This window comes from Nipponia nippon, unplaced genomic scaffold (genome assembly GCF_047370975.1).
Source record: "Nipponia nippon isolate SJK-2023a ecotype South Korea unplaced genomic scaffold, ASM4737097v1 scaffold_25, whole genome shotgun sequence".
In the NCBI taxonomy this organism is placed as follows: domain Eukaryota; kingdom Metazoa; phylum Chordata; class Aves; order Pelecaniformes; family Threskiornithidae; genus Nipponia; species Nipponia nippon.
This window is the reverse complement of record NW_028262342.1, coordinates 1,294,334-1,415,260: the sequence shown is the minus strand read 5'-3', so window position 1 is coordinate 1,415,260 and position 120,927 is coordinate 1,294,334. Positions and strand designations below refer to the sequence as shown.

At 56.6% G+C, this 120,927-nt stretch overlaps 4 protein-coding genes across 12 annotated transcripts in view; 2 read left to right on the top strand and 2 right to left on the bottom strand.

The window, feature by feature from the left end:
• Nucleotides 1–9,861, top strand: part of MYBPH (myosin binding protein H) — a 10,114-nt gene extending 253 nt beyond the window's left edge. The window contains exons 1-10 of the mRNA XM_087762146.1: nucleotides 1–39; nucleotides 283–417; nucleotides 2,326–2,493; nucleotides 5,061–5,149; nucleotides 6,158–6,353; nucleotides 6,679–6,818; nucleotides 6,952–7,111; nucleotides 7,943–8,079; nucleotides 8,502–8,688; nucleotides 9,844–9,861. The exon at nucleotides 1–39 is cut by the window's left edge and continues 253 nt beyond it. Of these exons, the coding sequence (XP_087618272.1) occupies nucleotides 1–39; nucleotides 283–417; nucleotides 2,326–2,493; nucleotides 5,061–5,149; nucleotides 6,158–6,353; nucleotides 6,679–6,818; nucleotides 6,952–7,111; nucleotides 7,943–8,079; nucleotides 8,502–8,688; nucleotides 9,844–9,854 (1,262 nt within the window). The 3' untranslated portion in view covers nucleotides 9,855–9,861. The remainder of the gene's footprint in view (nucleotides 40–282; nucleotides 418–2,325; nucleotides 2,494–5,060; nucleotides 5,150–6,157; nucleotides 6,354–6,678; nucleotides 6,819–6,951; nucleotides 7,112–7,942; nucleotides 8,080–8,501; nucleotides 8,689–9,843) is intronic.
• Nucleotides 9,862–13,945: 4,084 nt separating this feature from the next.
• ADORA1 (adenosine A1 receptor) lies at nucleotides 13,946–38,733 on the bottom strand. The gene is made up of 2 exons (XM_009463298.2): nucleotides 38,393–38,733; nucleotides 13,946–14,901 (listed from the first exon to the last, which is right to left on the bottom strand). The coding sequence occupies exons 1-2, from the start codon at nucleotides 38,731–38,733 to the stop codon at nucleotides 14,268–14,270; spliced, it is 975 nt and encodes a 324-aa protein (XP_009461573.1). The 3' UTR covers nucleotides 13,946–14,267.
• Nucleotides 38,732–58,180, top strand: MYOG (myogenin). Of its 2 annotated transcripts, XM_087762013.1 has the most exons (5): nucleotides 38,732–38,793; nucleotides 52,391–52,400; nucleotides 53,767–54,204; nucleotides 57,200–57,281; nucleotides 58,059–58,180. In XM_087762013.1, exons 1-5 carry the CDS (start codon nucleotides 38,732–38,734, stop codon nucleotides 58,178–58,180), a joined length of 714 nt encoding a protein of 237 aa, XP_087618139.1. The 2 variants fall into 2 exon arrangements, with proteins under 2 accessions (XP_087618139.1, XP_009461571.1); XM_009463296.2 differs by lacking the exons at nucleotides 38,732–38,793; nucleotides 52,391–52,400 and having other exon boundaries at nucleotides 53,725–54,204.
• An 807-nt stretch (nucleotides 58,181–58,987) lies between these two features.
• Nucleotides 58,988–119,963, bottom strand: PPFIA4 (PPFI scaffold protein A4). Of its 8 annotated transcripts, XM_087761778.1 has the most exons (31): nucleotides 119,901–119,963; nucleotides 92,212–93,023; nucleotides 84,599–84,700; nucleotides 84,308–84,472; nucleotides 83,631–83,705; nucleotides 82,405–82,500; nucleotides 81,742–81,963; nucleotides 81,145–81,291; nucleotides 80,883–81,021; nucleotides 80,173–80,252; nucleotides 79,101–79,232; nucleotides 77,567–77,629; nucleotides 76,126–76,217; nucleotides 73,776–73,917; nucleotides 73,315–73,520; nucleotides 72,628–72,868; nucleotides 72,358–72,393; nucleotides 71,636–71,769; nucleotides 71,307–71,470; nucleotides 70,583–70,676; nucleotides 70,271–70,352; nucleotides 69,636–69,836; nucleotides 68,175–68,237; nucleotides 66,946–66,972; nucleotides 65,830–66,005; nucleotides 64,947–65,044; nucleotides 64,099–64,274; nucleotides 63,816–63,884; nucleotides 62,784–62,961; nucleotides 60,722–60,813; nucleotides 58,988–60,234 (listed from the first exon to the last, which is right to left on the bottom strand). In XM_087761778.1, exons 2-30 carry the CDS (start codon nucleotides 92,446–92,448, stop codon nucleotides 60,755–60,757), a joined length of 3,696 nt encoding a protein of 1,231 aa, XP_087617904.1. In that variant the 5' UTR covers nucleotides 92,449–93,023; nucleotides 119,901–119,963; the 3' UTR covers nucleotides 58,988–60,234; nucleotides 60,722–60,754. The 8 variants fall into 8 exon arrangements, with proteins under 8 accessions (XP_087617904.1, XP_087617903.1, XP_087617905.1 ...); XM_087761777.1 differs by having other exon boundaries at nucleotides 58,988–60,813; XM_087761779.1 differs by lacking the exon at nucleotides 119,901–119,963 and adding an exon at nucleotides 99,617–99,757 and having other exon boundaries at nucleotides 58,988–60,813.
• Between the last annotated feature and the right edge of the window lie 964 nt (nucleotides 119,964–120,927).

The window sequence follows — 120,927 nt, the reverse complement described above, 5'->3', positions numbered from 1 at the left end:
CCCCAGCCCCTGAACCTCAGCCTGAGAAACCAAAGGCAGGTAAGGACGGGCCGGGCACTGAGGTGGGGAGGGGAGATATGCAAGGCTGGGAGGGAGCATGTCGGGGTGAAGGGATGGAGGGATAGAGTCATCAAGGATATTTTTGCAGTGGAATAGGGCTGGGGGATTAGGAGGATGGGGGGGGGGGGGGCGCTGGAGACCAACATGGAGTCTGGGTGATTGCCCTCCAACAGCCCTGGTACTCGAGACCCTGTCCTCACCACCTCACCGGGTTTGTTACAGAGCCGCCCAGCTCCCCCTTGTCCTTGGCTGTGGAAGAAGTGAGCGAAAACTCGGTTACGCTGACCTGGAAAGCCCCGGAGCAGACAGGCCGGTCGGGCCTGGATGGATACGTGGTGGAGATCTGCAAAGATGGAAGTAGGCTTGGGCTTTCCTGCCTCGTAAGCATGGAGAGCTGGTGTGTTCCTGCGGAGGCGTGGGATGGAGCCGGGCAGAACCTGGCAGCATGTTTCCCTGGGCACCATTTCCCTTTCTTTGCCCAAATGGGTTCATTTCAAATTTCAAATGGTCTTTTTTTTTTTTTTTTTTTCCCATGGAGGAGAGGGTCTTCCCACTGACTTCAGATAGTCGTGATGTCTTTAGTGGGGGGCTGGTTTAATGTCACTGCCACGTCCAGCTAGAGGGTGGAGGAGATACCAGCATACCCACTGAGGCTGGTCTCTGATGAGCTCCAGCTCTGCAGAGACCTGGGGTTGGGATGGTGATGCAAGACCTCAGGAGGAAGAAGATGCGATTCTCTCATGTTTGCCCAAAATGAAGTGCAGAAGGAATGGGGATAAGGTAGGAAGATGATGAGGGAGGAAAGGATCCTGGGCAGTGTAAGAGGGGCTGACATGCATCATCAGGCAAGCCCTGCCCAAGCGAGATGGGGCTGGAAGGATGATGGCCATGGTGGATGGAGGTGGGCTGGTGGGTGCAACAATTATCTGTGGTTCTCCGGTTGTGTTGCTGGTTGGTGGAATGGGGTAGGTGGATAAGACTTGTTTTTTAGGCACTCTCTTGAAGCTCTGCTTGGCTTTGGGGTGAGAGTGAATGACCTGTGTGGCTGGGGGGATCTGCAAGGGGAGGCTGGGGCTGGTGGGCTGGGTGCTGCATGAGGCTGGAGTGGTTTGGGAGACCCAGGTGGTCTGTGGGCCTTGGGGAATTTGATCTATGACCCTTGGCTGTTTAGCTTGTGGCAGGCACGATCAACACATTCTTGGCTGTGGGAAGCTTTCATCATTGGGCTGGGGATTGGAGAGGTAACCATGGCTGGATGGGATGTGTGAGGAGGCCCTTGAGTGGGACAAGGAAAGATGCAGCCATTCCTGGAGGGTGCTGGCTGACAGCCACCCAAAGGTCACAGTTTTGGATGCTCTCCTACCTTCCTTTGAGCTTGGCTGGATGACAGGAGAGCTCTAGTCATTCAATAATAACCACATGGGCTCTGTGACTGCTGTATTTGGGCTGGTGCAAGACCCTGGTTGGATAAAATATGGTGAGATTTGAGTGAGGGCTGGTTTGAGTAATGCCAGTGGTGAAGGGAAAGGGGAGCTGGTGGGATCTGGCTGGTCTGATGGCACTGACAGGAAAACCTTGGTTTGTGAAGGTGCACATGGTGGCTTAGCAAACCCTGGCACACGTGGGTTGCTCTAGTTGCCCGCCTGGGACACCCAGTCCTTTGGTGACTGGGGCGGTCTGTTTTCCAACTGAGAAACCTCTTAAGAGGCTTGGCACATTGCAAGGCTGTGTTAGCTGGCTGATGTGGGAGGGCTTCTACGTCTTGGCTGCGGGTGAGTTTGAGATGTCCCTTCCGAGCAGGAAGACCAGTTGGAGAGGTCTAGCTGGCTGGTGGCAGAGGATGAGCAGACCTTGCCTGATGTGGAGGATGCGCTGGGGAACATGGTGAGCCCCAAGGAGTTGTCCTGGGGCATTAAGAGGAGCAGACTGGCTGGCAGGGTGGTCGAAGGATTGTAACTACTTCCAGAAATGCACCTGGAAGGTCAGCGGGGACCATGTTTGCTGGCCTAATGCTTGTTCTTACTTGCAGATAGCCTCCTGCTCAACAGTTGAGCTTCTGCCAGCATTTCGTACCCCACGCTCCTTGGCAGGGCGGGGTGCCCAACCTCCCTTCTAAGATACCTTTTTCTGCTGGTGCCCCAAATCATTCAGCCTTTGCAAGGAACGGGTTCTTTGCCTCTGGGTTTCATCCCCTGTTTCTGCTCTTTGGGGTGTGTGTCTGTCTGTCCATTGCACGCATGAAGTGCTCTGCTGGGTTCATCGTAGGTACAGACTGGACAGCTGCGAACAAGGAGCCTTTTCTTTCCACCCGGTACAAAATCCAGGACCTCAGCTCCGGTGACAAGATCCACATACGGGTGAAGGCTGTCAGCGCCAGCGGTGCCAGTGTCCCAGCTACTTTAGAGCAGCCAGTCCTCATCAAAGAGATCCTCCGTAAGTACTGCTCTGGCCGTGCATGATTCCCGTGTGCTACAGAGAAATCACAGTCTGTCCCTGCAGCCTGAGCAGCCGCTGCCCTCTCACATGTCGCAATCCAGCCTTTGACAGATATGTTATTGTCAATAACTGTGTCCGGTTCCCTTGGGGTGGGATGGAGTAGCTTCCCGGCCTCAAGACACTGATCTTGCAGATGGTGAAGCTTTGGGTGTGAAGGACTCAAAATGCAGAGCCACATTTTCCCATTTCATTTTAAGAGCTCAGAAACAGTCTCATTTGCAGCACATCTCCTCCCCTTGGCCATGCCATTGCACGCATATCGGACGGCTTTGTTTATTCAGCTAAGGAAAGTCAAGAGCTGGTAGTCTGGAGCATGGGAACTTTAATCATGCTGAACTCGCTAATGAATGACTTGCTCCCATGCTTAGCAAGACTCGCATTCCTCCCAGGGTGCTGCGAATGTGCTGAGGCTGATGTATGATTGCAAGGCTGGTTTTCACTTATCAAACAGCAAATATAGACCTATTTTCCCTTTACAAGGAATTATTAATGCACAAATCTTCCTATTACTCAAAGAGCACGTCAGATTTTTTAGCTGCTTCAAAACAGTAATAATAATAACAAAAGTTATTCCAGGAACCATCAGCTTTTCATAGGAAAAGGCTTGGAGAAGGCTATCAGCATCTGGAAAGGATCCTGCAGGGTTCATCCTCTCAGTCTGCTCGGAGGAGGTGAACATGGTGGTGTCTGCTGCCGTGTTCACCTCCAGATCTCACCGTGCTTGTGGGACTGGGGAAACTGAGGTGTGGGGGACTGGCATGAGATGCCAAATATACAGCTCGTGTTTCCCACTTCTAGTCCCGTGCTGCACCCCCCAGTTCAAACCCTGTGTCCCTGCTGCCTGAGCTTTGTCTCAGCCACGTGTATTAGCTGAGATACCCACTCAACCCAAAGTTGAGTAAAACCAAAAGAGCTGAAAGACCCACGCACAACTTGCTCTTGCTCCACGCTAGTGGGTTTTTTTCTTCTGTCTTTTCTTTTTGCTAACTGAAACTCTTCATCAGCAAACGGCACTTGCCTACTTTTGCATTTCATTTGCAATACAGCCCTGTGCACACTACTTGGCTTTGCTGAGGAACAAATTAGCCCTCAGTGTCCCTCTGCCTCCCCGTGTCCACCCCAGTGGCGCTGGTGTGTGTCGGGTGCGCGAGTCCGCTCCTCTCTGCCCCGTCTGTTACCTTCTGGTCTTCACATTTTATTCTGGACCACATTTTGTACCTCTCACTGGTTCATTTATAGCATCACAAGGGATTTTAAATAGCAGCAATACAGACAGCAGAGAGTTTAAAAACAGGTGGGATGAGTGGGTTTGGGAAGTGGAGAGAGACGAGGAGAAACCAGATGAAGACTCAGTGTGGGAGGCGCGTTTTGCAGGGAGCTGGGGCAGGAAAAATGCCTTCCCACCCGCGGCAGCACGTCACCTGGGCCACCGACCTCGGCCAGCCCTCCCCGGCTGAGCAAGGCACACGTGAGCTGGGAAAAACACCCATGAATTAACATTCCTCCATCGAGGTCAGGTTTCTCTGCCCCGCTGAGACTGATGAGCCCAAGTGGCAGCATCGATGCGTGGATCCCTGGAGCGAATAGCAGCATGAGCAGAGGAGAGACTGTCTCAGCTGTCGGTGGGGCCATCTGGGATTGCCGGGCATCTCCCTGCCCTCCCCAGCCCACCGCCGGCGTTTCACGCTCACAGCTGTTTAGCCATTGCTCAGTCCTTGTTTAATTCTGGCCGTGCCCCCTCCCCAGAGCTAAGCTCCAGCACGTTTAATCCAGGCAGAGACACACAGCTCTTTTATGAGGGGCTCACGTAAACCCAATGCCTCTCCAGAAGGATCACCAAGTGGCACCGAGCCGGTAGGGTTACATGGCTGCTATTTTCACCCGGGGCAGGAGACATACGCTCCATCAGCATTCTCCAATGGGTTTTTTTCTTATCTTTGTTATGTTCCCTTGGGGACGTTAGCCTTCATTTTAAGCCCGGGGCTTTCACAGCTCTGCTGTGAGTAACCATGCACCACCTTGGTCTCTCGATGGCCTTGAGCGCACAGCGAAGGTGGAGGTCTGGCGAGCCTTGTCCTTGCTGGAAGTTGGGTTGTGTGCCTCTGGGAAGTCTGCCTTCTGAGCTGGGGGAGAAATATTTCCTAACTCGGAGATGCTGTCCTCTGCCTTGCTACCATGTAGGCTGTGCCGTGTCTCTTCTGGTTAAGCCCATGTTGGTCTCCATAGCCTGGCTATAACGAAGGGGGTGAATGGTCCATTGGGGTGGTGCCGTTGGGTTGGTGTCCTGGTATCTTAAGGATGGATATAATTTTGGGGTGCAGGCAATGGGATAGGCTAGCATGGCCCTGCAGGGAAGCAAGCACTGTCCAGGAGATGAGAGGGAAGACGTGGCCCTGTTTCTGGGTGGGATTTCTCGATGGCCAAGCAGGGGGATGCGTGGAGTGGGTCACCCAGTTGGGGGCTGTGACTTCCTTGGCCCCACAGCCCGACTTTCTGGTCCCCAGAGCTCCCGAGGATCCGCATGCCCCGTCACCTGCGGCAGACTTATGTCAGGCATGTTGGGGATGCTGTGAACATGATGATCCCTTTCCAGGTAGGTGGATGATTTGGGATTTAATCCCCCAGGCTTTTTCACTGCAGGTTAGCTTCTGCAGTGACTTTTCTAGCCACCATGACATGCCTGGGGCCAACTGTGGTCCTTGGTCTCATGGGCCAAGGGTGGGAGATGGGGTGGGAACCTCTCTCCCATTCCTTCCTAGCTCCCGTTTTTCTCATGCTATGTCTTTATTGATGGTGTTGGCAATGGGACAACCCCAAACACACTAGGGCACAGGCTAGCTATCGCTGCTGTCTCAGCCCATGGACCCTGCTCAGCTTGTGCTCCTGGCCAAGCCTGGCAGGGATCTGGCCATATACCAGAGGACCCCACAGCACGACAGTGGGGGTCCCCTTGGGCAGAGCAGTTGCCTTTGGAGCAGGGCAGCCCCAGGGCTGTGTGATGCTGACACTGGTGGGCCAAGCTGGAGGTTCTCCCCTCAACTGATCTCTTGCATGCTGTCTGGGGCATCACCACAGCATCTCCACCACAGTGTCTGGGATGTAGAAAACCGGCCCTGAAACATGCTGGCCAAGCAGAGGGAGGTGAGAGGCAGAAAGCTGGCGCTAAGATGAGGGACACGTCCATGCTATGTCTCATAGGCGGTTGGGAGCCTGTGCTGTCCATGCTCCAGGAGTGAATTGACCCTGGATACTGAATTCAAGCCCCTGCTGCTAGGCTTGAACCTGGGCTCAGTGCCTGGGCAAGCAGAGCACAGCTCTGCCTGCAATGCCCTAGGCAAGTATAGCTGGGCTTGCTCCATGAGAACTTTGGGGGACCAGCATGTTCTAGCATCATCCCTGGAGCCTGATGGCTTCCCGTCACTGGGGCTGGCAGGGATCGGCTGTAGTCTCTTCCCTGGGGACTGCTGGATGGGAGAGGCCGTATCTAGGCCACTGCTGCCTGGACAAAGCGGGGTGGCTCTGCCCACCCATCCTTCCCAGCAGGACCCATTGGGACCGTGCGCTCGAGTGGCTCCTAACCTGCCTGTGCGGATTGCTCCAGGGAAAGCCACAGCCCGAGGTGATCTGGACCAAGGGTGGCCAGCCCCTGGACACCAGCCGCATCAACATCCGCAACACGGAGAAGGACACCATCTTCTATATCCGCAAGGCACAGCGCAGCGATTCGGGCAAGTACGAGCTCGCTGTGCGGATAAACGGAGCGGAGGACAAGGCTACCCTGGACATCCGAGTGATTGGTAAGGCTGGGGTTGGGACCCTGCAGGGTTGCTCCGGGGGTCATTTCTGCCCCTTGGTTGGGGGTAACTCTTGTTCTGAGTGGGATAGGACAGGGCCTGCAGCAAGGCAAGGGACTCTGGGGTCCTTCTTCCAGTGGGATCTTTTCCAGGATCACAGAGGTGAACTCTCTGGTTGGGGATGCAGGGTTTCTGCCAGCCCATGCCCATCACAGCTTCTCATCCCTCATGTGCTGCAACAGGGTGAGAAGAGATCAAAAGCAAGGTCAAGGCACAGAATGTGGGGAGAGCAGATTAGGATGCTACCCTGTGAGGTTTGTATTTGCAGAGCCACCGAGTCCCCCCCAGAACCTGAAGCTGGTGGATGTCTGGGGCTTTAACGTGGCCCTGGAGTGGACCCCCCCAGTGGACAACGGGAACTCTGAGATCAAGGGCTACATGGTGCAAAAGTCAGACAAGAAGAGTGGGGTGAGTCTGGGTGCCCTGGTGCTGGGGATGCCCTGATGGGAGAGGGAGAGCCACACACCCCTGTTTCCCCCTATGCTTTCTCCATCCTTTGGACAGCCTGCCTTTCCTCACCACTCTTCTTTTTACCTCCCAGAAATGGTTCACGGCGCTGGAGCGCTGCACCCGCACCAGCTGCACCATCTCCGACCTCATCATTGGCAATACCTACTCCTTCCGGGTGTTCGCGGAAAATGCCTGTGGGCTCAGCGAGAAAGCAGCTGTCGCCTCCGGGGTGGCCCACATCAAGAAGACAAGTGGGGACAATGCCCTGGCTAAGGGGTTGGGCGTGGTGGTGGGCAAGAGGGGTCCTGTCCCTGTTGGGGCTAGTGGGGCTTCCTCGGTGTTGTGGTGATGCTGCTGGGCTGGTCCCCAGGATGAGCCCTGCGGGGGTGAGGCTGTGCGTCCCCAAGGCAGAGGTCCAGAGGTCCCCTGCCCTCCTTCTACACCTCCTTTCTCCTTTGGGGAAGGCTTGTGCCATGGTCAGCCCTCTGGGAGGGATCAAGGCATGGACATCCCCGGGGTGAGATCGAAGCAGGAGCCGGGAGGGGTGAGGAACAGCCCTGGCTTTGGCCGTGCAGCTCAGGGCCAGCAGAGGAAGGGACCCCTGCAGTGGCCCATCTTGGGGCCAAATCTCCAAATCAGCATCCCTCAGTGCTGGTCTCCCTCCATCCATTTCCATCCTGCTCCCTGGTAACAGACAGTGAGCTGGGGTCTCTGCCACCTGCAGAGCTCTTATTTCTGTGCACTGAATTTTGGGGATGGAGTAGGAGATCCAGAGAGGTGCCTGGCCTGTACCCAACATGCTGCACATAGCATGTATCATGGTGTTGGTTTGCAGACTGGCATCTCCCCCGTCCCCTGCAGGGACTGGGCACTAACATGGCATGGTTGGATGAGAAGGGATTTATAGACAGGGCTGGTCTGAGCTGAAGACCAGGTCCTCGGGTCAGGCTAGATGCTGTTTGGCTTGTCATGGGAGGGAGCAAAAGTATTTTGGGGTACCTTGGGCTGAATCCCTGTGGCCATGTGCTGGTCAGCCCAGGAGCCCGAGCTCTGCCTCAACCTAGAATTAATTATTTTCTTAGAAACTGCTTACCAGCCAGAGAAGATCCCCCAACGGGACATGATGGAGCCTCCAAAGTTCACCCAGCCCCTGACAGACCGAACCACCACCCGGGGCTACAGCACACATCTCTTCTGCTCCGTCCGAGGCTTCCCCCAGGTCAGTGGTTCCTCCATGAACAGCATCTCCTCTGCGTGTGGGCAGCCGCCAGTGGGGTTTTTGCAAGGTGGCTGGAGGTGTTGGGAGATGGTTGGTCATGTTGGGTTAGGGTTGGATGAGGTTAGGGGGCTGCAGCTGCCCTCAGTCAAACTGGGGCAAGTTTGGGGTGTTCTTGCATGGAGATGGGAGACTGGTCTTAATTCAAGCCATGTCCTGTTTCCTTCTGCACTGGGGTAGCCGTTGGGGCTCAAGAATGGGAGATTTAGCTCTTCAAACTACTTCTGACTGTGAATCCCACCATGGCCACCAGCTTCAGGCAGGGCCAAGGCAAAGGCAGAGGGAGGCGGCTGCATTTTGGGGCAGTTCGATTTCTCATTTCTCTCCCTGCTTTAAACAAACAAATAAATCCTGCTGCCTTCCAGCCCAAAATCATCTGGATGAAAAATCAGATGGAGATACGGGAAGACCCCAAATATATAGCAATGATCGAGCAGGGTGTCTGCTCCCTGGAAATCCGCAAGCCCAGCCCTTTCGATGGGGGCATCTACACCTGCAAAGCTGTGAACCCCTTGGGGGAAGCCTCAGTAGATTGCAAACTTGATGTGAAAGGTAAGACTGGCCGAGAAGACAGAGGAGCAGGTCTCCTTGCCTGCCTTTCCCTGTTCTCACTTTCACAGTGGTGGGGTTTGTCCCTGTTTTGTGTTGATCCTAGTGATGGGGGAGCCTAAGGATGCTGGGCAGCCCTGTGGAGCTGGAGCTTCGGGCTTCTTGGGTTTATGGTCTTGAATCATCTTGAAATCACCTTTCCTCATTTGTGGCCAAAAAATGGGGAGGAAACCAGCAGCTGCAGAGCCAAAGGACCAGAGGTGCTGGTGGAGGCTGGGACGGTCGCTTGCTCCTCACTGTGTCCACCAGCACTTGTGTCCCAAGCCATCCACAAGCCATGTGTGTGGGGGCTGTGCTGAACCCCCTCCACTTGCACCTGGGTTGTTCTGATTTATGTCTTGGGATCCTGCGCAGAATTTCCAGCTCACATTTCCCTGCCTCAGCAGAGCACCCGGCCCAGCCCTTGCATGGAGGTGCCCCGCTTTGCTGGCCGCAGATGCCTCCTCTGTCTGCTGCAGACCCGCCTTGGCATGCAGGAGGATGCATGCCCACACGCTATACGCATGTTCCTCAAGTGGCGGTGTGTCCCTAGACACGTCATTTTTATTATTTCTCCTCCTGTGGCTTCCCGGCACACGCTTGCCCCAAGACACGCTCTGCCCTACTTCCCACGCAGGCAGGGCTCTGATCCGGCAGGCGCCCAGCACCCTCGGTCCCTGCTGAAGCTGCAGGGCTGCTGGCATGGCACAGGATCGGTGTTTGGCTCTGCGGCACCTGGTGCCAGGGCTTCCAGGCGGTGCAGCGAGCGCTGACCCAGCTGGCCCCCAGCCACGCTGCCCTGCAGGCAAGGCTGTCAGTGCAGCCATGCAGGCAGCACGGCGAAGTCAGCCAGGAGGATGAGCTTGTTGTTGTGCTGGGACCACAAAGCACCTGGGAGTCACCCAGGCTGGGCTCCTGGGGGCAAGCTGGCCGGGAGCAGGCAGGGATGGTGGTACGCGTGATTGCTCAGAGCACTTGTGCGCAAGGATGGTGTGCGTAGGTGCATGTTGATGTGCGCGCATGAGCGGGTTGGTTATACCCTGGCTCACTTTTGGATGTCAAAAGGGGAGTAAGACAAGGAGAGTTCAGGGGGTTTATATCTCCTGTGCTCTCCTGCAGTGCCCCAGTGAGGACAGATCGGAGGACAAGATGAAGAGCAAGGTAGGTCTGGGTTGGGGCTGCGGGGGATGGAGTGGGTTGCGTGCCCTGGATTAGCCCTTGTCACCTGCTGATGGAGCCCCAGCTCAGGTCTTCTTCATCCCATGGCTGGAGATGCACTGGTGGGGTGGGATGCTGCAGAGCCCAAGAGAAACCTGCCCCTTTGCAAGGTGGAGGGAGGGCTGTAAATATGACCAGGAGGATGAAGATGCAGGTGGAGACTGAGGTGCATGGCAGATGCGCAGGCAGCATGGTAGGCAAAGCCGCAATTTGCAGGCAGGGCTCAGAGACCTGGGACACCAGGGGCTGGAGACACATGAGGGGCAGGTGCTGGGGCTGGGGGCAGGTATAAAGGGGTGCGAAATGGGACTGTGGGGTGGAAAAGCAGAGTTAAAGGGTTCCACCTGAATTTAGGGTGGGGGGGAGGAGAGGGTGGAAGAGCTGGGCTGTGTTTGTCTTGCATTAGAGCCGCGGCTGGGACGTGGTTTCCCATCTCATCCCTGAGCACTGGTCTCTCGGCAGTGGTGCCCTCACAGGACTCAGATCTCGTTCCTTTACCCCAGGTGGATGCTGCAGCTGCTGTGCAGTAGCATGGCACGTGGTGATGCTCCTGGCCATGGCCTTTGCTGCCTGCTGGCCTGCCCTCTCCCTGGCAGTGCTCTGGGGGGCCTGCACCACAGCCTGCCATGGCATGGTCCTCTCTGAATGTGTCCTTAGCTCTGACAATAAAACAAGCCCATCTGAGGGGCTTTGGTCCTAATAAAAAAACCCGAACCACTCTGTCCTGCTTGTTGTGGGGTTAGCTTGGGTGGGGGGAGGTAGAAGGGAGAGAGCTGCCAGGGGTGCTACGGGTTCATATAGCATCCCACTGCACCATGGATGGAGCAGATGGTTTTTGAGCTTGGAAAGAAAGGACCATCTTTGTAAAACACATATGAAGATGACTAAACCAGAAGCACCCCAACAAGGAGGAAGAGGAGAATGGGGAAAAGTTTCCTTCTGGAGCTGGAGAATGATTCTGGCTGGGGGAAAATAAATAGCAACATCAGAACTGTGGCATGTTGATGCTTCTTCATCGAAGCACAATTTCTTTATCCACGCCGGTGATGCAATGATCCAGCCACGCACTGCCACCAGCATCCCCTCCCCACGGCATGAGACGGCGGCGGCAGGACATGCTGATGCATTATCTGGAGGAGGAGGAATTGGCCCCGTTAGCTACTGATAGCTCATGTGCAGAAAGATGACTCGTTACTTAAGCTCTGAGACAGCTCGGGTCAGATGCTGTTTATTAACAGAGAGCCCAGACAGATCCATCAAGTTGACTAAGCGCATCGTTAACCAGGGGTCAGCAGTGCGGTGTACCTCCTCCGCCAGCACAACCTCCCTCTCGGGCTGACGGGGTTGGCACGTGGGTGAGGGCAGGAGCTCTCCCAGCCATGTGCCAGCTCGGTCATGGGGCCAGACCCGGGTCCTGCCCTGAGAAAGGCATATCCCGGCAGGCCCTGGCACTGCAAACGTGGGTGCAAATTCAGCCCAGGCATCTGCAGATCTGAGCCCAGCCCGCCCTTGGTGCTGCTGGAGAGCAAAGCCAGGCAGTGCCAGCATCTCTCCTGCAGCCCCCCTGCTTTGTCCCTGGCTGCTCCCAGCCACCTACTCTCCATGCCCAAGCTGAGGTCCATGTTCCCAGGGGCTCAGCACCGGCACAGCACTGTCCACACCAGACATTGTTTCCACCATCAGAGGGCATTGTCGGATTAATTTTTATATCCCAGCTGATGGTCAGGCTGGTTTATTGAGGTGGTTGGGGTTAGTGATGATGCCACCTGGGGTGGATGTTGCAGTCCCGTTGGCGGGTCAAGAGCAGGCCTTCCCCTGGCATGCTCACACCTGGCCTTGGACACTGATGGGGATGTCCTGGCCCCCTTGATGTCCCTGGCATCTTGGCATGTGGCTTTGGCCAGTGGGAGCCTTGGGGGACAGGGGCTGGGAGCGGGCTCTGTTAGCTAGGGGTTTGCTAACATAGGGGAGAAGCAGCATCTCCAAGACTGTGTCATGCTGCACACTGTGCCCTTTCCAGACTCTTAATGCAGTCCTACAGGGCAAAGACTGTGTTTGTAACCCCACAGGGGACCGGAGTGGGTAACAGCATCCACTTTTAATGAGCTCTCCCCGGGAAAGGTCCAGAGAGCATGGAGTGGAAAAAGCCACTAGATGTTTTTTCTGAAAGCAATCATCCACATGCCTTTTAATTTATGAGCATCCCAGTTGTCAGGTTTCTGGGCACCTTAGCAAGGATCAGGCAAAGGCATCAGTTCCAGGAAAGCAGCCTCTTGCAGAAATACGATGCAAGTGGGAATCAGACCTGTGCTCAGTAAACAGCAGCCCTAACCCCAGGCCAAGCTACTGCAGTGCAAAAGGACCATGGGCATGGGGCAGGGCGGGGGGGCCTCTCTGTGCTAGCCTGGGGTTGCAGCATCCTCAAGCACTAATGATATGGGATTTTGGGTTATCACCTCGAGGGGGCTGAGAGGACGTCCAGGGCCCCTCCATCATGACGAGGTCCAAGGGAGGGATTTGCTCCTGTCCTTGCCTTTGCTCTTCCTGTTTTGCCGGGTGTAGTCTGAGCCAGGAGCACTTACAAAATGTGTGAGGCTGAGCCCCTCATCTCCTCTCATTTTTCCTCCCACCCTTCTTTGCTGCCCTCCTCTTCCTCTCAAGAGAAATGGAGGAGCTTCTTTCAGGCTAAACTGAGCTGGTGGCAGTGGTGGGCGAAGGGGACACCCAGCAGCCCCATTGCCCGTGCTACATGTGCACAGCATTGCTCTCCATAGCCAGCTAAAGAGCCACCCATAAATCTCACCCACCCAAGGTCCTTTTCCTTTCCGCACACCCTTCCAGCCCCTGCGGGAACTTGCTGCAGTCTCTTTGCCCGTCAGTCTGTGACGCCGGAGGGGCACGACTCTCCCAGGGACGGGGAAGGGTCATAAGAAATGTTTCCAATGGGAGACTGGTGAACAAGGGATGCTGATAAGAAAAGAATCCCAATTAACTCAAATTAACTCTTCCCACTGCCACTTCAGCCCTGGAAGATCCTGCTGCAGAGCTGGGACTGGCAGTGTGGCTGCCAGCATCCATAGGGACCACAGAGCTGGGTGGGGGTGACGGTCCATCTCCAGCCACCCCCTGCTCAAATGTGACCAACGATAGATCCTGCCCACGGCTAAACCTGAGGCAGACATATGGGGGTGGGCAAATGCCCCTGTGGCAACATCAACACCAACATGGTGGCCTGCAGTCGTCCCCCACTCACCCCCAGATGGCCTCAGGTACCTCTCTGCTCGCCTGGGCCATGGAGGTGGCTGCATTAGCCCACAAAGTTTGGGTCAAAAGGGTTTGGCTGCACAGGGAGGGTGGTAGGGAGCGATGGGGGAGACGAGACAAACGGGCTGGGAGAGACTTTGCCTCTGCCTTGCACAGAAGACAGGCAGGAGAAAAGAGGGAAAAATGACTCAAAGCCGAAGTAAAAGGAGAGAAAAGACACATGGAGGGGACCCAGCTCCCTGGGTGCAGCTTGCAGAGGTGGTGGGTGCTGCTGGGGTCCATTGGGAGACACTGGGGCAGCAAAGGGTACTTACTGCAGAGTGCACTCTGGGGGTTTTCTTTCCCCTCTTTGGTAGCATTGGGAGTTGGAGACAGACCCTTTGCTCTGTGGGGATGGTGGGTTCATAACTGTGGGTGCTGGCATTGCCATGGGATGCCTTTTCCTATCTCTTCCCATGTCCCAGCCCAACTCACCTCTCCCTGGTTTGGGAGGGGAAAGAAAGGGCTTGAAAGTTCCCAGCTTTGGAGCTGCAGAAATCACATTGTCCTGGGCTCCTCTGGTTCTCAGCAGCTTCACTCCCACCAGGGCATCCCTTTGCTCCCGTGCCCAGGTTCCCCCCATGGGTCCATGGACGTGGGGGCCAGAGCATGAGGTGCATCACCAACTGCCACGCTCCAAGGAGCCAGAGGTCTCCATCAATGGCAGAGGACCTCCTGGGTGGTTTTTATCATTTTACTTTATTTGCATGAAGATAAACTGCGCCTTTGTCTGTACAATTTCTCCTTAAATACTTGGCAACCCTTAAAAAAAACAAAACCAAAAACAAACAGAAAAAAAAACAAAAAAGGAAAGGAACAGTGCAGGCTACAATATCAAAACAGTACAATGCTTGTGAATAAATAACCCCCGGGGCAGCTGGGGGACACGGCTGTTCAGATTGCACAGCGCTGGTGAATCCAGCCCTCCCGGGTCCTCACCAGCCCTTCCCCAGCAGCAGGAACAGCGGCCAGATGGGGATCGGGCTGGGCACGGAGGACCCCTCTCTGCTCTCTCCCAGCTCCTAGTTGCCCGGCTCAGCCGTGGTGGTGCTGGTGTTTTTGTTGGTTTTGCAGCAGAAGTACTGGTTCCAGATCTGCAGGAAAGCTGTCCGGAACTTCTTGATCCTGAAGGCGTAGACGATGGGGTTCATGGCCGAGTTGCCGTGGGTGAGGAAGATGGCGATGTAGGTGAGGATGTGCGGCGTCTCGCAGGATGGGCAGAACAAGGTGATGCAGTTGAGGACGTGCAGAGGGAGCCAGCTGAGCGCAAAGAGGAAGAGAACCAGTGCTAATGACTTCGCAATCTTTAGCTCCTTCCCATAATACTTCTGAGGGTCGTTGGAGCTGGAGGAGACCTTCTTGTTGAGTTGCTTGCGGATAAGGTTGAAGACTTCCAGGTAGATGAGCAGCATCAGCAACAGGGGAGGCAGGACCCAAACGAAGAAGTTGAAGTACACCATGTACTCCATGCTGATGACCGTCTCAAACTGGCACTTGATGACAAACTCCGTGTGGCTGGCGTTCAGCTCCTGAGTCCTCCGCATCTTGTTCAGGTTGTTCCAGCCAAACATAGGAGTGAGTCCCACCAGAAAGGAGACGATCCAACAGCAAGCAATGGCCACCGCTGCCCGCCGGGGTGTCACCACACTCTTGTACCTGTGGAAGAGACAACAACCACAGGAAAGAATTAAACACAAGCGGGATGCTCTGCCTGGGGACTAAGACTGCTCCACATGGCAGTGCCCATGCTGAGATGACATGGTGCTCCTCATTCCCTTCCTTGGTAACAGTTTGTCCTGATAGAATTGTTAATGGACTGGTTTCTCTGCATGTGCCCTGGGGAACCTCACCCTGTCTTGACCACCACCCCTGGCCCCAGGGATGGGCAGAGACCTCAGACATGATCCTGGAGCTCTGGGGGTTGATGCCAAGCCAGGAAATCCATTAGCAATCTGGAGCATGCCTGCATGTTCAACCCTAAGCACCCTACACCCAGAGCAGCAGGTCACCCTTTCCTCCTCCCATGCACCAGCCCTGCCAGCACCCTGTCCCAGACAATTCCCCCTGCGCTGGGAGAGGAAATCGCCAGCAGAAGCATCCTCTGGGACCTGCCAGGCTGGAGGAAGGATCTGCTGGTGCTAATGGACCCCTGGGGAAGCTTCTGGGCACAGCCTGTTTCATTTCCTAATGTGCTGGGCCGATCAACAAAACCCTTTTTCCTAATGGGCCGGTGCCAAGGGATGGAGGAGGAGGAGAGCTGTGCTCTGGCTGGGCTCTGCTCCCTCCCTGATGCCACCAGGGAGCATGCAGGGGCTGGGCTCGTCTCTCCAGAACTCTCCAAGCGGGAAGTGGAGCCTGCTAGATTGATTTTTCCCCCTGGCCCTCAAAGAAAATCTTCTCCTTGGAGGCTGAGAAGATTCGCAGCCCAAGTGTTATTGCTTTCCACCGGAGGGGACTGAACAAAGAACATTTTTCTGACTGTTTGCTGGGTTTTTCAGTGATGCTGGTGTTAACCCGGCCATGGGGACCATGTGGGGGTGGCTGGCAAACCTGGATCTCCAATCCTGATGCTGAGAGCTCCCTGCTGCATATCTGCAGCCTTTACCTGGGTAGAAAAATGAAGCATTTCAGGGCTTTTTAATACAGCCAAGGACCCACACCCACTCTCACTTCCCCTTGAAGGTCCCTTCTCAAGACCCATCTCATGGGCAAGATGTCAGGGCGGAAGCATGGAGGGGCACAGGGTGGAGGCTGGACATCGGTCCCCAGGAGTCCAGAGGGTCCAGAGCCACCGGTCACCTACAGCTTTCTCGAATGAACCCCGCTCTGGTCTGGGAAAAGATTCCCAGCATCCCGGAGGCAGCCAGATCCCGTGGGAAGGAGGTGGCAACGTGGGCTGCTGTTTCCTCTGAGAGCCGAGGCTGGAGCTGGATGGTGATTTATTCCTTGTGGGCAGGAGAGAGGGCAGGAGACCCTGAGAAAGGCACAGGGCAGGGAGAGCTGGGGCACGGGGAGGACGAGGGGTGGTGGGAGAGCACCAGTGCTGTGGGCCAAGCGAAGGGAAAGGTGGGGGGGGCCCATGGGAGAGGCGGGTGGCAGAGGGATACCAGAGGCTCCCGTGGGGCTGTGTGCTGGCCCGTGCACCCCACGTCACCGATAACAGGTCCTTGGGGAGAGCTGATGTGCCCTTCCAGCTGTGACACCCCGCTCCCACCTCCCTAGGCTCGAGCATCTCGGGGGGGGCGACACTAGAAATAACAGCACCAACCCCCCAGCCCTCACTCCTTCCCTCTGCAGTCCCTGCAAGCTGTGTCCCAGCTCCCCGCTCCCGGGGCTTTCTAGGGTCTTCTACTGATTTTGCTGAACGCGCTGCCATCCCAGGTGCTCCCTGCCCTGCAGAGCCGTGTGACAGCCATCGCCGGAGAGACAAGGCTGCTGAGCAGCACCGCAGCCCCTAAACACCCTCCCAGGGCTTGCAGCCAGCACCCAGGCATGGAGCTACTCCCAGAGCACCCACCCCTTCTCCCCCCGCCCTCATGCCTGGGTTGGGGGAGCACACGGGACAGAGAGAGCACTGAGACCCCGTTGTTAGTCATGAAGCAGGGTCAGAGCAGAGGACGCAGCGTTCACTCTTGCAGCCAAAGTAGAGGGGATGGGGAACGGCCGCAGGGGGCCCAGCCTGGATGGTCCCGGCCCCCTGCAGCTCCAGAACATTGCGTGTTGTTGCAGATGGCTATCAGGACAGCTGTGGAGGTCGTGCAGACCTCAGGTCCCTGGATGCACACAAGCTCGCATGGTCCAGCGTGTATAACACACACAGAGCAGAGCAACCGCCCCACACGCTGCCAGCTGCTCGTCCACCTCCCCACTTCAGTGCACGTCCCTCCCTGCTGCACATCCATCCCTCCTTGCTGCACATCCATCCCTCCTCACTGCACATCCATCCCTCCTCGCTGCACATACATCCCTTCTCAATACACATCCATCCCTCCTCACTGCACATCCATCTCTCCTCTTCACTGCACATCCATCCCTCTTTGCCTCACATGGATGCCCCCACCTCGCTGCGCATCCATCCCTCCTCCTTGCTGCACATCCATCTCTCTGCCATGGTCTACCTCCCTCCTCCTTGCCACACATCCATCTCCGCCACCTCGCTGCACATGCCTGGCCTGACACACACAACAGTTCGAGCATCAGGACCTGGCTCTCCCTGCTCCTTGCTTCTCTTCACACCGTGAGGTTTAAGCGTGGCACCGCAGAAGCAGCCGGCAGCTGAGAGCAAAGCCTGTCTGTGCATCTCCCTGCACGTGTGTACCACGCTCACAGGAACCATGGCTGAACCTGAAAAATCCATAAACAGCAACATTTGGAGCTGGGGCTTTTGTTCCTTTTGCTCCTTCAAGCAACAAGCCAAGGGCAGAGGCAGCTCAGCACCCTGCAGGGAAACGTGCTCCCCGGGGGCTCACGGGTTCCCACTATCCCCTGTCAGCCCTACACGGAGGATGGCAAAAGCCATAAAATGCCTGAGCTCCTCCTCCATCCACCCCACAGGGCCAGGCCATGCAGCTCTCGGGGGGCTCAGCTGCTCTGAACGCTACAAACCCTACTTAAAGAAGGAAAATGTAAGATCCTACCTAATGCTTAACCCATGGCACAGGGCATTTGGTGGGGGGCAATCAGCAGAGGGGTCAGGGATAGACTTTGCTGTTCCCATGTTTCTTCCTTGGTTATGCCATAAAGAAAAAGCCTTTCCCATTTACCTCATTTTGCATTAATTTGATAGAGCTAGAGTTTGGGATGGGTCTGGGAGGCAGAAGTACTAGAAAATACTGATAATGGCTCACAATTAATAAATCATCTTATTATTATCATCAGCATTGGAACAATTGCTAGCATCATTACAATTTTATTACTACTATTATTTTTATTAACAGCTGCGCCTAAACCATCCATGATAATAGTCACCACCCTCATCATACAATTTGGGTTTGTTTCCTTTGTCTGTGGGGTTTTGAGCCTGACCATAATTGCTAGATTTTCCTCCTGTCCTCCCTCTCTGGTGGTTTTTGCACCATCCCTTCCCCAGAGAGATGGGCATCGCCCCAAGTCCTCCTGGATGCCCTGAAAAGGCCAGGAGAAAGGAGCCTCGAGGGAGCACAGCAACCATCCAGCCTCATAGATGTCCCGGTGAAATGGGATGGACAGGAGCTTTGGTTTGCTGTGGAACAAAAATGTCTTTGAGGGTTTGGAAAATAACGCAAAGAGGCAAAATATCAATTATTGATAGATGTTTGCATCCCCAGAGGAAGTGCAAGAAGTGATGGTTGGAGGCGGAGGCAGACAAATGGTCCCTAAGGGCTGCACAGAGCTAACGGGGAGACATGGAGCAGTGTCCTCCAGGGAGAGATGCTGCCTCGTGATGGGATGCTCCTGGAGATGTTGCAGTCAAAGTTTCTTGGGCTGAGGATGGAGTCACTGGGGGAGACGCTGAGGCTCCTTTTCTCCAGGAGATCATGAAATGCTCCCCGGGCCCTCACCCTGAGGGTGCTATCCGCCCTCCTTTCCCTTTGCTCCTGATTTCCAGGCTAGATTCAACTTCTTCTGCCACATCTTGATGTGGCCAGACCTCTGCATCCCTCTCCACTGCAGCCAAGGAAGCCCAGCTCAGCCCAGGACCTGCTCTTTAGGTGTGTGGCACTGGGTGGGCAAAGCTCCCATGGCCATCTAACATATCAGGACACATCTGAAAAGAAATGGAGAGCTGTATGTTCATTGCATTTCTATTGATTTGGCTTTTGTCTCGGGGTCTGTCCCCCAAGAGAGAGACGAAGGCTTGTTTCCTAGATCTCCAACCCACAGGTCAATCCAAATCTAACACTCACAAAACATCTCCTCTTGTTTTGGTTGAAAAAGCTTCAAAGATTCCCGGTCTGGTTTGAATAAAATTTGGGGTTTTTTTAGTATTTCTGTGAAAATCCTTTTTGTCCAGAAAATACTTGCAGTTGTCCAGCCAGCCCCAAGATGTGGCTTCGCTGGTCCTTGCTCTGGTAGGGTTTATTGCAGTGCAATTCCTAGGGAATTAATTCACTAATGAAGGCAGGCCATCGCTAATGAAATGAAGCTGGAGCCAACATGGTAGGAGGAAAGGAGGCCAAGCTGACATGAAGCTCATCTGCATTATGAACGCAGCAAAGAAAAGCAGCCAGAGCATGTCCTGATCTAATTGAAAAATCTCTAGACAAAAGTGCTTTGATCTCAGGGGATTTTGGTTTCTGCTCCTTTTTCCTGGCTGTATCTTTGCTTCAGATCTTTCAGTGTCCTGGAGGCCACTGGGTGGGAAAACTCAGATGTTGGTGTTCAAAGCTGCTCAGAAATGCAAAACCAAGAAATGCAAAGTGGCATCCAGGTTCTGTGAGAGGCAATTTCAGCCGCAGCTCAGGGCTGGGACGAGGAGGTCCCTGGGCACCCGCACAAGGTGGGAAGTGCGGCAGAAGGGGCGCTGCGTGACAGAGGAACCCTGATCATGGCTCCTTTCTCACCTCTAACCCTGGATGTGAAAAGTTTATTCCTTCTTCAATCTCTTGCTTTGGCTATTTTCCTCCTTCCCTTCAGATCTCTTTTGGGCTTCATTTAGGTAAAAACCCTAAATTCAAAATCTTGAAGGTTATCAAGGATTTGAAGGTGTATTAAAATATCTGAAAAGGTCTGTTAGAATTGGTATAAATGTCTCTTAGCACCAATGTCCCCCCTGCATCACTTGAGTGCATCTCCTATTTGTTCACATCCCTCCTATGTGCCAGTTGGGAGCTTTGCAGCTCTTTGGGGTCAAACACCAGCTCAGCCCTTCACGCTCCCGACAGCATTCATCCAACAACTGCAGCAAGCCAACACTGGTGATGGGCCCACGTTGTCTGCAAACATGGCTTGAGCTGTTGGATGGCTCCCACCACGAAGGCATTTCACACCCTCCTGCATCTCTCACAGCCAGGATGGGGGTGACGGGTGGCAACGACACAACCGTGGAGGTGATGTGAGAAAACATCTCCTGGGCAGAGGGGTGCTGACACCGTTTCAGCATGTTGCTCTCACAGTCACATCACTTCTGGTGGTCCACCTTGGAAGAAATGTGGGTTTGTGACTGCTGGTGGGTGCATCGCCATGTGAGCGGTGGCCTTGGGAGGGACAGATGTCAACCAACATCAGCCAAAGCTGGCAGCTGGATGGAGCTCTCCATGACAGCCTGTTCCTACAATGCTCAGAAGGGAGGAGACTGGCCCTATCAGCATCTCCTCTGGGTTGCACGGGGGATTGTCCTGATCCCAGAATCCCAGGCTTGTTGCCTGTCAGATGCCAGCTGGCAAACAAAGACATAAAAAACTGGTCCAAAATCTATGGAGAGTCATTCAGGTGAGCCAGAAGAGTGCACCCTTCTGCAGCAAGAACATTGGTGTTGGTTGGTGATGGAGCCCTTTTCCTGCACCAAAATAGCCCAGCAGCCTCCATCACCACAGTATTTCCAGCCTGACACCGATGTCCTATCACAGAGACACTTCCTAGTGCTCCAAAGGGCTGGGGAGGACCCAAGGTGCCCTGTGCACTGTCCCCTCCCAGCACCTCTGGTTGGTTGGTCTGCAAGAAATTTGAGCTGTGGGAGAAACCTGAGAAGTGCCAGCAGGCCCCGGGGACAAGAGGGGACAGGGGGACATGGTGGGAGAGGACAGGCCAGGTGGCTGCGGCAAGGCGCTTTCCACCGTCCTGGCCTCAGACTCCTCGCATGACCTTGAGGCACTGATTTAAAAGGAGCTGAGGAGGAAAATCCCTGCCTGGCACCGTATCCATGTCTGTTTGCTCAGGGTGAGCGAGAGCTCAGCTGGAGGGGACAGTCGGGTGAGGACAACGTTGGGTTTTCCACAGGTCACGCTTTCGGTGGGGCTGCAGCGGGTTCCCATGGCAGGAGAGGCACCGAGGGGAACAGACACCTTTTACCCACCACCCATGCGGATGGGGCTGCATCCCAAATCTCCACCTAGAACCTCTCTGACACCCATCGAGACAGAACCTGGGTCAGGGTTGTCCTGCTTCCATCATCACCAGCTTCCCCAGTCTGGAGCACGCACTGGGACATGCCAGGGGACTGCGGGAGAAGGGTACTTGGTACTCCTTGAGCTGTGTGCTGCAAGAAGAGGTGGGGGCAGGAGGTCCAAAGCTGGAAGCCTGTGAGGGGCTCCAGGGATGGATGTCCCCGATGGGTGCCAGGTCCTCCCTGCCAGGCTGCTGCGAGTCCCCCTGTGTGCAATAAGCCATGATTTCAGAGGCCATGGCTGCCACCGCAGCTGGAGCAGCGCCCTGCAGAGGGCCAGAGCAGGGCTGGGACCACCCCACCAAGAGTCAGAGGAGGATTTTCTTACCATATGGTGTCCTTTCTGCTTTGATATCAGCTCTATGAGCAGCTGGCACCTTCCTAAGCCCTTTAGCTCAGCCCACACTGGAGTTACAGCAGCTCGGCACCCCAGGCTCAGCAGAGAGAGGAGCTGGGCATGACCAACCCTCTTTGAGGACCTCTGCTCCCAAAACATTGGGTCTCCTCCACTGCAGCAAGAAGAGATGGCACCACACTACAAGGCTGCTTAATGCAAACCTCACCCAAAGCCACCATGAGAGAGGCCAAAAGCACGCACATAGGGGTGTATAGATCCATAAATACAATGGGTTGTGTGCATCCTACTGAAGTTCCTCCTGGTCCAGTCTGTGTCCAGGTTTGGTTTTACCATCCTAAAATGGTAGCTCTCTCTGTAGGAATTATTCTGCGACAAGTGACTGCAAAGCGCAAGCAGCTACGGCTGGGCAAAGCAGCTGGCAAGTCCACTGAATGTTTCTAACCGCTTTTAATAGTCAGTAATTCTCTAATGGATAAAGGCGAGGGTGATTATGAGGCTTATGAGAACAAATCCATCCTGCCAAAATTGACTGGTCCCCACACACTGAGGCATGGCATCCCCAGGGCTTTGATGTGTGCTTCGTTTATCGGTGGGGGAAGCTGGAGATGGCCTCTGCCGCTCTCTTGATGCCATCAGCCCTGGTGGGACCAAGCCTCAAAGCACACATCACAGCTCAGTCCACCTTGAGCTTGGCATCTCCCATGGGGCAGCATCACCCACAGCCTCATGAGGCTGCTTAAGGGCTTGTTTCCCTGCTCCCCAATACCCATACACATGCCCAGACGGGCCACCTGTTTTCTGAGTCTAAACTTGCCATATTTCGGGTTCCAGCTAGAGGATCGAGTTAAATCTTTGCCTGCTGAGCCAAAAAGACTTGTCTTATCACACCTCTGGTCCCTGGGATGTGAGGAGCAGCCACAACATCACACCAGCCTGGATGAGTTCATTGCCAAGCAGTTGCACACCCCTTCTGGGGCTGCTCCTGGCCTCGATGCAGAAGTAGCTGCTTCGATCTGGCTGGATCTCTGCAGCCTGCTTCGTTCGGGATGTCTGTGATGCTGGACTCCCTGGGCTCTGGTGATGAATCACAACCCATCTTTGGGAACAAACCACAGGCTTCCAGTAACTGCAGAGCTTCTTTCAGATCACTTGCCCAGTTGTCCTCATCTCAGAGGTGGGATGTGAGTAACCTCCATGGTGGCTCCACCGTGGACCAGTGCCAACGGCTTCCCCTTGGCCATCCCAGCGGCTCCCACTGCAACAGGATGCTGCAAGGGGAAGAGGGAGCGCGGGAGGGCTGGAGATGGCAAGGAGGGAGGATGGAAAGCACGGGGACCTCGCACTCGTCCTTCCCCTTCAGCCTCTGCCCTGGGTGTGGAGGAGACGCTGCTGTTGTCCAAAGAAGGCAAAGGAGTGCGTGTCGTCTGCCACCGCTCAATGAGAAAGGCAATTTTTCTCACATCCTTCAGGCAGCATCCTTCACCCCAGCAGCAAATATAAATCCTTTGTGCACATAAAATTAATCTTGTTTTCAAACTGGGCTTGGCTTACAGCCTGTGGCTGGATCCTGACTGGATCAAGTGCTCTGTCACTGTGTAAACAGCAATTCTCGGCAAGGACCACTCGCCTGGTGCTCAGCCCCCTCATCCCAAATGTGGGTGGGTGGGGGTTAGGCAGGGGGATGCCCAGGGCATCTGATGCCTCATGGAAAAGATAATTTAATTTGTGCCTATGGGGGAGTGCTGCCCTCTAACCCCAGGCAGACCCTTCATGCCCCAAAGGGAGCCGTGCGACCGCCTGATGCTATGGGCAGCACCGAGTGCATCCAAGGGTGCTGAGTGCCTGCACTGGGGTGGCCATGCTCTGGATGTGTCACCCTTCTGCTGCCCTGTGACGGTCCTGAGGGTGCACCCAGTGTCCCTGGTCAATGGGGTACAAGTCTCGCTGAGCCATAGATTTGCACCCAGGCAGCTCCAGGGCTCCCTCCCAGCTCCACCATGTGTGGTCACAGCCCTCCAGGATTTTCCTGGATCGCTGGCTTCTCCCTCCAGGACCCCGAGGTAGGTGGGAGGGAAATGATTTAACACTATTGGCAACGGCTCCAAAATCATGAAACGAGCTGCAGAATCTCAGAACTTGGGGAAAAAAAAAATGTGATGTTCTTGTCTTTTGGCTCCTGGTTTCAGGCAGCAGCATTTTTGAGCATTTCTCTGCAATGCAAAGCCTGAGAAGTGCTGCTTTAAAAGAGAAAAGAAACAGAAGCTGAGATTCTTCTATAGCACCAGGACTTTGGGAATTAGGACACATAGAGAGGAACAGCCCGGTCCATCAGAGATGGGGGTGAAATTATGAGAGCTGGCTACGTCACTGATGGACAGCGTGATGGGCATGATGGACTTATTTTCAGTGTTATGCCTGTGCAATACATTTACTGGACATTTTTAGTGTCTAAACAGTTTTGTTGTCAGAAATAGAAATTTGGTGTGGGAACATCTCCTTGGAGAGGTCTCTGAGTCTGAGGGTGGGTCCCACACCCCCCCATCACACTGAGCCCCTGCTGTGCTGGGAGCAATGCCACCTCCAGCAGAAGACAATTTCTGCACGGCAAGAAGGTTTCAGGAGGAGACGCTCAAAACTCACGTGCGTGCCTCTCTGGACAGTGTGCTGGAGGTGTTTCTCACCCAGCATCGTGGTGGGGAGATCAATGTGCTCAGGTCATCTGCCCTCACCGTGCCGGACTATCACCCTGTGGATTTGGCCACCTCAAAGACTCTCAGACATCAGCCCTGCCCCTGCTGTGGCAATTAGCTGGGAGCTGATCGCCCAGGCCTGCCTCAGCAGCTGATCCTGTGCATCTCTGTGTGTCACTGTGTGATTAGAGAAGTCAGGGCAATGTATTCAGGTACTACAAAGGAGAAGAGATAAAAAGGCAGCTTTGGCTATCTTCAGTGTAAATCCAGAACTTTGCTGGATAAAAGCAGTGTCTTTTCAATTACTATTTGTCTTCTACTTGAATTTTCCTATGCATTGCATATTTTTGTTCTTTATGCAGAAGAACTTCTTTGAAATGAGGACTCTGAAAGTCAGCCCCCAAAATGGAGAAGGGAGGGGGAAGAGGGGAGGACGAAGAAAGAAGGCAGCTCTAAAAACCACTTAAAATGCCAAATCTGTCAAATGTGGGCTCTATGAGAAATTGAAATGAGACGGCAGATATAAAACGCCTGGTGTGATTGGGCTCTGAGAGCGTTTATGGCTCATACTCCATCCAGCAAAATGCTGTGGCTTGCAGAAAGCCGGCCGCGCTAGGAGGAGGATGCCAGCTAAGGAAGCGCCTGGTGCCATCTGTACAGCATCAGGGCAGGTTGCCCAGTGCCACTGTCCTTCCCCGCATGCCACCACCGTGCTCTGCAAAGGCTGCTAAATCAAAGGACAAGTTGGTAGCCAGAGGAGACCTCCAACCAGGTGAGTCTGAAAAGCACCAAGAGCCATTAAAAGGCAGCAGCAGATCATGGGAAGGGAAATAAGAGGGGTGTTGAGATCCGCCGGTGGCATTTCTTCTGCATTTGACGGGACATCGAGCTCTGCTCCCTGGATAAATGGGAGGCAGGAAACTGGAGATAGCATCTCCCATGAAGAGGCATTAATCGAGCCACGAAGCAGGGCTGAGGTGGGTCTTTATCTCTTCAATGCAGAAGGACTCTTCAGAAAAAGACATATCCTAAATTACAGCTGGAACAAGAGATTAGTATCGGCTGCCTTTTAATTTCTTGGTTTTTACACTTCTGCTTGCTAGCCCAACTCCTGCTTTTGCAGTCAACAACTGAACTTCTCAGTTTCTTAGGCTACAACTTGTTATTGCTGTCCAGAATCCTCACAGCACCATTTGTCACTGCAAAGGGAACATTTCCCTTCTATGCACTTAGCCCCGTTCAAAGATTAGTACATTCAAGACTGAAAAATTGGCTGGAAGCTCACAAAATGAGGGAGGTTGTTCTCTCCTCCCAATGTCTAAATGAGGAGTGCCGACGAGATCTACTGTTTCTAGACCTCAGAGGACATGGTAACCCAAAACAACCAGTTCAACGTCTTCTGCCCAATGCATATTTCCCCTGATTAAAAGATCAATTTCAAATGCAAAAAGCAGTTGGATTAATTTAATTTTTTTTTGCTAATGAGCTGGCTATATGTACTTTCAATCAGTGAAAATCATTTTGGAGATGCCATTTCGTGCACTGACTTCCAACTTCTGTCCAAACACAACTTGCCACAAAGCTTGAATAAAACCTGTGTTATTCACCCCTCCACAACACCGTAAGATGAGGGAAGTGAGGATCAGAGCACATATGTGTCAAGCCATTAAGTTATTTATGTTGGGATGAATCCATCCAGTGCAGATCTATATATCTTGATCAGCCAAATGAAATGCCAAATTGAAAGTGAAGGCTCCGGTTAACACCGCAATCAAATGTTCCCTCACCTCAGAGAATCGATCTTTCGCCAGGAAAACAAATTAAAAGTGCAAACGCAAAGCAAACCTGAAGTTTATTATTTAAACTCTGTTTCCTCTTTCAGATCTAAAAGATTATTTATTCCCTCAGAGGAAAACCGATTGACCTTGTTGCCTGGAAGGAAGCCACTCAGTATTTCCATCAGGATGGTGGAGAAAAAGAGCTGAGACCCAAGACCAGGAATTGCAACGAAATGCATCAGCTGGGCATAAATTACACCCTGTGCATCTTTCTAATTACTCTGGCAGTTAAATCGAGGCAAGGAGCAATGGGCAGACACAGCCTGAGCCTGCCCAGGCAGCCTGGCTGGCGCAGGGCATGGAGATGAAAGGCCAGGCAGGATCGTGTCCTCCCCAGGGACGAGGACTGTGCCGGTCCCTGTGAAGCCTGCGAGGGTCCCGGCATCCCCCTTCCCTGGCGCCCGAGGGACATGCGGTGCTGCAAGAAGGTCCCCAGGCTGCTGGAGATGGAGGTGCTTTGCGGTGGCTGGACCTGGGGCACTTAGGGCAGGAGATGGCCCTACGGAGGGTGGTCATCTGCATCGCTGACGCTGTGAGCCTCGTGGGTGTAAAAGCAAGACGGGGATGGCTGCTGGTATCTGAGCACCTTGAGCTCCCTTTGAGCAAACAGACCTCTCTGAGCCCATAAAGCACCTGTGTCCCAGCAGTGCTGAATGTGGAGAATGATCGCCCTCAAAACAAACACCTCTCGCCTGCGCCCACGCGGGCGTCTGCCTGGCTCCGCGCAGGCTTTGCCACGTCCATCTGGACGCAGGCTGTGCTCTGAGCTCTCTCCCAGTCTCGACCGCTCAGTGCTGCAGGCGAACAGAGCCATTTGCACTGAGAAAAATGAGTGTTTCATTTTTGCGTGTTACAAGGTTTAACTCACTGAGTGTTGTTACCAGCGCAGAAAAGAAAGAGAAATAATTTAGTCTGTAAGACTGTGCTAACTATGGCTATGTCTGAGACAGCATTTCTCAGCATCGGCCTCTCGGTGCTTTCGGAGAGTTTGTAGCATCGTTCCCGCCGTGAACAGATGGGGAAACTGAGTCACAGAGGGGGGCTATGACATTCCCAGTGAAGCAAGATGAACTGAGCTGAATGAGAAAGCACCCCTGGTGCCAGGAGCTGGCACTTCCCTTATTTGAAGAAGGCTAAGAAAAATCATCCCGGTCTCTGGAAGCAGGGAGAGAAATGGCCTGGAGAAGGCAGATAGACAGCCATGCCAGTGATGTCCCAGCTTTCTGTGCTCTGGCCCTCCTTTGAGGAGTGGTGGAAAGGTTTTATTGTCACCCCAGGCATGGTCTGGGACTGGGGGATGTCACCTCCCTGCCTCTGTGTCCCTGCGGTCCTGCTCGGGCATCGCTGGTACCCAGGGGTCTGCGTGCAAGAGCATCACAGCCGGTCTCAGGGACAGCGTAGATGGAGGCTGGCGAGGAAAACGAGGGAACAGGGCTGGGGAAGAAATCCCTCTTCCTCCTCCAGCTCCTTTTTGTGAACAGAGACTTTTGTTCTTAACAAAAATCCAACCAAACCACCCAAAACTGTGGCGGCTGCTGAAAGTGGTCCCCTGCTCAGTGCCAGGAGGCAAAGCCCACGCAAGGAAGGGTTGGGGGGAAGGATGGAAAAGGCAGCGAGAGATGGGACAAGGGCAGAAGGGGGTGGCTTATCCTGCTCTGCACTGCCCTACATCACCAAAAACGGTCCTTCTTCCCCTATTTACCCCCCATCACCCATCTGGTCCTTAGCCCGTAGGCGAACGCTGCCTGTGCTCTATAGGAAGGAGGATCTCAAGCCCTTTTGGTTATTTTATACTCTCTTGCTGATGGCATCACCAGTGATGTTTCCTTAATACCCAGACCCTCCGGCTGGAAAGGCAGCTACGTGCCCAGCAGCAGGCTGCAGTGGGGCTGGGTGCTGGCGGAGCAGGGGGTGCTCAGCTCATTGCTATTCTGCAGGACACCCCACTGGCTGTGGGGCTTTTTTGTGGCCACCTTGGAGAGCATCAATTGCTCTTTCTTGCAACTGGGCATCCCGTGCAAGAGCCGCACGCCTGCCCCTGCAGCTGGGCAGCCGTGCTGCCAGAGAAGGCATCTCCCTGCCAGGAGCCTGGACAGCCTCTGGGACGGCTGGTTTCCCATTTCATTGGCTTGAAAATTCAGGTGACCTTGCATGAGATGTGTCCCAAAAGGACCGGCTCTCTGGGACTGCTCTCCCAGCCCATCGGCAGCCCGCACGCTGGGTTCTCCCTGGCTCTCGGCTCCTGTGACCATCCCTGCTGCGTCTGGCAGGATCGCTTTGAAAAATCATTAATTCATCTCCAGGATCAACCAATGCTGTTCATGTTAACTCAGCTGTTCTGGCTGTGATTTCCCCAGGCTCTGAGTTGGTGATGTTGTCCCCAGGAGGACGAGCCTCTCAAGATGTCCCTGTCCCTCCCCAGAGTCTCTTGCCTGCGTGGTCTCCTCCATGCTCCATGTCCCGCTGTCCGCAGGGACCACAACCTGCCATGAGCTGCGTCTGGGTTTCCCTCACACCCCTGTGGGCAGCACCCTGCAGGGTTTTTCCCTGTCCTTCCTCCAGCCAGAGGTTTTCTTCCAGCCCATCAGTTTCTTTCCACTCTGAAATGACTCCCGTGTGCATCACGAAGAAACTCATCTCCCAGGTCATTTCACCATGGTGCCTCCTCCACATTTTCCTCCTTTTTTCCATCCTTCTTTGTGTTGCAGTGACCTTTCTACCACTCCTGGCTCTACAATAGAATATAAACCCACCAATATGCCCACTTTCTGAATTTCAGATCCCTCTTGACTCTTTCGTGTCTGCTCCGACCGGTGCCACTGAACGCCCTCTCCATGCCGAGGCTCACGTTGTGACCCCTTCCTCCCCGCTGTCAGGTCATTCCTCCCCACTGGCAGGCTGATTTTGCGCACGGCCATTTGGATGCAGTGGCTCCATGGTCCCCATCCCCAGCCCTGCCTGCTCTGCCTTGGAGGCCCAGGGACTTGCAGGTCCCAGGCCACCCAGCCGGGTGGCTGCCATGTTCCCTCAGAGCACATCCCCATGTCTAATAGTCCCTTGTGTTTGGGTACAAGCTGCTTTGAGATGTCCTAGACAGGAGATCTTGTTGGGCCTGGCCTCACTGACTGCAAATTGCAGCTGTGGGTCTGGGGGTCCCTCCAGATCAGGCTTTGAAAATGGAGTCTGGTGGGCTTTGTCCCAACTGTCTGCCATCCAACCTCATGGCCAAAATGCCCTCTCTGGTCAGCAGAGTCACCCTAGCACTTTTAAGACACAGTTAAGCTTATTCTAACACTGTGAATGGGCTAGAAAAACCATGCTGTGATGCACCCTGGGGTGTAAAAGAAGCTGAGGGTGGCTTGGCTGTTGGTGGCCACATGGCGCATGTCCGCCCAGAGCAAGACAGATACCACGTACATGTGCCAAGGGCTGGGCAATGACACGGAGACCAGCCTGCGGCTCCAGAGCCAGTCACTGGGGAGGAGGTTGGTGCTGGCTCCGTGGCAGAGGAGTGCCTGAGCCCGCCTGCACACCCAGCCCTGACCCCGTGAGTCATTTATTTCTGCTCTACCACCTGCTCTGACTGGTGTGGAGCAGAGGTGGGACCGTCTCTGTAAAGACCAGGTGATGACAACGCCTCCCACTGATGGAGTCATATTCTTCCATCTCGGGGTGGGGGAAGACCCAGGACCCCCCATCAAAGGGCTTCTGCATGCCCTGAGCCAGCTCCAGCACCGGATGGTTGCGGTGACGGCACACACCATGGTGAGCTGGTCCTGACTCACTCCTGACATGCTGCCTGCAGGGCCAGGCTGGGCTGGTGGGGACCAGGCAGGCTGAATCAGCAGCTTTTGCTTTGGCAGAGCCTCCTTCTGCAGGGTGTTTCACTTACTGCCAGCAGCTGCACAGGGTCCTTGGAGAGTACTGGACACCAAGTCCCAGTGTGCATCACCATCCCCTCCACCAACCCAGCACCCTTGGAAACACCCCAGTCACTCCAGAAAAGGCAAAACCATCTCTGAAGTGCTCAGTGGTGCTGTTGGAAGTGTGACAGTCTGTCTGGGTGCTCCCAGGTGTTTTTGGGGCTCTGCTGCTCAACCATGGGTCTGATGGACTTTTGTACCGTGGACACAGGACCATCACTCACCTGCAGTGAGGGACCTCACCTTACTCACTGCAGACACCTCGCTGTCTATCCCACCATGTCTGGGTGGCCCTGGCTGTTGGTGCTCCTCACCTTTTGCTCAATGGGGACCTCATCGTCAGTCTATATTGCCATGGGATGAAGAAATGCAAGCTGGCTAGTGTTCCATCTGCCCGCTTTGTAGAGTATGTCCTCTTGGGCTGATGGTGCCCAACATACCTGAATCACCACTATGGAGGTGGCAGAGCCTTGCTGAGCTCCATCCACCCATCTCCACCTGTCTTGATGTCTGCGTTCCCTGCAGGATGAATTCATGGGCAGGAGCTCGCTCACTGAGGGCATCGTCCCTACAGATGTGTCTCAGCCCTTTTGACTCTCTCAGTGGATGGAGATGCTGTCACTTTTAATTAGGACCGATTGCTGACAAGAGTGACTTTTGGCATTCTTGACTCCAGGCTCTGCGGCTCAGGGACCTGCAGCCCAGGAGGACCATTTGGCCTCCTGGATAACCCTGTTTCATTGAGTTACTGCTGCATGGATCACCATGCCATGGGCTGGGATCATGGAGGAGCCTGGCTGCCGGGTGCCCTGGGCACAGTCGTGACATGAGACCAGCTGATCACTGCACAGTGCATGAACAGAAAGGCCAGCTTGTCCCAGCATAGCTCAGCTTCCGTACCTGCTGTGCCCCAGCCTCCACCCCTGCCTGGTGGGGTCACCCTGAGCGAGCCACGGTGCTGCTCTGTGCCTCAGTTTCCCTGTCTGCAAATGTGCTGTTGCCCTTGCTAGGAACATGCCTTCAAATGTACTGGTGATGCATTGTCAAGGGTCAATGCTTTCACCTGAAAATCAGTAGAAATGGGAAAAAAAAACAATGAAAATATTCCCAGAGCATGATTTTGGGGTGCAGCAGGCAAACACCGGCAAGAAGGTGCTGGTTTTCATTCATTGCCCTGCAGCGCAATGCAGGCAGATGTAAGCTCTGCTGAGGGGACAGATGCCGACTCACAGCTAACGGGGTCAGGGCGAAATGATACCCTGGGCAGATTACCCAGCATGGGGCCCACGTCTCGCCCTGCTCAGAGATACAGAAGGGCTGGGATGAGACAGGGAGCCACTGCACAGGAAGCCCATCCAGGGTCTCTGGAGGCCATGTTCCCCCCTTGCCCTTTTAATCCAGAAAATTTGGGAATAACCCCAAATATCAGCAAGTCCGGAGCATCCCTGCACAGGATTCACCACTCCTCCCCTTCCCTCTGTGCTACCGAGAACGGAGCATCCCACGGTTGGACCCTCGCTGCATCCCAAGGAGGGGGACAACCACAAACCCCAGCATTTTCCCTACGAGCCCAGGAGCTGGGGACGCCGCTTACAGCCCGAGTCGCTTCCCTCTGGCCGGCGTGGCAGCGTCTGTAGCTTTTTCGAGTGACCTGATTTTGCGTCTGTCGGCAAACGTCCTGTGGCGCCGCTGCAGCAGCTGTGCACGCTCCCGCCGAGCCGAAGCCAGACGTCCCCTCGCTGAGGGAAGAGCCCTCGCGGCTTTGATCTCTGACTTAGCATGCTCTTGGCTGAAAATCGCTCTGCAGATCACAGAGTCATGCTGAAAACCGGCTCACCTGGCTATTTACCAGGATCTCAAGACCCACATAACCTGCTGGTAAATCCCTTCCCATTTTCAAGGCTCTGAGTATTTTGGTGACACCAGAATTGAGCTCCTGGTCCTGGACCGGCACAGCTTGTCCGTGCACCCTGGATCTGGTTCGAGCAGAGCTCGGTGTGAAATGCTTGCTCTGATTTAGCACCCATATGCTGAGCTGGTGCAGGTGCTGGAAAACTGCAGCTTGGAAACAGCCCGACGTCTCCAGCAAACCTCTCTGGGCGGTGGTTTCTGCCTTTTATTCTCCATCCTTAGTTCAGATCAGTCTGTTCCTTGGGAATGAAGGTCTCCATAGATCACCTTCATTTGCTAAAAATATACCTGGCGGAGGGCAGCAAGGGAAGAAACAAGAGAGGCAGCTGCAAAGACCTGCCAGTCCCAAAAATTTCTCTGGTTTAGGAAAAAATAGGAGCATTTTCCTTGCAAATTCACTCTGCTTTCGCAGGGGCAGTGCCCGTAAGAATGGATGGTGTCTTTTAATTGACTAATGGAGGTTGGAAGAAACCTAGATGAGCTCCTGGGCGTGAGACCCCCCTGCAGCTCTCCGAGCTCACGCTCCTGGCTCTGAGTCACCTGGACGCTTCTGAAATGTTTCCTCCAAATTTAAAAATAAACCTCGGAAGAGCCACGGTTTGGTTTATTCACGTGCCTGGCTGGACAGGATCGCTCACCATTGCCCTCGCTTATCATCTGCTGTTTTGGCCAGGCTGGCTAGAGACATCTCCAGTCACCCGTGCCTCCCTGAGGACACATGGAACCCATCACCTGGCCAGCAAATTGCCCTCAGATGGAGCACACATTTTCTTTTCTTAATTTCATCCCATTGCTCTGGGTTGAAACCCTAGTGCCAGCCTGAAAAACTGTTTCTGCGGTTTGATACCTCCCCCGTTCAGTGGGTACCGTCCCCAGGGGACCAGCTCCCACTGGCACTGGGGCCACCGCGCATCCCAGCCTGATCCGAAACCTCCCCATCTCCATCCCGGACACATCTGCTGGGTCTCAGAGCTCGAGTGTCTTGGGAGGTTTCCTGGCATTTAGTGTTGGGAGTGCTGGAAAGATTTCCCATGGGCCATTAGGTGCTTTGGTGCCTGGGAATTTGGGCCAAAGCAGGGTCTCATCCTGACGTCCTCCTCATCCCTGATCCCACGGCAGCGGGGTGCCCATTGCTCTCCTGCCAAGACCCTCTGTAAACTCTTGGTGGAGAAAAGGGGGGAAAACCGTCTCGGACGCGTGCCCTGCTCCACGACCCAGCTGGCTGAAGGCGATGAGATTCCCGAGGCTTCCCTGTGACCCAGCCCCAGCTGGCCCCACGCCTGTGGCCCTTGGCAGGCCTGGAGAGAAGGGGAAAGAGCGCTGCAATCCCAGCAAGAGACTGAGCTCAGGCAGCCTGAAAAACAGCGGGTTCGGGGTGGGGAAAGCTTCCCCTTTCCACCGCCAGGTCCATCCAAGAGCTCGCAGGCTACCTGCAAGTTCTCCTCACCTCCTGGCTTGCAGGTGCTGCAGTCCAGGGCCGAGGGATGCTCCTGCCATCCCTGAGCTGTTTTATCTCATCAGGCTCGGGACAAGGCACTTAACCATCAGAGAACACCAGCGCTGCCCGCAGAGCCACCCACAGACCCGGCTTTACCCTGGGCTCTCCCCCAGCTGTGCCCCAGCCTCCTGCCCCCCTGTTTCCTAGCAAGTTCCAGCCCGGTTTGGTCTAATTTCCATGGCCCTGCAGCCTCACGTGCGCATTCAAAAACCTTCAGCAATACAAAATGCAGCTTGCCCTGGTGGGATGCTCCTCAGGATGCTGCAGGGCGGGGAGGGGCACTGCAACGTCGAGGCCCAGGCACAGAGGGTGGAGGTCCCTGGTGTGGAGTGAGAGACCCCACATACAAGGGCTCTTGCTACCAGCAGATTTCTCCAGTTTTTATCTTCCTGGCATATGTTTCCAAGTGTTTGAGGAAAAAGCTGGTGGTCCAAGCGAAGCAGACAAGGTGAGGACCCCCAAGGACATGCCAAGACAGGACCACCCTGCATCCGTGCATCCCGCATCCCCAGCCAAGGGGCTGTGGTTCAGCGTGTCCCAAGGACACTAGCTCCTTCTGCCACGGCCCTCTCCAAAAAGCCCAACGCAGCACCTCAGAGCAGAGATGGGGACCCCTGAGGCAGCGAAGGCTTGCGCCAAAGGAGCTACATCCCCCCACAAACATCCCTCCGGCACCGTCCCCTCCAGCATCCTGCCACCAGCCGCCGCTGCAGGGATGCCGAGGGGCCGGTTCCTGCCGGACACCCCCGGCCGGCTGCTTCCCCTCCCTTTGAACTCGTTTCATCTTCTCCGAGCGCGGCTGCGAGAGGGAAGTTTGGGCTGGGCTGGGGGACCCCGCTGTGCCTGGCTGGGGGGGACGACAGGATGGGGGTCCTGCCTTGCCGCCGGGTGGGAAGGAAGGATGCGAGAGGGGAGATGTGAGCTTTTCCACCAGCGTGAAGGCAGCAAACCTATTTTATGGGGTTTCCAGCTGCTTAGAGCAGTTCCTGTGGAGGCTGGGGAGCAGGGCTCCAGCCTGCTCAACCCAAGCGATGTTCTTGCATCCCTCCATAGTCAAGAAAAGGCCCCTTGGGGGGAGGCAGCATCCTTCAGACCCCAGCAGCCAGGAGGGATGCTACCCGGGGGTTTGGGCAGAGGGAGAGGCTTCGGTGGGATATCCCGGTCCCCCAACCATGCTCGGTATGCACTGGGTTTACCTCCAAGAGCAGGAGGAAGGAGGTGCCAGCTCAGAGCCCTGCAAGACCCTCAATATCTGCCTCCACCTTGCACAAGTGGCCCACGTTCCTCTGTGTTTCTGTGTCCACGGGAAACACAGCCATGGGAGTGAGGAGTATGCCCAAGATGGAGCATTGGATGACGCCTGGGCATCTCCTGCTGCCATCCTGAGACACATCACGAATGTCTCAGGGCACCATTTGCTCAAGACACGCTGCCAGCAAACACCCACCCCCAGGGCTGCAAAGCTCCCGATCTCCCCCCAGGGCTTGCTCCCCGGCTGGGAGCACGGGCAGCGGACGGGTCCATGTGCCTGCTGGAAGAAGGAGCAAACCTGTAGGTTGTTCCCCCAAGCTCGCCACCACCAGGGCCAGGGCGTGCGTGGGCAGCCAGGAGCTGAAGCCGGGCTGCGATGCACCATGTTCCCCCCTTCCCTGCCAAGCTGCGCTTCCAGTCCCAGCTCCGCCTAATTAAATAGAAAGCCTGGAAAGTCCAGCGGTGACTTTGCTTCTCCTTCAGACAACTCTTCCCAGCCAACAGTCCCGTTGCCTTCTCTCCCCCACTGGCCAGCACGTGACAGGGACGTGGAAACCCTCGCACACCTTTTCACGGAACCGGCAATGCAAGTGGTGGCTCGCTGGGGACCCCCAGAGCGGAGACAGTGTTTGCGGGGTGCTCGGCATGAGGACGGAGCAGGGATGCACAGAGCCTCTCTCCTTGCTGCTCCCAGTCCCTGTCGGCTGCCTCTATGAGATGCATTTCCCTTCCCCGCTGTCCCCTCTCCCCAAGCCTTGGCAGAGCCAGGGCTGCCTGCGAGCGGATAGCAGGGCCAGGGATGTGGGGGATCCCCGTGCACGACAGCCCACGATACCCCCTTAGCCATGTCGGGCCACGTGTGGGTCACGCTGGCGAGCATCCACCCCGTGCCAGGCTTATCCGGGGACTTGCGTTGGCACAGGAGTGGGCTGTGGCGTGCACATTGTCTGCTGACCCTGTCCCCTCCATGCCCGATGCTGACCAGCCACGTGCCGGAGGGGATGTCCCTGCTCCATGTCCTGGCTGCCCTAGGGATGTGGCTGAGGCAGAGATCCCCCCACATCGCTCCCCACCTGCCTGCGGGGATGTCCCTGCTCCATGTCCTGGCTGCCCTAGGGATGTGGCTGAGGCAGAGATCCCCCCACATCGCTCCCCACCTGCCTGCAAATCTCTGTGGGATGCCTCCACTGCCCAGGACTGGATGCCATTGCTGCCTGCGGACCTCCGGGGACGTTAGCAGCTCTCCCAGGCACAAGTGGCCACGTGTCTCACTGGGGACCCAAGTTCTGCTGAGGTGTCGCAGGCCCTCAGCACTCAGCACCAATTTGCACACCGGTGGGTTCAGCGCCACAGTGAGGAACGACACCATGAAGCCGTGATTCGAGCTGTCAGTGCTGTAAAAATGTTTTCGGTATCATCTTTTAGCATCTAGCAACAGGTTGGGAGAAACTTGAGGCATTTCAGATTCAGGGAATATTCTTTAGTGGCGTTTTCTGTCCTATTTGCAATCTACAATGTTGTTTCGCTGCTGCTGTGTCTAGGGCACAAAAAACACCTCAAATCACCGCGTTTGCCATCTGCTGGGAATGCACACCAGGGAAAGAAGGAAACATCCAGAGATAAGTGAACAGGAGAGCTGGTGAAGCCGAACCCTTCTTGTTGAGGCTACGAAGCCTTTCAATATTAAAGTAGGCTAGAAAAAGTCAGAGGAAAATCTCATGATGCTGAGCGCTCAGGCACATAACGGGACGACAAAATTCAGGGTCTATATTGCATGAGAAAAACCCACCCAAACTGTACAGAGCACAGCGGGCTCTAACTTAATGTTGCTCCCAGGAAAGCTACGGGGTTCAGGGCAGAAATCTCCCCAAAAAGGCCCATTTGATGCTCAGAGGCAGCAAGGGAGGAAAAAAGACTGGGTTTGTTAGAAAAATGACTGACGAGAGCTAGGCAGTGTTGCTATGTATAAAGCCGCAGTACACCCACACCTGAACCCATCCCCACCGCGCAGGGGATGCAGGAGGACCAAAAAAGCACCGAGAGCAATGACAGGGTGAGAATCGCTACGGTTACACCGACGGGCTGGGAGACGAGGATTTTTCAGGCTGGGAAAAATCACACTTAGGGAAGAAGTTGGGAACAGCCTGCGAAATCGTGTGCGGCAGGGAGGGGGTGAGCAGGGACTGTGGTTTGATCCTGTGCCCCCCCTCTGCCTTACGTTCCTTCACCAAGCAGCCTGTGCCGGCCACAGCTGGGGGAAAATCCCCAAAGCAACAGATCTCTGGCCTGATCCAGTGGATCTGGGGACACTGAGCACTCTGGAGCCATCAGTTGATCCCAATGCAGGTTGTCTCCTGTCCCTGTCTCCCTGTGTGGGAAGGCAATTCCTGCCCCAGGAAGGGTCCTACACCCGTTGGGGTCTGGGCAGCATCTAACACAAGGGGTTTGGTCCTTTTGTGGGGGGTCTTTGTGCTGATGAAGGGTCATGGATCCCTCCAGCAAATGGGCTGGAGCCCGTGTTTGAACTGCAGAAGTCAGTGGGGTAACAGGAGCGGGGTGTGTGCTCAGCCGCCCTGGCTGGGCTGAGGTTTCCAGCAATGCTCTTGGCAGCGGGAGCCGAGGAGCCGGGCAAAGGTGTCCCTGCAGCCTGGACATGTCCTCGGACAGAGCAACGGGGACCAGCAATAGTGACTGCACAGCGAGGGGCCGAGCCGGGACGCACGGGCTGCACTCGAGCGTCACCAACGCCGGGTGTCACATCCCCTTCCAGCCCCGCTGATGCCCCCCAGTCCCGCTGATGCCCCCCAGTCCCACTGAGACCCCCCAGTCCCACTGAGACCCCCCAGCACCACGGCTGCCTCCCCCCAGCCCCAGGGGCTGCAGCTCTGCACGAGCGGGGAGGGAGCTGGCCGTGAAGCAGTTAATCTCCTGGAGCAGCAGAGTTCAAATACAGTGCATCCCCCTCATTTATGCCCCACAGTATTTGCTATGGGCTTGGCTTTGACAACAGATACAGATGAGGAGAAAGGGAAAAACAGGGGAACGAGTCATTTGTGGGGCAGCCCCATAGCCAGGGGTCTCTCCTGGTTGAGCCTGCCCCATGAGACGTGCCGGGCTGTCACCTCTGGTCCCTCAGAACCCCAAAGCTGTGTCCCACGTGTCCATGAGCAAGCAGGTTATCACCCCCGGGCTCCTGGGCTCCCCATGGCAAGGGAAAACCTGGGCTGAAGATAAATCTATCGTCCCCTTCCCACTCCCCGAAGCACCTCTCCGGTGCTGTCCCATGTGCGGTGGGACACACTTTGTCCCAGCCACCGGGACTCGGAGAGGGGCTGCCCTGCTGTGCCTGCCAGCTGCCGCAATGCAACCTCTGCCTGCACACCCAGCACCCCCTGAACTCCCAAGCCAAGCTGCCGGCGGCTCCGGGACCCCCCCAGCCCAGCCTGCCCCCATTGCTGCCGCAGCCAGATGTGCCAGCCTGGCAGCGTGGAGGGAGACCTCTCTCCCACTGCTTCTCCAAGAATTTGGGGCATCCTCGCTCCCTTTTAACCCCCGCAGCAGTCACCGCAGAGCCCGTCCCAATGTGTTTTCCTACCTGACGGGGATCTTGACCCGCAGGTATCGATCCACGGCGATGGCCAGGAGCGCCAGGATGGAGCTCTCAGTGAGGATGAGGACGGGACAGGCCACCATGAGGCAGCTGTAAAACTCTGTCTGTGGTCCGATGTTGATGATGATGGCCAGGGGGATGACCAGGGCTCCCACGGCCACGTCGGCCACCGCCAGCGAGACGATGAAGCAGAAAGTGGCATCCCGCAGCGCCTGGTTCATCTTCACAGCCCAAATGACCAGGATATTCCCCGGCACGGACACCAAAGCGATGAGAACTTCGATGGAGATGTAGGCAGCCTGGAAGGCTGAGACGGGGTGTGCCATGATGCTCCGGTCCCCTCCCCGCTCACGCTGGGGTCCCTCGGTCACCTGCAAAGGCACCGGGTCAGCAACTGGCATCGGTAACTGCGCGGGATGGAGCCTGTGCCGGGGGTGGGGAAAAAACCCAAACCCTCTCCTGTCTGTGCCGGCCCCTGGGGCTCCGGCCCCCCCGGGGGCTCATCCTGCACCCACCTCCATCCCGCAGCTGCGGGAGGAGCGGGAGCCGCCGGCCGGTCCCGGGGAGAGCGGCGAAGCCCCCCCGCCCCTCGGGGCTGCCCCGGGGCCGCCCTCGGGACCGCTGCAACCGGAGCGGGGCCGCTGCAACCGGAGCGGGGCCGCCGCTCCCCGCCCCCCCCCCCGCCCCGCCGCCGCTTCTTCCCGCCGGCCTCGCACCGCGCCCCGGCAGCAGCCGCCGGTCCCCAACCCACCTCACCTTGTCCTGCAAGCCGAGGGCTTCTTTTGGGGTGCCCTCACCCCAAAACAGCAAGAGTTCTTCACCCGCAGGGTAAGGCGGGGGGCATGCTGGGGGGCGGCCGGAGGGATGCTCGGGCGCTGGGTACCGGGCTCGCCGCGGCGAACGGGGCTGTGCTCGGTGCCCGGCACCGTTCGGCTCCCGCAGGCTCTGCCAGCCCCCAGCCGGAGCTGGAGCATCACATGGTGCAGCCTTCCAGCCGTTTAAAGAGCGACTGACCCGATTTGGGGCTCGCCGGGACCGGGAAGGACCGGGGGAGGGTGGGCGGGGGCGGGGGGAGCCGGGCTGGCGGGGGGGGGGGGGGCAGGAGCCGGCAGCGGGGCGAGCAGCAGAGCCGCTGCCAGCCCCAGGCTCCCGACAGGGGCTGGGTCCCGGTTTTAGCACCAAAACCGGTTTTTTAAGTCGGGTGTGAGCAGAGGATCCGGGGAGGGGAGGCAGAGCCTGAGCTGGGGGGGACCCAGCGCACCCCCGGGCCCGGAGCAGCCGGGCTCCCCAGCCCGGGGCTGGCACCCCGAGTCAGGCCCGAAGCGGCCCAAAGAGCTGGGGTGCTCGTCCGGGCTCTGGCTGACAATGTCTCACCCAAAACCACTGCTGGGGTGCGTTGAGGGTGAGCTCCAAAGCACCCTCCATCCTCGGAACGGCACCCCTGGGCGCTGGGGTGGGGCTGCACCCCATGCTGGGGAGGGGGGGAGGCGCAGGGCTGGCAGCACCCCTTGCGCAGGGGGCTGTGGCGGCGGCAAGCAGAGCTGCCGGGGCAGGCAGAGGGCCTTTCCAGGTACGGCGTGTGGAGGAACAGCGGCCCCAAACTGGTGGTGAGGCTGGACCGGACGCTATTTAAGGTCCTAGGAGAAGTTTGGGGAAAAATGGCCACTCCCAAAATCTCCCCCCTGGGCTGGGTAGCGCAGAGGCAATGGGTCTGGGGGCTCGATCTGCCTGATGGAGCTGAACCAGCCAAGCCCTGCAGGGACCCCCCTGGGTGTGGACCGGGCACTGGCAAGGCTCATCCTGCACGAGTCGTTTCCCAGGAGCGGGGCTGGTTTGTCCGAGAGCTGCAGGGACCAGGACCAGCTACGACCTCAGATTTGGGGCAAGGGGACTCTCCCAAACTCCACCTGCGCCAATCCTCATCCTTTCTCCCTCCTCTGGTGAGACTTGGGGCTGGAGTTGTCCCCTCCTCTGCCTTGGTGAGAGATGCCCCAACTCCTGGATCTGCCCCTTGGGGCTGACGCTCAACCCTCTCCTCCATCAGAGCCCGCACACCCCAAGGCAGGGATGGGAAGAGCTGTGGGACCATCACAAACCTAGTGCTGGACTTCTCCATCAGCTGGTGGCCCATGGGCTTCCCTCTCACCTCCTTAGCCAAGTGGCCAGCATAGGGCTGGGGGGGTTCGAGCATCCGAGGGCCATCTGGGGACTGTGGCAATGGGCCACCTCCGGCTGTTGGGCTGTGCCAGCAGCAGGGCGAGGAGAGCTGATTCGGATTTGAATGATCTGTTTGCTCTGCAGAGAAAAAAATAAACCGAGGATGGCGGCCTCACGTAAACACCGCGCTATTTATGGGAGGCGTTCGCTGGAGCATCTCACAGCGCATCTCCTCGCGCATCCTCCACCGCAGGGAGGGGAGAAGCCCTGAAGCCAGAGGCAACGCGTGGGGTAGGTACGCTCAGGACAGGGTACCGGGAGTGGAGAGGGCATCCCCAGAGGGCCCCAAAACCCCTTGCCCACCGGCTTTGCAGGGTGAGCGTCCTTGCAGTCAAGCTCTGGCTGGGAGCAGAGCAGGAAAACCGGCAGGTTCATCACGGGAGTGCAATGCGGAAGCAAACGCAGCCAGGTCCTGGCCTAATTGTATGCAAATCTCCCAAACACAGAGATTAAAAACCACTCCTTTTCCTTAGTGGATTTGCAGTTTGTTCTCCCTCCCTGGACTCATGCCCCAGCATACTTAATTTTAGCAGCACCCCTAAAAAAACCCCATGTTATGCCAAAAATGAGCTGCCCGGCTGGGCGTCTGCCAAAGCGGGGTAGGAGCTCTCCCACCAGCCCAAGCAAACTGTCCCAGGGCTTTGGCAAAGGCTGCGAAGATCGAACAAGCAAATGCTGTTGCTGGTTGCTGCGGGTGGTGGCACAGAGCCCGTTCCCGATGGAGGTGGCATCATCTGCTCACCCTCCCGGACACCAGGCTAGGGCTTGTGTCAGGCGGGTATTGGAGATTTCTTAAAAACCCATGAAAGGTAATTTTCTGGTGAGCATCAGGCACCCAGAAGGTTATTCAGGTCTTCCAGACTCTTGCTGGGATTTGGAAGGAGAAAATGGCCTGAGAGCTGCGACGGGTCGTGATGATCCCAAAGAAGTGTTGGATGATGCTGCGACAGGCAAATACCCGCTGCCATCCCCGGCGCAGCGGGAGAGGTGGGATGAAGGAGAGCAAAGAGAGGACACGGCGTGGCTTCGATATTCCTGCACCGCCTTTTCCAGCTTGCCGCCTCCCGTGAGACGGGGACAGGACCAAACCTGGGCCGCAGCAGGAGGGAACGGTTCGTGGCCGGCTCCGTGCCAGTGTGATGCACAGGAGGGTTTGGCGTGTCGGGGCCGGCTGAGCCAGCCTGCCTGGTTGACGCGACCAAACCCCGACTGAACACCCCCAGGGCTCGGCAGCAGCCAAGAAATGCTTCTCCAAGGAGGCAAGTCAGGGCGTTGGTAGCTCATTTCCACCCGTCTCTTCTTTGGCCGTTCTTGGGGTGTTAAGTCCCAGTCTGATTGTCAGGCTCGGGGAAGGTTTGTAATGATCCCAAGGGCGAAATTAATACACAAACGAGGTCATATGCCGCCAATCAGATGTTTTATTGGGTAAATATAAAAGAGTAAAGTGATAGGAAAGGCAGGAAATATTAGGAGGAAATTAAGCAAGCATTCAGAGAGATAAGCAAAGGATAGTCAGCACCATGGATCCAGCGGCGTCCCGTTGGTCTTGTCTTCAGTTTTTCGGTGGTGGATGGCCACATTCAGGTTTCGTTGTGCCGTCTTTTATCTGCTGTTGGAGAGGGAGTTTGCCCTCTCCTTTCCGTTTGGTTACCCAGGGCAACATCACGTACCCACCACATGCACATCTAATATATTGCTGGTGCGGCAAGCGGCCTCACTGGATACCAGTTGGTGTCCTATTCTTGGTGGTACCTGATAAGCCAAAGAATGGCCTGCTGCTTCAGCAAGTTTGCAAAAGTTTCTTTGCCAGATGGTGGTACTTGATAAGCCAAAGAGTGGTCTGCCCTCAGGTCTTGTCAGACAAAAGAGTGGTCTACTGTCCGGTCTTATCAGATAAACACACACAAGCAAGTTTTGAGACAATTGTTCTTAACACTTCAGTCTCTTACATGGGGGTTTGAGCTTTCCCCCTCCTGCCTCAGTTTACCTACATGAAGAGCAGCTCCTCACTGCCATCCCAGGTGCTCAGGGCAGGAGAAGTTGAGGGTTTTGCCACCTCTTCCATCGCAGGAACCATCCCACAGCCGTTCTGGTCACAGAAAGGGGCCTCTTAGTTAGGAAAGTTAATTAGGAGAGCGGCTGGTGCCAGCAGCACAGGGCTGGGTGCTTGGAGCGCTGACATCTCTGTGAGATATTAATTAGGACGAGTGACCCCCTGAATGCCATGGTCCGGTGGGTCCAGACAAGATGGCACAAGGCGAAAAAAGAAGGAGCAAACAAAGGGAAAATCCGGAGCTTTTCCAAGGATGCCTCCGCTGTGCCAAGATGCTGCGGAGCGATGCTCGTCCCATAGCACGAGCCCTGGGGCCACCGGTCCGTGTGCACCAGGCAACACACAGCCCTGGCGGGACTTCCCTCGGGATACAGGGCTGCTCCATGACTTGTGTCCGGTTTCTCTCCCATTTAAGGGGATGCATGGCCCTTAGGAAGCGGTTTGGGGAGCAAGGAGCGCTGCGCTTTTGCAGGGTGATGCACCCCGGTCTGGGCTTTGCAGCAGATACTCCGCAGTAATGACACAGCGTAGAAAAAAATCCCGGGAAATCATTTAAACTAGCAAATCCCAGAGGGCGGATGGGGGAATGGTTGCTTCCCCGCGGACTGACGCTTTCCACCAAGCGCATCCCAGCCCTGCAGCCCAGAGCAGGTTTTAATGCAGGTTGGCAGCGCTGCCCGTGCCCCGAGGGAGAAACTGAGTCACAGGCGGTGCCTGTGGCCACTCAGCAAGCGGGTGCTGGCGCGAGGACGTGCTCCGGCTCCCCTCCGCCCCGGGTGGATGCCGTGTTCATGAGGCTGCGGGCTCCCACGCAGAGGCCAAAGGGGTCAAGCCCCACTCGGTGCCCTGCCAGATGCCAGCCAGATGTTGCCCACAGGCAGCTGGGTTGCAGCCAAGCCAGGTTCCTTGGCACAGCAGGATGCTAATGGGCTTTTGCACTTCCCTGGCGGGGAGGAACTGCTGAGACATCACTCGATGGAAGAGAAAACATGTCCAAAACCCGGCAAGCTCTCCACCAGCGCCGTCCTTGGCACGGCAGCGGGATAGAGCAGAGGTCTGCCCCGCTCGCCGGCTCTGCAGTGCACCCGGGACCGCAGCAGGGTGCTGGCGTCCGTCCCCGTGCCCCAATCCAAGCCCTTTGCCTCTTCATCGCCGGATCTTCCTCACCACGCGCTGAGTTTATTTTAATCCCAGGGGAGCCTCAGCCGTGTTATCGAGCCAGGCTGCCGGCCAAGAGCTATTCTTGCCCACCGCTTCCAGCAGGCTCGGTGGCGCAGGAGGGGGTTAAACCTTTCCATGGCTGCAAATCAGTTTAAAGGACGGTTAAAACCCTTTACCCCCACTCCATGGCCACCCCTTAAACAAGCCCAGGGCTTGTTTAGCCTCTCTTTTTATTTGAAATGGCCCATGGAAAGGCAGGATGGTGCTTGCTACCTCCAGCCCCGCTGGGCGCTGAGCCTTGCCCATAGGGAGGGAGGAGGGAGGGATGCTGGTGGTGTAAGCGCTCTGAAGCACGCAGCAGCGATGACAGATCTTTCTGGGGCAAAGACTCATGTGAAACAGTAACTTCCCGGGAAAGGAAAAAAAAAAAAAAACCACAAAAGAGGAAAATGTAAAAGGAAAAACGTGGCTGCTGCGAGTCCTGGTTTGCTACGCGAGATGCATGAGGGGAACCTCTTCCCTCGATGGAGCTCTGAGATGGTATAATGATTTTCTGACTGATTTTTGGGGAAATATTGGGGAGGGGATGAAGAGCCGAGCGGGTGCTGTGCCTGGAAGACCCCAGGGCCAGCCCCCGACCTGGGGACATGGGCTCTTACCCCCCATGCTCCATAGGGGCGGTGGAGGATGAGGACTTGGGGTGAAGGAGAAAACAGGGGGTGAAGGAGCGACAGCGGCGGAGGGAAGCGGCCGAGGAGGACCAGGCTGAGCTGATTTGGTGCCTCCAGGGTGAGGATGAGGAGGGGCCCCCTCGTGCGGGGCGTAAAGCAAAGCCATGGCCCCATGGCTGCTGCTCCCAAAGTTTGTAGTTCTCGCTTTAGAAACATGTCCTGTATTTCTATTTTAAAATTCTCCACTTTTAGCTTCCAGCTGTCTCTTACTGCATCTTTCTCAGCTGGCTGGGCAGCTCTCAATTTCGGGAACTGGGTCTTTTCCCCCACTCAGACACTTACAGAGCGTAACCACATCGCCACCCTCCAACACAAAAGCTCTTCTTCCATCCGACTCCTGCAGTCTCCAAGCTCTGCGCTCTGCCACTGCCTTAATTATTTTCTTCCAACCAATCTAAGAATATTTTATTTCCAGAAATTAAGTCAGGACAGAAAGTCACTGGACAGGTCCTCTGTATTGTAGGAAAAGCTGTTTAAACCCTTCCCATGTGCCTAAACTTACAGATTGCTATTGAAGACGTGGAAAATTCCTTATCAGCAGAGGGGATCCGCCTCCTGCCCCGCTCCCCTTCTCCTCTTCCAGCTGGGATCCTTTCCCCGCGGCCCTGGAGCAGCACAAACATTACCCAAAGCATCTGAACACCGGCAAAAACAGCCTCCCAGCCCTGGTCCCTGGGGGACGGCTTCGCCGGGACGGTGACGCTGCAGCGGAGCATGTGATATTTTGCATTGCACAGAGCAACCTCGAGATGGTCGGCGGCGACGTTCCCACAGCTGTGCCTTCCTCGGGGACGCACGACCAGAAGTCCCCTGCCACGAGCTCGGAGCTTATCAGCCTCGACAGACATGGAGGCTGCTTCTCCTGCCTTTCCTCCCCTTGCTCCCATGGGTGGGGAGGATTTGGGGGGCAGGACCCAGCTTGGGGCTCACCCAGCCTCGTGGTGGGAAGCCCCAGGATGAAGTTGTGCGCTGGAAGGAGGTGACTTGGTGCAGCGATGCCCCATGGACCTGCTGCCACTGCAGGATGCTGCGTGGCTCTGGGACTCGCAGGTGATGCAGAAGCGGGGACCCATCAGCGGAGGTTCAGTGCTGCAGAAGTCAGCTGGCTAGCTGCAGCTTTTGGGGTGCTGAGAGCCCCCAGATGCTCTCCTGGCTGCGAGGGGGCAGAGGAGGGGTGAGGGGGGAGCAGGCATCGCCTTGCTGGGCAAGGCCGGGAGGAGGGATGGGCCGGGAGAGCACCAGGCTGCAGGGCAGAGACCTCAGACAGGCGCTGCAAAGGCAGCTGGGTGCGTAACCCCAAATTTCCTCTCCTCTCCCCTGGGAGCAGCCCTTTCCCATGAAAAGCCCTGGCTGAAGTGGTGTTTGCCGTCCGTGTCCGTCTTCTGCATCCAGGGTGGAGATGTGGGGGTGGAGCAGGGAAAGGAAGCCCCCTCCCGTGTCCCCATCCCTTGTGTTTTCCTGCAGGGATGACAGAGGGTGAAACCCCATCTCATTCCTGCTTGGCTTTCCCAAAATATCACACTGGGCCAGGAGCTTGGGTGCTGTGCCTCCGCATATCCCTTGGTTTTAAAGGAGAGCCGGGACCCAGCGCAGCCACCAAAGAGGCACTGGGAAAGAAAAATCCGGATACGACCCCAAGTGTACCCCAGGGTCCCCTCCTGGGGCCAAGGGACCTGCCCAGCCCCAGGGGCAACTGGGGCTCCCAGTTTCAACTCTCTAAATAAATGTTTTTTCTCAGGCAGAGACCAACACGAAAGCGGGTGGCCGAGGGGTTCGGCTCCCCCCAGCCATTTCGCTCCCCTCAAGCAATTAAATCCATGGGGCCAAAGGGACGAGATGTGACACGGGCACTGGGGCAGGAGCATCCTATGAGGGACAGAGGCACATTCAAAGCACATTCCCATCCCTCCCGATGGGGTGAAAGCCGAGCTGCTCCCCAAGAGAGAATTGAGGGCAAGCGTGGCTGCTAGAGCTGAGGCCAAAAATTCCTTCCCCAGGACAATTTCACCTCCAGACGAGCACAAAAATGCGAAGGAAAGGGTTTCCGGGAAGTCCCTCTGCTTCCCCAGAGCCTCCCCTCCCCGGATTGGGATATTTTGGCCCAAAAGATGAACAGGGAGCCTGGGAGGGGGGCAGGAACTGGAGGAAGCCAAACCCTGGGAGCTATTTTCAGCTCTTGGGCAGGAAAAGCACCTGCTGAGGTCATTACGCCGCGGGAAAAAACAAACCTCGAGATTTTCTCCCCGGGGGGTGGGAAATGAATAGCTGGGCTCATCCCTGATGGGGAATCGGTGCTGGATACGAGGGGCCACCTCCAGGGTTTCCAGGTCCCAATCCCCACTCTCAGCCCCCGGGCAAAGGGCTGGGTCTGCACCCCGGATCCTGAATAGGGAGATGGTGGGGTCTTCTTCCTACCCCCCACCCCAAAAAAAAAGGGGTTCAAAGGGGTCTGAGATGCTTTTGGCCTCTGTCTTGGGATGTGCAGCCCCAAATCCGGACTCGGTGTGCGGATAACCGGGCTGCTGGTGCCCTCTCCCGTCAGCTGCACCGCACGGCCGCGGCGGCTGGGGCAGGCTGATGGCTTCTGCATCCCTCCTGGCAAAGAGCGGGCGGCCTCTGGCCCCCGGGCCCATGGGACCCTCGGGTGACCTGGCCAAGGAAGGGGGGGGTTTATCCTCGGTCACAACCTCAGGGATCTGAAAATTTGCATTTCAAGGCATTTTTCCTCGCAGGCAGCCAGGCGTCGTGTTTGCTCAGTGGTTGAGACGGGCTGGAAGGAGCTCGACCCACTGCAATGGGGTGTGGGGAGCACCCCAAAAACATCTACCCCCTTTCTGTTCCTTACACCAAAACCTGCCAGCCTTCCTTACCCCTCCCAGCTCTTCCTCATCCTCCCGGCTCTCATCTCCCCCAGCTGCGGTCCAGCTCCATCAGCTCGTTGGGTGCAGGACATCCCCACGGTGGGTGGCCCAGGGAGCCCCATGGGGTGCAGCGCTGCCTGCCCGGCCCCGGCTCTCACCGCTGCGGGGTCGGGATTCTCCTCCAGCCGCTTGACCGGTCCCGACAGCACGTGCCGGAGAGGCGACAGCTGAGCTCGCAAGCGGGAGTCGGGGTGTTGCTGAGGCACGGCCCCCCCACGGGGCTGAACACCCCAGCAAGGGGGAAAACCAGGCCGGGGGGGCACCGAGGCTGGGTGCTGACGGGGCGGGCTGAGCCGGCAGCCTCTCCCCACGGTGGGAATTTGCAGGGTGAGGCCCCTCCGGAAGGGCTGGGGGCCCCTCCTTGGGGACTGGCTTGTCCGGCATCACTGCTGGCATGTCACAGGGAGGGTCTGCCATCCATTCTCCCCTTGGGAACCCCATCCCAAAGCCACGAAATCCCCACGACCCTCCCTCCCTGGCAATCCGAGTTACCATGGGGTGTCCTATATGGGGGGGGGGTCACCCCTCCTTGTGCGACATTTGCTGTCCCACAGGGTGGGGGCAGAAAAATGCAGGAGTCACCAGTTTATGTCCTGAAAGCCCCACATCAGCATCACCAACTCCTTTTTCCTCCTGTTCACCGGACCCTGATCCCACAGCATCAGCCCCGGGCTGGGCCATGGGGGCTGGATGAGCCCCAGCAGGAACGTGCCCACCATGGGGACAAGGTGGAGAGAGAGGAGACCTGGCTTGCAGCCACCGGCCTCCCTCCATGGTCCCTGCATGGCTCCAGGAATCCCGTCTCAGGGCTGTCCCCTGCTGAGGGACACTGCCGTCCCCAGGTCCCATCCCTGGGCCTTGCGCCATCCCCCCAGCCCAGCCAGCTGTCCCTCTCGGGGGGTCGAATAGCCACCATATGTCGCGGCTGAATCCCTCGCATTCATGGGTCTTCCTCCGAACACCCACCTGTCCTCCAGCTCGCCCCAGCCACGCTCTCCCACCCTGGGGAAAACAGCCCCTTGTTGACAACCCGAGTGCCCCCCCAGTCCCTCCGTGACACATGTGGGGACAGCCCGGCCGGTGCCACCATGGGATGGAGGAGCAGCTTCACGCGTGCCGAGGATGTCCCTGGCATGGGGGGACTCCGGATGGGAGAGCCCACTGTGGGGTTGGCTAGCGGGGGTCCTGCCGGGTCAGTCCCTCCTCTGGCTCCAGTTTGGGGCTGGGACGGGGAAGGGACATGTCCAGGCCATGGGGTCATGGAGCAAGGGAGGCCATGGCAGGGCAGAAATGCAGGAGGTTTAGTGCTGGCAGTGGGGCAGAGCATCACCCGATGAGTGCAGGCAAGCAGGGGGTCAGGGGGCCCAGTATGGTCTGTGGACTGGGAGCCAGCAGGCTGGTGGGTCAGGGCACCCCATATGGTCCCTGGACTGGGAGCCAGCAGACTGGTGTTTTGAGGCACCTGGTTTGGTCCCCAGACTGGGATCCTGGCAACTGGTGGGTCAGGGCACACAGGATGGTTCCCGAACTGGTATACAACAGGCTGAGGATCAGGGCACCCACTAACACCCCCAGACTGGGATCCAGCGTATTGGTATGTTGGGGCACCCAGTATTGTCCCCAGACTAGGATTCAGTGTATTGGTATGTTGGGGCAGCCAGTATTGTCCCCAGACTGGGATCCAGTGGACTGGGGGCCACTCAGCCACCAGCACCTCTCTGTTGATACACTGCCCCGCATCCCAGGTCAAACCTGTAAAGCCAGTTAATAACCAAACTGCAACCGTTGTCCAGCCGGACTTTGTACCTCCATCGTTATCCCCGATTTCCTGATAGGGAAACTGAGGCACGAGGGCTGGCGTCTGGGGTCACAGGGATGAGAGGCGAGGTGGGGGCCAAGGGTGCCCAGCCCTGTGGGGACATGGTGCCACAGGGGCATGAGCAGCCCCATCCCACCACCCTCCCAACCCACCAGCGAACCCAAACTGGGCGAGCTGGCACATATGGGTGAGGAAGGTGCCATTGGCTGGTCCTGCCACCACTGCTCCCGTCCCAGCTGGGGACAGACAGCAGGACACCGTCCCCCATTGCTCCCCATCGGCTGGACACAAAACCAATCCCAAATCCCCAGTGGGCTGAGCTGGGGCTGTGCAAGGTACCAGCTGGCGGGGACGAGGTTGCAGGGGCAGGTTCTGCCGTGGCCCCATCGCGGCCGAGCAGCTGTCGCTGTCCCAAATCTCCGGCGAGCAGGCACGTCGGAAATCCCGGGTGTCGGAGGAGAGGTCTGCTCTGCATTCCTCGGCCGGGAGCGGGGAGAGGGCCAAGCATCTCCCCGCCGCCTGCAGCTGCTCCCAAATATGTTACGACTTGTCACCGCGGCAGGAAGGGATGTCGGCAAGCCTGGAAAGCGAGAGGGGACGCGGGACGGACGGGTGCCCAGGGGGGACGGGAAGGTGGGTCCCATTGGAAATGGCATTTTGGTGGGACCCCTTTCCTGTGCTGAAATCCCAGCGGGATGATCTCTTTGCTGGGTCCTGGCCACCCCCGGTCTCTCTTTCCCCGTCAGTGGGATGGTGCCCGCACCCCAGGGGCGCAGATACTGCCTCCACCACCCGGCTTACTTTGCCAGCCCCTAAAACCTGCTGCTTTTTCTACCCTTTCCAATGGAAGGAGCCAGCTGGCGCCATCCCCACCATCGTTGCTCCAGTGTGGGGACTGTGCAGCTCCATGCACCAAGCAGGGACGTCCACTGGGTGTGTGCAGCTCTGAGCACCAAGCAGGGACGTGCACCGGGTGTGTGCAGCTCTGAGCATCAAGCAGGGATGTGCACTGGGTGTGTGCAGCTCCGCGCACCAAGCAGGGACGTGCACTGGGTGTGTGCAGCTCCGTGCACCAAGCAGGGTTGGGCACTGGTTGAGGCTGTGTGCGCTGGGAGGGACACGTAGCGGGTGTGTGCAGCTCCGTGCACCAGGCAGGGTTGTGCACCGGGCTGCAACATGCTTATGTGCTTCCCCAAAACTCAGCAAATCAACGCCATCGGCCATGGTGGGAAAGCAAAACAGTCAGGGCAGCCCCCGGGTGTCTCGCTGTGACCCTGTGCTGTGGACCTGGCCACCAGCTTGGGAAGCTGCCCCGGAGGAGCAAGGACAAACCCTCCTCGCTGCGATTTTCTCAATGGATGGGTATTTTTAGCTCGGGCCTCGTGGCTGCCCGTCCCCGCCGGCTGTGACAGGGTGAGCCGTCCCCGCGAGGCCTCCGCCAGCCGGGGGAAGGTCACCCCGTGACGGATCGCAGCACGTTCTGCCCGGAGCTCGCACAGCGTCGCCTTTGTGTGCGTCCCAGCCGCCACCATCCATCACGGGCTAACCTGACAGCCGGCAGCAGAGCCCTAATCCCCCGCCGGCTCCGAATTACCCGGGGCGCAGCCTGCAGCCGCCGTGGGCACCCATGGGACCTGGGAAAAGCGGCCCCACTTGTCCGTCCCCCAGCAGCCGTCTTTGCGGGGTGCAGGCTGTGACCGGAGCCTCCTGGTTGCCCAGACACCAGCATCCCTCGGTGATGGCTACTTGCCTGGCAGTTACTGTTATCCCTGATTTGGTATCCGCTGGGATGAGCCCGCTGGACCCACAGACCCCACTGTGTCCCCCCGCTGTGTCTGGGATTAGGGTCATCCTTGGCAAAGAGGGTCTGACGGAGGAGCAGAGCCGTGGCCAGGTGGGCACAGTGTTATCCTGACTCCCCAAACATGTGGCAGCGTGGACAGCCTGGATGAGACCCCCAAAAGGTGCTGGAGCGAATGCAGGTGCTGGGGCTGCCACCCCAGCGTGAGGTCCCTCGTCCCCAGTCCCCGTCCCGTGCTGGCACTGGGTGTCCTTTCCTCCCCATCTCCACGAGCCGCCTCTTGCCTTCGCTGCCCGCTCAGCCGTGGGGACACGGTGGCCTCGGTGGCCCGTCGGGGCTGGCTCGACCCGCGTCCCTCCCTGCTCCTCTCCTGGCCAGGGAAAGGCCACCGTGGCGGCCGGCGCCTGCTCCAACGATGCTGCCCCTCTTTTATGAAGTGCTAAATGCTTGACCGCTCTCTTGTACGGGGCCGCCACGTGCCCCGCGGAGCCGGTTATGTCACCGCCGGGTTCCTCATCCTCCAAACACCCGCTTGTGATTAAAAACCCCCATTTACATGGTAGAGCCAGGGCAGTCCTGCAGGCATCCCTTGCCCAAGGGACCTGTCTGCAGCTCGAGGGACTCGCCGGGGTCACGTCCACCAGCAAGTGCTGCTGATAAAAGTCCCCGTGAGCAAGTCAAACTGCTTGACGGGATGATGTGAAGTTGATGTAAAGCCCTCAGGCTCAGGTTGTCTCCTCGTAACAGCTTTGTGCCTGCCACTGGCTGCTCTGCAAGCTCTCAGGGACGAATCCTGCCTCTTCCTAACTGTTTTAGTGCTTTCGCTCCGATTTCTTTCCTTCTGGAGCATTTCAGGGGTTTGATTAACCCTGGGGAGCAGAGGGGCTGTGCCGAGGGTGAACCTCGAGGCTGTGGGTCCTGCTTTCCTTACAGCAGATTTTTTATAGATGCTAAAACGGTGGGGAGAGCAAATCCCCCAGGGCTGAGACCCCGGGAGAGCTGAAATCAGGGTGAGGACGTGTTATAAGGCTCCTGGCCCCCAAGAAATCACTACAAAGAGAGAAGAGCACCGTGGTGGGCTCCAAAAAGGCTAGAAATCAACACAACATGAGCAAGGGTGCTGGCAAGGGGTGCAGGGAATGCGCTGTGGCGCGGCCTCTCCAGGGAGGGGGGATTTGGGGAAGGAAAATCCCGGCAGGGTTGGCCCTGCGCTTTGCTGACATTCTTTCCACTGACCGATCCCTCGGCTGGAATCTGGCCCGGAGCAGGAATAGGAGGAGACGGGAGATGGTTTCTGACGTTCCCGATGGAAAAAAAAACCCTTCTGAATTAAAGACAAAGCTGGAGAGATGCGGTTGAGCAGTTGGAGTCAGTAGGGAAGGGCTGGGGCTGGGTTGAAATCCCACCCACGCTGCTGCTCACGCAGGGTCCGTGATTGTGCCTCAGTTTCCCCATTGGGAAGGTGGGAGCAATGTGTCTTTGCTGGGAGAGGGGTGCGGCAGGATGGCGTTGGGGCTCTGGTTATCCGCACAGAGGCCAGTACGGGAGACCAGCTCGGATGCAGCAGAGCCGGGGTGGGAGGGGATCCAGCCCAGCTCAGCCCCTCTGCTGGGGCGCGGGAAGACGTGGGAGAAGGTGTCCTTTGGGTTGGTCCATAGGAGAAGCCACGAATGTGGATTTTGTGCCAAAAATGCCGCTCTGGGGTTAGGGACTTGGCCAGGGACCTTCAGGAAGCCCATGGTGGAGGAAAGGCTGAGCCTGGCGTGCTCCTGGCTGCTCCTGCCTGCTGCGTTCCTGTGGGACAGGCAGGAGGGATGGGCAGCAGAGCACCGGGGCTGGCAGCGGGATGGGTGCTGCACGGCCAGGGGTGCCCACGGGGAAAGGGCTGGACGCCAGGGTTCTCCCTGCATCAGGATCTCCCTCCTGGGGCTGGATTCCTCCACTTACCCGTGGTTTTAGCAGAAGCAGGATCAGGCCCTTATGCTGCGACAGGCACCGGCAGGATGGGGCTGCGGGAAATATGGGGGACGAGCGGGAGCGGTGTGGGGCAGAGCGGGGTGGGGAGGTGGGAAAGGCCGAGCAGCGGAGGATGCTGTGCTGGTGTCGGGTCCGACCGCAGGGAAGGCGCAGATCCAGGGGGATCGAGGGGTGCAGCCATGAAGGGACGATGGTGCCCTGGGCAGGCAGGGTGGCCACGAGGCCACCGTGGGCTCCCCCCAACCCGGCCGTAACTGAAGGGACCAGATGATGCTGGAATGCTGGGGGGAGCTGGCAGCCGCCCGCCGTCCCCGGTGGCACCCCTGGGCTCAAACAAAGCCCTTGTTTGCGGGGCGGCCGAGCTGCCCTCCCTGCCGTGCCAGCTCCCCCAGACCCCCCCGGCACGGCTGCGGTCTGGGCAGCGTAATCCCTGCGGGGAGAGCACATGAAATCAGATGGACAAGTTTTGATGTGAGGCAGCAGCTTAGGGTGGGCTCAGGTTTCCTTTAGGTTTTCTATATTTATCTCCGTGATTTAATGCCAGCGCCGGGGTTTAAATGGCACCAAACAGTTGGCGTGGGGAGAGGGAGCAGCCGTCCCCAAGCCGCACACACGTCCCCGAGCCGCCCGCGCGCCCATGGAGCTCTTCGAGACCAACCCTTATTTTTTCCCGGACCAGAGGTTTTACGATGGGGAAAATTTTCTGGGCTCCCGCTTGCAGGGCTACGAGCCAGCGGCGTTCCCCGAGCGGCCCGAGGTGGCCCTGTGTCCCGAGGGCAGGGTGGCTTTGGAGGAGAAGGACTCAGCCCTGCCCGAGCACTGCCCCGGGCAGTGCCTGCCCTGGGCCTGCAAGGTTTGCAAGCGGAAGACGGTCTCCATCGACCGGCGGCGGGCAGCCACCCTGCGGGAGAAACGCCGGTTGAAGAAGGTGAACGAAGCCTTCGAGGCGTTGAAACGCAGCACCCTGCTCAACCCCAACCAGCGGCTGCCCAAGGTGGAGATCCTGCGCAGCGCCATCCAGTACATTGAGCGCCTGCAGAGCTTGCTCAGCACCCTCAACCAGCAGGAGCGGGAGCAGAGGGACCTGCGCTTCCGCCCCGCCGCTCCCCAGCCCGGGGTAAGTGCCTCTGCGCATCCCCGGCGTCCCCAAAGCTGGGCTGGGGACCAGCGCGGGGGTGATGCCCTCTTGGGGTGATGCTCTGTGAGGGCGATGCTCTACGGGGGTGATCCCAGCCGCAGGCATCGTGGGCAGCACTGGGTCCTGCTGGGGGGAGCAGGACCCCCCGCCCCGGGGAGAAGGCAGATGCTGCTGTCGTGGGCTGGTACATACGGCCTGCGGAAGGGCTCGGGGCAGCGATGGCCCCAGCCCTGTGCTCAGACCCCCGCGCATCCCCTGGGTACGGACGTAGTGGGGGTTAAGTGGTCCAGTGGCGGGTGCTGCACTGAGCGCGGCACGTGTGCCTGGGCTTGGGAGGGATAATAAAGGCAAAAATGAGATAAAATAACATAATATAAATGAAACAAAATAAGGCAAAATAAGAGAAAATAAGACAAAATAAGAGAAAATAAAATAGAATACAATGAAATGAAATCATATTAAATGAAATTATAACTAAAATAAAATAAAATAGTAAAATAAAATATAAAATAAAATAATGAAATGAAATGAAATAACATGAAATGAAATAACATGAAATTAATAAAATATAAAATAAAATGAAGTCCCGCCGCGCACAGACGGAGCACACACTCCTGGTTTCTCCCTGGAAAGTCTCGGGGTGGCACAACCCCCAAAGCCTCCGACCAAACACCATCGGAGGGCACCACCCGCTGCCTCCCCCCACCCCGCAGGCAGCAACGCTCCTGGGTGCAAGACCCGCAGCCTCCCTCCCCTCTCCCCCGCCGCCGCGCCATTGCCGGTGCCACACCGCGCCGTTGCCGGTGCCACGCCAGGCCATTGCCGGTGCCACGCCGCGCCGTTGCCGGTGCCACGCTGGGGCACCGGGACTTTTTCTGACGGCCGGCGTGGCACGGCACGCCCCGGTAGGGGACGAGGGGGTGGCATGGGGCCACCTCTGGTTCCTCGGACCGAAGGTGCCGATGGGCGAGCCAGGCGAGGGTGCTCGCAGCGGCTGGGTCTTGCCGCAGCCCCGCGCAGAGGTGCTGCGAGCCAGGCCCCATCGCACCGCCGGATTTTGGTGGTTTAGCCAAGTTTTTGCGAGATATTTTTATCTGCCCTCTGATCGCGGGGGGGGGGGGGTGTCTGGGCACGCGCGTCCCTGCTGCTCGGAGGCTTTGTATGAGGAAATGTATAGATAACTGTTGATGATACAGGTAGAGATGATATAGGTAGATGTAGGTGTACGTATAGGTATAGGCATTGATATAGATTATACAGATGGATGTCGATGTAAAGTACGTGTAGATGATATAGATATGGATATGAATATGGATATGGATATAGCTATAGCTATAGAGATAGATATATAGATTATACAGATAGACGTAGATGTAGATATAGATGTAGATGTAGATGTAGAAGTACATATAGATGATATAGACATGGATATGAATATGGATATGGATATAGCTATATAGAGATAGATTGATATAGATATAGATATAGATATAGATATAGATATAGATATAGATATAGATGATATAGATATAGATATAGATATAGATATAGATATAGATATAGATATAGATATTAGATATAGATATAGATGATATAGATATAGATATAGATATAGATATAGATATAGGTATAGGTATAGGTATAGATATAGAAATAGAAATAGATATAGATAGATATAGATATAGGTATAGGTATAGGTATAGGTATAGGTATAGATATAGATATAGATATAGATATAGATATAGGTATAGGTATAGGTATAGGTATAGGTATAGATATAGATATAGATATAGATATAGATATAGATATAGATATAGATATAGATATAGATATAGATATAGATATAGATATAGAAGGACTTTATAAAAGGCACAGAAAAGAGGGATTCACAGAGATTCATCTCCTTTCAGACTAAGGGATTTAAGGACCGAAACAGCAGGTACCCAGGTAGCCCAGCATTTAGAGCTGAATAAAGGACTGACAAAGCTTTTAGGCTCCATCCTATATATATTCTTGGGACTTCCCGGTGTAAACCCAGTGTATCCACTTGGGTTTGATCCAGTTGGATTTGTTGGCTGCCCCTGCAAATGTGCCCAAAACGCGACCCGTGCCGAGTGGTTCCTGCGCCACTGCTGCCCCGAGCCGGCCCTTCTCCCAGGCACGGCCAGGGGCTCGCATATTGACGGCGAAATCCAATATTTTGGGGAAAAAAAAATTATATCTGTAAGAATTTCCTACTTCAGTGGGAAATAAATCCAAGTGTTAATTAATTAGCCTGTGCTGCCATGAGCTCATAGACCCAAAGTGCCGTTTCTAGGCTGCTACAAATAGCTGGGTCCTTGGGGCTGCTCCTATAAATCATATTTTGGGTCTAACCCTGGCTGGCATCCACTTCCAGATAAAGACACACACCAAAAAAAGTGAATTCAGAGCTTTGCTGAGCAACGCTCTCATTTTTCAGGCTGTCAGCTCTTTTCTCCGAAATAGCCGTTCAACCCCAAATCCACAAATCAAACTGCTGGAAGATCTTCCCCCGAAATCCCCTTGGTGTGGCCTGGGGGTGTCCAGCCCGTGTGTGTCGTTTTTTACGAGCCTGATTAGGTGATTTTCGGTAAAAAGCTGTTTTGCCCAAGGCCGTTCATCCGTCTCTAGCCCTTTCGCATAGTCACCGGGTAAAGAGACACTTTTTTGACCTGCAGTGAGCGGAAACCCCTGCTTTCTCCTGTGTCCGGAGCCCAAAAAGGAGGTTTTTTTAGCCTTTATGGTTAACGAAGCATCTGGCCCCAATGGGTCCTGGGGACCCCGAATGCTGTCGGCTCCTCCAGCCGCCTTGCAGCGGGGAGGGACGTGCCCATCTCCGCAGGGGTGTCGTGCTGCGGTGACTGGGCACCCCGGGGTGTTTTTGAGGTGGCTGGCGGGGTTTGGCCGGGCTGGAGGAGGTGAGACCCATGGTCGGCATCTCGGCTCCTTGCAGGTGGCCAGCGAGTGCGGGTCCGGCAGCTCGTCCTGCAGCCCCGAGTGGAGCAGCCAGCTGGAGTTCGGCACCAGCCCTGCGGGTAAGGTCCTCCCCGCCTCACCCCGGCGTCCTGCAGCCTCGCTGGGCTCCGGGGCGTGGGGCAGCAGTGGGGGACACGGCAGCCCCGGAGCAGAGCATTGCTGAGCCAACCCCCCCAAGCAGGAGATGCTCAGAGCAGAGGACAAAAGGAACCTTGTCCTTCCCTCCCCACCCTGCTGGCGCAGGGAGATGAGCTCCCCCCAGGCTCATAAATCCTCCGGCACCTCCTTGGCTCGATGCTCAGCGAGTTCGGGCTTCTCCCACCACCCGATTTCACCAAGACACCTGCTCTTAGGAGCTGAGTAACCGGACTGCAGCAGCCCGGAGCCCCGGTGGCTTGCTCCCCATCAAGGGTTCATCCGTCGCCATCCCTTGGCTTGGCTTTGCCCGCTGCGGTGCTGAGCATCGCTGAGCATCGCTGCCTGGGCTCCCTTTCCCTCCCCACACCCCCTCTGCAGCTGCTGATTTTTTTTTCCATTATTGCTGTTATCCACCCCCCCCCCCGCCGCCAAATCCACCTGTTTTTTTCCCCAGAAGGCAGAAACTTAAATCTCGTTTTTCAGTGAGGAATAAAACCTAAAAAGTGTCCAAAAGTTTCACTCCCCGTTGCCCTCCCCAGGGGAAGGTCTCATCCCCCCCGGGGAGGGGGAGCTGGGAGGGGGTCCCCAGGTCACTCTGGCTGTGTGGGGGATCAGGGGGTCCCCCCGAGCGGAGCCAGGAGCTGTCCCCAGCACAGGGTCCCCGTCCCCAGCAGTCACCATCCGCTTGCTCTCTGCAGATCACCTCCTGGCCGACGACGCGGCGGAGGACCGCAACCTCCACTCGCTCTCCTCCATCGTGGAGAGCATCGCCGTGGAGGACGTGGCTATGACATTCCAGGAGGAGCGGGTTCAAAACTGAGCCGGCGCAAACCCTGGCGGCTCTTCAAGCTGGTAACGGGGTGGGAATAAGATGCTGGAAGGGTCCAGCCGCTGGAAATCGTATTTACCCCTCCGGCGTCATGGACTGCGCCGCTGAAACCACTCGCCTCCTTTCCCACTCCACGTGAAACGCTCCTGCTCGGCCAGCTGAAAATAAAAAAAGGGGGAGAGGTGGGATTTCGGCAGCGCCGCGGCCCTGCGCTGGCGGTGGCCCCGGTTCCTGCGAGGGCGGCCGCCCGGCGTCGAGCTCTGCTTCGCTCCCCGTCCAGGGGAAATCGGTTTTTGGGGGCCAATGCGTGTGCTGGGGTCGCTTGCTGATTTTTTTTCCAAGATGCTCTTCGACCAACGTCTCTCTCCGGCTGGCGTCCTGCCGGTGCTGAGCCCCGCGGAGGCTGCCCACGCCGTCTTTTCTACTGAACGCTGTGTGGAGTTGCTATTTGATTTTTTTTTAATTACTATTTTTGCTAACTTATTTGGATTTTTTTTTTTTTAAATAAAGGCATTCTTGTTTGAATGGCTCGGGGCTTCCTTTACTGCTGTCTTCCTCTGCGCAGGTCTCCCCGAATTCCCACGTTGGGGATTTCTCCATATCAGAAAATTCAGCTGGACCTCAGCGCAGTCGCTCAGTGGTGGGACCGGGATGTCCCACGCTTAAATTAGCTCTGCAGAGACCAGTGATTTCACTGGTTTGCAACTGGGGTTCAGCCCTGTACCCCAAAAACTCGCAGGGGAGTTAAAGATTAATCATTTTTAATTTGGGCTCTAGAAAGAAGGCTCAAGCCAGCACTGTTTTAAAATCCTGTTTATTGGAACACACATACATCCTTTCCTGACCCGATCCAGGGTTTGGAGTCCATGCAGTACCAATAATATGATGAAAGAAATAGGGCATCGATATAAAGGGCTCACCGACTCTTCAAATTAAAAAAATATTTAATACTGTATTAGGCAAATAATACACCAAAAAGACATCGTGACGGTATAGCCTCTCAGATATTGCACTTCCAGACAGCACATGATAAGTATAAGGTCATTCCAGCCATCAATAAATATCACATCAGAAATAGGGGCCACACAAGGCAAACGTGGCATGAGGAGACGAAGAGATCCTACCCTACGGGGGAGAAATGGGAAGAGTTAAGAGCCTCCTGGATGGATCCCTGCCCGTAGCCTGGAGGCAGGAGGGGAGAGCATCTCCTCTGCACCCAGAGCAGAAGGGATGCGCACGTCCTGGGGCGGTGGGTGACCCCGCCATGTCTCCCCAGGCACCCAAGGAGGGTCCCCTCTCCCGTGGGTGCCGGGTACCGTCCCGGCCGGCAGCGAGCCGTATGGGGCGGTTCCAGCCCTTCCCCGCGCAGCCCTTCGTGGACCCGCCGTGCAGGCGCGGCCTCCTCCCTGCGTGGCATCTGGCAGCACCCCAAAATGCAGCACCCCAGCTGCCCACCCCTTGGCAGACGGCCGCTCTCCTTGACCCCACGATGGCCAGTCCCTGCTCCGTCCCGTGCAGCGCCGACCCCGGGACTGGCTCCGGCCCCTTGGCCCCTTCCTGAGGGCAGCTCCTTGCCCGGCCGCCCTGGTGTGAGGATTTTCATGAGCCTGAATCTTCCTTGGCTTCGAGTGCTGCAGGCAGCAGTGTCCCTGATGCCCGGGGCTTGGGTGAGTCAGTGCAGCAGCCCATGGTGTATTGGCAACGTGAACCAGGCAGGAGAAAGGTTTCCAAATATCGCGGCCCACTTTTGGGGTGTCTCTGCCACTCTGCTGGGTTGCACCACGCTTCTGCCAGCGACGGAGTGGGCACCCAGTGAGCGCATCCATGGCCTGGCCAGTGCGGGGAGAGGTGGGAGACAAACCACAGGAGGGAGCCACGGGGAGCCAGGGGAAGCGGTGGGGGGCACAAGCAGAAGGGAGAGCATCCTTTTCGGTCCACAGCAGTGAGACTGCAGCGTCTGTTGGTTTGGGCCAAGGAACAGGCGCAGGCTGGGCTCTTGTCCTGAAAGGCAGCCAGCACGTGGCCATACGGATAGTGGGGATGTGCTGAGAAATGAAGTGGGAAAGGCCCCGTGAGGATGGTGGCTCAGCTCTGCCCATGCATCTACAGGCCAACAAACCCAGACGGAGTTGGTAATGAATCCTTCTGGCAGAGGGGAGCCATGCCCCAGCGTACAGCAGGGTCCCAGGAGACTCTCTAAAGTGCTTGACTATCCTTCCCTCACCCCAGTGGGACCCCCTCATGTAGGATGGCATCCTGGGGTCCCCAGTGGAGCTGTCTGTCCAAGGACTGGACAAACCGTACGTGGCTGGGATGCTGAGCATCCCTTCTGCATCACCTCAGGGTCCTGTCAGCCTCGGGCAGCAGGGGGCTGTCCCCCCCCCGCTGAGGTCTCCATGATCCTCCAGGGCAAGGCAAATCTTGGTGAAGGCAGACACCCTGCCTGGGTGATGCCGGGCAGAGGACGCTGGGCCTCGTGCTCTCCTCTTGGTCCCCATCCAGCTCCGAGGCCTTGGTCCTCCTCGCACTTACCCAGGGCCGGGCTGGTTCCCGTCACGCTGACCCTCAGCAGGAGTACGTCCGGACTGTGGAGGTCTCCAGCCTTGGCGACCCCGAGGCACCAACTGGAAGTGAGTCAAAAAGCAACACGTGCAATTAGCGACGGCTCCAATTAGCCCTCGGCTTCCCACCGAAACATTTATTAGGCAGCACCCATGCACTAAAGCCACATGAAGATTAGGGTCAAAGGAAGAGGGACATTTGGCCAGCTCTGATGCTCCCAAGGCTCCAGGGTATTTGGAAAGTTGCCGCTTGCCATCCCTACTCTTGGGCAGCAAGCACTCTGCTACCTGTGTCGGGGTGCTGTCAGACCTAGGGATTTTGTCCCAGGTCTCATGGTCCTCAGACAAGTGGGAATTGCAGCTTCCAGGGATGGGGTGGAAAAGGTTGAGCAGAAGTTTGACCCAAAGTGCTTGGTGGAAAGCTGTGAAATTTGGGCAAATCTGGAGATGCGAAGAGAGCTGAAGGAGCTTTCTTGGAGCCAGAAGGTGAAAGCACAACTTTTTAATTCTCATTCAGTCATTTCTGAGCCTGCTGAAGCCAGCTCTGACCACTGGCGATGTGGCAGGTGGCTTGGGACAGTGGGACCAGGGTGACCTGGCTGGAGCTTGTGCCTCCCTACAGCTTTGGAAGGGACCAAGAACGTGTAGAAAGGAGTCGTGCGGTGGTGGGGCAGAGCCTGGGACATGTGTGCTCAGCTAAAACCCACAACAGCCAGCAGCACGGGCAGCAAGTGCACCAAAGCAGGGCCCTGCCAGCCTGGGTAGAGCGGCTGCTCAGCAGCGCTCGGACTGAAGTGAGCTGGTTAATTCAGTCCCTTTGGGGATGGTTTCCAAAAGGTGGACAAGACCGGCCCAGATTGGGGTGCTGCTTCCTGACAGCCCCCAGCGCTACCCCAACAGGCTCTGTCTGACCTGGATGCCAAACCCAGGGTGGGTGACACATTTCATGCCCCGATCCAGCCCTCTTCCTCGTCATAGAATCATAGAATCGTCAAGGTTGGAAAAGACCCTTAAGATCATCGAGTCCAACCGTTAACTATCACTGCCAAGTCCATCTATACCATGTCCTCGAGCACCACATCTATCCGTTCTTTAAATACTTCCAGGGATGGAGACTCAACCACTTCCCTGGGCAGCCTGTGCCAATGCTTGACCACCCTTTCGGTGAAGAAGTTTTTCCTAATACCCAACCCAAACCTGCCCTGGTGCAGCTTGAGGCCGTTCCCTCTCGTCCCATCACTTGTTCCTGGGGAGAAGAGACCGACCCCCCCGGCTCCAGCCTCCTTTCAGGCAGTTGTAGAGAGCGATGAGGGCTCCCCTCAGCCTCCTCTTCTCCAGACTAAACAACCCCAGCTCCCTCAGCTGATCCTCATAAGACTTGTGCTCCAAACCCTTCACCAACTTCGTTGCCCTCCTCTGGCCATGCTCCAGCCCCTCCATGGCCTTCTTGTAGTGAGGGGCCCAGCGCTGAGCACAGGATTCGAGGGGCGGCCTCACCAGTGCCCAGCAGAGGGGCACCATCACCTCCCAGCTCCTGCTGGCCACACTATTCCTGATACAAGCCAGGGTGCCACTGGCCCTCTTGGCCACCTGGGCACACTGCTGGCTCATGTTCAGCGGCTGTCGACCAGCACCCCCAGGTCCTTTCCCGCCGGGCAGCTCCCAGCCACTCCTCCCCCAGCCTGTAGTGTTGCATGGGCTTGTTGTGCCCCAAGTGCAGGACCCGGCCCTGAGCCTTGTTGAACGTCATACAGTTGGCCCCAGCACAACAATCCAGCCTGGCCAGGTCCCTCTGCAGGGCAGAGTCCTGGCAGTTCGAAACAAAGAAACCACCCACCAGGACAGAGTCTGAAATAACCCTCCAGAGAAAACATTTACAGCAGACAACGGCTCAAGGACCACATGGATTCAGCATCACAGGCGATCGGCAAGCCTCTCTCCCTCTCCTCTCTTGGTGGCACACCATTCCCCACATTCACCACGAGGTCTGAGCAGGGGTGGGAGAGGACCCTGGGGAGAAGGGGGTGACCTACCTTCTGGGGGCATTTTCTTGGCAGGGGCGGATGGAGGGGGCAGGGGCACCAGGCTGGTGACACGGAAGCCAGCGGGCAGCGTCTCGGCCGAGCCGCTGAGCATGTTGATGCTGTGAACGTCTCGTGGGCGGAAGCGCTTTCGCCAGGACGGGGTTCGACGGAAGGTCTTGTCGTCGCCCTGTGAGGGAAGAGCAGGTTACAGGCCTGGCAGCAGTGGCAGCAGGACCTTCTGCCCCTCTGAGATACCAGCACTGCTTCCACCTAACGAAGGCTGTGCCTGTACACGGAGACCAACTCAAACAGTGCAGAAATGCGTGATCAAATTAGGCCAAGGACATAGGAGACCTCTCCAGGATCCCATGACATACGCTTTATCCTTTCCAGCTTGTCTATCTCTTCTCTCCAGCCAGCCTGCAAAGATGCCTTGAAGACATCAACACACAAGCCCCAATGAAGACCTCAAGGGAGGTATCTAACCTCGGCCAGATAATGGCATCTGGAAGCACCTGCTTCTCTCTGTGCTCTAAAAAGAGCCCTGACTAGCTCTGCTATCATCTCTCATGGAGGAAAGCTATACGTAGGAGAGATCTAGATGAATTCCCACCTTCAGTGACTCAACATGAACAGCTTTCTGGCTGCCTAACAGGGCATCTCCAACCCACCAGCTTCACCCGCTGTGGATGTGTCATGCCCAGAACATCTGTGACTCTAAAGGCAATATATTAAAGCAGCTGGCAAGGAAAGCCAGGTGAGTCTACTTGAAATTCAGCCCACCAAGCATGAGGCTAGAAATGGTGCACAAGACTCTACCTCATCTGCCTCCACAGCCTGGCAGCACGTTCCTCACAGCCTTGTCTAATAGTTTTACCTTATTCCACCGATACTGCTCATGTGGCTGCTCTAGAGAGTTTGTGATGCACTATTTGACATCCCTGGACAAGGAGGGAGAGAGCAGAGGTCCTGTCTCTCCTGTTTCTTGCACAAGAACAGGCGCTCGGCATGATCTGGACGTGGGAGAGGTTTTGTACTCACGTCGTCCAGCCTCCGATCTGTGCCCAAGGCAAGCAGGTTGTTGAACTCCCTCTCCAGCACTTGTCGAGCCTGAAAGTAACATCGAATGAGCATTCCCCGTCGGTGGGAACAGTTCCCAGCACAAATCCCCATCCCCATGGGGATGACAGAAAAAGCCCATGCGCCATCTGCGTGCTCTGCTTTGAAAGGCAGAGTTGAGTTGGTGGGACTGGTGGAGTCACACTGCAGCCGTGTCCCACGCTGGCCCCTCTCCTCCAAAATCCCCCAAGCGCGCTGCTCTTACCTGCGTGTTCTGCGTGGGGATTTGCAACACGAGCGCCAGACTGTTGTGGTCGAAGTTTTCATCGAGGGCCAGGAGTGCCCCGTGCACCCCGCTCTCGACGAGGTTGTTTGCATACTCGCGAAGTCCGATGGACTGGATCCAGTGAATGACCTGATCGTTGGTCCACACCAACACGTCTGCAAAAGAGCAAGGGCATGTCTCAGAGCCAGCTCAGACCACGCTCTTGGTTGCAGGGACCTGACGATGTCCTGAAGCCCTTTGGCACAGTCCCAGGCTGATCCTAGGACTTTCCTTCCCGAGGCAGCAGCAATACTGGCTGCTCAAGTGCCAGGAACAGCTCATTTCAATTTACCAAAATAAAATGCTGAAATAATAGGCAGAAAACAACTGTGAAAATTAATCCTAAGAACCCACGGCTGCTGGTGTAATTAGGGGCATTATCAATAATGAGATGTAATCTCTGCAGCAGCCAGATGCGCAGGGAATCTCAGGACAGCCAACAAGGAAGGGGAGGATGAGCAAGCTGGGGGCTGTCCTGAGCATCTGAAATGGGCAGGAGAAGATGATCTGATCCTTGGACTGGATCTTTCCTGTTGTGACACCCTTCTTCCCTCATGCCTGACTGGGGTAAGCTGCATAAAGGCACTTGGAGCAATCTGCTGGGGAAATACTGCAGGGAGGTCCTTCCTGGAGAACAGCCCTGTGGGCAGGGTTGTTTAGAAATTATGATTTTCCCTAGGCAAATGCTGTGTTAAAAATAAAGGATAGGAGAGGGACCATCACTGGGCATCCCTTGGGAGGTTCCTCATCTCCTTTTCCAGAGCTGGATCATGTATGGGGCTGCTGACCTTTGATTTCATGTTGGGTCTCTTCTCGCCTCCTCTCGAGCTCTTTGCGGTCGTAGTTGAGCCTCTTCAGGCACATGATGCCGTACTGCAGGCTGGTGCTGCAAGGACATGAGATGTCACCCAACCCTCAGGAGGGCTCAGCATCGCGGGGCAGGTGGTTTGGAGGGACTCGTGGAAGGACCCACTTCCCTGCTTGCTCTCCATGTGCCCAAAGGATGCTTCAGTTCAGGGTTGGGTCAGGACAGATACAACCCAAAGGGAAGATCTTGGCCAGAAAATGGGGAATGTCCCTCCCTTCCATGGTAATTCCCCACTCCATCACTTTTACCCTGGTCCACCTGCCTGAGAGCACATGGATCCAAATAACGATACTCCGTGCTTGGTGGCTGGAGAGGGAAGGGAGAACTAGCCCATGGGGGCTGCTCCAGGCTGAAGGCTTCGTCTCCAGAGCAGGGGGGGCTCTGGCAGGCCCACGGACTACCCCAGGGGTCGGGGTGGATGGTGGTACCCACGACAGGGCTGGATACTGGTGCTTGAGCAAGGTGGTTGGGATGGCATAAGCCTTCTCCAAGCTGGGCTGCTGGCGGATGACTGCTCTGCCTGCCAGTGGGGTATCAGGTGGGATGAGCCTTTATTTTTGCCTGTGGTTTGCTCCACAGCCAGGAGAAGGCTTGGCCCTCTGCAATTTTGCTGCAAAGAGTGTGCTGAAGGAGAACATTTGCCCATATGAGCTGCCCCAGACTGGGTGGTTGAGTTTAGCCTACAAGAGCCATTCTCCAGCACGAGGGCTGATCAAGACAGGAGAGAATCCCTCAAGTTGCTCCATCCTCTGCTCCATGTGCAGACGTTGCACCCCAGGGACCTCCCAAAGGATGGGACTCACCGGTGGAAGCTGTCAACCATCTTCAAATGCACTCTGAGATCCTTCTTGGTGAGGTGGTCCAGCATCCGTGCATCAACAAGACACTCCATGAAGTAGCTCCGATACTGTGGGAGACCCAAGCTGGGCAGCCACTCGTTCCCAATCCACTCGTGGTTCATGTCCCCATAGGCCAGTGTCTGTGGAGAAGCAAATGGAGAAGCTAGGGAGAAACCAGGGCTTGGTGGAGCTGCAGACTCCTGGGAGACCAGTGACAGTTCAGTGCTGCAGCCTGGGAGTCACTGTCCTGAGGACCAAACCTGGGCCAGAGGAGTTTAACCCTAGTTTGTTCTGAAGGAGCTGGAGGGAACAGTCCTGTTGGCCATGGTTTGTGTCCTACTGATGTCCCCCAAGGAGACAAGGCAGTAGCCAAAAAGCAAGCATAAGGGATAGCTGGACTTTATGACCAGCTTCTTCTGGAGAAAGCACATTCATGAAAGCTGAAACAACTAATAGATTTCAGTGCATTCCCAACTGATTTTTAAGAAGCTTAGAAATCACCAAAAGATCTACCTTATGACTTCAAAATGAAAAAAAGGTCAGTTTTGAGCAGAAAAACATCCATTCACTTTCACTGCAAGCTGATTCTGGGTCCAAAACCAAAATAAAATCCACCAGAAGGTAAGTAAAACATTTGAGAGTGATCAAAACCAGAAGAGATGGATCCAAGCAGGACTTTTTCCTCCCACCTTTTCAATTCATGAAAACGGTCTATATCCTGAACTTGGGGCCAAAAAAAAAGTGAAAACTAAATGTCTATGCAGCTAGAAACCAGCCTCCCATGCAGGGTGGCTGGTCACTCTTACATTTGGGTTTTAACACAGGATCTGTGTCTTACACAGAAAAAGTCACTCTGCCTGAAGCAGAGAAGGAGGCTGCTTGATGCAAGGTCTCAGGACCACCCCGTGCTCGAGAGAGAGCTCAGAGGAGCAACCACAGGGTGCAGGCTCAGACTCCAGGCGGGACTTGGTGAATACAGATGCCCCAAGCTCATCCCCCGGCTGCCCTGTGATGTCCAGTTCTCCCTCCCATAACCAGCCCATGTACCGCCCGCGGAAAAAGGTGACACGAGGACCTCACCTGTGCCCAGCTTCCTTCCTCTGTGTCCTAAGTGTGACACATGCGGCATGTCAATAGAAAGGACAGGTAAAGTCAGTACCCTGTGGCCCTGCACCGTGCAAGTGCATGCCACGTGTGCCCAGCGTGGGACCCCTTGGCACGATGTGACCCAAAGAGGATGGCGGTCGGCCTCACGGCTGCACAGCTTGGGGAGCTCAGCCTTGCTGACAGGGTGCTGGGGACACCCCACCCCCACTGGGCCTGGGTTTCACCCCATCTCTCAGACAAGTAAGGAGGACACAGGATGAGACTTTTCTCATGGGCCTTGGGCTGGAGAAGGCACAGACACTGGGGCTCATACGTCTTTCCTGGGAAATTCTTGGGTCCCCCAAAGCCAGATGGATGCAGAGAGAAACCTAAGCTTCAGCTCAAGCGTCACAGCCTCCAGAGGGGCTGCCCAGCTCAATTTGCTGATTTGGTAGCTACTTCCTCCCTTGTCAACCTGTGCTGGTTTTGCTCAACCTCACAAAACCTGCCAAGGGAAAGAGTCACGTCCCTGCCGTAATTCTGAGCTCTCCTTCCCCGAAAGGCACCCCCCAGTTACAGGTCTGTGCTACTCAACCAGCAGACAAAAGCTTCAATAAAATGCCTAATTCACACAACGAATCCAAAATGTTGTCCCTGCTCTGAGATGTGGACATGGGGTCATTAAGTTGCAGAGAGGGGAGCATGGCTACATCTTTCTGGAGGAGCCAGAGCTTTTAGGAGCACAGCCACATCCCTTCAAGGGACAACAAGCTATCAGCCAGTGGCAGCGACAGACAGTGGGGACAATATTTGGGTGTGCTAAGGTCAATGGGAGATTAGACAGTGACTTCTCTGGGTGCAGAATGACCAACGTGGGACTCGACCTCGTGCATCTATCTTAAGATCACTCGTGGTTTTCGCCTTTCATTTCTTTCCTCTAACTCACAACTGACAGACAAACTACTTGAGAAACCCAGCAAAACCCAGAGGGGTTTGACAAAGGAAAATGTATCTGATGGTTTTTAAGCCAGTTTTAGAAATTGTTGGGATATTAAAGGTTGAAAGATGGTTTCTAAACAGGTGCATGGTGCTGGCCAAGAGCTGACACATGAGACGCAGCAAAGATCCCCTTCCCTCCTGGGGTTCAGCGTGTTAATGCATGCCCGGCGCTCAGCTCGGTAACCGATACGGCATGCAGTGGCAGTGGGGCCGGCCAGCCTCACCGTCTTGGTGGAAGTCGCCATGTTCTCCATCTCCTCATGGGTGACCCAGACATTTCCAGAGGACTGCAGGGAAAAGAGCAGAGTGGTCAGGGTAAACCACCACGGAGCTGTGGCCTCAGTTCACAACCTCTCTGGAAACAAGCCAGGATCAGGTCACCCTTGCGCTTGGAGCTGTACTGGGAAGATCTCGCAGAGACCTTGCAGCTTGGGCTGGTGGCACCCCGCTGCCCGTGAGGACCCTGGGCTGTCTGTGCAGCCACGGAGAGCACAGCAAGGACCACCGCCCTTTGGGTGCCTTTATACTTCGGTGTTATGCTCATGGAGGCTGTAGGCTTGTCTCTGACAGCTGTGACCCCAGCCATGGCCATCTGAGGGGACACGGCACGGTTGGGGCCTTTCTGCTGACTGCATTTCTACAGATGTGTCTTGGCATTACCGGGGCACCATTAATCCCTCAGGGGTTTCGGGGACCAGCACAAGACACGAGCCCTCCATCCATTCCATGTTATGCTGGTTTGGGCTGGGATAGAGTTAATTTTCTTCATAGCAGCTGGCGTGGGGCTGTGTTTTGGATTTGTGCTGACAACAGTGTTGATAACCCAGGGATGTTTTGTTCCTGCTGAGCAGTGCTGACACAGAGTCAAGGCCTTTTCTGCTCTTCACCCCACCCCACCCCACCAGCGAGCGGGCTGGGGGGCACAAGGAGCTGGGAGGGGACATGGCTGGGACAGCTGGCCCCAGCTGACCAAAGGGATATCCCACACCATATGACGTCATGCCCAGTGTATAAGCTGGGGGAAGAAGAAAGAAGGGGGGGACGTTCAGAGCGATGGCGTTTGCCTTCCCAAGTCGCTGTTATGTGTGATGGAGCCCTGCTTTCCTGGAGATGGCTGAGCGCTTGCCTGCGATGGGAAGGAGGGAATGAATTCCTTTCTTTGCTTTGCTTGCACACGTGGCTTTTGCTTTCCCTATTAAACTGCCTCTATCTCAACCCATGAGTTTCCTCACTTTTACCTTCTGATTGTCTCCTCCATCCCGCATTTTCCCAATTGAGAAAATGGCTGTGCATAACTGAGTTGGCCCTGTAAATCTTGCATGTGCTGTTTGGGTGGGATTTTATCTTCTCCAGGGCAGACAGTCCCTGAGCTTTGCTCTTTGCAGGCTGCTCAGCAGGGTCAGCCTCAGAGTGCGAGGACAAGAGCGTCTGCTGGTGCCTCAAGACAGGAAAGTGCTTCACACTTGATGGCAGTAAATGATCTTTGTGCCTGAGGACAAGCGTCTGGTGATTTGACGCGCTCACCCCCTCCACGGCCACGCTTGCCTGTAACACTGGGACTCCCTGGGGACTGAGGGACCACTGTTGTCCCAAGGAGCTGGGGAAAGGGAGGAAACAAGTCTGTCGTCCTGTCCCATGGACGGTGTGTCTGGGGGAAGAGTGGGTCCATGGCATGCAGCACTTACCGTCCGTGAGGTGGGTGGTGCCGAGGGGCTCGTGAGCGAGACCATCTCCTGGATGGCCAGACGCAGCTTCAGGCGATGCAGTGCGTTGCTGATGCCGATCTCCCTCTGGATTTCAGTGTCAGACAGGGCTGACATGATGGCTCCGCTCTTCACGTTGGCTCGGCAAGCAGCAACGTACCAGGCCGGCATCCCCACCCAGAGCTGCCAAAACAGGGCAAAGCCAGTGACTGCTCAGTTGACCTACCCTAACTTCCTCTGGTAGGATCAAGGCCACCCTGTTTGAAGCTCAGTATCAAAGCTGGATACCCATGCGGGGCTTGCTTTTGTTTGTACCTTGCACAGATGGCCTGCGGGCAACCCAGCACCCCTATATCTGAGGGACTCAGCACAGGGAAAGAGCACCAACTGAGCCTTTCGACTTAGAGCTCTACTCAAACCACAACTCTACAGAATATGTGAGGGATCTGGGGACCTGCTCTGCTCCCCCAGGTTTTGCAACCACCAACCATGTGCACGGACCAAGCATGGTGGGACTGTGGGGAGCTGTACCGCTGCTGCGGGAGCACGCTAGAGACTGGCGGTGACTGCAAAGCCATTGGTGCATGGGGACGGTGCACGGGTGTGCTCTGCCTCACCTCCAGCCAGGAGACAACGGTGGGGCCATCCCAGTGAGCAAAGGGCAATCCTTTCCTCCGAGCTTCTTCCAGGAGTTCATGCCTGGAGGGAATAGAAGAAGAGTGGTTTACTGGGGGCTTGTGGGGAAGGGAGCAGCTCTTGAAATGGAATAGACCACGGGTAGTAAGAACCAGCTGGTAGCAAAGCAATAAAGGAGCTAAAAGGGCTCAAGAGGGTGAAGATGAGAAGCCTTTCCAGCAATTCCCAGTCATGGCTTCTCAGCTATCTGGCAGGACATTTTCTTACTGGGGCAGGGAAGGAGGTTCACTCACTTCTTCCGCAGGCGCCGATCCTTCTCAGCCTGAGCACCCAGCTTGCCAAGTCCCAGCAGGTCCTGCATGCCCACCTCCACGTCAGTCAGCACCACTGTTGGGCAAGCGAGACATCCTCTGGTCAGTGTGACATCCCCAGGGTCAGCATGACATCCCCCAGCGTCAGTGTGGGCACTGCCACAGTCCCCATGCCAGGGTGTTGGGGATGCACAATCGCAGCACAGGAGGTGACAGTCTCCATTTCCAACCGCCCCCCAGCTCCCCTGCGCCCAAGGGGATCCCTGCCTGCTATCCCTCCCATTTCAAGATGCTCAACATCGAAGCAGTAAAGGATTTAGGAGTGGAAAAGCAGCTCCCACCAAAGGGCTGTGCAAAATCAATAAGGTCCCATGGGGAGAGAAGCAGATTTGGGGACATTAAAGATAAGATACAGTGATGGGGGGGGTCACTGTCCTCGCTGCAGCTCTTGCAGAACATCAAGACTGATACCATGCTCATGGCAGAAAGGGCTGCAGGGCAGAAAGCACCAGGACACAACTGCCCTGAAGCTGCAGGGAGCCCAGAGCCAGTGGCCACAACATCCCCAAACCAGCAGGGGTGACCCTGCTCCTCCGCCTGTCACCTCCACAGCACCCCAAAGCCAGACAGTGCCGGGAGGCGTGCAGAGAGCCTGGCCCGAGGGGACACCCGCCCGGCACGGATGGGAATAGGGCTGCTCACGGACCCTGCCCTGTGGCCCCTTCTCTGCTCAGCTGAATCAAGCGACCCTTCTCTTTTTTCCCGAACAAGCGCCCGATGGAGGACTTGATCCCCTTCCTCTTGGAGCCCTTGTGCAGGGAGTCCTGGCTGCTGTTGCTGCTGGGGTTGCTGGCCTGCTCCTCCAGCGAGCTGGGGATGGAGGAGGGAGAGGAACAGCAAAGCCTTTAGGTTATTCCCGAGCAGTGCACAAGCCATGGCAAACCCCAGACCGTCCCACAATCCCACGCTTCCCATGTAAATCCTCAAACCAACAGAGCAGACACTGGTGTGAGATCCCAAGGGTGCTCCACATACCTCTTCCCATCCTCCTGACTTAGCGCGGGGTGGCCCAGCTTCTCCAGCCGCAACGTCCTGGGTGAGGACGGGGGGGACGTCTCGCATTTGATGGTGGTTTTATCCTCTCGGCTTTCATCCCGAGCTGCAGGCGACTGAACAAGCAGAGAAGCCATGAGGCTGGGCGGCCAAAACCCAGCTCCATCCTTGCCCTGCTGCCTGCCTCTCTCTTGCTCCGTGGAGGCATGGCCAAAAGAGCCACCAGGGCCCTGAGGCTTTGCCACGCTCCAGGATCGGCCTGAACGAGAGCTCTGGCAATGGCTCGAGATGCCCAAGCAGATGGGGAGGATGTGGCCGTATGGCCAAGATCCTGGGAACAGGGAGGAGAGAGGACGCAGCCCCATGGTCCAGGTCAGGGTATGGGGACAGAAGCTGCTGGCCCTCAGCAGAGGGCTCTGAGGAGCACAGATGGGAATGTCCCAAAAACACCCTGTCGCCAGAGGGGACACACAATGTTTGAGGACCCAGTGGCTTTCTGAACCTCCCCATGTCCTGCCAGACCCCCCAGGCTGCGAGCCGGCACATCTCCAAGCACCTTATGAGATCCCCATGATCCTCTTGCTGAATCCCTGGGGTCCCCAGCTCCATCCCGCGCCTGCTGCACCCTGACCTGGTGTGGACAAAGCCAGGAGCAGGCTGGAAAAGGGGCTTGGACAAAAACCAACGGGATGGGAGCCACTCACTAGCAGTTTCCTCCGGTGCTTCCTCAAGTCGCTGGGCTGATTGCAAGGGGGAAAGCGAGAGAGACACAGAAAGGGGGGCAGTTAATGGAGAACCCCCGCGCAGAGCAGCCCCGGGGCCAGGTGTGCCAGGCTGGGAGACAGCAAACATGGGCACCCCCGTTCCACATCGCCCTCCCGCACACCCCTGCAGATGCCGGGGCATCGCTCCTACCCCAGGCAGCCACACACACCCCCTGTCCAGCCCCCCATCCATCCCGTGCGCCTCCTCACCAACGTCATGATCCCCATGCGGTCGAGGTCCTGAGCGGCGCTGCGGGAGGAGAGCTTGGGGGTGGAGCGGCCGCTGAGCGGTGGGGATGAGCTGGCCAGGGACAGGGCCGTCAGCGAGGTGGGGATGGAAGCTCTTTTGCAGAGCTGGGTGAGGTTGAGGCCCTCCATGCTGCCGCTTGTGACGCGGGTCTCCAGCTCTTCTGCGCGGAGCTCAGTGGACTCCTTCTCCTCTTGGATCATCCTGGGGGAGCAGCAGGGCTCAGGGCTCCTGGATCCCCACCTTTCTGGGGAGTCACCTCACACTTCCCAGCCATTGGATCTCCCTACCCTGGGGAAATGCACCTTGGGTGCTGTGACTCGAGCCCCTGACCTCCAGGAATGGCAGCAAGATCCATTGGGATCCACGTAAACCAGAGCTGAGACACACCACGCTTTCTTTTAATATTCATGGGGGACTTGTTTTTAAAATAATGATCCTTTCTGTGAGCCAGCACTGGTGCAGTTGAGAGCCAGGGAGCCATGTGTGGGAAGGACCAGCTTGGCTGTCCTGGAGCCATTTCCCTGGCTGAAGCTGGACCAAGACCTCAATTTTATGGCATCAGAGCCTCCTGCCACTGCCTGGCAGTTTGTTGCCCCTCAGAGCCATTTCAGAGCAAGGCAGTGGTGGGTTCTGGCCACGGTCACTACCTGATCTCCTCGTTGATGGCATCCAGCTGCTCCTGGAGCATCATGGCCAACGTCTGGGCGTCCGAGTGCCCACCAGGGGAGAGCACATCCATGGAGCTGAAGAGTGTCTCGCGGTCATCCTCGTCCACATCGGAGATCTCGGGGTCGCTGTCAAAGGCATGAGGCCCCGTGGCCAGGACGCTGCCTGCCTGGGCCTGCTCCCAGTCCTGGGGGAACAAGGTCCATTGGTCCCACACAGCAGCCCCATGTCTCCAAAAGCCAAACTGGAGGCCTCCACACAACAGTCACACCTCAACACATCCCCAGCAGGGAAACCCTTCCTACCACATTACTCCCATCCATGCACCAGGTTAAGAAAATTGCCCCATGTCCCGAGTTCAGGGACAGGTGAGATCAGCATGCAAGGCAGGAGGAGACCCCCACCCCAACTCTGACCCCATGCTGGCATGAAGATGGATTACCTTGGCTGGCTCCTCTCGCCGGGCGGCGAACCGGCCCTTCTGCGCCCGAGGCAGGCCTGGGGCTGTCCCGAAGGGCTCGGCAGGGGCATGGACCACGGCGCTCAGTGGGAAGCGCAGGTCCGTGGCACTGCCCATATGGGACCTGGGAAGAAAGAGCCCTGCTGCGGACATTGCTCCATGCAAGGATGCCCCTCTTGCTGGGCTGCTCCCCTCGCAGCCCAGACTAGCTCAGGACAGAGAGGAGGAGGAGGAGGCCACTCCGGGATGCCCACCCCAGCGATGCCTGCCTACTCTGTGTGAAATGATGCAAAACTAGGCTCCGCACAAAGGTGCCCCATTTCCCCCACGCTGGCGCTGGAGATGTGCTCACAGACTGTAGGAAGCTCAGCCCTGGGCCCTACCCCGCTGCGGCCTCCCTCTTCACTGCAGTACCCACTGGGGCACCCAGCCAGTTCTGGCCAAAACCACCCTGCGCAGGGGCTCTGCTGTGAAGCCGTGGGCTGAACGGTCCCCTCCTGTCCTCCTCTCTCGAGAACAGCTTACACCTCCCAACACATACAGTATGTCTTATACCTGTTTTCTCCATCCCCATGGTATGGAACAGGGGCCAGTCAGGGAGCTTTTCTCCTTCTTTTTATGTTTTCTTTAACATTTTAATGAAAAAAAACCCTGATGAATAAAATCCCATTTGAAACAGATCTTCCTTGTGCGGGGACATGAGCATTGTTTGGGATTTCCCAGCAGAAACCAGCTGGGACTTCTTCATCCTCCGCCTCCATGCTCGGCTGGTGCTCGGGAGCGGGTCCCCATGCCAGGCAGAGCAACGCAGCAGTTGCTGTTGGGACATGAGGCCACTTTTTGCCGCTCGTGGTACTCATTGCGTATCTCCATGTTGCCTAGTTGCTCCCCTTTGCCCTGAAGACCCAACCACGCAGCTGAGCAAAGCACCTTCCCGGAGCACAGGATCATTACTCCCTATATGCATTGCCATAGGAGGCATGAGGTTTTTTTGATTTAAGATGACAAAAACAGTCGTCCAGAGCAGATCAAGGTTTTTCCACCATGGTCGGTCTGGTTTCCAGTGCAGACACAGATCCGGGCTCCCCACCCCAGCATCCCACCGAGCCCAGACAAAACCGCTAACACGAGCAGCTTGGCTTGGCGTCAGCTTGGTGTTTGCAGACGAAGGCACAGCCCAAGTTTCAAGGGGATTTAAGCTGTGGAGCCGCTGACAAGCTGCTCCTGAGCTAAAAACAGATAAAGGCGCCTTAGACAAAAGCTGACATTTCAGCTGGGGGATTATTCTGGCCTCTGTAACTCAAGCTTTCTGCTGAATTTTCCTCCAAGAAATTAAAAAAAAAATAGAAATTGCCCATCCTGTTCTTACAGTCCCATACAAAGAGGTCCCACTCATGCTCCAGACACTCCTCTGGCACTCAGCTATCCTTCATCCTCACAAGCTCGTCCTTGCTCTCCCCATTTCTTCTCTCCATGACAGATACAGGGCTCCAGGCCTTCTCCTCTCTGCCCCAGCTGCTGACAGATTTGAAGCTGGTTACACTGGCTCCTTTCCATCTTTTCCAGCTTTCCCGAGAGGTGAATTTTCCCCACTGGTGGTCGCTCTCATTGATCCCTCACTGCCTCGAACCCACGTCGAAAGTGCTCAGGAGAGGATGTGGGCTCCCAGGCAGCCGCAGCAACGCAGCGGGGTGCATGTCGTGCTGGCACCCTCCTTTTCTAACCCCCTGGTTTCTTGCAGCGGTGCTGGGTACCCTGGTCAGTGCCGGAAGCTGAGACCCGATGGACTCACCTCTCCTCCTGGTGCTCAGAGCTGGGACCTCCCCGTCTCCCAGCTGACTTTAAATGAAAGGGTGTGGGAGGACCATTATAGGGAGGAGGGGGAAAAACGGGGGGGTTCCTTCTCCTTTGCCTGCAAACCCCAAAAGAGATTCCTCCTTCTCCAGCAGCCCATCCCCAGCACACCACAGGGGGAAAGGCATTTGGTGAACATAGTTTGCATAGAAAATTAAGCCCTAAGCCCTTTGTGCAGAAAAAGAAGCAATGTCCAGTGGTTTTTGCCCTTAGAATAGCAAATTTTAGGCTATTCAGTTGGGCTGGGCTATTCTCAACAGTCTGTGTCCCACCCCAGGACAAATCCGTGGTGGGGACAGCGCAGCCAGCGCCAACCCTGCTGTGACGAACCAACCTGCAGCCCTGCGCTGAGGCTGGGTGAAACCAGAAATGCCTGATGCCAACAGCATTTTGGGACCCTAAAAGCAAAATGCCCGCAAAGCCGTGGGTGCAGGCAGGGTGCGCACAGGCTGGCGAGGTTTTGGCGGGTGGCCCTTACCTTGCGTGCACGCTCTCCACGAATGTCCCACTTCTGGTCTTGAGCTGATCAACCTCCAGCCTCAGTTTGTCAATCTCGTCAGACAACCGTCGCTGTTCAGGGTGAGACAAGAGACAGGCAGGGGTTGGTTTTGCTCTGAAGAGCAGCCAGGTTTGGGGCAACCCTCCTCCTTAGCTATTTCCAGGTTTATATTCCCTTTAGAAGTCCCTATCCCAGGTTTAAAGCACCTTTGACATATCCATAAAGAAACGGCTCATGCAGGCGACAGTGAATGACGATGCTGGGGCGATGCCGCGAAGGGAGGAAGTGATCACAGGCCAGACAGACAGACGCGTGCTCGAAGCAATGCTGGTTTGAGAGATGGAGGAAAATCGGTCCCACTAGGGTGCTCTGGTTTTGCTCCAGACTGCACGTGCACATTCGCCTTGGCAAAGGGCCGGCAGTGAAGGACCCGCTAGCCAAATTTGATGCTGGCCCTGCCCCTCCTGCTGCCAGCCCCATCCTCATCGGGAACCTGTGCCTGCACTACATGGCCGTGCTGTCCTGCAGGAGATGCGACGGGGAAGGCTGCGGGCGGGCAGGGAGGCAGGGGAGACGGGATCCTTCAGGCACAGCAGGATCCAGTCCTGTGGGCAAACAGGCTGACCCAGGGTGGGCAACATGCAGGCAGTGTCATGCGAGTCTCCAAGCTTTGCCTCTGCCTGGAGCTGAGCAGCTGTGGCTGGGAAGCGCAAGCGGTGCCCGCACATCCTCACCGCAGGCAGGGAGCATCTGGGAGAGCAAGCCCCTGGGCAAGGGGGAAAGCAGCCCCTCAATCCCCCCAACCATGCATGAGACATGGGGCACATCCCAAAAGCTCCAGTTGCTTCAAAAAGCTACAACCCGCCATCTTTCCAGCACAGGCCAACACGACTCGTGTTGCAGACCCTACTTAGATGTTTTATCTGAGAGCAGGGGAGGTGCAAAGACCTACGGGGCCTTCTGCAAGCTGGGTGTGGAGCAGATCTTTCCCCCAGTTCGAGTGAGGGGGTCAAGAAAGCCTCGGGGGCGAAGGGGACGTGGCTGCCCGAGCAGCACTGTCCCTCGCAGCCAGGCTGCACCAAGGAGCGCTGGGGTAAACCCTCCCCTAGACACGCGGGCGAAGCCACCCCGGCCTCGCTGCTGTCCTCGGCGGGGGGTCAGGGATGGATGAGCGTGATAGAAATATGGAGACGGGACTGAACGTGCCTGTTAGGGAACCGAACCGGGGGTCTCCAGGGAGGTGGGTGGCAGCTTCCATCCAGCCACTGCGTGGGTTAGTTTGTGGCCTCCTGCTGCTGGGCGCTTTGGGATCCCAGCTCCTCCGAAACTAAGGTATTTTAGGAGGTGCGACTGCCACTAGCCGGGGATTAGGAGTGAGGAAGCGCAGTCACTAGGGCAGGCTCCCTGCAGCGGCATTTACCTTGTCGTGCTGGTGTTCCTCTATCTGCTTTTGGGTATTTTCCAGCTCTTGTAACAATGTGTTCTTTGAAAAACAAAACAAAAGAAAAGGGAACAAAAACAGGAAAGAAAAAGAGAGACCGTTTAGAAAACGGCCATGCGGCCTCCCAGGAATGGCCAACATGGAATTGCTGCGTGGACAGTGTGACAGATGCCTGGCAGGAGGGATGGCAATGGCTCCCTGATCTATTCCTCACCTACCTGCCTGCGAACCGGTCTTCTCTGCAACACTCCTGCTCCTCAGGCAGGGCTGCCGTAGCTCAACTCCTGCCCCACACCAGGGCACGGCCATGGAGGGCAAGCGGCGATTAGAGGTTTGATGGGCAGGGCTTGAAGATTAGGAAATGTGTCTGAGAGGAGATCAACTCCTTGAGTAGCTGGATCAAGGGCAAAAATGTCCCCTACATCTAAGCTAGGGAATATAGGCGGGGGAAAAGAAGATGCGTTTGCAACTGCCTGACCTTGTGCTCTTTTTGGGAGGTGCCAGCAGCCAAACAGCACCATTTTTGCCCACGGAAGACCTGGAGAAACTCTCTGGGTGAGCCAGTGCTGGCAGCAAGCTAGGGAGCAGACAATGCCCCTTTGCAAGGTGCTCTGGTCCCTGTTGCTTGCTGGGGTGGGAATTTGGACTCAGCCCCATGTGTTGGGTCCTGCTTTTTATCCAGAGCCACTCAGCCATCTCCTGAACAACCGGACACGCTGGCACAGCCAGGTCTGCTTGGGGACAGGAGGCGCAGAGCAGCAGGGAGACAGACCCGGTCCTGGAGGGATGCAACCCCTCTGTGCTCTGACTTGCTAAGGGGAGCCTGGTCCCTGCAGGAACCCAAATAGAGGTGAATTATCAAGGGCTGACCTCCCGTTGGCATGGCGAGGTTAATCCTTGCTCTGAGCCACCTGCTCTCCCAGCTAATTGCAGTCACGCTGGGGCAGCAGCAGCTCCAGCTGGCTCCTCAAAGGAAAGCCCAGCTCTCCAGAAGGAGCGGGGGGGGGGAGCTGGGGGCTGCTCCTGGACTCTGCCCTGGCTGGGAGAAAGCAGATCAGTCCGGGCTTGGGGGACAAGAAGGTTTCAAGGCAGCATGTGGAGGGGATGGGCAGGTGGGAGGGGATGGATGCTGCATTTTCTCCTGCAAAATGCAGTAGGGTTTTGCTCCGACAGCCGGGTGCAGGCTGCAGTCGAGGCTGCACCAGAAAAGACAAGGAAGCCAGGGAACAGAGCAGGACGATTCCCGCTGCTGTTGGAGGTGAAAGGCAGTGGGGAGTGGGTCTTACTGGGCGAGGGCTGGCTGGAGGCGAGGGTGCGATGCAGAGCACGCTTCCCTGCGCTCCCACCACCCCCAGCGCCCGGCTGGCATCCTGCATGGGATCATTTCTCCATCCCTGCACAGGTACTTCCAAAACCCTGTGCTGTGGCTCGCCAAGGCTCCGTGCCGGAGGGGCTGCGGACCCCTCAACCCCCCACCAGCCCCCCCGAGGACCCCCTGCCCCCCAGCCACTACCTTCTCCTCCAAGGCCGCCATCCTCTCCTTGAGGTGCAGCTGCAGCCGCTCGTTGGACTCGCTCAGCAGACGGTCCACGGTATCCGAGAGCCGCTTGTTGTGCTCCTCATTCATTTTCTCCCGCTGGCGGGCCTGCAACAGCAAACAGTGACCGGTCACATCAGATTCAGTGGATCTGCTCCTCCTGCCACAAGGGGCTCAGTGCCCTCCTGCCATCCCGTGCCTGCTGGTGGTGTCAGAGCTGATCACCAGGCCCAACTTTTGGGGACAAATTCACCCCTTACAGCACAGACCGGACCCTCCACTGGGACTCTGCTGATCTCTGCCATTTCCCAGCCAAAGATGAAGAGGAGAGGATCCAAAGAGATCCTGCCTGCCTGACCCTCAAGAAAGTTTGACCTGTGTGTCTGCCAGGGACAGCCACACGGGGGGCACGTTCCAGGCTCCAGTGGGGGCTGATCCTCTGGATTTGCAAAGGTCTCTCCAAATCTCTGCCCTAGGCCAAAACAACCAGGGCCTTCCCCAGGGGCACACGCTGTAATACCACCTGGGTGACCCGAGACATGGGCATCACGACCTCCTGCGTGGACAGCCCAGCCACTGGCTAAGGAGCACAGTGGGGATTGTGCGTCCTGTGACACATCAGCTTGGCCTCCCTGTCTTCTTGAGGGGCAACACCCTCTGCTCCCAGCGCCCATCAGGCTCGCCCAGCTGCTGATCCAGGCTGGGGGGAAGAGCAGCTGGAGCCTTCCCCTCTGCCCTGCATTTGGGGTCCCAGCTTGGCCCATGGGGCGATGCTGGGAGAGGAGTGGATGTGGCATGCTAACAGCAAGACTTGGATGCCTGGGAGAGGGGGAAATCACAGCAGAGTGTCATGAGCTCCTGGGTAGCTCTAGTTTAAGAGATCCTGAACGGGACAGGATTAACCAGTCTCCTCTCCCCATCCTGCTTCAGAGACACCAGCAAGCCAGCCCTTTGTGGTGTGCCCAGGTACCCAGCCACCCTGGCAAAGGGGAGCCAAGGCCAGATTGGGACCCATAAGGACTCCCTTGTACAGGCTGAGCTCGCTTACCCTCGCCAGCTCCTGGTTCTTCTCCTCCAGCTGACTCTCCAGCTGCCGGAGGTGCTCCTCGATGCTCCCATGCCTCTCTTCTGCCTGGGAAAAGCAGAGCAGCGCTCTCAGATGCTGCTCCCCAAAACCATGCGGGCCCTCCTGCATCCCTCCCTCCATCCCTGCATCTCCATCCCTCCCTGGGATGCGGCACTCCCTCCCACTGCCTGCATCCCCGCCTGGGTTCACCGTGTGCTGTGAGCCCAAACCAGCCCTGCTAGCTGGTGCATGGGAGATGGAGGTGCTCTGTCAGTGACTTGGCACCCATTCCAGTGCCTGGGAAGAGCAGAGCTGGCCGTATCCGCACCTCCCTCCAGGCCTGCACCCTCCCAGATGCAGCCTGGGTCCTTCCTCTTCCTCCTCATCCCAGAGTGGTCCCAGCACAAGCTGAAGGCCACTCAGATCGACAGGGCCATCTCTGCCTTGGAGAAAGGAGCTGAGGGAAGGGAGCAAACGCCGCACATGCAGGACACATCGGCAGCTTTAAAAACCATGCCTTGTCCCTGCAGCCACGGGGGAGGCAGAGGACAGCAAAGCTCAGAGGCTGGGAATGAGAGCAGGGTGCCCTGGGCCTGCCAGGGGCTCCATCGCCGCAGGGGGATGGCCAGACCTGCCTCTTCCTCTGGTTCCTGCACTCCGTTCTGGCTCTGGTCCCTCATCACCCCGCACACTTGCCTTGGTGAGTGCGGCAATGCGCTGGGCCAGCTCCGCTTCCACCTCGGGCAGCGTCTCTGCCTTCCGCATCGTCTGCTGCAGCTTCTGCTCCGCCAGCTCCAGCAGCTCCTGCAGGTGCCGGGCTTTCTCCTCACACTGCAGGACAGAGCAGGATGGGTGCCTGGCACTAAGCCTTGCCTGCTTGTCCCATCCCCAGCACCTGCTTCTCCCTCCCAAGTCTCCAGGGTAGCGGGAGCCTTTGGGTCCAAGCTTTGGTACCTGGCGGTGCAGGGACTCCTTGTTGGCCAACTCGCTTTCCAGCTTGTCGTTGAGGTCGTGGATGGAGGTGGCTTCTCGCTGGGCTGCCAGATAGCGTTTCTCCAGCGTGGTGATCCTCTCCTCCATGTCCTCTTTCTGAGCCAGGGCCTGGGGAAGTGATAGGGCTGTCACATCCTGATCTGTGACCACCAATCTGGGAAGAACTGGGCCACCCAGTTCCTGAGAGCCTGGGACATCCCCAAGTCCAAACATGCAATGAAAACTCTTCTCTGCACAGGAATGAAGGACAGCAGAGCAGGAGAGCAATAAAGGGAGAGTCAGGCAACCACAGAAAAACCCTCTAGCATGGTCACAACTCACTGCCCCAGGTCTGCAGCACACCTGGGTGTCTTGGTGTCTGCTTATAACCTCAGGGAAGTCCTGCTGATGGACTTGGGGACAATCTCCCAAAGGCAGTGGCCTCTTTTGGGGAACACTGGCCTTTACCCTGCATACAACAGGAATTACAATCCCTTCCCAGCCCAGAGCATGTGGGAGCTGCTGTGAATGTCTCTGAAACTGCAACAGGCTTGGCAGTGCAAGAGGGCAGTGTCTAACCTCTCGGAGGTCCCTCTGGTACTTGCTGCTCATCTCCTCCGATTTAATCAGATCCTTCCTGGCGGTGCCCAGATCCTCCTCCAGCTCGGCGACGCTGGCAGCCAACGCAGAGATGCGCTCCTTGGCCTGGACCACTTCGAAATTCTGCTTCTCCAGGAGCTCCTGCAGCTCCACCACCCGCCCTGCCTCATCGTCTGGGTGGACGGAGCCGTTGGAGAGCCGCTGCAAGGCAGCAGAGAGGGAGGCGGATGCCGGGCTGCCCCAAAGCACGGGCTGGCATTGCCTGTGGCTATGCAATGGGGGAACATGGCCCTGCAGGGACCCAGCGAGGTGGTGGGGAGTGGAGACATGGGCCTCTGGGACCCTCTGTCAACAGTCTCCACTAGCCAGGGATGTGGCTTCTCGCAGGCATGATGGAATAAGGATGGCTGACGGCTTCCCAGATTGTCTCTGGGAAGCAGATCCCCTAGGAGCACCTGAGCAGGAGCAGAAATTCCCCTCCGCTCAGAAATGGCCCGTATCGACCGGAAAGGGCATTTCCCAGGGGGCTGGACACAGGGGAGACGGAAAAAAATTTCAGCACCCTGGAGCCAGTGATAAGGGGGTTGGAGAAATGACGGCCTCAGTGAGCATGGTCAGAGCAGGGGTTTCTGGGGCTCTCACCTTCCAGGGAAGCTTCTGCGCTGGCTCCTTGGGCTCCCTCTCATCCCGCTCACCCACCGGGGCCTCCCGCACGGTGCCTTGCTGCAGAGCTGCCACCTGCATGACAACAGGGCTTAATTAATGAGAGAAAGCAGGTGAGACCAGCTGGTCTGGCCGCGGGTGAGGCCAGCCCCTGGTGCACCCAGGTCTGCAACGGGCTTCCTGCTGGCTTCCTCCACCATCATATTCAGCCGGTGCCTATGGCTGGGGGGAAACCAGAGGGACAGGGTGAAGAAGAGAGGGAAAGGCAGAGATGCTGTGAAGGCTCAGCACGAACGGAGGATGAAGTCACATCTTGCACAGACACAGCGGTGCTGGCTACAGGCACACAAAGAGCCTGAGCCCCAGCAGTAAGGTTTTGCTGGTGAGCCCTTGGGGACCTGAGACCTGCATCCCAGGACTCCCCCCAACTCATTTAACTCGTTTGGAGCCAGACAGCCTCCAAAGCCGGTGCAGACGTCGCCAGCAGGAGCGGGGGATAAACACGGACATCGCACCCTGCTCTGCTGGGGGAGGATGGGGAAAGGTCCCTGCGAGGTGACCGAAAGCCAGGCGCTGCCATCCCACCAAGCCTGGGGAATAGCGTGAGACACATCCTGGGAACTAGAAACAGGAGCAAAATTTGGCCAGGCAGAGGCTATAAGGATGGCTCTTTCCTTTTGGCAGTGGTGGCCGGGCACGAGCTTCAGGAAGGAAAGCAGGGTTAATATCTCTCCAAGGTGAAAAGGGCTGGATGCTGGGGATGGCGAAGGCCCCATGCCAGGGCCCGAGCAAGGAAGGAGATGGGGGATGCAAAATGAGGCGCTCAGAGCAGCGAGGTCTCTGCTGAGGCAGGGAAAACCCCAAGTCACTCTCAGCCCCCTGAAATGATTCAAGTTCAGGTTGCTTTTCTCAGTGAAATGAACACCAAACAGCAAAACAACAGAGGAAACCTTGCCCATAAGACAAAAGTTCTCAGAATATTTACAAATTTTCCTTAAATACAGACAATCCTTCATGTAAACAGCAATTCTAGAATAAAAGCCTTATATTAAAAATGCCCAAACGCCACTTCTCTGATCTGTACGATCATTTGAGGGTGACATTTCAGCAAATTCAACATCAATGCACAAATGTAACACAGAGCAGTCCCAGCCCCGCGGGTGCCCCAGCAAGGGCCCAGGGCAGGCTGCCCAAATACCTCTTACCTGCCGATGGGCATCCACGAGCTGCTCCTCCAAGGTTGCCACTCGCTCTAAGGCTGCTCGCAAGCGTTCCCTGACCTGCAGTCGTGTAAGAGAAGGGAAAAAGCCGTTATTTATCCATGATGAGGGTGCTCAGGATGTAGGCAGGCTCCCAGCCCCTTTTGTCTGGCTGACAGTCAGGCTCAGGTGGGTCCACGTCCAGGGACCAGGCTCAGGGATGCTCCAGCCCATCGCCTGGGAGAGCGAAAGCATCAGACTGGGCCAAGCTGACTCTGGCAGACCTACGGCCAGGACAGCTTGAAGACATCTTTTAGCAGAGCAAGGAGGTGTTTGAGGCAAATGAATCAGGAGGAATAATAAGAGTTGTAACGCGAAGACTGAACCAGGGTGCCAAATGCCAGCGCTCACCACCACCATGCGAGTGAGCCGGGGAAGCAAATTCGCCGTCCACGACAGCCTCAAACCCACAGCATCCACTCGGCAGCCCCACCACCTCCTAAAATGAGGGTGCTGCATCTTTTGGATATCCAAGACCTTCTGCCTGAGGGACCCCATGTCACCACCGAGCTTAACAACAAATGGCATTCAGCGTGAGGGAGGAGGAAGGTTGGGAGAAGGTCAGCTCTGAGCAGGGGATGCTCATGGAGCGAGCCAGGAGAGGTCCCAGCAGCCTGTCTCACCTTTTCATCTAGCGCCTTGTGATGCTCAAAGAGTGACTTGAGCGCCTTGAGCACCTCGACCTCACTGGAAACCCCAGATGGCGACTGGGCCTGACGCTTGACCACTGTCATCCTCAGGGATCGCTCATGCCTCGACACCAGGCACTCCAGGTGCTCCAGCAAGAGCTGCAAGAGGGCAAGAATGAGGCTCTCGCAACCCCAGGGGCTGGCGATGCCAATATTGGCCCAGCAGCCTGTGGTGTCCCACATTTCTGAGGACTGGAAGCCAGACAGCAGGTTTTATATGCTTACCCGGGTGTTATTGCGCTCGGCTTTCAGCTCCGAGATCTCCTCTTCCCTCTCCAGGAGCTGCTCCCGGCACGCACTGAGCTCCCGTGTCAGTGTTGCAAACTCCTGCAGAAATCAGGGCACGGCCATGAGCAGGGAGTATGGGATGGAGACGGAGCCAGCATCCCGGCCCCAGTGCCGGGACCTCCAGCACAGAGCATTTCCCATCCAAACCCAACCAGTGAGAGATGGGGACACCAAGGGGAACACCAAGAAATCGGTGGAGAAGCACAGCCAGGCTGGGAGGTGATCGATTCCTGGCTTCCCTAAGTGCTTTGGACAAGGGAGAATGCAGCATCCCAATATTTATCCATTTGGTTTGATGTCCAATGACACAAGAAACTGCTCTACAGCTCCAGAGGTGCTCGATGGCATTTAAAGCATCCCAGTCAAGGTCACCAGCATGCTCCCATCCCCACTGTTGCCTTGATGCAACCCAGCAGAGCACCCACCTTGAAGCACCCCATCAAGCTAAAACTCACCGCAAAGCCACAGCCGGCCAGGATGGGTCCCCTGGCCCCAAGCCAGCCTCTGCAATGGCCTCAGGACCTGGCATCATCCAAAATCTCCTTCCAAAGGAAACAGTAAGATCTGCCCCAGTCCAGCATGTGGGTCCCCATCAAGCTTCTTATGGGGCACCCCCAAGCCCCAAATCCCAGCTGAGAGAGATGGGGCACAGCAGGAGATGTGGCAGATGCACCAGTCCTTGCTCCAGTGACTGTGTCCTCCAGGGAGGTGACAGCCAGCAAGGAAGGCCTTTGCCAAATGGCGATGCCAAAGCAGAGCTGCAAAGCTAGCAAATCCTTTGGGATATGATGGGCTCCTCAGAAACAGAGCAATCGTCCTTGTGACTGAGTCGGAGGGGAAAGGAAATCCACTGTGAAGCTCCTAGGATGCGGGAGAGTTCATTTTCCCTTAAAAAATGAAAACCAAGCACCTGGGTTAGCCCAGGAGCACTCTCCCATTGCTCCCAGTTGCTCTTTCAGTCGCCAAATGGTGCCAGGACTGAGTGACATTTTGCAGCTGGGATTTTTTGGGGTGAAAAATGCAAATGTGGAAACGCTTCATGAATTTACACCAGTTTCACAGTGGTGTTAAGAAGAACTCAAAAAGGAAAAGGGTTTCAGAAGAAGCTGAGAAGGATTTGATCGAGCGTTAACAAACCAAATTTCAACTGAGGGCTGAGGGCGGTTTTACAGCATGAAATTCTCTTTCACTTTAATTTTCAAGTTAAACAAATAAAAAACCTTCAAACTGAAGCAAAACCTTGAGGCTTAGGTTGAATCAAATGCTCTGCTCAGCTCCAAGTGAAACCTCTTGCAACAGCTGATGATGATCAAGAGCTTTCTAATCTCTGTCCCAGCTAGATTTTCCCTCTCCCTTCCCACCCCAAACTGCTCGCACTGGTATGGTTTTTAGCCTGGGGTTGGTGGGGATGGTGGTGCCACTGGTGATGCTGAGACGCCACAGCAGGACAGGACCTGAGCATGCTGCAATGTGGAGGAAGAGAAAGAGCAATCGCAACGGTGGAAGTCGGTCATCGTCCCTATAAATAGCTGCTTTTCTGCCCATCGCCATGCCTCAGGGCTGCTGCCACCCAACGTCCTCGCCCCAGCACCGCCCCAGGGCCTGAGTCCTCCAGCTCCTTTCCAGCCCCAATCCTGCTCCATCGCTTCCCCCGGGACCGCTCCAGCCCTGGGGTCATCCCTGTCCCTATCAATTGTCCCCCAAATTGGTCACAGCCCCCAAACCTCCGTCACCAGCCCCTGCCATGCCCAGGCACCATCCTACGCTTGCTCTTGGACCATCCCACAGCCCCCCAGTGCGCAGTGAACCCCACTGTGGAGCGGCTTCCCCGGGAGATCGCTGTGCCCCTTTCCCAGAGCCGCGCTCTCCCAGCCGGTGGGGATTACGGCTCGGCACAGCGGCACGCGCATGTGCGTGCGCACCGCTGGGTTATGCAAGCGCTGCGCGCAGGAGCGAGCAGCCCGCAAGCATCCTCGTGGATTATATCGGGGCTGGGAATGCCGGTGAGCAGAAAGCGTGGGAGAGCGGCAGCAAGAGTTGCCAGATTAGGTGCTCATGCACCACTGGCTGCTTCGGATTTAGGGATGTGTCCCTCCCCCCATCCCTCAATATGCCAGGAGACAGGCAGCAAGGCTTAAGGAGCTCAGCAAAAGCATCCTCGCAGCCATGGTGGCCCCGGGAACGTCTTTCAGCAGCCCAAGCTATAATGACGGGTGACACATTGGCTGTGGACTCCCTCCCAGCACTGGGGCAGGGACCCTGTGGATCCAAAGCCCCCAGATCTGCAAAGGGTGGAAACCTCTTGCTCTGTCCCATGGCTGGCAGGGGAAGCCGGGGCTGCTGATGTGGATGCTCTCCCCGCTGGGGCGAACAGAGCGATGTGCAGCGTGGGATGGATGGGACAAGGCATTGGAGGCAGCAAGGGAAGAGGGATGCCATGCTGGGGACGGTGATTGCCAGCGCTCAGCCCTCCTCACCCATGTTGCCTGCACGGCCTGCCCAGGCTGGCCAAGCTATACAGATTGTGCCCACAATCAGGCTTTTGTCCCGAAAGGCAAGGAGATTAAAAGAGAGAGAAAATCTGCTGGAGAGAGACAGGCAGCCCCCACCCCGGCCAGCCCGATGCAATCCATGGGTCAGCGGGTCAATGCATGGTGGTGGCTGTGCTCCCGGGCACAAAGCTCCCGCCCGACCCCATCCCATCGGAGTGCTTCTCTCCGAGCCCTCTGCCCCACCAGGAATGGATCCTTGCGCCCCAGCACGGCTGCCAGGCCAGGAGCATCCCGTGGCAAATAAAGGAGACCACGATAACTGTCATTCCTTGGGGAAAGGCTGCAAAAAGGAGCCTTTACCACCAAAACCAGCAACACCCCTGCAGCAAGACAGGACAGCAGTAGGGGTTAGCCAAGTTCACAGGGCTGGGGGCATTTGCAAGCCTGATTTTGATGCCTTGGGAATAAAAAATAGGAATAAATAACTCTAGCACCCACCTGTAGCTACCTCCATCAGCCCTGGCTGTGCCAGACGTCTGCCCTGGCACTGCCACCTTGCTTCTGGGCCACCGGTGGGCACCAGGTGAGTTTGGGGACCATGAGGACAAGCTGTCCCCAGCTCCCGGCTGCACTGTCACACCGCGAAGCGCAGCTTTCACCCCCATCCGCAGGTATGCCATTGCCCTAAGTCCCAGCGAAGTGGCGATAAAGAGGATCCCGGAGATTTTTCTCTGGCCTGGCCACAGCCAGGAGTCTTCCAGGAGATGCAGAAGCGCCTGCCCCTGGCTCCGATAAGCTCTCAAACTAAGCAGAGACACCTATAAATGGATTAGAAAGTGAAGGAGAGATGCCTGATCTTCAGCCAAAGGAGGGATGATGAGACACAGCCCTGGGAGTCCTCGGGAGCCCTGTGGGAAGCCCAGCAGCCTGGGAAGTGGCTAATTTGGATTAAAACCAAACCACCCAAAGCACGACTGGCTGGGCTCAGCCCCAAGCCAGAAGGGAGCAAGGCGGACGGGTGCTATTTTCACCGTCAGAGGAGGGAGGGAGGCCCGGAGCACCACGCAAGGTATTGAAATGGGGCGTTGTGGCTTGGATCTTTGGTAAGCACCAGGCATGTTTGGGGTCTGGGATGCCCTTGGCGGCATCAATGGGGAAGGCACAGGGAAGAGCTGGAGGGAGGCCAGAAACCAGCTAGGAGAGGTTTAGGAAGCTCAGGGGGAGAAGGCTTGTAGCATGAAAAAGCTGAAATGCAAAAGTCCTCAGCCCAGAGCCATCTTCTGCCTTTCCCTGTGACATCCACAGCACAGACAGGGATGCAGAGAGAGTGCACCAAAGCGAGCAAAATTCCTCCGTTTGTTGCAGGAATGCAGCCACCGCTCCAACACACCTGAGCCTTGGGAACAAACTGGCTCCAGCTGTGCAATTAATGGAATTTTAGAGCCCCTAATTGGAGCAATTGCTCCTGACAGGCCAGGTGTGTGATGGGGGGTGATGTGGGAAGGATGCCCGCTCCAGGAAATCAGCACTGCTGACTCAGCACACGAAGGATGGAGCCCCGTCTGTCCGTGCTGGGAGTTTGCAGACCCATCACCTCGGTTTCTTCTTGCTGTCCCAGGAGCAGTGCAGAATTATCAGAAAGCCCTAAGGCACAGTTGAGGGGATAAACACAGCCCTAACAGTGCGTAGCATGGGATTACGAAGATTAAATCCTGCCGGGTAAACCCAGAGCTTTGACCATCACCCATCCTCGGTGCCGAGTAGTGCAGGGGCACGTCCTGGACCTCTTGGCCACAGCACTGTGACTCTGCAGGGATCATCCATGGGGAATTGGTGTCCTCCCCTCTCAACACGCGCTCACCGTGTGTATTTCCACCCAGGATTGCTCAGGGAGGAGCATCGTGCAGCCGAGCAAGCAGGAATACAAGATCTCAGCACCCGGGTCTTGTGGGAGGGAGGTGAGCTCCAAGGATTCAGTGCTGAGCCACCAGATCCCTCCATCTTTCCCCAAAATCTTGAGACACTTTAAAGGTCTCACTCAGTGGGTGTTTTCCTCTGGCTTGGAGCTGCTGGGGTTCCTATTTTCACATTGCTTTTTGCAAGTGTTAACTCTAGATATATTTTTAAGTTAAATGGGAGGAATTTGGGGTGATCTTTTGATGCCAGGACCCTCCCCAGCTCCCTCCCCAGGGAGCTCAAGGAGTCTTAGGGGGTCTGCCCACCCCAAAAAGCCCAGCTCTCAGCTCTCCCGGCAGCCGCAAGAGGCAGTGGATGCGCAGTGGAGCTGGGCATGGAAGGAAGAGCTGTGGGAGGTTTCCGTGACCATTGTAGCCCTCAGCACAGCAGCCCCCATGAAACTGGGAGCCTGTTCTCCCCCTGACGCAGCTGGGGACATGGACTGCTGCCAAACCCCCTAGCCCTGGCAGGGCAGGGAGAAGTGCCATCCCATGCAGGACCCCACACCAGGAACACATCTGGATACACTTGGAGCCCTGCACGACGCATCCCCGGGGTGGCACCCACACCCAGGAGAGCAGAGGGGGAGCTGAGCTGAGCGGCCAGGCAGGAGGGAGCTGGCAGCCATGCCAGGGCCCCGGGGGGCTGCTGAGAGCACCCAGACCCTGGCCAGGGCTTGGTCCTCAGCCACACACCCCCTGTGCAAGCAGGGAGGGCAGAGGGATTGGAGCCGAGAGCTTTCAGCCCGATTAAGTTGTGTTCAGCGTTCCCACATGAATAAATAAATCATGTAAGAAGCATTAAGGCAGCTTAGTTTCCCCGGGAAATTGCCCTGGAGTTCTGCCTTTTGGGGGCTGAGGGATGCCCCCCATGGATTAGGGGGGGAGGACGGCTTGGCCACATGGCAGCCAAGCCCCACACGAGCAAGGGGGAATAGGAGCCACAGGCAGGAGCATCCCTGGAGCACCCCTGCCTGCCCCATGCAGGGGTTTGCCCCAGACAGACACATTCCCTGCCTGTCCCATCGATGGCTCTGCCAGCGCTCTGGATCCCGTCCCGACACAGCGGCATCCAGCTGCTACTGTGCCCTGAAAGGATGCAGAGTGCCATGTCCCCCCCCACCATCCGCCCAGTCCTCCCCAGGCAGCACAGCCTCCGCACAGCCAGGGCTTGGCTCTTTGGTGACACTGGGGAAGGGCTGTCAGCCTCCTGGGTGGCCACCAGTGAGGCTGGGTGCCCAACCCTGCCCGAAAAAAAGGGTTTCTTCAAGCAATCCAGCTTGAATCCTGTCCCAATGGGGTCTGACACGTTGCAATAAGGCAAAAGGGCTCACAGAGAGGGAGGAAGAGGATGGGACAGGCCCGTGGAAAGCCCCCACGCAGTGCCCCAGGGAAGAGACCCACCGCATCCCGCTTACCTGGTACATGCACATGCTGGGATTAATCCCATTGGGCAGGTGAGCGCCTTTGGATTTGCTCCCTGCGTTCATGCCGAGCCCTCATCTCCCACGAGGGCGGCCGGTGCAGCCGTGAGGGCGAGCGGTCCAGTGGGCACTGGGGGCCGCTGTGCCCAGGCGCAGAGCCCCTCTGCCCACGCAGGGACAGGCAGGGCAGCAGGAGGCAGCGGGAGCTCAGGGAAATTCCCCATCTGCTGCCCACCCTACTCACATCCCTCGCTGTGGTGCAGGGTGCCAGAGGCAGCCCTGGCTGGAGTGGGGCACTCAGCGGGCTTGCGGGTGCAGGCGCTGCCACTGAGTCCCTTTGCGCTGACCCAGTTTGCTGTGTCTGCATTCCGCCCGTGCCGAGGCACCGAGGACCCTTTATTGGAGCAGGAGCAGAGACTAAATCCGCGCAGTCCCTTAATCCGAGGCGGCTGTGGCGGGGCGGGCGGCGCGCGCTCAGGGTGACCTGGCTTGCTCTCTCTGGCGCGCGCTGGCTGGGAAGCCGGGAGCAGAGGGGATGAGAGCCCCCGGCACATAGGAGGTGGTGGTGGCCCTGCCTGCACCCAACGCTTGGGCACATCTCAGTGCATCTCTAGGGGCAGAGAGCAACTCATCCACAGGGATCCCAGGAGCTCCTGGGGAAGCACTGTCAGGTGTTTTGCTTTCAACAGCCCAGGCAGAGCCAGGACCAGCCCAGCTCCGTGGATGGGGACATGGGCTGCCTGCCTCCTGAGCTGCTTTCCCCTGTTTGGAGCAGAGGAGGGATGCCAGGAGCTGGCCAGCCACCAGCCAAAGCTCTGTCCTGGCTCGTGCCACCAGTTTTGATCCATTGGTTATTTCCCACCTCCCTGGGGTGCCCTAAAGCCCAGCACCTAGGTAAGGCAGGAGGACCTAAGGTCTCAGCACTGGGGCAGCTGACAGCGTTGGAAGCCTCCTGCTTCCCCTGGCTCCTCGCTGGCTCTCCCCACATCACAACCACAACAAAGTGGTGCAAAAACCCCCCTGTATCCTGCTTCCTCCAAGTCTGGGCCCTGGGACGCTGTGTGCTGCCCCACAAGACCCCACAGGGAAGGTGGGCAGCTCGTTTCCACCCTGCGCAGCCCTGCAACGCTGATCCACCCCATCCTCTTGGATGTGGTTATGTGGTTAATGTCCCCATTTGGGGACTCTGTAACTGCCAGGGGTACTCATGAAACCAAGGGCTGCCTGACGTCCCAAGGAGCTGGCTGGAGGCAGCAAGCCAGATCTGCTACCCGAAATGTGTTGTCTGCTCCCTAAGCACTCTTCAGTGCCAATGGGCGAGTGCAGGCTCTGCATCTGCCTCCCTGTCGCCCTGGGGTGTCCTCAGGAAGGTTTTGCCCCTTCTTCATACCATTCCCCTGTGCAAGAGGGGGGATTACAGTCCCACACCTCCCTGCATGGACTCACAGACCAACAAGGGGTACAGAGGAGAAGGGGAGATGTTCCAGCTGGTTGTGGCTTGGCCTGGGAGAACCTATGGGGTCTGCTATTGGCATGAGCTGCAACACACCCGGCAGCATCCCCGCTATCATACCAAGCTGGCCTTCCTAAAGGCATGAGCTAAAAATCTCATCCGAGCGGCCGATCACCCTCATATGCCTCAGTGAAGGCTCCTGCTCATGCCAGGGCCAGATCCTTACCTGTGGGAGGGCCGAGTTGAGTTGCCTCTGGAGCTGGTCACGCTCCCGTAGGGTCTCCTGCAAGCGGCTCTGGGTGACAGAGAGTGTCTCGCGGGTCTCCCGCAGGGTGTCCAGCAGCTTGTCCCTCTCATCCAGCATGTTCACCATCAGCTGCTCAAAGTCGGCGTCCGCCTCGGAGCCCTGTGGGGGACCCAGAGGGTCCCCCTCGCTGATGGTGGGCATCACCTCGCACATCATGGCGGGGCACGACGGGTGGGCAAGGGTCCTGAAGGTGCCTGGTGGAGCGGGCGGTGGGTGCTGTTGAGCTGTGGGGCCCCGATCACATCGCTATGGGCTCCTGCAGGTCAGGGGAGCCAGCACGGGAGGGGGCAATGGGGTGGTAAAGGTGAGGGGGATCCCCCATCCCTTCTTCCTTGGTGCTAAGCAGAAGCTGGCATCACTCTGGCAGGGATGGAGGGACGTCCTTGGCACCGACAAGGCCCTCGCAGTCTTAAATCCCCCCACTCGGCTGTTTGTCACTGCCAGGGTCCCTTGTGTCACCTCTCTGACGCCTTTCAGAGGGGCTGCAGCATCAGTGAGCCATGGGGGTGTTCAGAGGGGGACAAAGCGAACCTTGAGGACTTGTCCCAGTGGGGAGCCCCAGCTGGCAGCAGCACAGGGAGGATCCGGGGGATATTTGGGCTGCCTGGGCATGCTGAGGAGGAGTCCAGTGACGGTGGGCTGTTCTCCCCAAGGCTGGATGAGATGGTTACTGCTGGTGTGGGAACGCGTCTCCGTTTGGCATCACAGCTCTTCAAACACACAGCGGTGACCTGCAGGAGAAGGCACAGAGATCAGATCCCTCCTGCCACCCCCAAAATGCCCAGGGCACCTACCCAGCACCCTTTGCCCCCCATCAAACCCTGGAGGGCTGCAACAGGTAGGCTCAGGACCCACAGGAATGGGCTTGTCAGGTTGTACCACCCTGCACCCATGTGGTCATTGCATCCAATATGGTACCGAACTGCAGAGAACAGCATCCCTGGGACCCAAAATCCTGCAATAGTCATTCACGTATCCCGGGCCAAGATCCTGTCCCCTCCGAGGAGCACCTGGCTGCCAAGGCACCCCATGGCCCAAGTGCCCTCCAGCTGCAGAAACTCTCCGTTTGCAGAAAATCAGGCTTAAACCTGAGTTTGGCCCAAACCTGGCATGAAGTCACAGCAACAAATGAGTTGTATGATCAGATTAATGTTCAGCTCCCCTCTCCCTGCAGCACCAACAGGGACAGATGCGGTGGGACCGGCCATTCAGTATTAACTGAACGTCAGTGCATCCTCCATCAGTCAAACCTCTACCTGGGGGACGGAGGCAACAGCATCCACGAATTACTGCCCAAGCACAAGCACCATTCCCCAGCCAGTGCCAGGGATGAGAAGCTGGAGGGCAGAGGCAGAGCTGCCAATTTGAGCAGCAGCCTGGATTTAGACTGAATTAAAGCATGGGTGGACCCAGGGACTTGACCCCAGGGGCGTTGCTGGTACCTGCAGCCTCATCTCCACTTCTGCAGCCCAAAACCACCGGGGCGAGAGGCTGGGATGTCTCCCATCCCAGCTGCAAGCAAGATGCCAGACAGGGATTTTTGGTGACACAGACCTTTGGGTGAGCTTCAGCCCACTACAGCCAGACCAGGGTCCCAGCAGCAAGGGTCGGTGTGCCACTGTCACCCCAGCTGCCCTGGGGACCTGCCCACCCCATACTGCCATCTTTGCCAGGCTTTGTCCGCAAGGGGATAAGCTCAGCGCAAGGGCCGCTGGTCTATAATGCTTGTTATGGGATAGCCGCCCTTAACTTAGCAAGTTTTTAAATCTTTACAACAGATATAATGTTTGAGGCTAGGTCTGATTAGCCTTATATCACCCCTCTTTCAAAACAACAGACGCACATGGACAAAAAGGACCTGCACGCAGTCATGGGCCAGATCAGCCCGTTCTGGCCCTCTGGACGGGAATAAAAGCTCGTGTCTCAAACAGCTCGGCGGCACAGCGGGGCACTTCTACCCCGTTCAAAGGCGGCATGCGTAAGGAGACGCTTTTGTGCGCACCCAGATGCGCAGACACACACCGCCGGGGACAGGGGAACCGTAGCTCCGTTCTTGGGATGACATTGGCTCATCAGCTGATGGGAAGTTTGACACAAAAAACCCTCTAAAAATAGAGAAGCTCTGGCAAAAGCACCAGTCCCTCACTGTGCATCCAGCGCGTTACGCTGAAAGCCGGCTCCCGCATGCCGGGGACGTGGGTCAGGGCGTCCCACAGGTGTCTGTCCCACCTCCTCCCCCTTTACAGATTTAAGTTGCGTTCCTCAAGTGGGATAAAACCTGTTACGGGCATGTAATGCTGTCCTGAACTTTTGAGGCTTGTTGATGCTCCTTCCTGGCCGTTGGGACATGGATGATGGGATAACTGTGACTGATATCCCGTCCCCGCAGCATCCCTGCAAAAAGGAGGCTGGTGGAGGAAAAGGCACGGAGCGAGGGAGCACTCCAGCCCCCTGCTCTCCTTGGGTTGAGTTGGACATGAGCCCCATTCCCATAATGAAGCAGGTAAAACGTTTTCAAATCCTCCTTCCCCTAATTAGCAGCCCCAGCGGTACCCACAGACGAGCACGGCCACGCTGCCAGCCTTCCTGGAGGGAAGATGCCCCAGGCTCTAGGAAGACTGGGGGCCAAGAAGGGCAGAAATCAGCCTTACCCAGGGCTAAGCCCTACTAATATGGGTGCAAAACCCAAATGAGGTGACTTTCATGCCTCATCTTGCTGCTGTGCCTCTGCTTGTGGGATGAGCATGGAGAAAGCATGTCCACGCCGTGGAAAGCCAGACGGCCCCACAAGCATGACGTGAATGGCAAAATCAGCCACGTGGCTGCGTCCCCACCTCGGCTGCCGGCAAGGAATTGAATGAATTAGCAGGTGAATTAAGAGATATCAATCAAGGCACAGAGGGAAGAGCCCTGCAGGCACTCAGGGAGGGGAAATGCTGCAGGCAATGGCCAAGACATAAATCTGATGGGAGCGATGATGGGATGGAAATTTATCCCAGCTGCAAAGGAGAGACTTGCTTACCACGAGGAGACTCCACAGACGCCAGTCCCAGCAGGGCCATGGCAGCTCCCCACACCCCGTGGAGGTAATCCAAGGGGCTGGACCCACACGGTGCAGGAGGAGACACAGGTTTACCCCATGCATCACCCAAGAGCTAATTTTCTTATTGCTTCCCCCACAGCTGAGCCCGTGCATGGGTGGCTGGGGCGGTTTGGGTAAGCTCACGTGCTATTTTGCTTCACTGCAACCTGCTCCTGTACACAGTTATATCCTGTTATATATGTACCGTGCTTGGGAAGGGAGGCTGGGGGTGATAAGCACAGCCTGGACACCTCAGCCTGGGGAGGGTGATAACAGGATCATGGGGACCTTGCACAGCACCGATGATGGTCCAGGACAGACTCATCCCAGCTCGCTGGTCCCCAAAAGCATCTGTGCTCTGCCCTTCTGAGCATGCTCAACAAAGATGTGGTACATAAAACTGTCCACCGAGGACAAGGCAATGCTTAGTGACTCAAAGCTCCTCAATGCCCAGAGCTTGGGGGATGTCTTCGCTGGAGGGTAGTCGCGTTCTCCCCTTGCACCCCGGGCCACCAGGCATGGGTAGTATGGAGGATATGCACTGTGGCATAAGGCAAGGAGAGCTGCTACAATCCTCTGCAGCACTACCAGCAGGGATGAGACTTCCTACCACCACAAAGAGCAGCCAAAGCCCTCCTTGTCCTGGCCTGAAGCCCCCAGGCAGGTGGTGGGCAGCCAGCCCAGGGCGTTCGGGGCTCTCCGCACTCCCTGTGACACCCTCCACCATGAGCATCCCTCTGCCAGCGGGTCCCTGGCTGCTGCTCTGCCACCTCCGAGCACAGCTCTGGAAACATTTCAGCCACGTGTGCCCATCTCCTGGCTGAATCCACGGCAAACCCCCAGAGTAGAAAACTCCGTGCACTGCGGAGGCACCAGTCACATCCAAAACTGCTACGGGCAGACACTGAGGTGCCGCTAGTGTCCCTGTTTCAGAGCCATCCCGCCAACAACCACTGGGCAATTCTCCTACCCCACGGCCTCAGAGCCATTATTTCTGGATTCAGCCACAGCAGCTTTCACTGCAAAACCAGAGCAACAGCAAAACCACAAGCCCGAGGAGTAGCCCAGCTGACGGGAAGGACCATCATCCAGGGTCAGGGCGGTTGCAAAGGTTTTATTTGTGATGCCAAGTGAGGAAGCCAGGACCAGGCTGGGTTTGATACCTGCTGTCTTCAAGCCCTTTGGAGCGGGAAGTGTGTTCGGAAGGGACACGCACACATGCAGCGACATCCATGCATGCAGGGACGTGCACACGAGTAGGGATGTGCACGGGTGCAGGGATGGGCATGCGTGCAGGGACACGTGTGTGCAGGAAGCTCCTGCCTTGGGTCAGCTCCCCTTGACATGTGCATCCCCTCGTTTCTGTACCACCTCAAACCCTGGGATTTTCTCCGTTCTCCAAAAGCAACAGAAAATCACCCATGCCCACGCACCTCTTCCCCCGGGAGCCCAGCTGGCGGTTGCATACACAAGATGCTCGTCCCCACACAGTGAAGCTCAGCATTTCTTCGGCGGGCCTGCATGCCCAACCAGTCACTTTTAAGGACTTTGGGGATGTCAGTGTGGATGATGGCCCAAATGCATCACACGCTTTGCTGGTGACTTTAGCAGCAGCGAGGGCAGACCGAAAGCAGCCCTTCGGCGCTGGATGTCAGAGGGGTCTGAGCTTGCTCGCAATTAGCGGAAAAACGCTGCCTGTGAGTCTCAACCTTTCAACTGTATCTGGTAAAACTACGTAAATGCTACTGCCCGGGTTTAAAGGGCCTTAACTGATGGGATAATCATTGGGTAGAGGAGTGAGGATGCGAGGAGACAGCTGGTGAGCTGAGAAAGCAGACACTGCGCAGCTCTAGCCCTTTGCTGGGTATTTTTAGTCCCACGGGGCTGCCAGGCACAGACTTGCTGGAAGCAGGTTTGTTGCCAGTGAAAACGTGCTTGCTTTACTATCCCTTCCCCCTCCCAGCAAAATCATGCTTTCCCCACTCTTTGGGATGGAAAACAGCACAGTCACGCGCTGCCCGCTTGGAGAGGCCAGTTTGCAATGATGGTGCCCAGACGTGGAGCAGCTGATGGAGAGCAGAGTGGGTTTTTTTTGCCCTTGGGCTGATTATTTGCTCGGCGTGACTCTGTAGCGAGCCTTGCAGGATGCTCAGTCCACAGTGCAGAGCATGGCACCCACCCAGCACCCAGGGAGCACCCTGGCTTTCCCATTTCCACCAGGGTGAGCAGCACACCCAGCATTTATCCACACACAAAACCGCCTGTGCACCGAGGCAGAGACAGGCTCGTGGTTTTTCTCTGAACAGCTTCACTCTCATCTCAGCCCTGACAAGAGAAAGAAAAAAAATCTCCATGGCTCTGTCAGCAAGATCATCACCCCAGCAGGCAGCTGGCAAAGAGGGTTTAACGTGCACCTCGGAGGCAACAAGCTCGTCGAGATTGATCATCCCATAAAAACGTCAGTTTGATCTTTTCCACTCCTAGAAAATCCTCGTCAGCCGCCCAACCTGGCCTCAAAAGAGCAGCACAGTCAGGGCGGCGGAGCCCACACCAGCGGCCATCGGTGGCAGCTCACCGGCGCAAGGACGGCTTCCCCTCCGCTGAACCAGCTGAGGAGAGGGTCCCGGCATCCCGCGCTGACCCCTTCCCAGCCAGACTTGGGAAGAAGAAGGAGGGTGATGCCCTTTAGCTGTTGGTTTTTCCTTGCAGCACTTCTTTTTTCACTTTTCCCTTGTGATGCTGCGTTAAACATGATTACACGGACAGGCTGCGAAAGGGTTGTACCCTTACATTTCCAGCAAGTGCGTCCCCATCGCTGTTCCCGCAGATGGAGCCATGTCCCAGCATAAGTCCTTCCCACCGTTGTTGAAGTCGGACACCACTTTGGAGCAGCCAGGAATGCTGAGCCACCGATCGCTCCCCGGTCTGCCCCAAGCAAGGTCAGTCCTGACCCACCGAGCTGTGGGATGGCTTGCGGATGGCAGAGCAGGAACATCCTCAACATCTCCACCAACCCACGGAGCTCGCTTTCCATTTTACCCTCAGTGGGAGATGTGCTAATTAAAGGCTGAGAAAAGGGAGATTATTCCTGCGCACAAGACAAAGAGGATGCTGAAGTGTCCTGGCTCAACAGTGGAAACTGCCGTTTTAAGCGGAGAGCCTAGCAATGGAAATCTTCACCCGTGGCAGGTCTCAGAGATGCCTTTGCCACATGCTCACACGGGCCACGGGCTGAGATTTCACCTCCTGAGGTGTTTCTGCCCTGAGACCGCAGGAGAGCTGCTGCTCATGCTGCAGTGTCCGGATGGGGCTTGTCTGCATTGGAGACGGCCAGCTGAGCTCCACGTGCGCCAGGAGCTCCTCGCATCCCTCTCTACAGCCCCACGTGCCCCGAGGGTCCCTCCTCATCCTTCCTTTCCTCACCTCATCCCCGTGCTTGGGTACAGACCCTGTCTATATGTTCCACAGGTTTCTTAGTCTTACAAGCCTGGACCTGAGCAGTCCTGTCTGCAAGCTCAAGCAGCCTGGCTTCTCCATCCTGGGCGATCCACAGAGAAAAAGCTGCATTTCAAGAAGAAAACCAATCAGCAGACACAGCCTCATCCCAGCATCTCTCCTGAGTCCTTATATTTACTCCTGGGATGCACTGTGGCCTCTGGGGACCTCCAGTCCCCTGAGAAGGACAAGGAAGATCCAATTTACCATGGGGCCCATATGGTGATGGTGCCTCCACATTCCCTAACGCAGCCCTGCCGACGGCAGGGTACCGCGCAGATGGTACCCGGCTGATGCCAGGGACAGCCCGTGGCCAGGACACCCAGGGATAATAAGGGAAATGAGGCATTCTGGCTAGAAATAAGGTGCCAATTTTTAGCAGCGAAGGATTAGATTCACATACTAAAGAGTGAGATGGATTCACGGGGGAGAGTCACCGCTGCGGAGATCTGCGTTATGGATGTGATCAAGCCCTGAGGAAAGATGTAGCGGTGCCTCCTCTCTCATCCAGGCCTGGGAAGTCACCCGGAGTCCCCACACCTACAGCAACATGGCCTTCGCTCTCCAGGGGACAAAGACCAACTTGTCCCTTGCTGGAGATGCAACCCTGGCAGGACAGGATCTATGGGCAGCATTTCCAGGTTCCAGAGCCTGTCTCAGAGGTGGCAGGGAAGCAGCGGGTGCCCCTAAAGCATGGGGACAGAGGATCCTGCAAGCAATAACAGATAGCTACTCCCAGTATCTTACCTTAACGGGCACGCTTCTGCCCCGAAGGCTTGCTCCAAAACCAAAAGGTGGTTCCCATCCTCAGCCTTTGCCCGCTCCAAGCCGCTAAGCCATAGGAGAAACCAGGAGGAAAAATGTCCAGATCTGGCTGTTTCTTTGCAGGGAGAAGTAAGTGTTAGTATTCAGCCGATATTTATAGTTCCCAGTGGGAGGGGAGGCATTACACACAACTTCCAGCGGGTATTTTCAGAAAGCCACCTGCTCCTCGCCATTGTGCAGAAGCACAATTGTTCCGCAACAAAAACCTCGTCAGACGATGAGCCGAAATCTCTGCCGGGTCCTTTGGCGCGAATACAGGGTGCACAGTGCGGAGGACGGTGAACATCCCTAACAGGGGTTGGCACCTCAACTCGGTCACGTATGCCGATTTACAGGACTGTGTTACCCCTTGAAGAGTGTTGTATTGGTCGTGTTATGGTTCCTGACTCAGTTTCCCTGTTTCCAAAATGGGCTATGTGTCCTCAACTGACCCCAGAGAAAGGCGTAATCTCACTTTATTGCAAGGGGGAATCTGGCACGGGAAGGGACTGCTGGGGTAAAGACACACCAACATGCAAACCTCCTGCCTTTGCACTTTGGGGTGAGGTGACAGATGGGAATGAGCCTTGGAGGGGCTCCAAACTGGATGATCCCTCTGACAAGTGGGATCCCAAAGCCTGGCCAAGAGACTCAGCAAACCCAGTCTCACCTTCAAACTTCATCTCTGGGTTTGTAACAGCCAAAAACACGACTGAGGGGAGAGAGGACAACAGCTCTGAAGTTGCTGCTAAACTCATGAGGATCCCAGTGTGGCCAGGAGCTCACATGGGTGCCCAGCAAGTGTACTGGTGAAGCAAGGGCATATGGTCACTGTAACAAGTCCAGGAGCTGCATTTCACCCTGCTGCATACCTGCCCCAGCAGGCAGAAGGGGTTACCCAAACCCATCAGGAACACAAACCAAATCCCCCAAACCCTGTCACCACAATCCCACTCCAGTCACCTGCACCGGTAACGTTTTGTAGTGGATTTCCACAAAAACCCAGCAGCATCGCTCAAACGATGGGACTGCCAGCAGCGCTGGAGAAATACCGATTCCTTCAATGGGGAAGCGGTTGGAAAACCACTTTGTGCTGTGAGCAGGACTCCCTGGAAGGGAGGAGGAGGATGTGCCTCATGCACAACACCGAGCTCGCATCCCTTTGCTGGGATGCGGTCTGCACTCAGATCCATCTACAGAGACAAGGAGGGGCATTAACAGCAACGGACCTGATGCAAAAAAGCCACAACGCTGGTTACAATCATTTCCTTTTTCAATAGCGGGTCTGCCCGCCGTCCCTGTGCGTGCACGTGGCTGTTTCATCCTTTTTTTCTATAACTTTGCAACCGAAACCTTTGTCCTTTGCTCTGTTAGGACAAAGCCTTTGACTTCTGCTTCATTTAAGGTTAGTTTGAACAAGCAGCAGAGGGAAATGCAATCGCCATGGCTCTTCTAGAAGCAGCACGTCGAGGTGAACCAGCCCCTAGATGAATCTGCAAGCGAAGGTGAGCACTGGGATCCCAGCAAGCAGACTGGTTTCCAGCCCAAGTTGGATGCAGACTCCTTTGAGAGGGAACAAGGCATGGGGAAGCAGCCTACAACCGCGGGGAGAAAATTGTGCCCTTGTCACAGAGGCGGCATCACTGCAAAAGTCCCCTCACCTTTGGGAAAGTGAGGCTTTGTGCCTCAGTTTCCCCACTAGCAGGGTGAAATTTTGAGCCACGCTCAGCAGTGGGGATTGAAGGGGAGAGCTCGGCGCGTAAAGTCAATCATTGCCGCGAGCCGGAGGGATAGCTGGTGATTTTCCATTATTTCACTTGAGGTTTTGCCACGGGTACATCCCTCCCACCCCCACGACACTTTTGATGAGGAGTTATTTCAACTGGGAGCCTGACGCCCCAGAGCCAGGGGCTGTCCTCCTCGCTGCCAAACCATCCCCTGCCCTGCTTTAGTCACACACTGTGAGCACTTGCCGGTGCTAATTTATTCAGCGACGGGGGAAGAGTCACCAGCACAAAGCGGGGCTGCTGAAATCTGTGCCGCGGGTGCACCCGAGCCCCGTGAAAAGATGCAGAGGTGCCTCTTCCCCCACCCGGGCCCCGGTACCCACGCTACGGCAGGCACCTCAGGCTTCTGTGCCCAGCCCAGGGGACGCAGGGGACGCAGGGGGCTGCTGCTTGTAAAGAAACCCCACAGCGAACACCATGTGCATCCTAACGCAGCGGCCGCTCGCCCGAAGCAGCTTGCATGCCTCGTCTGCCCAAGGGTTTCCACCGCATCGCCCAGCTTGCTGGCGTCTCTTCCACACCCAGGAGTATCATCTGCACCCTAAGCACGGCCCGCCATGCAGCGAGCCTCGGCAATAGTAATTGCTCCCCCACATCTGCTGCACATCTGCCCATTTCCCATTATAAAATTTGGCCACCAATGCCATGAACAGCGGAAAGGGAAAGCAGCTCAGTGAGCTCCCCGGGGCCCAGAGCAGCATCCCGCTCCCTGCCCTGCTCGGGCAGACCGTAAGCACTTTGCCACTGTCCTTCACCAGACCACAAATTTTGAGTGGTATTGAGGAACAGCCAAGGGAGGTAATTTGGAGAGCCAGAGAAGAGGCAGCCTGGGCTTTCAATGTGAAACTTGGGAAGTATTAATGGGTATTCGCAGCCCGCAGAGGGCAGATCAGGGAAGTGCCTAGTGCCGCTAGCTCCAGTTTGAACCGCGGCAGACTCGTGAACACGTCCCTGCCTCATGCTCAGGGAGGTTTTGCAGCCAACATGACCTGAAAGGGGAAAGCAATGGTCCTGGAGCACGACTCATGCCACTGGGAGGCCTCCAGAGCTCAGCAATTCTCTCTTGACCACTTTAGCACACAAGCAGAGATAATGGCGGTGAGACCTACGCCCCAAGCCCTCCCCCTGCTCCCCATTGCACCTGCAGACAATCCAGGGCATCCCCCAGATGCATCAGGACATTGCTTTCCTCCATCCTCCCAAAACACGTGAAGTTTTAGACCTTCCTATTCAAGAAGAGCGGTGACATCTTGGCTTCAGCATTGGATGACCCCAACCAGAGGCAACTCAGATGGTTTTCACAATCCAAGAGATGTAGGGGATTCCCCCTCGTATTCATCTCTTCTGCTTTCCTGTCCTTGTGCTAAGGAACTTTAGCAAGTTATTTAATCTCATTGCTGATGGCACAGTTGATTACGAAACAGCTTTCGCCCAGCTGCAGACATGCCTTGGTGGGGAACAGGATACCAGCGTGATGCTTGGCCCCGTGCAGCCAGATCCAGTACCAGGAGAGCTCTGCAACATCCACGGGGAAAAAAAACCAGACATACCCCATGCATCTCCACCCCTACCAGGACACGTGGGTGAATGGGATCTCAGAGCTGTGGTTGCTCAGCTCCGTGCAGGGCAAGGCAGGATCGTGGGGTTAAATCCCCGCCTGGTCGAAACCTGCTCTTCCTCCCAAGCATCCTCACACCGGGGATAACCACAACCTTCCCTGGCCAAGTCGTGGTCCTTTGGCATCCTGGCTGTCCCCCCACGTGGTTCGGAAGGGGTGGATGAAGCTGGCAGAGGAGCACAGAAGGCAGGACTGGTCCCAGTAAGGAGCAGGCAGAGATGGAAACAAACTGCAGCACGGCCCCCATCCATCCCCAACCCAGGCTGGAGTAACCCTGCTGCGCTCCCACGGTGCCCGCGAGGGCCCAGGCAGCCGGGTGTCAGCTCCCAGCGTCTCATCCCTGCGGTTCATGGCAAGCGACAGGGTATGGCATGGCATGGCAGAAGCAGCCGCACGGGGACGTCTGAGGACAGTGACATTTAAAAGGCGGCCGGGGGCAAGGCACAGACACTAGAACTCTGTCTGCTTCTGTCTAACCCGCACTGAGCAAGTCCACATCTTCAACCCACACTCTTCTTTATGCAAAATTAGCCCACAGATGAAGCTTGCTCGGCACACAGCCTCCAGCCATAGCAGCAGGAAAGCGCCAAGCGCTGGCCTCAGCCAGACAGCGCTGCAGGAAGGCTTCTCCTGCATTTGTCTTGCATTTTAAGCCTTGTTTCTTGCAAGAAGGAATTTTTGATGGTGACTCTGCCCCTGCACAGCCCCAAACACTGTGAAGCAGAGGACTATGTTCCCAGCTCACTGCGCCAGTGAGGCGGAGGTCCTGAAGATGCTGTGCTTCGAGAACTGAGTTGAGAAGGAAAATCCAAGTTGTTCCCCTTTAGGAGAATGGTGGAATTAGCTCAACCCTTATTAGCCATCAGAGAAACCACCGAGAGCACCTCAAAAATACCCTGCCATGCAAAAAGCTCCATCTGGAGCACATTTCTCCTAGACATAGTCCACAAGGAAGATATAAGGGATATATAAGTCCAGTTCCCTCCAGAGATCCCAAGTACTGGAGAAGATCGGGAAGAAAAAAAACAAGCTTTTTTGTGAATGTCATGGGCTGTGTTAGACCCAACAGGGAGCTTTGAGCAGACCCCCCAGGGGCTTCACCCAGCTCCACCAGCGCCCTCCTTCCCCCTTCTCTTCATTAACTAGCACCCCCGCACCCCAGCTAATGACCCCCATGGTGTCTGGGGCAGAAAGGCCACCCCCTGCAGCCCAGGCAGGAGGAGCAGGACCAGGTGGCCCAGAGGGCACAGCAGCCACGGAGACCAGCCCGCTCCTTACCCAGTGTGGTCCCAGTGCACCGGTGGCTGAGCCACTGGGGATGGGGTTCCCATCTCAGCTGGGAGCCTGGGTGTATCAGTGGGGAGGGACAGAGGTGCCACAGGGCAACTGTCCCCTCGAGATGTCCCCAAAGAGGCCAGCGAATGTGCTGGCACTACGGGCATCCACGGATAAGTGAGCATGCGCCAGCCCATGCTATCACCATGCCTGCCCATTTGGTGATCCTGGCACCTATCCTGCTTGCCACAGTCCCAACGGTGCATGTCCAGCACTGTCTACATCCTTGTTTCTCTGCACCAGCACCCGATCTAGGGATGCTGAGCACCACGCTGGATGAGCAGAGAGATGGGACAGAAGAAATACAGTGCCCCAGAACTGTTCCCCTGGTTTGGGGGATTTGAAAAAACAGCACAAGCTTCAAATTGAGTGAACTAACAGAAAATTGCTCCAGAAAGCATGGGGAACATCGTGGTTTGCAGTGGGGTGGCAGCTCTTCTCTGTGTCAGCAGAGCTCTTATCTGAGCATTTATCGTCACAAAAAGCAGCGCTGGGCATTAGTTCAGCTCAATTTCCAATTTGTTCCCTCTTAAAATGTCAGCTCCGTGGAGCTAAGCTAATGCAGTGAGCTCTGCGTCCTTGCCGGCAGCACCCAGTGCACCCCGGGCAAAGCCCCATGCCTGGCACCAAGATCCCTGGGAGCTTGTGCCCTTGTCCCCACCATGCTCCCTGCAAGGTCCCACGGCCATGCCCAGCTCACCCAAGAAGACTGCAAAGGTGGTGGCTCCAACAACGCCATCACTGAGCCTGGCCTGCGTTTCCGTCCATCACCCCCAAAGGGTGTCCAAGAAACATCCACCCCCGTTACGCCCATCGGCACAAAGCCTCTCGACACAGCACTTTGCAGTCCTCCCCAGCACTTCGAGGAGCTCCTGCACACACCGAGTTGCAGCAAGTGGCCCCATAGCCAAGCCCTGGTGCCAGGGACAAGCCCCCGACCCACCCCAGGAGGAGGTGAGAGCAGGATTTGGCCGATCCATGTGAGACATCACCAGGAGAGGGGTGAACCGCATTTGCAGCTCAGCAGGCTTTTAAAGAAATTAAATGTAGGTAAGTACATTGGTGCACGACTGGCTGGAAGAGACGCAGGCAGGGTGGCTTCCATCCTGGTCCCTCCGTTTGAGCAGTGCTCCTGTGGGCACTCAAAAACATGGTGGCCAGGAAATCTTAAAATCCCTGGAGGGGGGATGAAGGGAAGGGGGTGACCCAATGCATTGGCAACACATCTGCTGCCTGAGATGACAATGTTGTGTGCCCTCTCTATTAAAAACAAGCAGCATATTAAAGCTCACAAGCCGACAGGACGCACACGGCGTTGGGAGTCCCTCTCCACACACAACTCAAGCACAGCAGCTGAGCCAACATTTTCTAGAAGGTTTAGTGACCATTTTTGCAGACAGCTTTAAATTTCTGGCTTCTTTACGACACCATTTTGGGTCCTGAGCATCCTACAATGCCCTGTTCCTGCAGATGTTAGACCAAGCAGAACCCAGCTCCACCAGCACTGCCTGAAAGTTCAGCCCGAAGCAGCCCATCCCCAAGATCCACCACGTCACCGTCGCAGTGCCAGCGCTGTGCTGCTGCAATGCTGCAGTCCCTCCAGGGCAATGTAGGGGAAAAAAAAATAACGTGTCAGGGGCTGGTGGGATGCTCACCCGAGCAGAAGTGGCTCCCTGCCCGGCCTCCCATACCATGCCCTCCTCCCACCTTCCCAAGCTCGGATGCTGCCTGCAGCCACCAGCCCACCTGAGATGACCTTTACCTGCCGTGCCGATACAGGGGCATTCGCCAAACGATGCTCAGGACGTGCACACCTGATAGACGGAGCTCCCTGACCTTGTCTCCACTAGGTAAATGTACCAATTTATCTTAACCAATTTTGGAAGGGGCCTGGTTTGGACAGCTGCAAGCCCTTCCCTGCTGAAATACAGTGATTCAAGGCCAGCTCATCTGAAGCGATGCTTGCTGCTGGGTTTCACCTTGCTACCACCCACATTAAGACCTTCAGTCTATGCAGACAGAGCAGCAACACCTCCCTGACGCAGAAATCCACCCAGTGCAGGAGCTCAAAAGGATCGAATTTACCTTGGACCCAGCATCCTGAAAATGGGAGCTGGGATTTTTATGCATTGTCCTTTGCGAAGGGCTTGGCCCTGCTGAAGGACGTGGTGGACTTCAGGCTTGACTAGCCTCAGGCAAAGCATTCACGGCACCTCTGGGTATGCACGTTAACACCCACCCTCTAGATCTGCCATCGTCATGGCATAGCGTGAAGTGATGTCCAAAGACCCTTTCTCCCCTCCAACATCACAACCACACCTGCCGGTCACCATATTTCAGCTCGGCAGAGCCACCTCCACCTATTTGGACCTGCTCAGAGCTGACACCCCAGGATAACTCAAGGGCCGGGCTCATATCCAGCAATGCACTGCATCCTTACAGGCAATGCAGCGCACAAAACCTCTCCCACGGTGCTCCCACCCCAGACGTGGAGTCAACCTGAACAAGACTCATCTCTCCCTACAGCCAAAGCCAGCTTCCTCCCAGGCACTGGGTCCCTGAGGCACCTCTGTAAGTCCAAACCCTTCCATGCATGGAGTAGGCGTAGATACGAGCCCACCTTGCTCCTAGATCTCAAGAGATTTCCAAAGACCGTTGGCCAAGCCTGAGGGCTGAAAGAAGATTAGGACCAAATCTTCCAGAGATATGAAGGAACCTAGTTCCTGAGGCCCAAGAACCGAATATGCTCCCAGACTGGGCCTCACCATCTCCTCTGCCCTTTGCAAAGCATATGGCCATCCTCTAGCTGTGTCTGGTCTGGGGAACATGGGACAGGACAAGACAAGAGGGTTTCTGGGTCAATCTTGGTCTCGTGAGAGGGAACAGATGGGTTTTCTGGTGGGACTGATGTTCTGAAAAGCAATTACACTTGAAGACATCCCCAACAGACTATGCTGTGCTCTGGCCCAGAGCCCAAGTCATCCTGGGTTTGGATTTTAATTAGCCCCGTTTTGGTATCTGTTCTCTACTTCCCTCCAGATAATGATTTAATTATTACAGACATGTCTTCAAATTAGCAGCTTCCTCAGTGGATTATTCAGCTGGGATCTCCTCAATTACAGAGCCCATCTCACCACCATCAAAAGAGAGGCTGGAGAGAACAAAGGAAAACCAAAACCCTTCCTGGAAAGAGAAACCACGCAAGCACCTAGCTCCTGAGCAGGGGCCACTGCCAAGCTCTTCTCCTACATTTATCCATGTCTCACAGTTGGTTAAGAAACCTAGCTCCAAAACACCCCCCAAACATCTGCATCAGGCATGACCATGGTGGCATCAAGGCTGGTCTTGTCTTCCCACCATCAAGCCTTCTTACCCAGCAGACCACAAGTAGGTGGAGAGGCCAAGCAAGGTGAAAGGGATGTACCATGAGCTGGGACACAGAGCCACTGCTGTGTGTCCCCTCTAATGGGATCGCATGTTTGGGGATCCCCTAGGAGAAGGGAGCCCGTGGGGACCTGGTGAGGACCCCACTCATTGCTAGGCTACAAGTGCCCTTGTGCTCTCTGCAGGGTTGGTGCCACCCAGCAAGCTCCCCACGTTGGGAAGGACCACAAGGGAGAGGCAGGAAGGTCCTGGTGGGACCAGGCAGAGAATGAGGCACGGCTCCCGATGGCAAGCCCAATCTCTTCCTCCAGCAGCGGGACTAGGCAGGGGCCATGCTGAGGTTCAGCAAGGCTCCAGGCCTGAGAGATGAAGGCTTAGGAGAGAACAGCAGAACAGGTTGCCCAAGAGAAACACCAGATGTACATGCAAAGTGAAGGACACGGCACAGCGAGGGTGAAACCTTCAGAGTGCAGCTCTACAACACGACTTGGTGCCAAAGAGCAGTAACTCACCCGCAGAAAAGCTAAGTCCCTGGCTAAACTGCCAAGCAGACAGGTTGCTTCCCCACTGCGAGGCCTGGGCAGAGCATCTCCATGCTGCAGGGCTTCAGCAAACCCTCATCCTGAGCCTAGCATGATCCCTCTCCCCAGGCTAGGCTGGAAAAGGAGGGGACATGCTCATGAGGTGCCCCATGCCTTGTTGCAAAGGGTAACGAACTCCAAGGACACACCAAGAAGCACTTCGGTCCTTTTCCACCGAGGCACTTGAACTACCGACCGCACATTGTGCTTCTCCCAGGACCCCCAAGATTTTTCTCGCCAGTAGTGCCACAATCCCCACGTTTCTACCAGGGAACCAGATTTTGCAGCAGCCATTGGAAAAGCTCTACTGCCTCTCCCTGCTGTAGCACGGACAGCAGCGGAAAATCTCCGCTGGCTCCTCTGTCACTGCAGTTCACACTCCAGCAGATTAGCTCAAACCAGCTGCAGCTCCTGCTGCTGCAGGAAGAGCCCTCGAGCACAGCCACGCGTGAGTCTGCGGCTGAACACACAGCCCAGGTCTCTTGAAACCCAGACCAACACCCCATTTGTGAGGCGGGAGCAGCTCTCCTCCTCTGGTTCCCTTCCTGAACACAAGAAAAACAGTGGGGCAGCAAAAATAGCCAGGCGATGCAGCCTGTTATCCCAGCTTGGGGATACGGCCCCGGCACCCCTCGTGCTCCTGGTGGGATCTGCAGCCCTGTTCTCTGGGTGATGAGCCCCAGCCCGCTGCACCACCACCAGCCCCTTGCACCGGCCCCTCTGGGGCATCACCTGCCTCTGTCCTCCCCGCCAGCCATCACAAGCCCCCGAGGGTTTCGAGCTCTCCACCCCATCAGATTTGCTAAGAGAGACCAACACGTTCGAGAGCGAGTGGGGGGAGAGAAAAGGCCATGCCGACACAAGCCCTTGAGTTTCATTTCCTTAAGAAACCAGGCTAAAGAAGATGGGAGTGGAAGTGACACACAAGAGAAAGAGAGAAGGATTTTCATTAACCTGATCAAACCTCCTGGAATACGATAACAGAGGCAGTAACAGACACCTCCCCTCTGGCCAAGGACAAAGAAAGGCTTCCTAGTTATGAAGAAGAGGAAGAAAATTGGAGTAGAAGAAAGGAAATGACTCAAAAATGGCTGAAATGTCAGATGTTATTAAAAAGCCTTCACCTAGAGAGAAATAATGATTGATGAGAACAGGGATAGGATGGGGGAAGCTGAACAGCTGAAGAACAAGCGGGATGGGGAGCAAGCACCTGAGAACGGTTCCGCTCGCCCCCAAAAGCCGCCCTGGTGACTACAACGGTGGGCTGACTTCTGGAGGTGTGCCTGGGGCGACCTGCGAGAAACCTGGGGTGCTGAGAGGCCGTGCTGGCGAGGAGGGCAACAGCAGCCGCAGGAGACGGCAGCCCCAGGCTAGCCTCACCCCACCGCAGACCAGTGAGTCCCCTAGGATCCACAGGTAAATGCCTCCGTATTTTGAAGCATCCTTTAAAGAGGCCCTCATCCTGCTCTCCTGCCACCCTGGGCCACGTTGCCGCTGCACCACGTCACAGGGTCCCTGCTCTGAGTGCTTGAGGAGAGGAGCGTGGACGCTACCTTGCTTTCTCAGGGTACCCGCAGCGCCGTCAGCATGGCCAGGAACCCAGCTGCCAGAAGCCCAAGCGGCAAAGCAAATCCAGCTGTCCCTCCGGCATCCCCATGAGCATCACCCTGCGAGGGGACACCCGTGCCTCTGACCCCCCCAGGGACTGTCCCACCTTCAGAGGAGCTGAGCTGGAGCACCCATAGCCAGGGCCGAGCAGAGCCACAAACAGCAGTCATAGCCGGCAGCAGCCGGTGCCCACGTTAGGCAAGTGCGGCCTCGCACTGCCCCGGCGTTTTCAGGCTGCCGCGGTGACGGCCGGGGAGAGGAGTGTCTGGGCTGTATCAGTGTCACACAGCATTGCGGGCTCGCTGGCTCCCGCTCCAGAGCAAAGGCAGCTCCATCCCAGCCCGGGAGGTTGAGCTGAAGTCACGCTGCTCTTGCTCTTCCAGCGCTTACACAAAGCCCCTTTCCTGCTCCCAGCACGGAGCCGAGCTGGCCCTCCCCAGCTGATCTGCCTCTCCGACATCTCACAAGCAGCCGCACGAGGAGTTTTGCAGGCAGGAGCGACTCAGATTCCCTGCAGCAGCCTCCCCTCTTGGCATCTCTCTCCACCGCTTCCCCAGCCGTCTGTGAGCTGCATTTGCAGATAACATCCCTCCGAACGTCCCCAGCAGAGACCCCGCCATGCACACACCCAGCTCCCACCCCGGCTATCCTCGGAAGCAGACACACGCGTGCCGAGCCTTCCTTTGGCTCCACATTAACATGCACACAACATGGCCAGAGTTGCTCTGAATCTGACAACATTCGCTTTTTGGAAAACAACAAGAAGCGAGAGCCAAACCGCACGCGTCTCCCTGCCGGAGCAAGGTCGAGGCCGGCAGGGAGCCGGGAGCTGCAGCTGCGCAGAGGCTGGACTCTTTTGAACACAGACCATCATCTTCGGAGGAAGATACGGAGGCAATAAAGCCGTCACAGCGGCCACCATCGCCTTCTTAGCAGCATCCTCCTACCACCACCAGTCTGGACCAGCTCTCCCTGGCCAGCCTGCTCTGGTTACTGGTGTATTTAGCACCTGTCCTGTGCCCATGAGGCCTCACAGATTTATGAAAGCTTTGGGTACCACCAAGTGCACTTGGCAGCTGCCTCAGAGCCGATCAGCCTCAATCCAAGCCAATGGGGATGGAGAGGGGCAAAAGGAGACCATGAAGGTCCCAGCTGCCCCAGAGACTGGTTAACCTGGGTGCTCATAAGCAGCTCCTGATCATTTGGGGGTAAGTCCTGCAAAATCTCACGCTTTTTGGGAGAACAGGCTCAGGCAAACCTCCAGCTCACCAGCGACTACGCGGGAGCTGACCCATGGTCGCTCTCCTTGCGTACACACCTGCACTGAAGGAAAGAGGCGGGGAAAAAAGCTCTGGGTGAAGGCAGCAGCATTGGAAGATCCTTCTGCTTCCTTCTCCACAACGGGCTTTTGGCATTTTGAGGCACACCAGGTCAGCCCATGTGGAGCCAAGAGTCCTTGGAAGGAGAAAGTCCGGGCACTGCGTGACGGAGGACCTGCCACATCTTGGTCTGACAGAACAGGGTGGCTCTTCCTGATGGGTCACTACGCTTGTCCCCGCAAGCAGTGGCAGCACCTCGCTGGCATCTCCAGTGGCTGGATTTCCTCCTACTTGCAGGAGAGAGGAGGAAACCAAGCGGCCAGTGTCTGCCAGCTACGCAGCGTTGGTGGCTGGTTTCCTCACCTTCTCGGCCTCCAAAATATACTTTTTTTTTTTTTTTTTGCAAGACTGGGGGAATTATCAACGCTTGCGTCCATGGCTCGACCATATTGCAGCAGGGTATAGGACTCTCAGCTACCAGCCAGCCCTGTGAGCTGTGTGTGCCTCGAGCCTGTGCTCACCCACTGCTCCGGGCTCAGAAACAAGCTCCCCCAGCAGCGAAAGGGCTTATAGCATGGAGATGGAGAGAGGACAATCCAAATACCTTCAATCCAAAGTCTCCTCAAGAAACACATCCATTGAGAGCATCACTCATGTTTTACAGCCTCAGCACCTCCCAGCTATGGTGAAGTTCAGTTTTCACATCCATCGCATCCAGCACTGCTCCAAAATCCCCCAGTGAATGCCACAAAGCCAGTAAGCCAGTTTGCCACTTCACCCCAAGATCACAGCACGTGACATTAGCCCTTGGCTTCATTCGTAGGCCAGCCGATGAGCTCTCCCTGCCCTGCCAGCAAGCCAGTAAGGTCAAGAGGCTGAAATCTGCTGGAAAAAAAAAGCCTGCTTGCTTCCAAGTTACACACCAGTCTGCCCAGTGCCCTGTATGAACTGAAAACACCAGCATGCCCTCTGCATTCAGCCATTAAAGAGACCCAGCTGCTCAAACCAAAGCAGTCGGTCCCCTTCCCTGTATTCCACATCTCAAAGCCAGACGTGTAAATGTAAATTATGTATTTACCGCAAAGAGGATGGAACAGACACCGGGACAGACACGTGGAGGGTTAGCAGGGATGAAGCGCAGCACACTGCGTTTTTGACAGCTCCTAAAGCACGCAGCTGTTTGGACACCAGAGCATCCTCGTGGCTAATGCTGGCCAGACGGGCCCTTCACCTCCGCTCTCCTCGCCACAGGGACACCTCAGGGGCTTGGAGGGCTTCCGTGATGGGCTGGAAGGGATTTTGGAAGTGCCTTTCCCATGCCCTGCCCTGAGATGGGAACAGCCCTTGCTGGCCACTGCCAGCATACTTGGCCAGCCCTTCCCTGGGAAGGTCACCAGCAACGATGGCATTTTCTTTGGCGGCTGCTGAGGGTCCATCTCTTTGGTGAAAGGATGAATTTTGGGGGGTATTTTGCTTGATGCCACATCGGGGATGAGTTTCCCCTCCTGGACCCTGCTTCCCTGAATGCCGCTGCACCCCTGATTCACACACCTCACAGATGGAAGATAAAAGTAATAAATGTTAAATGCACAGTACCCCAAAGATTGACCCAGCCGCTGCATTACTTAAAGACCAGATCTCGAGAGCAGAATTTCACCCTTTGTAGCCTAACAGATGTCCTGCACTGAGCCATGCAGCAATATTTAAATAAAAAATGGTGGCTGTACAATAGCCAAGTCATTTGAGAATTAAAGCGCTGGTATTTTTAGGCAGCGGGAGTACGTGTGGGAGCGATCTCAAAGTGCAGGCTGATGCCATTTGCTGCAGGGCAGTTAGAATTAGATTTATTGACGACGTGTGATTTGAAAGCGACACCGGTGCTCACGAAGAGCCATGCAGTGATCAGCAATGCCGGGGCTTATTGCAGCTTCATTTTAAGAGACAGAATTTCTTTATATACATGTAAATACAAAGGACGCACAGAACGAAAGCCATTTCTGCTTGCAGAGATGCTCTGATTGCCATCTCCAAAAATGGCCACTGCAAAAGTCTTGTAACTAAATTAATTAGAAGCAGATGATCAAAAGGGGGAAAAAAATGCTCTTTTTTTAATATGGCAGCCCCAACGCGTTGGCAAGAATCGAGTGATTATCATCCAGGTTTTGACGCTGGCGAGGAGGAAAGGGAAGTCGTCTCTCTCCATCAAACACTAGCTGCTCTCTGGGCGGCACATCTGGATATCAGACAGGTAACAGCAGCAAAGCGAACCCTTTCTGGATCTGGACTCGAAGGAAAGACAGCTCAGATCAGGAGAGATGAGACTTGTGGCTCCAATTAAACACTTAATGGGTTAAAATTACTTAAGCCATGTTATTCTGCACATGGTGCCTGGAGAGCCCAAGCCCCCGGAAGGGTTCAGGGAGGCGTCTCTCCGAGGGATGCTGGCACTGACCTTAGAGACCCCGCTCCGTCCCCTGTGTCCCAAGGAAGCTTGTGGGGACCTGCCTCCAGGTGCTGCGATGCTGGCGAGGAGCGAGAACAGCAACTCTTAGCAGGCAGAAGGGAATCTCCAGGACTTCCATCCATCTGCTCTCTAGCACAGCCAGGTTTTCCAAGCGGCAAAGCAGCAGCCAACATTTGGTTTGCTCAACACCTCCATGGGTCCTTTGGGGCCTTTAGGGGCTTGGGTTCGCAGCTCCTCTGCCCCCACAAAGCCTCCTGCGGTCCTCCCCAGCCTGCCTTAGCCCAAATGCCTGGCTCGCTTGTGCCACGCAGACTTGGCCCTGCCTGCCTCCTCGCTGCAGGAGATGTGGGGATCAGGCCTGCCTTCACCCATGCCAGCAGTGCATCCATGGTCGGACATTGCCACCGCTGACGCCCCCGGTCCCACAGCAAATATGAGGGTGGTACGGGGACAGGATCTCCGCTGCAACCGGCACCTCTGCAGGGGGATGCAGCCGACAGCGACGCCACCCTCAGCCAGGGTGGGAAACACATTACCAGCACAATGGGACGGCAAAGGCATCATCAGCGCCACGTCCCAGTGATGCCCACTCTGGCTGACCCCCACTAGCCAGAAACCAGCTGCGGCGACACTGGGACGCCCCACAGAAAAAATCTCTTGTGCAGACACAGGAGAAAAGCAGGATCTAGCTGTGCCCCCCTCACACTTCATTCCCACCACCCCTTCCTGAGAGCAGGGAGCTGAGCTTCGCAGTATGCCAGGGAAAGCAAACACAGGGAGAAGATATTCAGCAGCACCACAGCCACCTCATCCTGCAGAGAAACTGGCCAAGACACCACGGTGCTTCCCGAGCCTCAAAACGATGCCGTGCCCAAAGGAGCTTTGAAATGCTGCCCTGCACTCCCCAAATCCAGGTCTCGCCCAGGGAGACCCACAATCTAGCTGGGTGCTCCCTTGGTTGGAGCAGGAATTTCAAGGCACAGTGCATTCCACCACCCCAGGGATGCAGGGCTCAGGTCTGGCCCCGAGGACCAAGGACAGGAGGGTGCAGAGCCCTGGCTGCGGGGCTCTGGCCTGATTTGAGCTCCCCGAGTGGGCTCGCAGGACAGTGAGCCATCGAGGTGCTTTATGAGAGCTCACTCCCCCAAATGAGAACATCATCTCGCAACCTCGCCCAGAGAAATCACACTCGCACAAGGTACTTGCGTGTTATGTGGGACAGTTTGGGACCAGAATAACCTCCTCTCCTGGCTGATCAGCATGTAAATAAATCAGCCACAGCCAAAAATAACCTCTGGACCTTTTTTGACTCCTTCCTGCAAAACAGTTTGGGGGGGATGCTAGAAAGAGGCCAAGATCTAGTTAGTACAGCTGCCAGGCACTGAATTACAGGGCAGATTAACTGGATTATTGAGGCTGTAAACTTTGTACAAGCCCACCTTTCCCCTCACTGTCTGCAGCTCCCGGCACCATGAATTTCTGCATGAGGAACAGTAATAGGCACCACCACCAAGCCTATTTATTTAATGATTAAGAGCTTGAGATCAGGTTTATGACACCTGTGTTAATGCCACAGCAAGGCTATAAACACCCTTCCTGATTTTGGAAGCCAGAAAGGCCAGGCTTTGGCTGGAGAGGATCCGTTTGAGGATGCACTGCACTAACAAGACCCCCAGAAAGGTGAGTGCTGGGCTGGCAGCATGGCCGAACACCCCCCTTTCCCCAGGCCCCGGCCATCCGATGCGCAGCCCAGCTCCAGCGCTTGGCTATCAAACCCACCACGCGGCCGCCAGCCCCACAGCAGCGCGTTTCTTCTGTCCCAGCACATTAGCCGCATCGCGAACGATGCTAGCCAGGGAGGTAAAACCCATCTGTAATTCTGGAGAAAATTCATTGCTACCAAGAAAGGGTGGAAATGAGAGCTTTAAATCAATGCGCCTGGTGGATGGGCAGCGATTTTGGGAGAGGGTCCCTTCCCCTGCTGCGCCATGCTGCCCTGGTGATGGATCCTCTCCCCTCCGGGAGGCTGGATGAAGAGTCCAGGTGGGAAGAGCATCCTTCCCTGCTGCACATCCCTGCAGCACAGCGCTCGCTATTTAAAGAAATCGGCCACACGCTGCCAACGTCTCACCTCCCCGCAGAGGAGCTGGGCCCATGCCCCGGCGTTTCCTGGTGTGGCACTGCCTCTGCGACCCGCTGGCACGCAGGGGCTCAGCACAGCTGATGCTGGCTTGGAGGCTGCAGGGGAGAGAGGCATCACGCAGCAAAATCCCTGGGAACTGCCCTCTCCTGGAAATCGGTCGCAACGGACAGGAGGATGGGGAAAATGAGCTCTCATCTGCCACTTGTTTTCTTCTTCTTTTTTTTTTTTTTTTTGGATGCAATTAAAGGCAGCCACCCAGCCGGTACCTCCTCGCACTTGCTAAGACAAGCGTGGCAGAAACTGAAAACCGGGAGCTGAAAAAAAAAAAATCTGCATTTCAGATAAATTCCAGCCTTGTCAGTCCTGCAGGATTACAGTGCTGGAGACAGCGGCCCATGAGCTGATTGAAAACACCAGGGTGGAGATTCAGGAAAGGAAGGGCAACTTGGAGGACACAGGGTCAGTCCCCTCCTGGCCAGGGACTTTTGGCCTTGTCTTTTGGAGAAGGTTTGGCACCCAGCTCCAAGATCCCTCCACCTCCTCGCTGCGGGATGGAAACACTGCACTGCCGGCGCTGCACAGGGGCCGAGGCGCAGGCAGGGCTGCTCCACGCATGGCTTTGCACGAAAATGAGAGATGAACACTCGCTTCACTCCTTAGGGCATCCTCACCATGCAAAGTAAATGGAGGGCTTTACCATGTCCCCAGAAGGATTTTAACCTGCTTGACCAGAGCACAAACAGAAGTAAAATCCAATTATATCAGCGCAACTTTTTTTAGCAAAGAGCCTTGAATCATTTTTCCCTACTTCTGCTCCAGATGGGCCCAAATGCAGACCTGTTCCCCAACGCTGCAGTTGTTTCATGTGATATTTTCCCTTCCTCCCTCCCAAATGCCAACTCGTGTGAGCACTCCCACACGTGCACCCACCTCCAAGCCTTTTGGCATCGTTTGCTTGCAAAGGAGCCCTTTAAGCACCGAAAACTCCCAATTGCATCCCTCAGGAGCCTGGCCACGGCTTGGATCCACCTGCGGAGCCCATGCCAGAGCCCTCACCCTCGGTCAGGACTGTCACCCCCACGTTTGGTGTTTCACCGAAAGCATCTGTAAAGTGAGGGTTTGTGATTGCATTTAACACCTCTCTGGGAAGAAAGCCGGGCAATGGATCCAACATCCTTCCCCTCCAGTTAATAGCCCGGAGACCTCCCAGCTCCCTTTTGGGAGCCGTCTGGGAAACCTCAGACTCGCCAAAGCATTCTTTAGGAGGAAATTAATTAATTAAAATAACGTTTCAAGGTTTGCTAAAGAATCCAGTATCTTTCCACTTTGCTGGAAAACATGAAATGGCACTGCCCAGGCAGTGGACAGACACTCATGACAAAGTCACTCCCTGTCCCCAGAGAGTGGAGACCTCCAGAAGCATTTCCAGTTGGGTCCCAGTTTGGGTTCAGCATCCTCCGAGGCTCCAGAGCTGCCTCCCCCAGCTTCAGTGCAAACTCCCACCTCCAACGCGGTGTCAGGCTCTTTCCCAGCACTGACTCACGGCCACCATCTCCCCACCCAGCACACCACGACCCCATCACCCACCCAGCTCACACTCACTCAGCCCCCTCCTCCTCACACCACCGTCCTCGTCCCTGTCCCTATTCCCCTGCACCCCAGCGGGAGCTGCCTGAAAGGGCAAGGCTTGCAAAAAGGGCCCTCAAAGGACACAGACAAGGAGGTTTTCAGGATGGTTTTTACTCCCAGCACCTTCTGAGACAATTGAGGCAGGCAGGAACCCAAATCTCCAGCAGGTTCCCCAGCATCTGCACTTCAACAGCTGGCGAGCACCGAGGCACAGCTGCACCGAGCCGCCGGTGCAGAGCAAGACCCGCTCGCCCTCACCACGAAGCCAGGAAGCTGCACGGAGATGGACGAGTTGTTCAATCCCACATCTGCCAAGCCACAGCTGAGCTGGCCGCCCTGGAAAGCCAGATCTGTCCATCAGTCCCACCACCGGTGTCTCAGGAACCTGCCAGTTTGGGGGCTCCCCCTTCCCTCCAGCTGGTCACATAGGTCCCAGACAACCTCCAGTCTGTCTCCTGGAAAAGAGATGTAGGAGGAGCAAGCACTGAAGCTGGGAAGTCATCCACGCACCTGAGCACCTCCGGGTGCCAAGGGGATGGCACCAGCCACCTGTGCTGGCAGCTCCCTGACAAATCTCCAGGGAAATCCCCAGAGATAAGTCCCATTTCCCAACCAGCACCGTCCTGAGACGCAGGGAGCAGCACATCATCCAGAGACGCAGGGAGCAGCACATCGTGGCCTCCCCGAGAGCACAAATACCTGAGACTCCCAGACCATCAGAGCTACAACACTACCAACTTTCCATCTCCTCTAAAGCCCAGGCAGCACCGCAACCAAGAAACTCTCGAACCACGCAGGCGCGTTCATCCAGGTACCAAACTCGAGCTCACACCTTGCCTCTGCACCAGCTCGCACTCACCAAGTGGCACGGTGGTGTCAAACCCACCAGAGGAACCTCATTCCAACATATGAGCAGATGGTGGCAAATGAGCTTAAATGAACACTTTGCCAACCCTGACTTGGCCAAAACCAGGGCGTCCCCAGAAGGTTTTGCACAGCTTTAACAGAACCCAGCTTCCTAAGCCAATTGCTGTTATAATGATGCAATTTAGGGAATAAACAAGCCCTTAAAGGCTGGTGTTATTCAGGAGAAAATCATGGTGTCTGGAGGCAGCTTGCCACAGCCGTGGCGAGACAGCACCAGCCGACAGAGGATGGGAACCAGTGTGAACACAGCTGGAGCTAGCCAAGCTGGCCGGATGCTCACTGGGCTGGTCCAGCCCCGAGCGCAGCGGGCATCCGCCCGGTGCCAACATCCAGGCTGGACCAGCTTGGTGAGCATCTGCCCAGTTCCAAGCTGGACCAGCTTGGCGGGCATTTACCTGGTGCCGAGCTCCGGGCTGAACCAGCCCCAGGAGCATCTGTCTAGCGAGCCTCCCCGTGAGCCGGTGCAGCCCGGAGCTCAGTGCCAGGCAGATGCTCACTGGGGCTGATACAGCCCTGAGCTCGGCACTGGGTGGATGCTTGCAGGGTGGATGCTCGCAGGCTAGAGACAGTACTGGGGGAGGCAGGAGGATACAGTGATGGGAAATCAGAGGAGCAGGAGAAGGCCAGGGTAGGACCAGTCTTATCAGGATGCCCACCCTCCCCCTCAGCATAAGGTGGAAGCATGCGGGGGGTGGTGCAAAAGGACAGCTTGGGGCCATATTGAGGGGCTGCCAGGGGCAGAGAGCAGCTGAAAATCAAGGAACCCCCCTCCCGGGTTACAGGAGTCACTGCCCCCCCATACCATACAGCCTCCGGGAGGGGTGGATGTGCCTGCCCCTCCTGCCTGCACACCCAGCGGGGATGGGGCAGCGCATCTGCCCGGCTCAGCCCCCCGGTCTGGGGCTGGTGCGGCGGGGGGCAGAGCAACCCTTTGGTTCAGCTGCCCGGCCTGGGGGTAATGTCGGGGGACAGCAAGTCCCCCCACCAGCCAGCTCGGGGGTGAGGATGACATCCCCCCAGCCCAAGGGAAACGGGGGAGCTCAGCACATCCCCTGACTCAGACACCCCCTCCAAGGGGTAACGGGGTGGGAGACAAAGCACCCCCGAACTGAGGTACCCCCTCCCGGGGGGCAGAGCATCCCCGCGGGGCACGGGAGGGCAGAGCATCCCCAGCCCAGCCCCACCTGGGGAGCCACGGGGAGCAAAGCCCCACCAGCCCAGCCCCACAGAGCATCCCGGGGGGGGGGAGGGGGGGCAAAGAGGGTAGAGCCCCCCGAGTGCAGCCCCACCGGGGGGCAGAAGGGGGGCCTGAGCATCCCCTGCCCGGCCCCACCGGGGGGCCACGGGGGCAGAGCATCCCCCTCCCGGCTCCGCGGGGGGCGAAGCATCCCCCGTGGGCAGCGGGGGGCCGCCCGGCCCCGCCCGCACTCACCGACCGCCGAACTCGCTGGAAGCCGCCGCCGCCGCCGCGCCGCTGCCTCCCGCTGCCCGCCCCGCCCCGCCCCGCCCACTGCGTCACCGTCCCCGCCTGGCCACGCCCTCCCGGCCACGCCCTCCCATCGGGCCACGCCCCGCAGGGTGGGGTGGGGCTGAGCAGGATCTGGGGGCAAGAGCCCTCCTGGGGGGCAGAGAACTGCCCTGGGGGGCAGGACCCCCCTGGGGGGACAGCAGGCTCCGGGAGGGGGGGCAGGAACCCTCCTGGGGTTCAGAAGCCCCCGTGGGGGGCAGGACTCCCCCGGGGGCCTCATCCAGCCCTGGGTGCCCCTTTCCCCCCACCGCCGGGAGCAAAGATGGGCCCAGGCGGGGAGCCCCGTGCCCTGCCGCGTCCCCCTCCTCGCCCTGCCGAGGCCCAGCTCCGAGCCGTGGGGGAACGGGGCGCGTTGCCCCTCCTGATTTTGGCAAAACCGGTCACCCTTGGCTCCCTCCCCTTGGCTGTCCATGACCTGCAGCGGGAGCCGCCGAAGGGCTAACCCGCCCCAGCACCCTGCCCAGCACGGGGAGGTGTCGTTAGCAGAGAAGCAATTAATTTGGGCCCCTGAAGCCACAAGATGCTGCTCCTACCCTCGCACAGCCACCAGCATCCCTCGGGCATCCCGCACCCAGGCCATCGCTGAGGAGCCCTTCTCAGCGTCGCAGCAGGGGACCGGCGTCATCGGCAAGCAGCACCGGTTCCTTCATCTCACCGGGCTTTATCGGGGACGTCGAGCTCATTCCTCAGTATTTTTGCTGGAGGACTTTGGGGGAGTCTCAGACAAATGCCACCAACCCGCTGGAGGAGCGAGTGTGCTGGATCCGAACGCCGGCCGGACTTGCAAACAGCCACCTTCGCGTTGCTTTTATCCCATCCTGGTAAAATTTCATTTATTTTCCGTGTGCCAGAGTTTTCCAAGCTGACACAACCTCTACTTATTAAAAATACTGTGATACAGTTCTCAAACAACGGTGATGAATAGCGTAGT

Coding starts and splice junctions, on each gene's coding strand:
- MYOG (XM_087762013.1), top strand. CDS start 38,732: ATGATGCTCCGGTCCCCTCCCCGCTCACGCTGGGGTCCCTCGGTCACC. Junction 54,205..57,199: donor CCGCCGCTCCCCAGCCCGGG/GTAAGTGCCTCT, acceptor GGCTCCTTGCAG/GTGGCCAGCGAGTGCGGGTC. Junction 57,282..58,058: donor GTTCGGCACCAGCCCTGCGG/GTAAGGTCCTCC, acceptor TGCTCTCTGCAG/ATCACCTCCTGGCCGACGAC.
- ADORA1 (XM_009463298.2), bottom strand. CDS start 38,733: ATGGCACACCCCGTCTCAGCCTTCCAGGCTGCCTACATCTCCATCGAA. Junction 14,902..38,392: donor CGGGTCAAGATCCCCGTCAG/GTAGGAAAACAC, acceptor TCTCTTCCACAG/GTACAAGAGTGTGGTGACAC.
- PPFIA4 (XM_087761777.1), bottom strand. CDS start 92,448: ATGATGTGCGAGGTGATGCCCACCATCAGCGAGGGGGACCCTCTGGGT. Junction 84,701..92,211: donor TCAACTCGGCCCTCCCACAG/GTAAGGATCTGG, acceptor TGATTTCTGCAG/GAGTTTGCAACACTGACACG. Junction 70,677..71,306: donor AGAAGGGGCCACAGGGCAGG/GTCCGTGAGCAG, acceptor CTTGCCCAACAG/TGGTGCTGACTGACGTGGAG.